This window comes from Dendropsophus ebraccatus, chromosome 5 (genome assembly GCF_027789765.1).
Source record: "Dendropsophus ebraccatus isolate aDenEbr1 chromosome 5, aDenEbr1.pat, whole genome shotgun sequence".
Taxonomy (NCBI): domain Eukaryota; kingdom Metazoa; phylum Chordata; class Amphibia; order Anura; family Hylidae; genus Dendropsophus; species Dendropsophus ebraccatus.
In genome coordinates, this window is record NC_091458.1 from 156091646 (window position 1) to 156235824 (window position 144179).

General features: G+C 43.6%; 1 protein-coding gene and 1 long non-coding RNA gene across 5 annotated transcripts; one reads left to right on the top strand and one right to left on the bottom strand.

Moving 5' to 3' along the window:
• Positions 1–44648: 44648 nt before the first annotated feature.
• On the bottom strand, positions 44649–79565 carry LOC138793927 (uncharacterized). The gene is made up of 3 exons (XR_011363371.1): positions 79442–79565; positions 74229–74363; positions 44649–45080 (listed from the first exon to the last, which is right to left on the bottom strand). It is a non-coding gene; the product is annotated as an uncharacterized lncRNA (long non-coding RNA).
• A 373-nt stretch (positions 79566–79938) lies between these two features.
• On the top strand, positions 79939–115432 carry FHL3 (four and a half LIM domains 3). Of its 4 annotated transcripts, none has more exons than XM_069971696.1 (6): positions 79939–80045; positions 105833–106001; positions 107811–107985; positions 112213–112382; positions 112932–113118; positions 113984–115432. In XM_069971696.1, exons 2-6 carry the CDS (start codon positions 105846–105848, stop codon positions 114133–114135), a joined length of 840 nt encoding a protein of 279 aa, XP_069827797.1. In that variant the 5' UTR covers positions 79939–80045; positions 105833–105845; the 3' UTR covers positions 114136–115432. The 4 variants fall into 4 exon arrangements, with proteins under 4 accessions (XP_069827797.1, XP_069827796.1, XP_069827795.1 ...); XM_069971695.1 differs by lacking the exon at positions 79939–80045 and adding an exon at positions 80115–80138; XM_069971694.1 differs by lacking the exon at positions 79939–80045 and adding an exon at positions 83546–83568.
• Positions 115433–144179: the final 28747 nt, after the last annotated feature.

Below are 144179 nucleotides of genomic sequence, written 5' to 3' on the forward strand. Positions count from 1 at the left end.
AATATTACCAATAATACCAGAATACACAGGACGAGTAATACCATCACACCATGCCCACGGTGACTGGCAGGGGCGTAGCTAATGTCTCCTGGGCCCTGGTGCGAGAGGCCAACTTGGGCCCCCCCCCCCCTCCTTTCACGACCAAGTGATGCTGTTGTGTGTGTGTGTGTGTGTGTATGTGTGTATATATATATATATATATATATATATATATATATATAATATATATATATATATATATACACACAGTGGTGCCTTGGATTATGAGCATAATTCGTTCCAGGACCGTGCTTGTAATCCAAATCCACTCTTAAACCAAAGCAAATTTTCCTATAAGAAATCATGTAAATGCAGACAATTGGTTCCACACCCCAAATATATTTATTATTCTGTACTGTACAGTAATGGAGAGGATGGGAAACACAAGGGCTGACAGAGACTGCAGGGAGCATGAAGGAATGAGCAGGGCAGATGTGGGCACATACATGCAGCACTCTCTGTCCGGGGAGAGAGGGGTTACAGCTATGGAGAGATTACCCCCCCCCCCACACACAGTCCTGTCCCCTGATGTAAGCCCCAGCCTGAAGGGGATCTGCTATGATTTGGAAGGTGTTTAGAGTACAGTGCTGTAGACCCCGCTATGCAGGCCATGCCCCTTCTCCACTCGCGCTCCCACCCAATACAGGAAGTTCTTAAACCAAAGCAATGCTCTTAAACCAAGTCACAATTTTGAAAAACTGTGAGCTCTTAAACCAAAACGCTCTTAAACGAAGTTACTCTTAAACCAAGGTACCACTGTATATATATATATATATATATATATATATATACATATACACACACCAAGACAGATATTACCTATTACCGCCATACTGTTACCGACCAAATCCTGTATACTGAGACCAATATTACCAGTAATACCAGTATATAGGGAGGAAACATTACCGCCACACCACAACCACTACCATCACCACCATATTGTTACTGACCAAATCCAGTATACTAAATCACCTCATCCAGTCATATAGAGGTGGCCCCAGCTCTACACAGGCTCTATACACCATATACATTACTGTGCAGTTATATCAGGTGACTCACAGGAGACGTCTTTTCTGATCGGAGTTCTTTCCTTCTCATCTTCTTCACCATCCGTCCTAGGCCGTTATGAGAACTTCTCCGAGCCACGAATCCACAGAATCTGCCAGACAGACATATTAGGCTCCACACTCTGACACCATCTCCATCTTTCTACACACTGCACATCTGTACTGTCCCCTTTACACCCTCATTTAGTGGGTAGCCCTGACTCTATGTGACCTCCTAATAATATATGCCCCCTCTGTGTATTCCCTCTCCCCCTATGTTGCCCCCCCAAATAGATGGCCCCCTCTACCCCCTCCCTTATAGATGGCCCCCTCTACCCCCTCCCTTATAGATGGCCCCCTCTACCCCCTCCCTTATAGATGGCCCCCTCTACCTCCTCCCTTATAGATGGCCCCCTCTACCCCCTCCCTTATAGATGGCCCCCTCTCTCCTCACCCTCCCTTATAGATGGCCCCCTCTCCCCCCACCCTCCCTTATAGATGGCCCCCTCTCCCCCCACCCTCCCTTATAGATGGTCCCCTTCCCCCCCCCCACCCTCATAGATGGCTCCTCTTTCCCCCCCACCCTCATAGATGGCCCCCTCCTTCCCCCCACCCTCATAGATGCCCCCCTCCTTCCCCCCACCCTCATAGATGCCCCCCTCCTTTCCCCCCACTTTCATAGATGCCCCCCTCCTTTCCCCCCACCCTCATAGATGCCCCCCTCCTTTCCCCCCACCCTCATAGATGCCCCCCTCTTTCCCCCCACCCTCAAAGATGGCCCCCTCCTTTCCCCCCACCCATATAGGCTGATAAAAAAAAAAACTTAACTCACCTGACATCGCGCTCCCACGTTGATCCTCACTCTTTCGATCTGTCCCCGGCTGCTGCGCGGCTGCCGCGTCTTATCCCCGGCAGCGCGCGCATCCCAGAACTCCCTGCGCGCCGGAAACCGGAAGTCAGGGCCCAAGGCGCGCAGGGAGTTCTGGGATGCGCGCGCTGCCGGGGGTAAGACGCGACACCCCCGGCAGCCGCGCAGCAGCCGTGGGAAAGACGGAGCCAGACTCTTGTGACCGCAAGCAAAAACAATGCTTGCGGTCACAAGAGTGATTGATCGGGGGGCCCCGCGGGCCCCCCTTGTGGCGGGCCCGGTCGCGGCGGCGACCCCCGCGACCACGGTGGCTACGCCACTGGTGACTGGATAATACCACTATACCATCACAACATGCCCACTACTCTCACCATACAGTGACTGGATAATACCACTATACTGTCACCAAATAACAGCCATCATATAAACACCAATATTCTCCCAAAGCAGTGACCATAGAACACAGGTGTCACACTTCGTCCCTCCAGCTGTTACAAAACTACAATCCCCATCATGCCTGGACAGCTAAAGCATGACGGGAATTGTAGTTTTGCAACACCTGGAGGGCCGAAGTGTGACACCCCTGATACTGAGGTAGATCCCAGCTGTGTAAAGGTTTTGCAGACATTATAAGTGATTATAGTGCAGTTACATCCTGTCACTCACAGTAGGCGTCTTCTCTGCATGACCAGACGTCCACTTTTCCTTTTCTTCTCCATCTGGCTCCGGCCATCATGAAGGCTTCTCTGGCCATGACGCCTCTCCACGGGATCTGTCAGACAGACATTTTAGGCTTCATGCTCCAGCAACATCCTCATCTATACATCCCTCCATATAGAATAGCTCCCCCTGCATAACCCCATATAGAATAGCCCCCCCCCCCCCGCTGTACATCCCCCCATATAGAATGCCCCCCCCCGCTGTACATCCCCCCATATAGAATAGCCCCCCCCCGCTGTACATCCCCCCATATAGAATAGCCCCCCCCCGCTGTACATCCCCCATATAGAATAGCCCCCCCCCCTGCTGTACATCCCCCCATATAGAATAGCCCCCCCGCTGTACATCCCCCCATATAGAATAGCCCCCCACATCCCCCCTATATAGAATAGCCCCCCTGCACCCCCTAAATAGAATAGCCCCCCTGCACCCCCCCTCAATAGAATAGCCCCCCTGCACACACACCCCTCAAAAGAATAGCCCCCCTGCACATCCCCCTCAATAGAATAGCCCCCTGCACACACACCCCTCAATAGAATAGCCCCCCTGCACCCCCCTAAATAGAATAGCCCCCCTGCACACGCACCCCTCAATAGAATAGCCCCCAAGCACCCCCCTCAATAGAATAGCCCCCTGCACACGCACCCCTCAATAGAATAGCCCCCAAGCACCCCCCTAAATAGAATAGACCCCCTGCACACCCCCTAAATAGAATAGACCCCCTGCACCCCCCTAAATAGAATAGCCCCCCTGCACACGCACCCCTCAATAGAATAGCCCCCAAGCACCCCCCTCAATAGAATAGCCCCCTGCACACGCACCCCTCAATAGAATAGCCCCCAAGCACCCCCCTAAATAGAATAGACCCCCTGCACACCCCCTAAATAGAATAGACCCCCTGCACACCCCCTAAATAGAATAGACCCCCTGCACACCCCCTAAATAGAATAGCCCCCCTGCACACACACCCTAAATAGAATAGACCCCCTGCACACCCCCTAAATAGAATAGACCCCCTGCACACCCCCTAAATAGAATAGCCCCCCTGCACACCCCCTAAATAGAATAGCCCCCCTGCACCCCCCTAAATAGAATACCCCCCCTGCACCCCCCTAAATAGAATAGCCCCCCTGCACCCCCCTAAATAGAATAGCCCCCCTGCACACCCCCTAAATAGAATAGCCCCCCTGCACACCCCCTAAATAGAATAGCCCCCCTGCACCCCCCTAAATAGAATACCCCCCCTGCACACCCCCTAAATAGAATAGCCCCCCTGCACCCCCCTAAATAGAATAGCCCCCCTCCCCCCCTAAATAGAATAGCCCCCCTGCACACACACCCTAAATAGAATAGACCCCCTGCACACACACCCTAAATAGAATAGACCCCCTGCACACCCCCTAAATAGAATAGCCCCCTCCCCCCCTCAATAGAATAGCCCCCCTGCACACACACCCCCATAGAATAGCCCCCTCTGCGTGCCTCCCCCCTCCCGCTGTGTGGCCACATGTGAAGGGGTTAAAGAGAAAAAAAAAAACATTCTCACCTCACCTCGCTCCCCAGCAGCTTCTTCCTCAGCTTGGATCTTCGGTCCACGTCCACTGCTGCTGTTTCATCTTGCGGTGGCGGCGGCAGCGACCCCTCTCCTCTCTGTCCTCCAGGTCCTCAGCGGCGCGTCAGGGAAGTGACGTCAGCCGCTGGGGGCCTGGTGATGTAGGTGCCTGCAGACGTGCCTGCGCGCGCGGCACGTCTGCGGCCTAGGCATCGGGGGGGGATCAGGAGGGGCGGAGACACACCACCGCAGCCCCCTCCCGCCATCACAGCCCTCTCACCTCGGCCCGGCTTGCCCGCCCCTGCCCGCTCCTGACGTGCTCCTTCAACTAACGAGGGGCCGCTGCGGCCGGCCGCATCGGCCCCACGTTGATTAGATTGGAGGAGCACGTCAGTAGCGGGCAGGGGCGGGCAAGCCGGGCCGAGGTGAGCGGGCCGCAGCGGTGATCTTTTTTTTTTTTTTTTTCATTATCCAGCCCGGGCGGCCCACGGACTGGTAATCTGGCCAGCCCAGCGGGCATTTGCCCGCCCTGCCAGATTACCAGTCCGGGCCTGCTGCTCATCACCTAGACAGAATGGAGAGATAGATCCCAGCGGAGGGATGAAAGTGAAGGGTCCCTGCTGCAGGTGCACGGTGGCTAAGCATTTCGGGGGTAAGCAAGGGCTGGGGGGCTGGGGGCCCCGACACTTTCCCAAGTAAGCAGTGTGCTGACGCTGCATGCATTGTCACTGTGGGCTGTATAAATTAAGGGATGCACTGTTACTTTTGACTGTATATAGTATATTATGGGATGCACTGTCACTGTGGGCTGTATATACTATTAGATGCATTGTCACTATGGGTTATATATATTATGGGATGCACCAGGGGCAGACACAGACTGCATAGGGCCCCTGTTCAAAACATTTTCCTAGCCCCCCCCCCCCCCCCCCCCCCCTTTGTTTCCCACCAACCTTTTTCACTTCGGGCACCCCTAGTAAATGTTCTACAAAATAAAAAAAAACTGCAATTTAGTGACTCACAGGTGATGTCTTCTTTGATCTGAGGGGGCACTTTCCTTTTCCTCTCTATCTTCTATGACCTCCCATACAGTAATAACATCCCCTTCTATGACCCCCCATATAGTAATAGTGCCCCCAGCTGTGCCCTCTATAGTAGTAATGCCCCCTGTTGTGACCCCCTATAGTAACAATGCCCCCTGCTGTATACAGTCCCCATGGTGAAAGGAGGAGAAAGCATCATCATACTACTCCCCCCTTCATCCTCCTGCCCCTCCATCATCATACTACTCCCCCCTTCATCCTCCTGCCCCTCCATCATTATACTACTTCCCCCTTCATCCTCCTTCCCCTCCATCATCATACTACTCCCCCCTTCATCCTCCTGCCCCTCCATCATCATACTACTCCCCCCTTCATCCTTCTGCCCTTCCATCATCATACTACTCCCCCTTATCCTTATGCCCCTTCATAATCATACTACTCCCCCTTCATCCTCCTGCCCCTCCATCATCATACTACTACTCCTATCATCCTCCTTCCCCCTATATCATCATACTACTAGCCCCTTTATGCTCCTGCCCCTCCATCATCATTCTACTACCCCCTTCATCATCCTCCTCTCCCTACATCATCATAGTACTACCCCTCTCTTCCTCTTTCCCTTGCATCCTCATATTACTTCTCCCTTCATCCTCCTCCTGCCCCTTCATCATCATACTTCTACCTCCTTTGCTACATCATTGGCTCAGCTTTGTTGTGTCATGCGGGTATCAGCTCTGCTACATCACTGGCTCAGCTCTGCTGTGTCATGTGGGTATCAGCTCTGCTTCATCACTTGCTCAGCTCTGCCGTGTCATTGGCTCTGCAAGGCTCTGCGAGGTCACTGGCTTAGCTCTGCTGTGTCATGCGAGTATAGGCTCTGCTAGGTCACTGGTTCAGCTTTACTGTGTCATTCGATTATCGGCTCTGCTAGGTCACTGGCTCACTTTTACTGTCTCATTTGATTAACGGCTCTGCTAGATCACTGGCTTAGCTTTGCTGTATCATGCGGGTATCGGCCCTGCTATATCAGTGGCTCAGCTCTGCTGTGTCTTGCAGGTATCGGCTCTGCTGCATTACTGGCTCAGCTCTGCTTTGCCATGCTGGTATTGGCTCTGCTACATCTCTGGCTCAGCTCTCCTGTGCCATGCTGGTATCGGCTCTGCTAGATTGCTCAGCTTGCGTGTATCGACTCTACTACATCACTGGCTCGGCTCTACTGTGCCATCGGCTCTGCTAGGTCACTGGTTCAGCTCTGCTGTGTCATGCGGGTATTGGTTCTGCTAGATCACTGGCTCAGCTCTGCTATCTCATTGACTGACCTCTGCTACTCACTGACTCAGCTTTACTACCTCACTGACTGCCTCTGTTACTCACTGACTCAGCTCTGCTACTTCACTGATTCATGGCACTATAATGGTAAAGATCATTGCTCGGTTACCATGACAATCTTACTCATGTCAGTGAGACAAAATCATTAAGGACCTTGCAGCTTCTACATCTTCTATTGGCAAATACTCGACATGTGACTGTGTGGATGTTGTGATGCATTGACTGACAAGACCTTAGAATTTCTATTGGCTGCTATATTTCAGCTATTTGCATATGTGCTGTGATTGGCTGTTAGCGTTTACAGTGTGGCCATTATTTCCAATGGGCCATTATTTCCTATAGGAAATTAGGGATCTTTAAACAAAAATTTCTTAAAAAGGACACATCCGATCAAAACCAAAAATAGATAGCACACCTGTCACCGCCGAGGTCTTCGTAACGCAGTTTGAACTGAGTCTCTGCGCAAAGCAATTATGGCTGTATTAATTGCAGACATTTAGCTGGAAAAAGAAGAAGCCGAAGAAGAAGAGGAGAAATATGGATAACAATATAGTGCTTTTCAAGCACTATAATAAAGCCCCATGCTGTGCCCTCCACATAGTAGTAATGCCCCCATATAGTAATAAGGTTTCCTGCTGTGCCCCCATATAGTAACTAGATTTGCATTTCCAGGGAAATACAAATAGTGCTTGAAAAGAGTGCCCCTTTAACAGTGACCTCCCTTTAAGAGAAACTTTAACCCTTAATACCCTCCCAGGGGTACTCCGGGCAAAATATATTTTTTTATATGTTATTATATAAGGAAAGTTAGGCAAATCCGTAATATCCATTAATCATGAGAAATGCACATATAGGGATATTTCCCTTAATTTAGTAGATCAGGCAGGCTCACTTCTTCAAAAAAAAATGTGACGTCACGTCTATACTTCTACAACCTGAACTCTCGGCGTCTGATTCCCGCTTTCTGCAGCCTCCATGAAGAGGGTGGATACTGTCGTAGGACCGCCTGGAAAACTGGGATACAGCCATAGCCATAGGCTGTATCCCAGTTTACCAGGCGGTCCTCCGGCTGTATCCACCCTCTTCACGGAGGCTGCAGAAAGCCGAGAGTTCAGGTTGTACAGTATATGTTCGCTGCACCTTACTACGGAATTTAGAAGGTGTTGGGGGATATATACTCCGAGTGCACTACTATTCTAACGCCCAAGAATATTTATAGAACAAAATAAAAACGTATGTAGGCTCTCTAGGAGTAAATCCTGTATATCAGATGTTTATGGGAGCAAATTAATTATATATTAGATATCTGGTGTTTATGAAGGCGAATTAATTACAGGAGATATTTAAATATAACAATTTTAATCTTTTAAAAAATAAAAATTTCATAAATTCATAGTAATATACATAATTATATAGAATAAATCAAAACAAAATAAACGGTTCAGTTTATAGATAAAATAAACAATAAAATTCAACGTTTTATAGTGTAGTTCACTGGAGATAGAACGTCCGCGCAGGGCCCTTGCGCTGGTTGTCCTAACAATATGAATTACAATTTACATATGGAATGAATGTTCTTTTGGTATTTGAACTCTCTGGCCTCTTGCCCCGTACCGCTTTGGAACTAGATGATATTTAGTTGTAGTTCCGTGGTATTATTAGATGGGGCTTATTATTTGGGGGTATTATTAGATGGGGCTTATTATTTGGGGGTATTATTAGATGGGGCTTATTATTTGGGGGTATTATTAGATGGGGCTTATTATTTGGGGGTATTATTAGATGGGGCTTATTATTTGGGGGTATTATTAGATGGGGCTTATTATTTGGGGGTATTATTAGATGGGGCTTATTATTTGGGGGTATTATTAGATGGGGCTTATTATTTGGGGGTATTATTAGATGGGGCTTATTATTTGGGGGTATTATTAGATGGGGCTTATTATTTGGGGGTATTATTAGATGGGGCTTAGTCTGTTTGCCCTCTATCTGATTGTACACTTTGTCCGCAGAATGTCCCATATATACTAGATTGGTAGATCTCACTTTATGTGCATAAGAGAGAAGGGGCAATCCGTTACGTGTACTTTTGCAAGTACAGTGCGATGTGGTGAGTGTTTGTTGGTGTTGCGTGCAAGCTGTGTTGGTGGATAAACCACCTCTCACCAGATATCCAATGTTCAATAGCCGTGTTGAGAATGGATCAGCCGGGCTTTGGAGTGTATCTCTCTCCGGTCTCTGTTGTTCTTCTTATCGGCGTGTGCAGGATTCACAGGGAGCCGTCAGTGTGTCCGCATGGTGTAGAGCGCGCTCGTTTGAATCTTTGGCAACAGTTCCAGCGAGTGCGGGATAGAGGCGGCGGGAGTAGATGGATGTATGCCAAATATCTTTTCTCAGACACGTTTCAGGAGTATACTCTCTCCTTTCCTCAGTGAAGAATAGATAACTTTGTGCATGTGGTAATAATGGTGATAGTTCAATCTTTTATCTCTTTTTTGGTGATTTCTAAAACGTGTACTGGATTCCACCGGATTTCTCTCCGTATTTTCATTTGGTCGCCTTCAGATAAACTTGTATGGTTCTTTATATATGCTATTTTTCTTATTTTCTCTTTTCAATCTCATTGTGTGTGAATTGGATTCCATTGTCCATCTACATCTTGATGTTTTATGACAATAAGTCAATATTATAGAACACTTTGATTCGGAAACCGCATATTCATTCAAAAAAACACATATAGGTAAAAAATAGCCTGTATAATCAAGACTATAGTAAATTTATAATATATTGTAACAACTATGGAGAATTAAAGGAATATGAAAGGATATCTAAAGTTGATTATAAGAATCTAGTATGGTTTAAATAGTTGAAAAACACAGCAGGTAAATTGGAAAAATGCACATATAGTCTGAATTGTGTCATAATTCGAATTTACTATAGATAATGTGAAACAAGAGAAACGAATGGAGTGTTATTGTACTAATTATAGAAATGATATTTTTTATATATATATATATATATATATATATATATATACACATATATGTACGTTAATTTATGGGAATAAATTCGTAGGAAAAAAATGATCTAAAATAAAAATAAAAATAAATAGAAGTAAATAATAATGATAATGATTATGATAATAATAATAATAATAATAGAATGAAATAAAATAAAATAGATAAAAAAAAAAAAAATAAAATAAAAGCAAAAAATTAAATAAAATAAATGAAAAAAAAAATAAAATAAAAATAAAAATAAATAAATAAATACAAAAATTAAATAAAAATAAAATAAAAATAAAAATAGAAATAGTTATGATTATAAGCATAATAATTGTGGTAATGTTTATGGTATATTGAACTGCAGAGTGGGGTATTGTGGTACTATGAAACTTATATACCTATAAGTGTATATCAAATAGTTCAGGTTCATACGTTCATGTCGCTCAGGTACATAGTTCAGGTTCGCTCATGTCTAATTACAATATAGTGCTTTTTCACTATATTAATGTCTCCTGAGGTTCCCCTATATAATAATAATGTCCACTGCTGTACCCTCCACATAGTAGTAATGCCTCCCGATGTGTCCCTATATAGTAATAATGCCCCCATATAATAATAATGTCTCCTACTGTGCCCTCCATATTGTAATATTGCCTCCTGCGGTGCCTCCATATAGTAATAATGCCTCCTGCTGCCCCCTCTATATATAAATAATGGTCCTAATATGCCCCCATATAGTAATAATGCCCCCAGTGTGCCCTCTGTATAGTAATAATGCCCCCTGATGGGCGCCCATATAGTAATAATGCCCCATGCTGCCCCCTCCATATAGTAATAATCGCCCAAGTGTTCCCCGATATAGTGATAATGCCCCCAATGTGCCCTCCATATAGTAATAACGCCTCCTGTTGTCCCTCCATATAGTAATAACGCCTCCTGTTGTCCCTCCACCTAACCCCTCCACACACACACACATACACACACTACCCCACCTGACTGCCCCCACAGACACTACCCCATCTGACCCCACATACACACTACCCCACCTGACCCCATCCCCACACACACACTTACTACCCCACCTGACCCTCATTCCATCGCACACTACTTCACACACAAACACACACACATTACCTCACCAGACCCCTCCACACACACATACTACCCCACTCCACACACACACTACCCTGGCTGGGCCCCATCTTAACCTCCCCAACACACACAAACTACCTCATATACCATCTTCAGCCGCCGTCCTCGCTTCCGGGTCTGGGTGCAGTGAATGACAGATAACCTGTCCTGGACCTGGATGAAGTATAGCATTGTTATAAAGCATGAGAACTACAAAAAAAAAAAAAAAGAAAGAAAGTACATTGCATACAGTACTTGCTTTATCTCACATCCCCTACTAATTTGATATTTTGAAAGTACACTTTCTCTGGAGTACCCCTTTATAAACACTGCTTTTTAATAGTAAATGAGCTATAGACATATAATACTATAATCTGGAGAAATTATTTATGATTTTAAATGTATTTTCTAAAATGTTCAGAAATAGGTTTTGCCAATCCAGGCTAGTGCTTGAATTTAGTTGGTAACTGAGTAAATTGTGTATGTGATAAACCGATGATACAGTCTCTTTCCTTTTTATACCAGTTTTTATTTATTATTCTTGAGCAAAGAATCTGAACATTAGGAAATGATGTGTACGTCACACAGACATTACATTTCTGCACTAATCGGATTCTCGGTTCACCTTTTCTGCCATTCTGCATCAACCTAATGTATGAGAATCGGCCAAATCCAAAGCAGTTTAAATAGCCCATCTTTTACATTAATAGATCGGAGAAATCTTTGTTCCTGAAAGAGGAGACGCACCTTAATGGAGTCAATAACAGCTTCAATTGCTGCTTAATTTCACATCACTTGTGGTAATTGTTGCCTTTAACACTTGTACAAACGCTTTTACATGCATGAATGTCAATAGTTTATGCCGGTCTTTTTTGCAGGTTTTTTTTTTTTTTTTTTTTTTAAATCCAAGCTGCTTTGTTGCATCTGGTCGACACGAATGGTGAATGTGAACTATATGCACTATATATGTGTTTTCATGCAACATTTGGTATCTGCTCGATATACAGAAAAATGTGTCATTAGAGAAATGAAGGGAAGAAATAATTCTGAAACGAGAATTTTTTTTTTCTGCTCATTTACAGCACTATGGGAAGAATTCTCCTTCCAAGGTCATTTATGAACAAACCATCAGAAGGGAAATCACAAACTGCTTTTTATTCAGAACATTAAACCTACGCAGTTTGTTCTATCGGCCAAATATGAATTATCACCTGCTTAATTATAGATTTTTTTTTTTTTATCATCGCTTAAAGGAGAAGTTCGGCCAAAAGTATTATTTAATATGTTATTTTTTTATGGAAAGTTAGACAAATTCCTAATGTACATTAATTATGGGAAATGCACATATAGGGCTATTTCTCTTAATTTAGTAGATTATTGAGACTTCAAATTCTCTCAAATACCATGACGTCACGAATCAGGGTGCAATTCCTATGGAGTGTCCAGCAGGGGGCACAGTATATGTAGAAGCCTATGGACTTTATTGAAGTCTATGGGAGATGTAATGTGCAATGTAATGTAATCTACACTTTATTGGTAGACTAGGTTTATGGGATAATTTGGGAAGCAAGGACATTTGCTCCCCAAATGGAAGGCACCAATCAGGGAGGGAGCGAGGTAGGTGCATCTAACTACTCCCTCCCTCCCTGCTTGGTGCAGTGGGACAGATAGGCACTACTACTACTCCCATCATCTGCTCATAGTATGCCCCCCCATCACCCCATCACCAACCCTCCAGCCTCTCTGCCTCCCCCACCGAAGCACAACTCACTAAGTTGTGCTTCGGTGGGGGAGGCAGAGAGGCTGGAGGGTTGGTGATGGGGGGGCTGGGAGTTTATCGGCGGCGGGTGTGTGGGGTGGCTGGGGGCCAGATCTTTGAGGTCACCGGCGGCAGGGGTGGCAGATGTGCAGCGGGTGGGGGTACTGCCTGCTGAGGGGGGGCTTGGTACTGGGGATCTGTCTGGCACTATTCCTCCCATCATCTGCTATGAGCAGATGATGGGAGGAGTAATAGTGCCTATCTGTCCCACTGCACCAAGCACGGAGGGAGGAGGTAGTTAGATGCACCTACCTCTCTGCCTCCCTGTTCAGTGCCTTTCATTTGGAGAGCAAATGTCCTTGCTCCTTAAATTATCCCATAAACATAGATTACCAATGAACTACCAATAAAGTGTAGATTATATTGCACATTACATCTCCCATAGACTTCAATAAAGTCCATAGGCTTCTATATATACTGCGCCCCCTGCTGGACACTCCATAGGAATTACAATCTGATTTGTGACGTCATGGTTTGCAATAAAATTTGAAGTCTCCATGGTCTACTAAATTAAGGGAAATAGCCCTATATGTGCATTTCCCATAATTAATGTACATTAGGAATTTGTTTAACTTTCCATAAGAAATACCATATTAAAAAAATACTTTTGGCCGGAGTTGTCCTTTAACTTTACTCTGTAGACACCCCTGTAGCGGAAATGATTATAGCTCTTAAAGGGGAACTATCAGCAGATTAGGCTATTCTAACCTGCTGATAGCCCCTTATAGCACCCGGGATGCTGAGGAGAAAGTATGTTTCTTACCTTCCTCCTTGGTGCCGGCCCTGCTCTGTTAGTTGGAGTAAACTCTGCTCCGGAGCACCCTAAGGAGCACTACAGCGCCATCCGATGTGACCATGCACACAATAATTTGCAAATCAATGTAGAACACCAAGATGTCGGTACAATGTAAAAACAATAGTGCAAAAATAAAAAATAACTTACATATTAAACTGTAAACATGACACACCAGGTGCCACCAGACCCATCCACGCCCCTCAGTGTGTTTTTTAAAACTTAAGAGAACAGGAGGGTCCAGGGTCCCCAAAGAACGTCCAGAACAAGAACCCTGCAGCCAACAGAGTAGACCAAAGAGACAGAGAAGAAGACAAAGAGAGAAGAGAATGAGGGAAAGAAGAAGGAAGGAGAAAGAGAGAGGACTAGCACTAGATTCTATCTTGGGTCGACGGCGTCATCTTCGGGAGGCCGGCCGGACCGCTCCAGCCGAACCTCATGCCCCCCACTGCCGCTTCATCAGCTGCTCAGCCGTGATTTCATATTTTTTCCTGGTTTGGAAAAAAATTAGGAAGCTGGAGGTCTTTCCCCCAAGTATGGTGATTCCATAATTTTTTTCCAGGAATTGTCTACAGCACTAAAAGGAGTGAACGAGGGAAAAGTAACCTATCCAGAGGATTTCTATATAAAGGCTGATTTCTGTACAGGCATAATTGAAAAGCAGCTGAGAAATGATGCTATCCATCTTTTTGACAAGTAAGGATTTTAAATTGGTGTTACTTTCACATTTATGTACTTATACTTGCTATTGCAAGTCATTTTTCCCGATTTTTTTCGATGTAATATCTACAATAAACGCTATAGCCATCACCAAAGATTAAATTACTATTTATAATACACTCGTTTCTGCAGAAAATACTTAATCATACGCATGAAATAGAAAAGAATCTGCCCTTCACAACAACCTCTTTGGGTCTGTCGTCTGATTTCAGGGGATTTAATAGCTAATATCATACGTTATATGACTTCTAGCTCTCCAGATAGAGAGATTGGCAATTTTCTTACATTTTCATGTTGGTATTTTACCAGCACCTTATTCTATTATGTAAAACAAACAGATTTATATAATCTTAGCAATGGAAGCAATTCTTTATGAGGATGAATGTGATCACACAAGTGACTTATGGCGAAACATATTTTAAAACAGGAAAAATATGTTAAAACAGTTTTTATTTTATTTGACTTTTTTAAAGCCTTACCTTTAAAGAGGAACTCCGGTTAAGAAACATATAACCCTGATCAATCCCCACCTATAATCTAAGCTTGTTTGTAGTAGGCTTCTATTACATGCACATCCTGACACCCTGAATCTACTGAAAATCCTCACTTCCTTGTCCACTATGTCTCCACTCTGTCCTCCCCCACCCCCTCCTTTTGAGACAGAGGTCACATGATCTGTCTCTTCTGTTGCCAGGCAAGTGGTATACCTCATCTGTAACCCCGCCCACCACTGACACACAGTCACACAGTGATCACCTGGCCAAGGGTGGGGAAATTAACAGCCTCTCCTGAGTAGTATTAGGGAAAGGAGACACTGTTGTTTTATAGATAGATACTGTGATAGATAGATTTTTTTATGGGATTGCTGGAGTTCCCCTTTAATGCCTAATTAAAGCAAAGATAAGCAAGTAGAGTACAGTAAGGACTACTAATAAAACAGAAGACTTAAATGGTTACCAACAAGCATTGCGTAAATATTACAAGGAAATTTGATAAACTTTATAATATATCTTGTCAGAGAAAAATGCTTCTTCCTCCTTTCTGACCTGTACCCAACACACTAAAACTTTCCTTCACTCTGAAAAAAAAATAGCTTAAAGGGAATCTGTCAGCTCCGGAGCCATACCTAAGGTGCTGACAGTGTGCTGTAGTTGGCAGTCCCCTAGTAAGCATGGCGCCTTTTGGTAGTTTGTCCACGCAGTGGATTATGCACAATCCTACTGTAATACAATGTTAAAGTGTTGTCTGTGCCGCACTCTGGCCGCCTCCTGCTTACTCAGCCATCAGCCAGTGTCTCTGATTGCAGATCAGTCCTGACTATGTCTGAAAGAAACACTCAGATATGGTTGAATCTCTGACCCAAATGTGTTGGAGCTGTGGTCTAGGGGTAACTCACCTGTCTAGAGACCTGCCAGCAGTTCATTCTTCAATGCCAGCATTGATTATTCATAAAGAAGAGGGAAGAGGAAGGAGTGGTGAGGCGGCCAAAGTGCGGCACAAACAACTCCTCTTTGACACTTCACTACAGTAGGAGACGTGAGATAATCACTACAGTAGGAGACGTGCATAATCCACTGCATGGACAAATTACCAAAAGGCACCATGCTCACTAGGGGACTGCCAGCACCTTAGGTAGAACCCAGGAGCTGACAGATTCCCTTTATGGTGCGTTCACACCTACAGGATCTGCAGCTGATTTTCTGCAGCAGATTTCATTTAAATAACTGAACACAGCATCACATCTGCTGCAGATCCTGTAGGTGTGAACGCACCCTTATTCTAGAAAAATATACCAACTTGGAGAACTAGTCGCTAAAGTCAAGTGGGAATGGTTTTTTTTGTTTTTTTTTATTTGTATAGCGCATGCAGATTCTGCTATCTGTATGTTTTTGGGTGTGGGAGGAACCCCATGCAAACACAGAGAGAACATACAAACTCTTTGCAGATGTTGCCCTTGGTGGGATTTTAACCCAGGACTCCAGCGCTGCAAGGCTACAGTACTAACCACTGAGCCACCGTGCTGCCCATGGTGATAGTTGACCAAATTGCTGGGGGCAGATTTACATGATCTGTAGATAGCTCCTGCATCCATAACTAGTCCACCAAGGACTGTTTACCGCATTACCTTGTAATATGGAATCGGTACAATTACAGCTTCTCAAGCTAGAAAACAGAAGCACTTCTGAAATGTATTTTCCCTTTAGATCAGTTAGTGTTTAATGAGATTCTTTACCTCTTACTCGATTTGACAGATTATTATTACTTCTATATTACTCACTAAAAACGTCTCTCCCAAGACTCCTCTGGTGAAAATAGAAAACCGTGTTCTTTCGAAGCCTTCGCGAGGTGTCATGAAAATTCTCTTAGAAGTCTTGGAATCATAGAGGAGCATGGATGTTTTTTAAATGGAACATGTGGAGTCAAGTTTGTAATGTGGCACAACTATTAGTGATCCTGTGATCTGCATTATCGGCAAATAGTCTTCTGATGCTACATGTACACGGAGCGATAATTCGCCCAATCAACGATTAACGTTATTGCGATCATTTTAAGAGTCATTTTAAGAGTCTTGAAGGGCTGTTTACACAAAGCGATCTGCGAATTTTTAGCGAACGACCAACGACGATTTGAGAACATGATTAAAGATCACAATGAACGATTTCTCGCTCGTCGCTTGATCGTTTGCTGTGTTTACACGAGCCGATTATCGCTCAAATGCGATCAATAAAAATTCTAATGATAATCGTTCAGTGTAAACGCACCATTAGAAAATCTCAGTCAGCCAATAATCGCCACCTGTATAAAAGCGTCAGTGATCAGCCGCTGAGCGGGAAGACACATGCTCGTCTGCTGATCACATCTCCCTGTGTAATCAATGACTTGTAAAGGGACTGCAGACGAGCAGCGGTCTCGCTGATCAGCACTCATTTGCTGCCACGGACAGTCAAAGATCGGTAAAAGGATCCTTACTAGAGATGAGCAAATATACAGTAATAACAAAAAAAATCGCTTTGTTAGCTCGGCAGTCGGCTCAACAGGCGGGGTCCCTTGGGTACTTATCACGGTGGTCCGGAGTGGAGTCATGACCCACCTGGACTATCGGTACCGCCACCCACAGAAAAAGGAGATGACCCAAGGATGGTGTGATGGCTGTTTAGGTGCCGGAACAATAATCACTGAGAGTGATTAGAGTGAATTTAGAGCAGTAGAGAGGAGTATGTACTGAGAGTTCAGAATAGTAGAGAGGAGTTTGTGCCGAGAGTCCCAACCCAGGGTAGAAGTGTGCACTGCCGAAACTTTAAAAGAAGTAGAATACTGAAGAATACTTGAGAATAGAAGACTACTTGTGCCCATGTTTCAACCTTTGTTGTCGCTGTACCACCTGTTGCCCTACAGTGTCGGGTAACCCGTCCTCCCAGGGTGACACAAGCCCCAGACCTTGTTACCTGAGTTGAGCAAGGTGGCCAAGTTAACCTGGTTACACCTGCGCTGCAAGATAGAGTGCATAGGCTTGTAGTAACTTTGCTTTATCAGTTCCTCTTGTTTCAGCATACTGTCCTGCACCTTTAGAGATGTTCACAGCATGGACTGGGGTGATCTCTGACTTGTCCTCTCCTGAGTAGTTTAGAGCTGCATAATAAGGCTAGGTGTTGCTTTACAGAAGAAGGTCTCTGTGTCTCCCATGTGTGTCCGTCCACTACCACACACTAGACTAGACCACACTGGACTTGTTTTTTTGTCCCTTACAGGGGACCTGGCATAAGCCAGGACCCAACTTGACTACAGCAGGGACTGTCTTGTCCTGTGTCCTCTCTCTACCTAGACTTGACTAAGACTTACTAACACTTCCTCTCCTCCATGTGACAACTTCCTACAGGGTGTGTAATACCTCCTGTGGGTGGTGGAGAAGAAAGTGCAGAGGAAGAAAGGAGAAAAGAGACAGGTGGAGCACAGAAAAGAACTCTTATTGGTATGCAGATTACAAACAAACAATAACCCCTTGTTCACTAGAGCTGTGCAATATATAAGTGCATATACATATAATAGTTACATCTAGTGGTAAAACTTAGTCATAACTTTATTACCTCTTCACTTAGCGTAAAGGATTTAGCAAGGGGTGGATAGACCAGTAACACCCATGGTGGGACACCGCATATGTCTGCCATACCCCTTGCTCACCCTATGGACAGGCAAGGGGGTGGGGCGACAAGGCAGGAAGGAGGCGTGGCCTCCTCCTGCACCTCATTTATTATGATTTCTGCCTGTGAAGCAGGTGTAGATCTGGTACACTGGGGAACGGGTCGGGCACATGAGCCATGCACCTTTTAGTGAATTTGGCCATGGAAAAGGGAATGGGGCCTAATTTAAGACCGACATATGAGTACGCCGCTCTTAATAAATGTCCCCCTTAGTGTATATATAGAAAATATTTACAAAAGGAAACCAATAAACTCAGGCCTTCTACACCCGCACGCGGCTTCATTGAATGAGTCCGGATAAACATCAGCTGTGCCGCTGCCGCATTGATTACCGGTTTGGTAACAGGATAAAATATTGAATATGTTTTAATAACTGTAAGATAAAACGATAGCGGGCAGTAAGTTACGGGAGATCATTACTTGTTATCTATCTTATTTGTCACATTTACAAGGTCTTTTTATACCTCTACCTCCTTTTGCTGCAACTCTATGTGGCCAAAGTCAAATCCAGTATGAACTTCTCTAATAAAAGGCAGCCGAGCCATTTAAAGGGAGTCTTTTGTGCTTGTAATGGATTCGTGCTGTGAACCCATCTGCTCATCTCTGCCACTTCATCTGTCCCATCCATAATTTATATACAAGATATGTGTCTTAATTCATCAGAACCCAAGTAAGATGTATTTCAGTCTCTATGGAAAGGCAAAGAAAATGCTTAAATTCAGAAATATTGAACTGCTGGCATTTCCAGCAGCTCACAGAGATTGCATACTGTTAACCCCACCTTCAAATTGGCACTTAGAGCTCATATATATATATATATATATATATATATATATATATATATATATATTCTCTACATCCACAGCGCTGTGTGTTTAGTCTGTGATGCTACATTAATAGAAGTCAGCTGGAGTGACCGGTCAGGTTCACTGGACCAAGTGGTAGGTACAAATTGGAAATTGCTCATGTATACCATCCTCTTAAGAACATAATAGTAAAAAAAAAAAAAAAACTCTATAACGTGTTGATTTTTTTTTCTTATTCCTGTTTTTATTATACATTGTGGGAGGTGCATGCCTCCAATTTTCACTGGATTTTACACTAAGACATGTTTTAAAGGGGTGAAAGTTATATGCCTGTATTTCACAAGGACTTGCATTGGATATCTGGGCTGGAAAGACTCTTAATAGGGGCCCATTCCTTAAGCCATGCAGCTATATACATAACTACTTTTGATGCCCCATGCAGAAGCAATGTATATATACATTACTGGCATAAAGGGGTTTTAATGTGTGCCGGGCTGCTTCAGTGTGATCAGCCCTGCACACATTAGTGTTCCAGGAGCCGGGGATAATGACAGGCAGCTGCAGTCGTACAGCTGCCTGCCATTAACTCTTTAAACACCACGATCTATAGGGATTGCAGTGTTTAGGGGAGTCAGTGACAGTAGAAGTACCTGTCACTGACTGGTCGGGACCCCAGCAGCGTGACTATGTGGGACCCAAACACACTGACAGATGGAGGTTTAATACTTACCTTCGTCCTGACGGATCAGCCTCAGTCAGACTCTCTGAGAAAATTGCCGATTATGCTGTGCCATAAGTATAAGTATATGCAAGCTAGAGGGACTTGTAAAGTGTAAAAAAAAGTTTTAAAAAATCCACCTGGAAGTTTAAATCACCCCCTTTCTCATTATACAACTAAAATATGTAAAAATAATAATTATATATATATATATATATATATATATATATATATATATATATATATATATATTGTAACGTGCAAAATGGTTGAATCTATCAAAATATAACAATATTGTTCACATTGAATGGCGTAATCTAACTCTAAGGGGGGGGGGGTATGTGTTATAAAGTTTGCTTTTTTTATTTTATTTTATTTTTTCGCTAATGCTGTGTGCAATTTTTATCAAGCAGAATTATCTTGTTTTTTCAGTTTTTTCTATGTTCACCTCTTCTCCGTATTTTCACTAGGAGGAATGTGGTTCGTGATTGATTGGTCAAAGTCCATGTGACATTTGGTCCGACACTTGTTTGACATTTTTGCCCAAAATATTGTGCAGTTGTACTCCACTGCTACCCTAGTGTGCCAAACTGCATGAAGTCTCTGGTGATAACTTCCGCAGATGAGTGGGGGTTGGGAGCATGTTGCATTAACAGATTCCTGATGTTACCAATGTCATGACATCGGTTACTATTGTAAATTGTGTGCGGACGAGGTTTCACGTGCACTCAATACCCATAACATGTTCCCATCCCCCTCTCTTCCCAGAAGTTGTCACCAGAGAACAGGCAGGGCACCAGAGAGCTGAAGAGGTAAAACCTTTCATGTCCTCCATATAACTCCCTTTAAACCTCCATTAGGACTGCTTGGATATTTTTAAAGCGTTATTCGCATTTTCCATCTTATTTTATACCTATGCACAAGTCTAAAGGACAGAAATGGCTGCACATCGCACCCATGGTTGACACGAAAGCTTGTTCAGCAACATTAAAAACCAACATCAGAAGTTAGTATATAATTTGATCAAATTGCCTCATGTACCACGTGCAGGTCTCTGATACACATTAGTCCCTACTATGGATGGTCCGAACCTGCTGAGGTTCGGGTTCGTACGAACCCGGACTCTCGGCAATGATTCCTGCTGTCTTAAACCTCTGTGGAGAGGGTGGATGCAGCGGGAGAACCGCCTGGAAAACCGGGATACAGCCACAGCCATAGGCTGTATCCCAGTTTTCCAGGCGGTCCTCCCGCTTTATCCACCCTCTCCACGGAGGTGGAAGACAGCAGGAATCATTGCCGAGAGTCCGGGTTTGTACGAACCCGAACCTCGGCAGGTTCAGACCATCCCTAGTCCCTAGACGCTAGACGACACTGTGCCGGTCAGCAAACAACAACCCCGCAAAGCTTTTCTCCCATTCTAACTGCAGGAGCAATGTTGAGAGTTAAGAGCTTGTTCAAACTTGTGTTGCTTGGTGGCCGCTTTCTGCAGGATTAGGGGGGGCCCTTGGGGTTTGGTCCTGTGACATTGGGGTTGCAGGGCCCCCCTTCCCTGCTTGCACACGCTTTGCGGGGTTGGCGTTCGCTGACCCGCACAGTGTTTGGTTAGGGACTCATCAGAGACCTGCATGTGGTACTTGAGGCAATATGGTTTAATCAAATTATATACTAACTTCTGATGTTGGTTTTTAATGTTGCTGAACAAGCTTTTGTGTCAACCATGGGTGCGATGTGCAGCCATTTCTGTCCTTTAGGCTTGTGCTTTTTTTATACCTATGATTGATTATGTTTATCCCACAAAATTTGTCCCCTGATTTGTGAGTGTTCTCGGGTGAATTCAGGACCTTTGCAGAATTGCCACTTTAAAGAACACTTGAAAAGTTAATTCTTCAGTATACAAGAATGGCTATTTCAATCACCTTTCTAAGTCCCAGCAATCTATATCTTGGATAATTGTACAGCGTGTACAGACAATGATTACCGCTTGGGTTTGAATGCGCTCTACGGGATAAACTCGGCAGGTCCCCGAGTTAGATCTGCAGCTATTTTAAGCTCTTATTGTAAGTGCTTTATATACACTCGCATACTTACATTTATCTGGAACGGGAATACGTTTCATTAATCACATTCTTGTATTAAAAGACAAATAATTAGCTTGAAGATCTTGGGCGTCAATACAAAGGTCTTCACCAAATTATCAATTACATCAAGTATCAAGTACCACCATATATAATTATACCATAACATATAATTATAGTATGATAGATCTATTGGACTGTACTCGTAACGTTTTCATTCCTATGGGCTGATAACTGTGTAGAGCAACGATTGCATTGTCTCAGGGTCTTCATAATATGTAATTACTTAGAATATAGAATGTAGATTGTAGAGAAACCCTTATAAACATTGTTTTATACCCAAAATAGTCATAGGGTTTATTTGCATACAGCATTCATGCCCCATATGAAGTAACTAAGACGGGGTATAGCTGAATTACGAGAATCTAATCCAAAATGTGCTATCAGGTCCAGAAGCACTGATGTTTTTGCATTGAATTTTTTGACGATTCAAATAAATATAAATATTCAAATATTTAGAATGTTTCATTGGTGATAGCCATCAAGGGGGACTGTACTACTAGACCGGTGGCCATCAAGGGGGCTTCCATAGCCTAGCAGGGATCAGTGTTATCGGCGATCTTCTGATAGAGCCTGCCTATGGCCTGTGGCAGACTCTATGAGAAGACACAAGATCAGACTGCACGGAGGAAGTCAGGCAGTGCGATAGGGTCATGGTGCGGGAGTCCTGATCGGTAAGTGACAGGAGATGCTCCTGTCACTTACACTTAAATATTGCGGTCACTTGTCACTTACAGTTAAATGCTGCCTGCATTCCGCCCCCCGGTGTGTAGCACAGATACTCTAGGCCACAGCAGTTTGGCACGGGGCTGCAAGTTTAAAAGTAGTTTTTTGGGACAATAACCGCATCACCTGCCGAACGGACCCCAGGACAGATCTTGGATTAAAAGCAGCTATCCGAAGGTACAAGCGGTTTGGGGAGGGGGGTCAGATTGTGGGTACAGAGTCACTTTAAAGCTTTGTCTCAGTCAGTCTATCCCTAGAGAGAGCTTTGCCTTGGTCAGTACATTCACAGTCGGAGCATCGCTCCAGTCACTACATTTGTAACAGCAACCTTGCCGCAGTCATTACAGTCATAGCAGAGACAGCGCTTCATAACATATGCTTCAGACATCACTTCATTTAAAGGAATGAAAAAACTTTTTCAGACTGAAAAATGAACACGGCTTTGTCTTTCTGAGCTTTAAAAAATAAATTATTGTGTCCTTTTTTTGTCCTAGACTAGAAATATATTGGCAGCTCACCTTTCTTCCTCCAGGTTATCAGTAAATGCGGGATGATGGCATCCATCAGTTACAATGCATAATGGGACGAGCACATGAAAGGCCGACTGTAACTGGAGTGGACGTTGTTACATCGTGTAGCAAAAAGACTATACCGACAATTTTCAGACAAAGCTCCTTATCAGCTATTTCTCAAACAATTATCAGATGATTATAACTTTGTAGTGATAACCTAAAAGTAACAACTACAGCAAAATACAGTATACTATACGCTCCACACTAAACATACCAGTATATGTGAGATATGTGAGTATATGTGGAGGGTAATGTATCCTAGCTTGGCCTTGTGCAGACCTGTCAAAAAATCAGGGAGGAATTTGACTTTAGGTCTTATTCCAACGCTCCATGATTCACGGAAGCGATAGAGCATAAAGCTACATGGCGGAATGACAGACCTCATGTATCAATATGATGCCGGGAGCACTGAAAGTGTTTAAATCTTCACAGGACTGTACTTATTCAGCCAAGTGGATGTAAGTATAGTCCCGTGAAGTTTCAAATATTTTTGGCGCTATAAATGACAATAGACGGGACCTTTCCCAATAAGATGAATATGAAAAATTACTGAGAATTCCAGGGAAGACAGTCTAAGGTGTAACACCTATCAGGAAAGACTTAAGGATTTAAATTAGTATAGTGTTGGAAAGAAGGGAAAGGGGGGGGGGCAGGATCAAAACCTTAAAGTGTACCTGTCATTATAGCTTTCAAAATCTTAATCAACAGTATATGTGAATATGTGAAATAAAGCATATTTGCAATATACTTTCTTTTTATTTTTATTTTCTTTTTTACTATGCGGTAAAACACAGCTATACTTACCAGAAATCCAGGTCCAGTCTCCTGAAGGCAGTTATATACCAGCTATACTTAGTGTATCCAGGTCCAGTCTCCTGAAGGCAGCTATATAACAGCCATACTTACTGTATCCAGGTCCAGTCTCCTGAAGGCAGCTATACTTACTGTATCCAGGTCCAGTCTCCTGAAGGCAGCTATACTTACTGTATCCAGGTCCAGTCTCCTGAAGGCTACTATATAACAGCTATACTTACTGTATCCAGGTCCAGTCTCCTGAAGGCAGCTATACTTACTGTATCCAGGTCCAGTCTCCTGAAGGCTACTATATAACAGCTATACTTACTGTATCCTGGCCCAGTCTTCTGAAGGCTGCTACATAACAGCTATTTTTACTTTATCCAGGTCCAGTCTCCTGAAGGCAGCTATATAACAGCTATACTTACTGTATCCAGGTCCAGTCTTCTGAAGGCAGATATATAACAGTATACTTACTGTATCCAGGTCCAGTCTCCTGAAGGCAGCTATATAACAGCTATACTTACTGTATCCAGGTCCAGTCTTCTGAAGGTAGATATATAACAGTATACTTACTGTATCCAGGTCCAGTCTTCTGAAGGTAGATATATAACAGCTATACTTACTGTATCCAGGTCCAGTCTCCTGAAGGCAGCTATATAACAGCTGTACTTACTGTACCCGGGTCCAGTCTCCTGAAGGCTGCTATATAACAACTGTACTTACTGTATCCAGGTCCAGTCTCCTGAAGGCAGCTATATAACAGCTGTACTTACTGTACCCGGGTCCAGTCTCCTAAAGGCAGCTATATAACAGCTATACTTACTGTATCCAGGTCCAGTCTCCTAAAGGCAGCTATATAACAGCTATACTTACTGTATCCAGGTCCAGTCTCCTGAAGGCAGCTATATAACACCTATACTTACTGTATCCAGGTCCAGTCTCCTGAAGGCTGCTATATAACAGCTATACTTACTGTATCCAGGTCCAGTCTCCTGAAGGCAGCTATATAACAGCTATACTTACTGTATCCAGGTCTAGTCTCCTGAAGGCTGCTATATAAAAACTGTACTTACTGTACCCAGGTCCAGTCTCCTGAAGGCAGCTATATAACAGCTGTACTTACTGTATCAAGGTCCAGTCTCCTGAAGGATGCTACAGTATACAACAGCTGTACTTACTGTATCCAGTTCCAGTCTCCTGAAGGCTACTATATAACAGCTATACTTACTGTATCCAGGTCCAGTCTCCTGAAGGCAGCTATATAACAGCTATACTTACTGTATCCAGGTCCAGTCTCCTGAAGGCAGCTATATAACACCTATACTTACTGTATCCAGGTCCAGTCTCCTGAAGGCAGCTATGTCAGCTATACTTACTGTATCCAGGTCCAGTCTCCTGAAGGTTACTAAATAACAGCTGTACTTACTGTATCCAGGTCCAGTCGCCTGAAGGCAGCTATATAACAGCTGTACTTACTGTATCCAGGTCCAGTCTCCTGAAGGCAGCTATATAACAGCTATACTTACTGTATCCAGGTCCAGTCTCCTGAAGGCAGCTATATAACAGCTATACTTACTGTATCCAGGTCCAGTCTCCTGAAGGCTGCTATATAACAGCTGTACTTACTGTATCCAGCTCCAGTCTCCTGAAGGTAGCTATATAACAGCTATACTTACTGTATCCAGGTCCAGTCTCCTGAAGCTTTTTAGTCTTGTGCTGATTGAAAAAAAAGACTAAACTCATGAAGGCCAGTACAGAGTGTCACGACTCAATGTGTCAATCAATCAATTCTCTGGGAGCTCAGATAACCTGGGAATGACGGGACTTCCTGTATTTAGACTCTTTGAAAAAACAAAAAGAGTCAGAACAAAAGAAGTGTTTTCCATGAGAACTTTAAAAAAAATGAATGCATATTGCAAACTTGCTTTATATCACATCTACTGTTGACGCTTGGCTGCCCGGGAGAGGTTCAGCGATCTCCGTCTCCGGGGCAGGTAGTGTTAGTCACACTGCCTGCGCTGGGAATGGCTGGGAACGGGCCCTAGGTGAGGTAAATGTTTTTGTTTTGTTTTTTTTTTAGCTGCAGTTAACCCCTTCCTGACCTGGTCAGGCAGGGGTTAACATTTTCTGGCGTATAAGGCGAACCCCTTAAAAGTCAGGGGTCGTCTTATACGCCCAGTCGCCTTATACGCTGGAAAGTGCGGTAGTAAAGTTAATAATATAATAATATAAGTTATTTCCCTTAGTTGATATACAGCCTGCATGATGATCAGGTGTCTTTCCTTGTGTGAGCATGCAGAGATCTTCCTGTGGGTGTTTTTTTTTGTTTGTTTTTTTTTGAAAAGACCAAATATCAGCAAGGAGGGAGCATGGAGCACAGCCTGGCCGGATGTATAATTTAAATAAAAAAAATTAAAAATTTTAATTTAAAAATAAAAAACTTAAAAATAAATAAAGTGAGAATATTGCAAAAGTGACCCGTTGATTTAAAAAAAAAAAAAAAAATTCACGACTGATACGCTTTAAATAAACCTGACCAGCCCCTTACCTCTACTCTAAACGCCATCTGTCCGGTAAAACATACCGCTTATCTACTTTATCTCCCCAAAGTCATCCAGTTAAAACCGTTTTTTGTAACACCGTCCCCAACGCCCTTTGAGCTGCCAGCCATCAATTAGAAGGCACTACGGCTTGGAAGCCTTTCTATAATCATTTTTCTTGTTGTTTCCTGTGAGCCGCTGACTACTCCTGTTTACACGTGTGTAAAAGAAGAAATGAATAAAGAACTATTGATGTAGAACAGCTCCAATTCTCTCTCGGCGCTTGAAAGCAACGACAAGCTTGTATTATGTTTGCTGTTTGTGTTGACACACCGAGAAGTTGAGGTTTTACCCGGGACCAGAGCAAATAATAATAATGAGGAAAGGAATTATATTAGACAGTCAAATTTAAATGCAAATTGGGGCACCACAGAGGCTGGATGCAAATAAATTTAAATGAATATTAAACGGCTTCATAAATTGATATGCTAACATTCTGTGCCGTGCAGGGCATCCAGCCTAATTTCTCTATTACACCGAGGCGAATCATGGGTGCCTTATTGTTTAGCCGTCACATTAAAGACAGAAAATACAGAGCACAAACCCAGATCATAAATAACCCTTTCAATGTCAAATATATTTTGGCTTGATTGAATCAATGAGATTCCATTTGCCAAAGAGAACAAACTTTCAATAGACCCAGATGGTGCAGTGACCTTTATTAGTGATATCAGCTTAAAGGAATTGTACACTTCTGTTAGATATCAGCCCAGCCAGGACCAAAAAAGTTAAGGTGGTCACATTATGTTAGTAGTTTGAGGCTATGTTCCCACAGCGTAAGAGACCCAGCCACGTCACACGAAATTGGAAAAAGGGCTGGGCAATAATAAACAAAGTAAACCTACCTATCCTTGCACCCTGTAGTGCACCTCCTGGGTAACGTTGACAGCTGCCTGTGTCCTGTAGCTCTTCCAGCGGCAATGTCATGTACCCAGCTGAGCAATTGCCCGCTCAGCCAATCAGTGACTGGGGTAGGACACCGCCCAGTTACTGATTGGCTGAGTGGGCAATCGTTGAGGCTTGGAAGAGCTGGGTATGTGACGTACCCAAATTCCAGTCTAGGATGACAGCTAGCAGACATCAGGAGCTGCACAAGGGAGGTACGGGAATGGGTAGGCTTACTATGTTTATTTTTTCTCTGCACCCCCTGCCTGCATTTTTAATTTTGTGGGACTTCCTCTTTAACTTACTGAGATGCTACCTTCAATCGGTGCCACTAGAGGACTAGCTTACTTCTCGCTGTAGGAGCGCTACTTTGCATACTTTTGTCCTATTAGACTCCTTACACCAGCTTAGTTGAAACACTTTGCCCGCTCACGAACACCCTGACTAAAGAATTGTGGCCATTTGCCGATCCTAGCACCCAGGGTGTACAAACCAGCAAAGTAATTCTATCCTTTACACTACATCATACAGTACTTTATAAATCTATTGTATATCTTTGCAAGGAAACCAGTTTTGTGCATTTTATGAGATACTGTATCTTGAAGCTTTAATAAGTTTAAAATTTTTTTTATTATTTTTATTACAATGTAAGGCCATGTTCATCCGTGCACGCCCACATCCAAATTCCCCGCTGCTGAACTGACAGGATTTCCTGCGGCCGCTGCTCACTGAATAGCAGCTGCAGAAAACTGACATGTCAGTTTCTTGCCTTGCGTTGCTTCCAGCAGGTGTAGATTTGCGCCATGATTTGTGCCTGCAAGCAGGCATAAATCATAATGAATGAGGCATGGGAGGAGACCATGCCTCCTCCCCGCCTTATCACACACCCCCAAGCTCCGCCCCAAGCCCGCCAATCTGCACCTCTTCCCATGGCTTCGTAAATCCCCCCTATGTGTATACACCCGGCCAGGATTCTATAGTTTTACATACGTGTGTGCTGTATAAATCACGGCCGTTGTTGCAACACATACGTTGTGTGAACATAGCCTTATGGTGCATATCCATACGCCAGTATATGAGCCTATGTACTGATAATATACAAGCAGACAGGACGGCCAGACAATCCTTTCATTGACCTTGACTGTAATATAGATTATGTGTCATGTTCAAAGAGTGGTCTCTTATTGTGGCTTTGTATTACACTCTTGGTCCTAGTCTTTAGTTGATGAGCACAAAGCCAATGCCTATACCATCACATTGAAATGTTTGATGATTATGGTGCAGGTACTACATGCCAGTCTTGGTAAGCATACTTGCCATACGGTATATCATGATGCGGTTAATACTAGAGGTATTACAAAATATTAGATTTTTAGTCCAATATGATAACTACGCTCCTATTATTATTGCACCTTTTATTAGAGATGAGCGAACTTTAAAAGTTTGATTAAGCAGGTTTGTCAAATTTTAACGTAAAGTTTGGGTTGGTCCAGTCCAAATGAACCCCAGCAGTTTCAGTGGGGTTCAAAAAATGGGGCTCATCTAAACTGACCTGTCCACACTCTCCTGATGTCCTTCTTCTCCGATGTTCGGGGTTCCCCACAGCCGCCAACATCCTGTTCAGCCAATCACTGACTCAAACGGGCCAGCGCTGCGACCAATGATTGGAGGGTGGGCTCCTCGCTGACTGTTACATTGTTGGGCCATGTTCACAGATGATCAAAGATGATCTTTTCGGCCGCAGTGTTCTGATGAGGGCTCATCTGTGCACGCCTGCATCAGAACTCCCCACAGCACACTATGGATCTTGCAGCCGCAGCCGCTTACTTCATAGTGTGCACTGACAGGGTTTTCTACGGCTGCTATTTACAGTTCTTTGCGGAGCCGTGAGGGATCCCGGCCGGAGCGTATACTATGTGTATACACTCCGGCCGGGATCCCATAGAAGGCAAGGCAACTTATGTTTTCGTACAAAGTACATCTGTTGTTGCCAATTGCAACAATGGCCATTCATTTACGAAAAGATACATTGTGTGAACATAGCCTAACGCTGTAATTTACTTTAAAACAAAAGGTCAGGGCATTGAATGCGCCATGTTTCCTACTCCAGCCAAACAAGATTTACACCCGCTCAGCCGATCACTGTCCACGGCCCTGTCCTGTCTCAAACGGTTATTGGCTAAACGGGATGGAGGCCGCAGGAGACACCAGAGAACCAGGTTTTTGTTTGTTTTGTGCAGCCGCTATCTTTCCAAATCTTGCAAAAAATTTGGTTTAATAATACCAAACTTTTTGCAAAGTTCGGGAATTTCAGTTTGTTCATCTTAGTTTAGAAGTATTAGTCAACAAGGAATACTTACTTACAAGGTTGCCTGCAGCCCACTTTGTCTTTGACATATATTCTGACTTGAATGGTTCCCATCCATTCTTATTTTTGACTAGTAATGAGAACATATGCGGACACGAACTGCAGAACTAATAAACATTTCAATACATGAAAAACATTTATGTTTCTGCCCTGATCTAAATATTAACAGCAATTACCAGCAATGAGTCTAAATGCCAATCACACATCTGTCTGAGGCGTTCTCTTTGATCTCTGTATGGTGTTGGTCTTTCTCCCCCGCTGCTTAGATTTCTTTATAAATCAGAGACAAACACGAGAAATGCACCTTCCAGGTCCGGACCGGTTGAGGCAGCGGTACGTTCCCATTATAGTCATTCTGTACCGCTCTATGGGTTTTATGTTGTTCACAATTCCATCTTAATATTCCATTCTTTTTAAAATAACCAGTCCCTAGTTTTAAGCCCCATAAACAGCCGCCATTTTGTTACAGTGGACAGTAACAGTATTCTAGGGTTATCCCTGTATAATCTGCCCAATGCTAATTTAGAAACTGAACACATAAATGCCAGAGAAGAGTCCAAGATTCAGCAAATTATACAGGGGCATCTTGAGAATGCTAGTATAATGTCATGGTGGTGGCACGTAACTGTCCTGTGTCGGTAAGCCAGTGATTGGCTGAATAGGCTCTCACTCTCCTGCTCAGCCAATCACTGACTCAGATGGGACACCACCACAGCCAGTGATTGGCCTAGCAGGCTGTCACTCTTGTCTAAAAAAGTGACAGCCCAATCAGCCAATCACTGTCTGCGGCACGTAACTGTCTTGTGTCGGTAATCCAGTGATTGGCTGAGTGAGCTGTCGCTCTCCCACTCAGCCACTGACTGACTGAGATGAAACAGCTCCATGGCCAGTGATTGGTTGATCCGGCTTCGAGACAAGAGTGACAGCCTGCTAAACCAATCACTGGCTGTGGCGCTGTACCATCTTAGTCAGTGATTGGCTGAATGGGATTTTGATGGCTGTAGAGGACACTGAGAAGATCACTGGGGGGCATGGCCAGGTATAAGATGGACAAGGACAGGTAAAGATAAGCTAATTTTTTGCAATAGTTTAGCTCTTTTATTGCAGTTTATTTAAAATTCATATCGGATGAACCCAAACATTAGGTTAAGTTTAGGTTAAAGGAGAAGTCCGGCGAAATTTTTTATTAAAGTATTTTATTGCCCCCCAAAAGTTATACAAATCACCAATATACACTTATTACGGGAAATGCACATAAAGTGCTTTTTTTCCTGGATAACATGGTGAAGTCACTTCCTGGATAACATGGTGATGTCACTTCCTGGATAACATGGTGATGTCACTTCCTGCGACCCGACTCCCAGAGCTGTGTGGGCTGTGGCTGCTGGAGAGGATGATGGCAGGGGGATGCTCAGTGTCCCTCCAGTGCCCTGTGTCCCTCAGTGTCCCCCTGCCATCATCCTCTCCAGCAGCCACAGCCCACACAGCTCTGGGAGTCGGGTCGTGACATCACCATTTTATCCAGGAAGTGACATCACTATGTTATCTAGGAAGTGACATTACCATGTTATCCAGGAAGTGAAGCCTTGATGCAGTAGTAAGTGCAGGGAACAAAAGCACTTTATAAGAATTTCTTGTATTTCTGTCCTGTATTTCTTGTCCTGTATTTCTTGTATTTGTATAACTTTTTGGGGGCAATAAACACTTTAATAAAAATTTTACTGGATTTCTCCTTTAGAAGGTGTAAGGTTAACATTAAGTTCTGGGAACCTGAAAAACAAAGTTGAAGTTCTTACTTTGGCCAAAATTCATATTTTAACTAATACGTAAGGTACAATACATAATGCAATAAAGTATATAAATGAGGACAGCCCTCTCAGTGATGCCGATGTTAGCTAGAATCGTGAGCATTATGCCGTGGCCAGGTCATCTTTCCACTCTTTATACTGGAGAAAATGTCCCAGCTTCCTGTAAATGGTGGGGGATATGGGAAGAAACTAGAGCAATATATTTAGAGTGACCCCTATAAAGATTTCCCTTGTGTTCATTCGTAGAAGGAGAAAATCTGAACTGATCCTTGTAATAAACGTCACAGAAAACAATTCTTTTATTCTGCCAGGGATTATTGCAATGCGATTAAAGCCGTGATTCTATAAGTATAATTGAAACTTGTTTATTGTCGTTATATGCCCCAAAGTAGAAGCTTGGTTTATATTTAATAGAAGTTACGTAATTACATTTAATGACATAATCTAATGTCTTATCTTCTTGTTTTTGGAAATTTCAATTTCTTTTCATCATTTAAAGGGAAACTGTCAGTGAATTCATGACAAGGGTTGGAGCAACCTGTGTTCCTTGAACTAATACAACATCTCTCTAAGAGCGCCTTCCCACCCCGGAATCCACGTGGATAACCTCCGGCGGATTCCGCGCGCTCATCCCTCATCTGTGAGGTTAAAATTGAAAAACCAACGGGTTTCTCGCCGTGGTGCTTATTTATGGTATGATGAATAAACTCGGTGAACCACAATAAACAGTTAAATGTCTGCAATCATTCAGCTGTTTTAGTGTGGTTCATCTGAAGGACAACTGTGGCGAAAATATAATTTTTGATATGTTATTACATAAGCAAAGTTAGACAAAATCCTAAGTTAGATTTCCCTCAATTTAGTAGCTCAGATAGGCTTCATTTTCTCAAAAAAACTGTGACGTCACAAATCCTGTGTACTGTATATACCTAATGGTTTCCAGCAGAGGGAGCAGGGGATGGCGGCATATCAAAGACACTTTTGGCTGGAGAGGAGCTGAAGGGACATTTAGTGATGCTTAGTGACATTAAAGGGGTTATCCAGCGCTACAAAAACATGGCCACTTTCCCCCTACTGTTGTCTCCAGTTTGGGTGGGGTTTTGAAACTCAGTTCCATTGAAGTAAATGGAGCTTAATTGCAAACCGCACCTGAACTGGAGACAACAGTAGGGGGAAAAGTGGCCATGTTTATGTAGCACTGGATAACCCAGTGCTACATAAAAAATATAATTTTTGATATGTTATTACACAAGAAAAGTTAGACAAAATCCTATTTCCTTCAATTTAGTAGCTCAGATAGGCTTCATTTTCTCCCAAAAAAACTGTGACGTCACGAATCCTGTGTACTGTATATACCTAATGGTGTCCAGCAGGGTGCACTGTATAGAGTAGAAATGACATCTAAAAAGAGGGAGCAGGGGAATATCAAAGACATTTATTGCTGGAGAGGAGCTGGAGGGACATTTAGTGATGCTGCTGGCGGGGGGGGGGGGAGGGAGTTAATGCAGGCACAGAGTCTCCTGTCAGGAGGGGAGTCGGATCTAGAGGAGCACGGTCAGTGAGGGAGTCACCCGGCTGGAGCCCCTGTACACCAGCAACTGCAGGAGGTGGTTTGGGATCGGCAGCCCTGCAAGCTTATGCGATCACATAACAGAGGAGCCAGGAGCTGCTGCAGGAGGTGCCGCTAGCATGGTACCTTCTACAGCAGCTCCTGCAACAGATGAAAGAAGGGTTTTTGTACACTGGGGGTTTCTGAGCCCAGTGCTCCGGGGTGGGCAGGTGCTCGGAAACAGACTGACACCATGCACGGTGACCGGTCGAAGGTTCAAAAAAGGACCGCGCCACTGGCATCCCCACACTGGCGTTGGTCTATTCATGTAAAAAACCCAAAGCGATGTTCCTGGTGGTACATTCGCTTTAAGTCATTGCTCCCACTAACAAATGTGTATAGATGACAAAGGACTTCTATGCTAACCATCTCTGTAATTCTCATTGGTCCTCCAGCCACCACGCACCTTACTCGGTGTTAACATTATAGACTAGCGACATTATCATTGAGTAATAATGTATGCCAGACGTACCTTCTGCCATTATAAGATCCTCATAATGCCGTTCTTCAAGGCCTTGTCAGTATTGTACAATAGTGATGTTGAAAGAAATGCGATGCATGCATCATACTGCATAATAGTAATAGAATATAGCTTTGTTTAACAAGTCGATTTTCCTCAGCATTTAAAAAAAAAGTGTTAATCTGTCTTTTAGAATCCCGGCCTTTTATTGTCCCTGAGGAATATGATGATAGAAAGGAAAATATTTCTCTTCTGTGCGACTTTCTATTTACACTGCAGTTACTATTTACGACGGCTTTAAAATACAGCCATGCCCCAGAGACCATATAATCAATACCTGGCATTACTTTTCAATGGTCGTGTTTTATGCTGTAATAATCACATATTTGGAATTGCTGCAGAATTCCCATCCAGACAGCAGCGTGTGAATGGCATTCTAAGCAAAGCGGAAGATGCCTGCTAGAAACTAGAGGAAACACATTGTAAGGAGTTGGCACGGCCTCTTATGCAGGGTTTTAAATCAGACCTCATTTATATCATCAGCTGCGAGGCTCTAAAACAAAGATTTATCGCTCAGACTCCGAAAGCGAGTATATGGCGCTTACTTTTTTTTTTTTTTTATTCTACTAAAGTAACCACCAAGCAATCTATTTACATATTGTACAGATTATTACCCAACAAATGTAAAGGACAAAGATGATAAGACCAGGAGCCAACGTAGAAGTTATGGTAGAGAATAGAATTGTGACAACATTCCATAACATGTAGGCGACATTTGTATCAAAGTATTGGACATCAAATTTCGGGGATTGGGGAAAGCTTTTCCCAAAACTCTCGCCCCAATGCTGATCAGAGTGCAGTTTAGTGTTGAAATGTGCTCAAACACGTAACTATCACTCTAACTTTACGAAGGTGGAACAAAATGGGAAGTTTAACCTTTTAACGTCAACAACTACCCTTAGGCTGGGTTCACACACAGTATATTTCCGGCTGTATTTGGTCCTCGTGTCAGGTCTTCATGGCAGCCAAAACCAGGAGTGGAATGAAAACACACAAAGGCTATGTCCACATAATGTTGTAATTAAGTGGATGGCCGTCATTTAATGGCAAATATTTGATGTTATTTTAAAACAATGGCCGTTGTATTGAAACCCAGCCTTAAAGGATAACTCCAGCAATCCCATAAAAAAATATATAGGTGTAGCCACCAATTGTTTGACACCTTTCCCACTTGTCTACACTGCGCATAGCCTCAGATTCAAACTTTTACAAATGATCCCAGTTTTACATCATGGCACCCAGCCGGGAAACTACATCTTTCAGCATGCATTTCACCTCAGAGCCAACTGCCGGGTACCCGCCCCTGTCTAGTATCTGCCCACCAATGGCTCAATCTGTTTTTACCTTGCACAGTAAACACAGTATCTATCTATCTATCTATCTATCTATCTATCTATCTATCTATGGTGTCCCACTAGAGGTGTTACTGATACATACACCCTTTGCAAAAGTCTGTACTTTTTGTGGTCTTATTATGATGAAAGTAGTACTAAGAGTTGGCCACTAGATGTCGCTGTATTGTGTATTAGTGTATGGAAGCCGCACAGCTGAAGAATCACAAAGGATTATTGTGTTTTTGTGTTACCAGAATCTGTAGACCAGTAGGATTTCTGCTTTCTTCTTTCCTATCACCTCTCCTCTCTATTCTTCTATTGCACTCTTTTCACCCAATCACAGCGCACCATACACGCTGTAGAGGAAGTTAGTCCCATGGGTGAGGGAGGAGCAAGAGTCTTCTGTTCGGGATGCTGTGGAGGAAGGATGCAAAGTAGACAGCTCTCCTTTCCACAGCGGTCTTGTCTGGGCCCCAGGTCCCCAAGTAGTCAGTCTTACCCAGTACCCCACATGGGTAGGGCGCAAGACAGCACACAAGTACCCACACAAAGCACTATGCAATGTTAAACCTCTCAGGAGAGGACCAGCCAAAGGATAACCTCAACCCACGCCATGGACAAGGAGAAGTCACAGTGCAGACAGTATCCAGGAACTGGTCCGGACAGAGCAAAGTTGCAGTAGTGTATGAACTCTGTCTCGCAGCGCAGGTGTCAGCTGGGAACTCTCAGCATTCCGCTCAGCCCAGGTAACAAGGTATGGGGCCACCCATGTCACCCATTAGTACGGTTCGGCCAATGCTAGTGGGCATAAGGTGATGTGAAAACTGAAGTCAAAGGTCAGTACACAGGCACAGGTGTTCTTCTTATTCTTATTCTTCTAAGTATTCTACCTCATCCTCCAACATCCCGGTAGAGCACATTGCTACATGGGTTAAGACTCTCACGGCATCCTTCTCTCTGCTACTCTACCTAAACACAACTCCACCAACACAACTATCTCCTACACTGCACTTATCTCACAGATCTGGTCATCCTATGTTCAAGTCTTCATTGGAACTTTGTCAATTGTATATCAGAGACCTTCTGTATTACCTGTTGCCCATTTTCAAGTAGTAAACTAACTCAACGTAACTCCAAGAGTCTGTGGTCATTCATCACCACCTACACAGCATCTACACCGCAACCTTGGGACACTTCCCCTTTCTGTGGGTGGTGGGTCCTACTATCTGGGAGGGTCAATATACTGTTCTGGCCACCTGTGACTACATCATCTGTGACACTATTCAAAGGGGTAGCAACCCGGCAGGACACTGACCACAGGGGAAAAGGGTACAACCGGCCTTACACTCGTAAAGCAGGCGTGCCATCACACCTGTTTGCCCACCAGGCACTGGCCTCACGTGACCATTAAGGTCCGGCTGTATCTCGGCCATCCACCACAGGAGTGGTGTCACACTACAACACCTAGCAAGTGACCGGCCGCCCCACTGATATAACACCTCCGGGGGTCCACCACATATCTATTCATCTACATAGATTAGAGAAAGGGAACTGAAACAACAGTGTTTCCTTTCCCCTATACTACTCAGGAGAGTCTGTTGTTTCCCCACTTACGGATAAGTGTGATGTCACAGATGAAGTGTTACAGCTTATCTGGCAACAGAAAAGACAAAGATCAGATGACCTGTATCTCAGAAGGGAGGGGGAGTGGACCAGGAACTGAGAATTTTTCGCAGCTTCAGGGTGTGAGTCAGGATGTGCTGCAGACAAACGCACCAATTCATGTAATAGAAACCTATTACGTACAAGCTTAGATTATGGGCGGGGATTGAACAGGGTTAAATCTTTCTTATCTGGAGTTCCCCTTTAACCCTCTCTAACATCAATGCCAGTCTTGCCATACACTGTTTGTAACCATGGACCTCTGTACTTTAGGTGGATGACATAGCAGATAATTTGTTAAAAGGTTTTCATATAGTATGACTCGCAACTGAAAATGAACCTCTGCTGGAAGACATTTTCCCTCAATTGATGATGACGTGATGATGTCACGACCAGGTGGACTGGATGCTCAGCCAATCAGTGACTGGAGCAGCCAGTCCATCAGCCACATTTTGTCAGCGGCAGAGATACCGGAGCCTGGCGTGAGTCCCAAAGCCAGTGCCGCCACTGGGCACGGGGAGGAGTAAGTCAGTACTTGTATCCAATTTCCCCCCAGCTGGCTGCAGGATTGTATAAACTTCTCTCTTAAAGATGTTATTAAGGGATATATTATTGTCTGTGAATGTGGCTGTGGATAGTGTAAAATTAAAAATGATGTTACTCCATATACCACCTTGTCATCTTTTTTTTGTTTGCTTTTGTTTCCTGTGATGCTTCAAACTCTCAGTAACTCTCCATCTTAAGGTCCCCAAATACTTTATACTTTTCTCCGCCGTACCCACCAATCGTGGCAGGTTAGGCCATCGGTATAAGGTGTATCGGTCTCTCCTGATCGTCCACACTGCCCGACCCCTTTCATGGCCATAACAAACGTTCTTGTGTATGGGGAGGGATGGGAGAGTTAACTGACAGACTATCAATCGTTCGCACGTCAGTTATTGAGGGTGTATGGCCACCTTCTGCTTCTGTGGCTGCCTCTAATGGGGCGCTGCCAGTTTGAAGGATGGGTAGTTGATGGCTAAAAAGAAGCTGCTGTCTCAAGCTTTTAAGGCTGCTGGGGAGGGGCATGGTTTTGTCTCTCATGGTGTCCGTCTTTATCATTTAATATTATATTTATTTTCAAAAAATGCCTTCAGTTTCAGGGTTTCCTTCTTAGGATAGTGGACATTCTTCTCGCATCGAGGCCACAATGGAAGTGGCTAGATATAGTCTATGGTAGGATGTGGGCAGTTATACTTTCTGTCAACCTCCTTGTAGGTTTTTTTTTTTTACAGTCCACAAATCTATACCAAAAATATAATATGCACCTATATAAATTAAATATGCATGTGGTTTTTTTGTGGCTTAAGGAAGGAAAAAATATGGACTAGTACCGATCGATATCTTGGCAGTTTGCGAAGCACTTATGGTAGTGTGAAGGAGGCCTAGAAATGTATTGCCTTCTCCATAAAGAATCTCTGATCCTTCTCTATCAGATGAAGCCTTAACCGAGAGGAAGCCTGAGAAGACATCTCAAATATGTCACGTTGCTCTGATTTTATGTGATGGCTGTTCAGGATTTCCAGCCAGTGCTATGGTTTCCTCTACTGCAGAGAAGAGTTCAAACAAAGTGGGAGAGATGTCCATTGTAAAAAGGCTCCATAGAATAGTGGCTTAATAGGATATTTGGAGCTGAGTTGTTCTCCCTATGGAGAGTCTTCAGTAAAGCAACCAATGTTCTAGCAGCCAGGACAGGATCAGGTTCTTCCTTGGGGAAGTTCTCCAATGGAAGGCCACTGGGGTAAAGAATATCTCATCTAATTCACACAATGGCGGAGGTGTATGAAAGATGTGGGGTCTAGAAATAATAGAAAACGGTTAGTCAATAAATGGCATTTCAGATAATGCTATAGATTACTTCTGCCCTGCATGACTTTACCAAGGTGGTGGCTTTATCATTGCTGGCTTAAGATTACAATTACATGTATTAGAATTAAAGATGAGCAAATTTACAGTATTAATGAAGCAGATGGTTTCATTAGCTCGGCATTCGGCTTATCAGCCGTGCCGCTCTGCTCTGGATACCTGGAAAAGCTGGATCCAGTCCTGGCAAACTGGGAGACATTTCCAGGACTGGATCCAGCTTTTCCAGGCACCCAGAGTTCAAAGGCTGATGAGCGGATTGATGCGCTAATGAAGCCATCTGCTTCGTTAATACTGTTAATTGGCTCATCTCTAAATACAAGCATTCCCAACCCGGAAGAGGGATATCTACTCCGATCGCTGTTGCGTCTTACATGAATAGAATCAGGCACAACAGCTCATGTGGTGAGGTGGGAGTCTACATAAGACAGGCTAGTACAGGCTAGATGTTGCAGGAGTGGTCTACGGCTTGTGTCACCGGCAAGAAAGGTACACTACCACCTCCCCAGTGTCTACAGCCACTTTTACTAAATCCAGTTATCCCTGTCATGCAATGTGTTGGCAAAGGACATCAGGCAAACAGTTTCTTGAGATAAACGGGAACGTTACTGAACAGCTCTTAAGGTACAGTTCAATGCATTACAGTCCCTGTTCACAAGGTGCAGAAAAGCTTTTAGACTTGAGAGTGTGTTGTACACGTTCCCCTTTTAATGATACCTCTGCTGCTAGCAGGTAAACTCAACAAATTTGGCTCTAGGAGACTTGAGATGGGAAGGCAATACCTGACCTAGGGTAGATGACTTGTTAAGGTGACTTGAGCTGAGTTATGGGCAACTACATAAAGAGTGCTCGGTCCAGGAACAATAAGACTTTGCTGGTGAGGCCCTACGCCGTTTTGGCTTGACTGCGAGTTGAGAAAGTAGAAAAAAAACCTTACTCTAAAGGAATTCCACCAATGCTGTCATGTGACACACAAGAGGCATATACAGGAGCATGATCTCCATTGTGAGAGTCAGTGCCGTCCTTGACAAGTGGCTTTAAAGAGGAAGTCAAAACAGGGGGTCCTTCGGCAACTTGCTACTTCTTCAACCCCTGACAAAGACCTGAGCAAACCTCAAAGTGTGGACAGGCAAAGCGTTAGCTTAGGTGGATAGCATTGCATAGCGCTTACTGGAACACACAGGAACTGGTCTGAGCTTCTCCACTGCTCTGACTGCACCAATTTACAGCACTGAATGCACATGGCCCTCTCTACATTTACCTATGGGCTACTTCCCTTGGTTCAAAAAAGTCTGAGGTAACTGAAACTCCCATTGGCTCAAGGGAATTAGGAGACTTTTAAAAGGCCCAGATAAGCCGAGCAGTGAGAGGTGACCCACAAAGTCTCTGCAAGTTGCAACTTGGTTAACCTCTGCCTTCCCTTCAGCAGAATAGAATATAATTCAAACAGTACACACTTACAGAAAACCCCTTGAATAAAAGGTCAAAGTTTGCCGCCCTACATACTAGTTCACTTCAGCAGCACAAAACATGGGGGTCTCCGACACTGCAGATTCGATTTATGGTACCCCTTAACAAGGAGCGGATTAAGGGTACCATGGGCCCCAGGCTGTTTAGAAATTGTGGGTCCCCCTGCCAACCACAACCCCTCTAGCCTGCCCGCTAACCAAATAGCCTTGCTGAGGGGGCTATATAACATGTCCTTAGGCTATGTTAACTATATGCTACACAGGGATTTTATGTGGCCATTAACCATTTAAATTACCACAGAAAGGCCCTATACGGCATCTTTAGGTCACATAGCCTAAGGACATGGTATAACAGGCTATACCATATAACATGGTATAACAGGCTGGTCTACACTATTGCCCCTTTCATCCAAAAGTCCTTTTAATACAGTGATCTGGGAGTGTTTAGTACATGTTCTCCTGCTGTTTCAGTTCCATTTCTGTGGTATTTCCATCACTTTCTGGTTTTCAGGTGCACCAGATACCCTCCCCTCTCCCCCGAATAGGAGGCCCCTGAAAAACTGCTCGAGTCTCCCATTAACTTTACCGGTTTGCGCAAATACGGCCGTTGTTATGAAATACAGCCGTGTTTTTTACGTAGTGTGAACATAACCTTATAGTACAATGCTTGACTGGTAAAAAAATAAATCTATAGGAGGACAAAATTATGGCAACCATGCATCCATGGTATTGGAAGAGATAACTGATGAACCATTGTTTTTGGCTAATTTATCATTGCAATCTTTTTTTTTTTTTCCAATATTTGGGAAAACCAAGAATAGACTAAGATTGTGGTTGTTCCGCTTTAAGCCAAGCCGGAGGGAGATGTAACTGGGGTGAGTGTCTTCATTTTATGACAAATCCAATAAACGTTCCTAAGAGGAATCCCTTCCAAGATTCGCAGAGCCCTGTCAGTCTGCATGACTAAATAGTATACTGAAGACTTCAACGATCAGCCTAATTAGCCAGTTATGTTTCATTACTTCCCATTACGTTCCCTTCCTCTAAAGTGGCACAAAGAGCGTGTCTGTTAATGGTCCTTCTGCGGTGGCATCTGACAAGTTTGTGTTTGAAGTCATGCCTGGACATAAAGCAGCCGGGCCGGCTAAAGTCTGGGTTTATGATAAGATGATGCACATTTCCTGATCGCATCCACTCTACAGGCAACGCATTTCCTTTTTTTGTGTTAATCAAGGTCAGAATGTGTCGGAACCTCAGCAAACACAGCACACACATAGCGCGCACACACAGCACACACACACAGTACAAACAAACACAGCACACACATAGTACACACTAGCGTGCACACACAGCACACACACACAGTACACACACACACACACACATACATAGCGAGCACACACAGCACACAGTACACACACAGCGCACACACATACACAGCACACACAGTACACGCACACACACAGTACACACACACACAGCGCACACACACAGCACACACACAACACACAGTACACACACACACACATACACACAGCGCACACACACACAGCACACACACAACACACAGTACACACACAGCACACGCACACAGCACACGTACACAGCACACACACACAGTACACACACACACATACATAGCGAGCACACACAGCACACACACATACACAGCACACACAGCACACAGTACACACACAGCGCACACACATACACAGTACACACACACAGTACACACACACAGCGCACACACATACATAGCGAGCACACACACACACACAGTGCACACACACACAGCACACACAAAACACACAGTACACACGCAGCACACACGCACACAGCATAGTGGAGCTGGACTGAAATAAAAGCACTGATCCAAAACTGTACCTGTACCTATAGTATACATGATTATTGTACATTAATATAGAAAAGAAATTATTATTTGTCCATATTCTAGCAACATACCCAGGGGCAGGCGCACAATGCTGCCAGTGTACCTGTCACTGATGGGGGAGCTGGTGGGGGGGAGTTGCAGGTGGCCAATGGGAATGTTGTAGGAGGAATGTGCAGGTGGTCGATAGTGCCCTTTCACTGTCCGGGGTGAGAGGCGCCCGCTAGTAGCTCGGAGGCAGACCATGTGTTTTTCACAGGTCGAAACTAGAACTCAACCATCTTGCCACACTAGAAGAGGCTGGTTTGTAGAATAGAAAACCTGTCAAAAAATGACGGCTTGCTTATTAAATCTGTCGATTGGGCCACACCCACTTGGTGGGTTTTTTCAACAATAATGTCAGATTTGGAGGGTTTTTGGACAAAATGTGTTGGGTCACTAAAGATAAAACAAAAATGGACAATAACCTGACAACTTGCTGCCGAGAACACCTTCGTAAATCAGCCCCACAGGGTCAGTACAGTAGTGTATATATTTAAAAAGCTCCCTGAGGTGCTTGATCAAGCACCCCATTGCTCGATCAAGCACTATGCTCGACTAAGCAAGCTTACCCAACGCTATTTATGATCCCAACCTGAAAATACTTCAACTAAACACTTTTAGGCTATGTTCACACACACAGTATTTTTCAACCAAAACCAGGAGTGGATTGAAAACACAGAAAGGCTATGTTCAGACACTGCTGAAATCAAGTGGATAGCCACCATTTAACATAAATTAGTTGTCATTTAATGGTGGCCATCCACTCAATTTCAGCAGTGTGTGAACATAGCCTTTCTGTGTTGGAGGACATCTATCCTTAGATTAAGCCCGCCCCCTTTTACCAGGCTAGATTTGCCAAGAGGCGCACACCTGTTAGTAAAGCCGGCCGGTCCTGGCATTGCCCAAAAATCTACACCTGGAGCACATGTAGATTTTTGCCTGGCTTACACCTGTTTCCAGGCACAAACCTTGGTAAATTAAGAGCGGGAGGAGGACATTCCCCCTCCCCTCTGTGGCATACGCCAAGGTGAAGGAAAGACTTTGTGCCTTCCCTGTGAAATATGCCAGGAACACATGTTAGGGGGCCTTCACACGTACTGGATTTGCAGCCGATTTCACGCTGCAAGTTTCCAGCGATATCCGCTGCGGATCCATATAGTGTGAAGGTCTATGGGTTACATATCCGCAGCAGAATTTACATTCCACTGCAGATATGTGACCCGTCCCCTTTAACCCCCGGCCGCTCCTCATCAGCCAATCAGTGCTGCAGCCAGGAGCCTCACACAGCCAACTCACCGATCAGGTAATGTATGCTCTGTGCCGGGGGCAGCCCTGGAGCATACATCTCCTCCCCCAGGCTCCTGCTTGCTTCGGAGCCTCCCGGTATCTCCTGACGGTCAGCCATTCAGTGCGCTGCGGTGGGGCAGCGCATTGATTGGCTGACCGCCGGGAGACGTTGGAAGGCCCCAAAGCAAGTAAAAGCCTGAGGCAGGTGATGTATGCTCCGGGCCGGGGCTGCGGGTGGCTGGGGGTTAAAGGGGCTGGGTCACATACTGGCAGCGGAATGAAATTTCCGCTATGGGTATGTGACCCCATAGACCTTCACACTACATGGATCCACAGAGGATTTCGCTGCAAACCCACAGAGTGAAATCCACTGCAGATCTGGTACGTGTGAATGCACCCTTAATAGGTTTTCCTCATTGTTTCACCAAATCACCAAAAGCGAAAATCAAGATTGCTGTGAACCATATTTTCAAGATAGACAAGTTCAAAAACAACTAAAATAGTCTTAAAGTAAATTCCCAGCTTGCATTCACTTTAAAGGAAACCTGTCACCCCCTGTGCAGGGCAGAGCCCGGCTGACCTCCCGGTGCAGACCCATATACTTACCGATTCCACGAAGTCCCTCTCCTGGACCCGGTCCTGCTGCCGAGAGATCCCTGTCAGAAGCCGTGGGGGCGCTCACCAGAGATGAGTCCGAGGCCCATAGAGAATGGGCAGTGATTGTCTGTAAGTCTCCACACGTCGATAACGAGCTCTCCTTAAGGAGAGTCATTACCCCTTTGACCCACGTCGATAGACCTCTCACTAACCAGCCAACACCCTGCTCTGCACTGATGAGGGGCAAAAAACCCGAAACAGCTGTCTGCAGATGGGAAATCTTACCTTTTGGAGAGATTGTTTGGCTTGGCATAAAATCCCCAGTCAATGTTCTAAGGCTCCCTGACCGAGCGAGACTTGACTTGAAGGGACATCTCTTTGCTCAAGAGGTGTGAGAACTATTTTGTATATCCTTTCCTCCTTATGTCCTCTGAAACCTAGAACATAACTTTAAAAAAGACAAATTTACAATGAACCCCCCCTCCCAGAGTTCGCATGCAAAGCAAGTCCCAGTGACACCTGACAACATTAATAGATATATTCCCACTCCAGTCCGAGAACACCGTATCTGTCAAAGTTCTAGAAGGAAATATTCCGAGTGCTACATGTTCTGACAATTTGAGGCTTCTCATCTCTATTTAATAGTCAAGATACTTCGATTTGGGACTGCAGCTGGGAAAGCTACAGATGGAAGGAGATTCCTTGATTTCCACATCAATCAGAACTCACTTAGCTATTTATGACCTCGGTGGCGGAGAGTCACAGTACACTTTATACCGCGCCAGCTCAGGTCAGCAATAAATGGGGTGAAGAGTTCACAGCATCTCTGGATTCTAAAATCTGCCGAGCTGCAGGATGTTGACTTTAAACTACTTCAAATACATAGAAAACACTCAAAGATTTTTATATATATAAAAGAGAAGGAAATAATCAAATCCAAAGGAAAAGTTCTGATATAATGAAGGTCTCATATTCAGAAAGCTAAAAGCGTGTGCGCACATATCTGACAGAGTGGCTAGACTTCACATAGCCGTATACTGTAGGTGGATTCTCACGTTGCATAACTGCTCCGAAATCTCAGCTGCGGAATCTGCAGAGCAATTCCAGAAGAGAGTATATGTTAGTGAATGGGGGCTTTAAAGGGGTACTCAAAAAAAAAAAAAAATATATATATATATATATATATATATATATATATATTGTATATTCCAGCAGGAAGTGCTGTATTCTTTCTAGTCTGGAGAGCAGTAGAGATTTTCTATGGGGATTTGCTGCTGCTCTGGACAGTTCCTGACATGGACAGAGGTGGCAGCAGAGAGCAGTGTGTCAGACTGGAGAGAATACACCACTTCCTGCAGGATGTACAGCAGCTGATAAGTACTGGGAGACTGATATAAATTACAAATCTATATAACTTTGACTCCAGTTGATTTGAAAGAAAAAAAATTCACAGGATAACCCCTCTAACACAAAAAAAACTCCACTGTGGGTGTTAGGCATGCTCTAATTCTTCTATATGTAGCAATCCTTTCCTGTTGCAGAAATCTTACAGGATGATTTTATTCATTACAGTGTGCTGGAGTGACATCTACAGTGGAAATTTTGCAGTGTTTTTTTTATTTATCTTTTACACGTCTGCAGTGAACTTGGTTCTGAGTGACTTCATGCGTATTGGTTGTACAATGGAGGGTGGCTCTATGCAAAGATCATGGAAACTTCACGGAATGGATACCAAAAATATATCGGAAATTGTATACATTTACATTACATAAAGTATCGTTTTTATTTGTTGTAGCAGCCATTTAACTCTCTGGATAGTAAGGTCAGGAGGTCGCTGCAGCCCAAACCATATAGATACAGCGCCAAAAAGGAAAACACAAGGCTAGTCAGGCTAAAAGGAAAAAGACAGAAACAAAATGCAAGGAAAACAAAACTATGAGAAGAACAAGAAGGGGAGGTTAATAGTAACAGGCCGGTGTCTTACGCCATGTGAACATGGCCTAATACTGCAGTAATGCGTTTGAGCGGAATACCCCTTTAACACTGAGTTAACTTTCAAATGTTTTTTTAATTACCGAAATGTAATTATTACTTCAGAAAAACAAATCCTCTCTCTTTTTCCTATCCTCTTCTTCCACATAATCTTTACTATTATCTTCCGCAAATAAGCCGAACTTCTTTTTCTTTTTTTTTTTTTACACCATTTTAGATTAGAAATTTAGATCTAGAGATACTTAGAGAATTGGAAGGGTATCGGTGCCAGGTTTGCGTAATCATTAAACTTGAATGGAAACCGTCCTTATCTAACAACAATGTCAAATTATTTATCGAGTTATCAGTGTTTCCATCAACTCGCAATGAATTTCTAACCATAATGTCTGGCGCACCTAATAATAATCAGGATCGGTGTCACTTCCTCACCGCCTTGTGCCACGGCGCACACCATGCCCCATTGAGCCAAGTGCATTTTAATATAGCGTTGACCTTGGAACCTTGCCTTTGATCAGTGGTTCTTCAAAGATAGGGATCTGCAGTGTGGCAGTGCTTCCCTGATGGATGTGGTAGGGAGACAATAATTCAGTATAGTCATCGTAAAAGACTGATTAAAAATTAATGATAAATTAATCAAAGCAGCTTCAGCTCGCAAGCAGGAAAAGTCAATTAGCTGTTCGTCTGAGTGAAGAGGGAAAAGAAGCAATGAAGAATAATGTGTCCAGTGCAAAAGGCTTGAAAGAAATTGCCTTTTATTAATTAGTCCTTAATAATAAATATTGTGCAGATTAAAGGAAAGAGGCATTAAAGCATTAAATGAATTAATCTGAGATTTGTCATCGGGTCGGCGGAGAAGTTTCGGTTGATACCTGTAATGTATAAAAATAGAGGTCCTATATCATCTTAACATCGGGTGAACTTATTCCGTGGTGTGGCCGCTGCCCAATGTGGTGGTAATTTATGGACCACTCCTTAACTTATAAATCAGTTAAAGGCTTTAGTTAGTTCAACGATTTCTGCCTGATGTAGTGTGACCCGTGATCTTTGTTCAGCCAGAAGTAGAGCACAATTATAGCCACCACCATCTAGACACAAAAGTCGTTTGTCAAATGTCGTCACGTAGAACAATCTGTTCATAGGGAAACGATAAGGCATGTGATATGGCACAGTGAAAAGCATGGAAACTCTGATTAAAGAGGTACTCCGGGCAGGGGTTATTTTCAGTGTACAGTGTACGGCCGGGGTGGGGGAGGATATAGAAGGCGCCGGTCACTTACCTCCCTAGTTCCAGCGCCAGGTCACGGATCGCGGCACCCCATTCTCCCGTCCGGCCGCCGCTTCCTGGTCTGAGCTGCAACGTGACGTCTCAAGGCAGCTCAGCTATTCAGCGGCCGAGGCGGGACTCCGCTACGACTGCTGAATGGCTGAGCTGCCTTGAGACGTCCCACTCAAGTTGCAGCTCAGACCAGGACGGGAGAACGGGGCGGCAGGATCCGGGACCCGGGGCTGGAACCAGGGAGCTAAGTGACTGGCGGCCTCTATTTCCACCCCTTCCCCGGCAATACCCTAAAAATTACCCCACCAAAAATAACCGGAGTACCCCTTTAACTTAAAGGGAATCTGTCAGCACCCAGGCCCTAGCTAAGTGAGTGAGTAATTTCTCAGTTCAGTGGATTATGCAAAATCTCAGGTCTCCTACTGTAATGAACAGTCCAAGAGGAGTTGTGGCTCAGCATATGTGCTGCACTCTGGAACACCTCACTACTCCTTCCTCCTCTTCATGAATATTCAATGCTCTAAAACTCTAAAAAATCTTCTCTAATAAAAAACAGATAACACTTCCTACCACCTGAAGAACTTTTATTCTGCTATACAGTTTATTGTGCAATGGTATGAGACCAAAAATTATGGAGTCAAAGAGGAGTTGTGGCTCAGCGTTTGTGCCGCACTCCGTCCGCCTCATCCCTCCTTCCTCCTCCCTCTTCTTCATTAATAATCAGTGTTCTAAAAGTCTAAAAATCTAAATAAAAAAAATAACATTTCCTACTGCCTGAAAAACTTTTATTCTGCTATACAGTTTACTGTGCAATGGTATGAGACCAAAAATTATGGAGTCAAAGAGGAGTTGTGGCTCAGCGTTTGTGCAGCACTCCGTCCGCCTCATCCCTCCTTCCTCCTCCCTCTTCTTCATGAATAATCAATGCAATAAAAAAAAGATAACAGTTCCTATCACCTGAAGAACTTAAAGGGAATCTGTCAGCACCCAGGCCCTAGCTAAGTGAGTGAGTAATTTCTCAGTTCAGTGGATTATGCAAAATCTCAGGTCTTCTACTGTAATGAACAGTCCAAGAGGAGTTGTGGCGCAGCATATGTGCTGCACTCTGGAACACCTCACTACTCCTTCCTCCTCTTCATGAATATTCAATGCTCTAAAACTCAAAAAAATCTTCTCTAATAAAAAAAAAGATAACACTTCCTACCACCTGAAGAACTTTTATTCTGCTATACAGTTTATTGTGCAATGAGACAGAAAATTATGGAGTCAAAGTGGAGTTGTGGCTCACCGTTTGTGCCACACTCCGTCCGCCTCATCCCTCTTTCCTCCTCCCTCTTCTTCATGAATAATCAATGCTCTAAAACTCTAAACATCTCAATAAAAAAGATAACATTTCCAACCACCTGAAGAACTTTTATTCTGGTATACAGCTTACTGTGCAATGGTATGAGACCGAAAATTATGGAGTCAAATAGGAGTCGTGGCTCAGCATTTGTGCCACACTCCGTCTGCCTCATCCCTCCTTCCTCCTCCCTCTTCTTCATTAATAATCAATGTTCTAAAAGTCTAAAAATCTAAATAAAAAAAATAACATTTCCTACTGCCTGAAGAACTTTTATTCTGCTATACAGTTTACTGTGCAATGGTATGAGACCAAAAATTATGGAGTCAAAGAGGAGTTGTGGCTCAGCGTTTGTGCCGCACTCCGTCCGCCTCATCCCTCCTTCCTCCTCCCTCTTCTTCATTAATAATCAATGTTCTAAAAGTCTAAAAATCTAAATAAAAAAAATAACATTTCCTACTGCCTGAAAAACTTTTATTCTGCTATACAGTTTACTGTGCAATGGTATGAGACCAAAAATTATGGAGTCAAAGAGGAGTTGTGGCTCAGCGTTTGTGCAGCACTCCGTCCGCCTCATCCCTCCTTCCTCCTCCCTCTTCTTCATGAATAATCAATGCAATAAAAAAAAGATAACAGTTCCTATCACCTGAAGAACTTTTATTCTGGTATGCAGTTTACCGTGCAATAGTTTGAGACCGAAAATGAAGGAGCCCTTTCACCCATTTCTGCTTTGGGTGTATAACTTTTTGATTTCTCCCTGTGTGTTTGCGTGTTGGAAAGATCCAATTTCCACATTTAATTTTAACCATCAAGAAATATGTGCGTGAGATATCTCCTCCATACATGTGATGAGAGAGAGAGACGAAAGAAAACATAAAGAAGAAGAAGAATAGAAAAAGCCTAATGGGTTCCACAATAGCCACAAATCTTTGTGCACCATAAGATAAAGTTGTTTGATACATAAACAATCTTCACCCGTGCATATAAACTTAAACAGGTGTGTTTTATTATTGCTGAGACAGGTTGTAATGTGGCAGCTGGTGCGCACAGCTCGGCATATTCATTTTCAAATATCAATCCATTCTCAGGCACTAAGTGGGCATGCCAGGAGCGGAAGTCTTGGTAAAGCTTACAGAACATGTACTAAAGAACAGATCAGAGCTGTAAAAGCCAATCCACAGGGCACAGATTTAATTTTTTTCTATGTAAAATATCTGCCAACAGTTTTTAAAGTGTACCCATTGTTAGATTTTCTTGTACTTCACAATAAAACTCAAGTATAGCTTAAAGGGGTACTCAACCAGTGTCAGAAAATTACACAGAACTGTAATTTACTTCTGTGTACAAATCTTCAGTCTTCCAGTACTTATCAGCTGCTGTATGTCCTGCAGCAAGTGGTGCATTCTTTCCAGTCTGACACAGTGCTCTCTGCTGCCACCTCTGTCCATGTCAGGAACTGTCCAGAGCAGGGGAGGTTTTCTATGGGGATTTGCTGCTGGTCTGGACAGTTCCTGACATGGACAGAAGGGGCAGCAGAGAGCACTGTGTCAGACTGGAAAGAATGCACCACTTCCTGCAGGACATAAAGCAGCTTATAAGTACTGGAAGACTGGAGGTATTTAAATAGAAGTAAATTACAAATCTAAAAAACTTTCTGCAATCAGTTGATTTGAAAGAAAAGTATTTGTCTATTTTTTCTAGAAAAAAGAAAAGTTTCTAAAAAAACTTGTCTAGTTTTATTTTTCCCCACATCTTCACACATCTTTTTCACACATCTTCAAAATTTGTTTGTAATTGTGTGTCTGCGATGACGGACCGGTTTATATCCAGCTGGTTTCTCTGTGCCTATTTACACATCTCCAAATTTTGCGGATCCGTGCTGCAAACGAAAAAAAACATGTATTGTGACCTGGACACACCAATGGAAATCCGTATGGATCCGTATTTGTTAAAATTGTTGCAAAATGTTACATCTGCAAAAAAAATATGGATCAACAATTCTAGCTAGTCTCATGATTTTAAATATTTCTCCTTTTTTACTTTACACTTTTATAGACCCGCATAAAAAACGGATGATACGACAAATTTATGCTCAAAATATGGTTCTCAAAAATATACTGATGTGTGAATGAGGCCTTACTCAATAGAGAAACGGATCCTGTCTGATGGCATACAACCATATCCGGTTTTACCACCACATGACTAGTTCCTGAAAAATCCTTAAAGGGGGTTCTCCAGCCTCGGAAAAACAACTTTCTTCCAGTAACAGCACAACTCTTGTCTTCAGTTTGAGTGCAGTTTTTGCAACTCCGTTCCATAGAAGTGAATGGAGCTTAATTGCAAACCACACGTGAACTGGAGACAAGAGTGGTGCTGTCCCTAGAAGAAAGTGGCCATGTTTTTCTGACGCTGGAGAACCCCTTTAATTTGGTAATTCTAGATGACTCTAACACCTTCCCCTGATCCCCATAATTACGCCTCACACTTTCACCTCTTTAGGATTAGATACTTTTCAGTATATTGTAGCAGAACAACAGCAACAATCACTGATGTCAGATACTGTAATGATTTACAGCCCCATAGGGATGAAGACAGAAAACACTCAGTGGAAAACATGGAAGCTAAAATATTTTTGGCAACATTATCAAACAGGTAGAATATAAATGACGGGTAATTATTAATAAGAGTCACTAGAGGGAATCTGTCACAATAAAAAGGAGCTTTTAAAGAGGTTCTAAGGAACTACAAAATAAATGGTTTGTTCTTAGGATAGACGATCGATATTACATTGGTAACGTGCAATTATCAGTCAGTTACCCCTGCCAATCAGCTAATTGGAGCCAAAAGCAGCTCAGTTCTATTGATCTGCCTCATGCACCCTTCTGTGGTTAACACCCCCCCCCCCGTTTCCCCATCTGGAGTTAGGCCCCCTAGTGTCCCCATCTGGAGGTAGGCCCCCTCCCCCACAGTGTCCCCATCTGTAGTAAGCCCCCCTCCACCCCATTGTCCCCATCTGGAGTTAGGCCCCCTCCCCCTGCCCCCAAGTGTCCCCATCTGGAGTTAGGCCCCCTCCCCAAAAGTGTCCCCATCTGGAGTTAGGCCCCCGTGTCCACGTCTCGGGTTAGCTCCCCCCCAAGTGTCCCCATCTGGAGTTAGGCCCCTTCATCCTGTTTTACCATTTAAAGTTAAGCCCCGACCCTGCGTCCCTATCTGGAGTTAGGCCCCCGCCCCCAGTGTCCCCATCTAGAGTTAGGCCTCCCAGTGTCCCCATCTGGAGTGTCCCCATATGGATAAATTGCTAAACGTGTAAATGAGGCCTTATGCTATACTGAAGTCCCAAAAAAGAATGGCTCAGGCACTTTAGCTCTGATTTCCGTGGGCCACGCCTCTTTGACTCTTTATTGCATCATGAAAAAAAATTTTTAGCACATTTTAGTAAGATCCCGTAACCTGTGTATGCTTTCCCTTAGACCTATGTAACATTGCTTTTTGGTACTGAATTTCCTGGAGACAGATTCAATTTAAGAACTATTCACATATAATAGTTGCTATGACTACAATACCAGTAAGAATCTTCCCAAAATATCTAATTTTCAGCAATGCAAGTATTTCAAAAAATTCTTATAGCCAACACAATTATTTCAGATGAAAACCCTTCAAATCATAAGAAATAGCTTTACTTACAATGGTACGGGTTGTATCATATTGATGTAAAGGGTAATTATTGATCGCTCTTTATAAAGTTCTTCTAATATATAATTTTTAAAAATCAGCAATCTTGGTGTTTTTTTCTCCCTTTTCACTTAGGCTGTTCACCTTGTGGGAACAAAATTGTTTAATAGACTGGACAATTCCACGCGATACGATACGATATATAATGTTCTGTTTGGGTTTTTTCTTTTCTTTTTTTACATTTTTTATTTGTAAAATGGAGAGTTTTTTTTTTTTTTTACACTTTAGAAGTCCCCCTAGGGGACATATATATACAATTATTAGATTGTATATACTGATCAATGCTATGCCATTACATAGCATTGATCAGTATTATCAGCAATCTGCAGATAGTCTGCCCTCAGGCAGACTTTATAGGAAGATCATAAATCCGACAGGAAGGAGGTAAGTATTATACCTCCGCTTGTCTGGAAAAGTGGTACTTATCTAGTCACTGACTTCCTTAAACGCCGCAATCGCTATAGATTGTGGTGTTAATAGAGACTCTGTCAGTAGGGTTATGGTGTCCTATCTTAGGGTAGCATAAACTAGTGACAGTGAAGCTGAACAGAATGATGTATCACTTACATTGTTCTATGCTGCCGATTCAGAGATCTCCTCCTGAATAACATGGGCAATAAGTAGTCCTCTCCATTATGTGCATGAGCCCAGTAGTCCAGGATATTCATGAGAAGTAGAAAACTCCACCCACCAGCTGCTGATTGGCAGTTATCTATCCATGCTGTGTGTAGGCAGTAACCTGTCAATCAGCAGCGGGAGGGTGGGAGGAGGGGTGTGGCAAGAATCCTATTCTCCTGCATATTAGGAGAACGGCTGAACAGAATTATACAAGTAATACACCAATCTGTTCAGCATTTCTGTCACTAGTTTATTCTGCCCACATTTAAGGTATGATAAACCTAGTGACAGAGTCCCTTTAAGCGATAGCTGCGTGATTATAGCTGCCTGTCATTATCCCCAGTTCCTGGGACACTATTCTGGTTATGTTGGTTTGTGATGACAACTACTATAATATATAGTACTGTCCATATAGACCAGAATATCGAGGCACTCACCACAGCTTCTTGACAAATTGGCTAGCTTTATTCACAAAAACACAGATACATGGATGCAGACAGGTGAACGGGCGACAGCCTGTTTCACGTGCTTAGCTCGCACGCTTCCTCTCGGCCCTGACGTCACTACGTTACACAGTCCTTTTAAAGGCATACTAATTGCTACATAAATACAAACGTTTAAAAATACACATAGAATAATTTAAAAGAACATAGAACGTTACAAATCTTACAGTAGTGATACCAATTAATAATAACCATGTAAATCGGAACGGTCATTTAGACCAAGTAGTCCAAGTGCTTCCGTCTTTAAGATAAGCTCTGTTTCCTTTTTAATCAGCCTGTTATCTCTGCCGCCTCCAGCTGGAGAGTTCTTAACTTGTAACAATCCCATAAGGTGCAATGCAGACAGGTTACCGTTATGTGCTACGCGCATGTGAGAAATCACTCTCGGACAGCCTTTACCTGTTCTCAAAGAGCGTGTATGTTCAGCAAAACGTTGATACAGCGGGCGTGTGGTCTTCCCGCAACTGCATAGGAGTGCATAGACCACAAATGCAGATCGGCAAGTAATGAAATCGCGTATCTGCCAAGTAAGACCCCCAAGACACACTGTATTACTCTCGTTCAGCTGACCGCAAAAATTACAGTGACCACATCTGTGGTTTCCTTCTAACTTTTTTTGGCCCAACCATGTATTTTTATTTTTTACCTCAAGTGAATTCTTAAACCGTCCCTGAACTAATTCATCACGAATATTCTTACATCTTTTGAACGCCAATAGGGGTTTACTTTTCATATATTCCTGTAACGACTCCTCCCCCTCCAGTACATTCCAATATTTATATATTATAGATCTCACCTTTTTATCCATCGGACTGTGTCTAAAGAAGAAAACAAATCTATCCAATTTACCTCTATTATTCTTTCTCCGATGAGAACGCTCCAATGTCCCTGCTCTAGCTTTATCAATAACCTCTTTGGGATACCCGCGATCCAATATTCAATTTGTGGGGTTCATTTGTGAGCTCCTGGGGTTCGTCCTCCATCACAACGTGTTCCAGTTCGCTGACCAATGGTATGGTCAGCGAGCTGGGACCGCGATGGGGACGCCAGTAGCACCTACTTTTGCTAACTTATACCTAGCTGAACTGGAAGATGAAATTATTTTTAATGTACAGAATCCTTTTATATCCAAGATAGCTTTTTACTTAAGATATATAGACGACGTACTGTTAGTGTGGGCGGGCTCAGAAGATGAATTCAACCAGTTTGTACAATATATTAACATCAACACATATAATATGTCATTTACAGCTATCTATGGTAATAAACAACTTGATTTCTTAGATGTACACTTGGAACTCCAACAGGGAGAGCTAAAAGTAAGTGGTTACCGTAAAAGCACAGCCACAAATATGTTGCTAAATTATAAAAGTTATCACCCCCATCATGTAAAACAGTCAGTACCTTATGGAAGATTTGTACGCCTCCGCAGGATTAATAATTGTGAAGAACTGTATGAACAACAAGCCAATGACCTTAGTAAAAGGATATTGGATCGCGGGTATCCCAAAGAGGTTATTGATAAAGCTAGAGCAGGGACATTGGAGCGTTCTCAGCTCGTTTATCGGAGAAAGAATAATAGAGGTAAATTGGATAGATTTGTTTTCTCCTTTAGACACAGTCCGATGGATAAAAAGGTGAGATCTATAATATATAAATATTGGAATCTACTGGAGGGGGAGGAGTCGTTACAGGAATATATGAAAAGTAAACCCCTATTGGCGTTCAAAAGATGTAAGAATATTCGTGATGAATTAGTTCAGGGACGGTTTAAGAATTCACTTGAGGTAAAAAATAAAAATACATGGTTGGGCCAAAAAAAGTTAGAAGGAAACCACAGATGTGGTCACTGTAATTTTTGCGGTCAGCCTAACGAGAGTAATACAGTGCGTCTAGGTGGTCTTACTTGGCAGATACGCGATTTCATTACTTGCCGATCTGCATTTGTGGTCTATGCACTCCTATGCAGTTGCGGCTTTTATTATATTGGGAAGACCACACGCCCACTGTATCAACGTTTTGCTGAACATACACGCTCTTTGAGAACAGGTAAAAGCTGTCCGAGAGTGATCTCTCACATGCGCGTAGCACATAACGGTAACCCGTCTGCATTGCGCTTTATGGGATTGTTACAAGTTAAGAACTCTCCAGCAGGAGGCGGCAGAGATAACAGGCTGATTAAAAAGGAAACAGAGCTTATCTTAAAGACGGAAGCACTTGGACTACTTGGTCTAAATGACTGTTCCGATTTACATGGTTATTATTAATTGGTATCACTACTGTAAGATTTGTAACGTTCTATGTTCTTTTAAATAATTCTATGTGTATTTTTAGGCGTGTGTATTTATGTAGCAATTAGCATGCCTTTAAAAGGACTGTGTGACGTAGTGACGTCAGGGCCGAGAGGAAGCGTGCGAGCTAAGCACGTGAAACAGGCTGTCGCCCGTTCACCTGTCTGCATCCATGTATCTGTGTTTTTGTGAATAAAGCAAGCCAATTTGTCAAGAAGCTGTGGTGAGTGCCTCGATATTCTGGTCTATATGGACAGTACTATGTGAAGATTGTTTGGATCGATTGAGCACCACCAGCTGTACCGGGACCAAGAACGTGTCCACACAGTGCGGTTTTTCCCTCCCTCCGGTAGTGCCGTATGACTATATTGCTTTGACTATAATATATAGCTACATAAAATAAATCTTCCTTTTTAATTGTTCAACAATAAGTGTGAATTCTTCTTCACGGAAAAAGAAGACATCCCCTGAAAATAAGACCTAGCGCATCTTTGGGAGCAAAAATTAATATAAGACACTGTCTCATTTTCGGGGGAAACACGGTATATGCTGTATATTGTCATTTTGCACTGCTAGCAGACTTTAGTTTGTATTTTAACTAGACTGGATTATTTTATTCATCTATAGGGCTGGTCGGGGGGCTTATTTTGTGCGCCATTTATTGGTGTAGATGGAAATTTTTGGTCACTTTTTATAAATTTTTCTCTGATATATGATTAAAAAAAATCAGCAATCCTGTTCCTTTTCCCACTTTTATTTATACTATTCACCGGGTAGGTAGGACAAAATTATTGTATTTTAATAGATCAGACAATTCCGCACGCTATAATACCAAATGTTTATTTTCTTTTTTGCACATATTTTATAGGGGATGATATCAACCCTAATTGGGGGATGGGGTTTTGTTAAATTTTTCACACTTAATTCCTCCTAGGGGACTATTTACAAGCATCATTAGATTGCTTTTACTGATCAATGCTATGCAATTGCATAGCATTGATCAGTAAAAGATCGTCTCTCTGCATCTAGAATCTGCCTAAGGCAGACTCTAGGAGCAGATCTCCAATCTGACAGGACGGAGGAAAGCATTATTCCTCTGTCTGTGAGGCATATAAGAGGTTATTAGCAGGCAGCAGTGTGATGATCACTTCTGCCTGTCCTTATGCCTTATGCCTTTTTTACAAAATTGTAACTTGGTTTAAAACCATTGCTTTGGTTTAAGAGCTCCCTGTACTGGGTGGGAGGAAAAGTGGGGGAGGGGCATGTTATGCATAGCGGGGTCTACAGTACTGTACTCTGACCCAGGAAGTCTCCCTCACCTTCCAAATCATAGCAGATCCACTTTAGGCTGGGGCTTACATCAGGGGACCGGACTGTGGAGGTAATCTCTCCCTAGCTGTAACCCCTCTCTCCCGTGGCAGAGAGCGCTGCTATACTGTGCCCACATCTGCCCTGCTCATTCCTGCCCCCTGCAGTCTCTGTTAGCCCTTGTGTTTCCCATCCTCTCCATTCCTGCTATAATGTGCCTGCACTCACACTCAGCTATACACACTGCTACTATAATGTACCTGCACTCACATTCAGCTATGAACACTGCTGCTATAATCTACCTGCACTTACACTTAGCTATACACACTGCTGCTATAATCTGCATGCATTTACACTCAGCTATACACACTGCTGCTATAATCTGCCTGCATTTACACTCAGCCGTTCACACTGCTGTATATAAAGTTGCTGTCACTATCCTCCTGCCCAGCTCTGTGATTCTCACTTCCTGATTGGTCCATGCTGAACACACACCCCTTCCCCATTGCTGTCATGTGACCACACAGACTTCTGACAAGCTGATGCTGTTTTTTGAGGTTTATACAGTTACTACACATTATACACCACATGCTGATTGCTATACTGGACAGTAACTTATATATTACATATCCAGCTGCTGCTGTGTTATCAGGGTTATACAGTTACTATACATTATACTCCACATGCTGATTACTATACTATACAGTAACTTTTATATCACATATCCAGCTGCTGTGTTATCAGGGTTATACAGTTACTATACATTATATATCACATGCTGCTATACTGTACAGTAACTTATATATCACATATCCAGCTGCTGTGTTATCAGGGTTATACAGTTACTATACATTATACACCACATGCTGATTGCTATACTGTACAGTAACTTATATATCACATATCCAGCTGCTGTGTTATCAGGGTTATACAGTTACTATACATTATACACCACATGCTGCTACACTGTACAGTAACTTATATATCACATATCCAGCTGCTGTGTTATCAGGGTTATACAGTTACTATATATTATACACCACATGCTGATTGCTATACTGTACAGTAACATATATCACATATCCAGCTGCTGTGTTATCAGGGTTATACAGTTACTATACATTATATACCACATGCTGATTGCTATACTGTACAGTAACATATATCACATATCCAGCTGCTGTGTTATCAGGGTTATACAGTTACTATACATTATATACCACATGCTGCTATACTGTACAGTAACTTATATATCACATATCCAGCTGCTGTGTTATCAGGGTTATACAGTTACTGTCATGAATGTGCCTGTACCGAACTCCGTGCGCCCCTTGGCTCGTGCTGCGCGCCTGAGATGGCGCTGATATTCAGTGTTTTTGTATGTTTGTGCAGTGTCCTGAACCTTGTCTGAACACTGCTCTATTTCCTTCTATGTTTGTTCAGCCACACCTGCTTTGCCTGAGATACTCCTGGCCACTCCGGAGTTAACTATGATGCTGGTTAGCTAGTCTGATTGACTGTTCTCTCTGCCAGTCAGGTTGCTCTTGCCCCAGGTGTTCTGAGGAGATCAGGGGTCTGGTCCAATCAGCTCCTGCACTGGACCTCTGGTCTCCTATATAGTGTCTGCCAGCCTGCCTCTCACTGCTGGATATTGAGCTTGTCTCTGCCTGGTTCTGTTTCTCCTGCTCTGTTTATTCTGACTCTTTTGTATTTCTGACCATCCCTGCTAGCTGCCTGCCCTGACCATATTGCCTGTTTATTGACCTTGCTTCTTGGATTGTGTTTTTGTACTGCGCTGCCAGACTGTTGTGACCCGGATTCCTGACCATTCTTTATTGTGTTTTGTCTGTCTGTTTGTCTTGTCTTTGTGTCCCACCTAGCCAGTGCAGGGACCGACGCCCAGTTGCTGCCCTGGGGTTTAGCCTAGGGGGGCAAGTAGGTAGAGGACAGTGGGCGGGGCTGAGCTTAGGGTGCACTGTCTGTGTGTGTCTGGTGTCACCGGTTCCTGACAGTTACTATACATTATACACCACATGCTGCTATACTGTACAGTAACTTATATATCACATATCCAGCTGCAGTGTTATCAGGGTTATACAGTTACTATACATTATACACCACATGCTGCTATACTGTACAGTAACTTATATATCACATATCCAGCTGCTGTGTTATCAGGGTTATACAGTTACTATACATTATACTCCACATGATTGCTATACTGTACAGTAACTTATATATCACATATCCAGCTGCTGTGTTATCAGGGTTATACAGTTACTATACATTATACACCACATGCTGCTATACTGTACAGTAACTTATATATCACATATCCAGCTGCTGTGTTATCAGGGTTATACAGTTACTATACATTATACTCCACATGCTGATTGCTATACTGTACAGTAACTTATATATCCCATATCCAGCTGCTGTGTTATCAGGGTTATACAGTTACTATACATTATACTCCACATGCTGATTGCTTTACTGTACAGTAACATATATCACATATCCAGCTGCTGTGTTATCAGGGTTATACAGTTACTATACATTATACTCCACATGCTGCTATACTGTACAGTAACTTATATATCCCATATCCAGCTGCTGTGTTATCAGGGTTATACAGTTACTATACATTATACTCCACATGCTGATTGCTATACTGTACAGTAACTTATATATCACATATCCAGCTGCAGTGTTATCAGGGTTATACAGTTACTATACATTATAGACCACATGCTGATTGCTATACTGTACAGTAACATATATCACATATCCAGCTGCTGTGTTATCAGGGTTATACAGTTACTATACATTATACTCCACATGCTGCTATACTGTACAGTAACTTATATATCACATATCCAGCTGCTGTGTTATCAGGGTTATACAGTTACTATACATTATACACCACATGCTGCTATACTGTACAGTAACTTATATATCACATATCCAGCTGCTGTGCTATCAGGGTTATACAGTTACTATACATTATACACCACATGCTGATTGCTATACTGTACAGTAACTTATATATCACATATCCAGCTGCTGTGTTATCAGGGTTATCCAGTTACTATACATTATACTCCACATTCTGAAAGCTATACTCTACAGTAACTTATAATATCACAGATTATGCTGTTTCTGAATGTTTGTTTCATCTGTTTTACATGTTATTCAAAATAAAAAATCATTATTTTGGGGGTGTGGAACCAATCGTCTACATTTCAATGATTTCTTATGAAAAATTTTTTTGGGTTTAACCTCTTAAGGACGCATGACGTACCGGTACGTCATGCGCCCGTAAGTGGTGTTCAGAGCAGTGCCGCGCGGCGACCCCGCTCTGAACTGCCGCAGTCCTGGGTGGCGCTTGTAGCCCGGGACCGCGGGTATTAGCGGGCACGGTCCTATCGCAGTGCCCGCTAATACAGTAATCATATGCAGCTGTCAAACATGACAGCTGCATCCGATTACCGGATGCAGCACTTCCCTGGTGTCAAGTGGGGGAGATCGCTGCTCCGGGACAAGCGATCTCCATTACTGCTGCCAGCCGGGGACCGCTCCAAGATGGCGCCGTGCCCGGCTCGGCACTCGTTTGTTTTCGGCTGCAGCAGCCGAAAGCAAACGAGTGCCGATCTCATTGATCTTCGCTGTATAACTATACAGCAAAGATCTCAATGAGAGATCAAAGTGTATATACTAGAAGTCCCCCAGAGGGAATAACCCTAACCCCAGGGAGAAATAACCCTAACCCCAAGGGGAATAACCCTAACCCCAGGGGGGAATAAACCTAACCCCAGGGGGAATAACCCTAACCCCAGGGGGGAATAACCCTAACCCCAGGGGGGAATAACCCTAACCCCAGGGGGACTTCTAGTAAGTGTGTAAAAAAAAAAAGTATTGTTATTAGTAAAAAGCCCCCTTCCCTAATAAAATTCTGAATCACCCCCCTTTTCCCAGGTTTTAAATAAAAGTAAATAAATAGATAAACATGTTTGGTATCGCCACGTGCGTGATCGCCCGAACTACTAATTAATCACATTCCCGATCTCGCACGGTAAACGGCGTCAGCGCAAAAAAATCCCAAAATGCAAAATTGCGCATTTTTGGTCGCATCAAATCCAGAAAAAATTTAATAAAAAGCGATCAAATAGTCGTATATGCGCAATCAAGGTACCGATAGAAAAAAACATCATGGTGCAAAAAATGACACCTCACACAGCCCCATAGACCAAAGGATAAAAGCGCTATAAGCCGGGAATGGAGCGATTTTAATGAACGTATATTTGTTAACAATGGTTTGAATTTTTTACAGGCCATCAGATACAATAAAAGTTATACATGTTACATATCATTGTAATCGTAACAACTTGAGGAACATGCATAACAAGTCAGTTTTACCCCAGGGCGAATGGCGTAAAAACACATTCCCCCCAAATAAAAGAAATGCGTTTTTTTTGTTTTTTTTTCAATTTCACCACACTTTGAGTTTTTGGTAAATTTTTGAATTCTGGTTTCGCAGTGTCCTTTATGCAAAAATTCAGCCTGTCATTGCAAAGTACAATTAGTGATGCAAAAAATAAGGGCTCATGTGGGTTTCTAGGTGGAAAAATGCAAGTGCTATGGCCTTTTAAACACAAGGAGGAAAAACTGAAAACGCAAAAACGAAAATTGGCCCCATCCTTAAAGGGTTAAAGTGTCACTGTCGTGAATTTTTTTTTTTGCAGAAATCAATAGTCCAGGCGATTTAAAATAAAACTTTGTAATTGGGTTTATTAGCTGAAAAATGCATTTTTATCATGAAAAAGCAGTTTGCAGCTCTCCCCCCTGTCTTCATTGTTCTCCTATGGAGAGAGCTAAATAAAAGACCAAAACAGGACAACAAAGAGTTAATCTACAAATACCTCACCCTTTAGCTCCTCTGACAGTCACCACTGACCTTTCTGACCTCTGATTACAGCTGTCACCCAGCTCTGCCTGTAATCCCTTTGTTCTCAGCTCTCTGCTGTCTGCTAACTCCCTCCTCCCCTCTCCCTAGAACAGACTGGGTATGTCTAATGCAACAAGTCACAATTTCCTGATTGTTTGCAGTGGATGAAAAAGAGGAGGGGGGACCTGGGAAAAGGCTTTTTGAATGCAGATAATGGCATATTTGGCTTATAAACCCAATTACAAAGTTTCTTAAAATCGCCTGGACTATTGATTTCTGCAACAACAAAAAAATACGACAGTGACTCTTTAAGAGTGGATTTGGATTACAAGCGAATCCACATGATCGTAATCCAAGGCACCACTGTATAGCCATATGGTTGATGTGAAGGGGTTACAAAATATCTTAGAAATAAAGTAAAATCTTATTTAGATTCCATAGAGAAGTTTTACCAATGACTGTGCACAGATGAGTACAACACTTTGCTTTGGCTGAATGGGGCAGTAGCATCAATGTCTGACAGCATCTCCATTCTCATGATAGGTAAGGGACCCAGAAATCATACGCCCACCCATCAGACGCTCTCTCTGAGGGTCGTTCGATTGGAGCCACACACGCTGTTTCTGGTGAAGTATCCACACGCCGGTTCGCTTTAAAAAACGGCAACAGAAACTCTGCCAGAAGCTTCATTTCAGACTTTTTTTCTATCATTTAGAGGTGCTGCTTATAGTGAAGTATAAATAATGGAGGCTTCACTGCTTTTTCTTTTTAAATTGACAATAATATGGTTAGAACACCTACACATAGGATCTGGCAAAAAAAAAAAAAAAACAACACTTTTTCCTAATTTTCTAACTACAATTTGCAACCAGTTTACTGGCAAATACAGAAGCATAGGTCCATGTGCTTCATAGAACAGGTGTATACTGCCATCTAGTGGCCATATGTAGAATGCAATTAAAAGGTAAATTGCAATCCGTATCACATTGAGTAAGGGGAGGGATTTGTATGTGGCTTTAAAGGGGTTATCCAGCGCTACAAAAACATGGCCACTTTCTTCCAGAGACAGCCCCACTCTTGTCTCCAGCTTGGGTGGGGTTTTGCTGCTCAGTTTCATTGAAGTGAATGGAGCTAAATTGCAAACCGCACCTGAACTGGAGACAAGAGTTGTGTTGTTTCTGAAAGCAAGTGGCCATGTTTTTGTAGCGCTGGATAACCCCTTTAAAACATGTCCTGAAAATGTTATCCACTTAGAAAATATGAAACACCCAAGAAGCATAAAAAAAACTGTATGAATGAGCACATTAAAACACTGTGTCAAATTTCAGCACATTTTAAGCACACGAGGTCTAGGCTCAAAAACATCAGTATATCTGACCAACTACAGTATGTAAAAGCTTCATTTGTAACTAGAATGTTCAGAATATTAAATAATATAATTTATTTTTAAAAATCCAAACAATCAGATTGTATGATTTTTAAATAATTATTTTGCATTTTATTGCATGAAATATTTAAATGATCACCTACCAATCAAAAATTCTGGCTCTCACAGACCTGTTAGTCTTTCTTTAATAAGCTCCTCCTACTCTGCCCTCATTACCTGTAAAAACTGCTCCTGTTTGAACTCCTGTTTGTTACCTGAATAGACAACACCTGTCCACACACTCAAACAATCAATCAATCACACACCAACCTATCCACCATGGTCAAGACCAAAGTGCTGTCTTAGGAGATCAGGGACAAAATTGTAGACCTGCACAAGGTTGCGATGGGCTACAGGACAATAGGCAACAGCTTGGTGAGATGGCAACAACTGTTGGTGAAATTATTAGAAAATGAAAGAAAGAAAAGATGACTGCCCATCTTCCTTGTTTTTGAAGCTTCATGCAAAATCTTGCTTTGTGGGGTTAGGATGATTCTGAAAAAGGTCAGGAATCAGGGGAGGACCTGGTCAATGACCTGAAGAAAGCGGGAACCACAGTCTCAAAGATTACCATTAGTAACACATTACACAGTCATGAATTAAAAACAATGCAGGGCAGCAAGGTCCCCCCGCTCACACCAGCACATGTCCAGGCCTGTTTGAAGTTCATCAGTGACCATATGGATGATTCTCAAGAGGCTTTATAGTAATCTGGGCGGCTCCCCCACCCATATGTAGTCACTGCTCTCTGCCTGTCAGCGCGCTTGGAGGGGATGATTGAAAGGGAGAGAGGTCAGTAACGGGCCTCTCTGCCTGTCACTCCTCCCTGCCTAGCTAACCGCAGCTGCCACTCTTCCTGCGCGGTTCTCTTCCAGCACAGGCAGTGTGTGTGTTAGAGATGTGTGACAGAAGTCCCGGTGGCCTGCACTCAGTTAACCCTTCCTCGCATGAGGGTGTAACTGTGCGTCCTCATGCGGGTGAGGGCGTTAAGAGAGGTGTCGTGTGGCAACCCCGTTCTGAACCGCTGCGTTCCCAGGTGCTATCTGCAACCCGGGACTGCGGCTATTAGCGGGCACAGTCCGATTGCTGTGCCCACTAATTAGCCTTTTAAATGCAGCTGTCAAAGTTGACAGCTGCATTTAAAATGCTGCTTTTTAAAATATATCTATACTGCATAGATCTCAATGAGAGATCAGAGTAGTTATACTAGAAGTCCCCCATGGGGAATAACCGTAACCCCAGGGGAAATAACCGTAACCCCAGGGGGAAAAACCCTAACCCCAGGGGGAATAACCCTAACCCCAGGGGGAATAACCGTAACCCCAGGGGGAATAACCCCAACCACAGGGTGGAATAACCCTAACCCCAGGGGGGAATAATCCTAACCCCAGGGGAAATAACCCTAACCCCAGGGGGAATAACCCTAACCCCAGGGGGAATAACCCCAACCACAGGGGGTGAATAACCTTAACCCCAGGGGGGAATAATCCTTACCCCAGGGGAAATAACCCTAACCACAGGGGGGGAATAACCCTAACCACAGGGGGGAATAATCCTAACCACAGGGGGGAATAACCCTAACCCCAGGGAAGGAATAACCCTAACCCCAGGGGGAATAGCCCTAACCCCAGGGGGACTTCTAGTAAGTGTGTAAAAAAAAGTTTTTTTATTGATAAAAACCCCCCAAACATATTTGGTATTGCCGCGTGCGTAATCTCCCGAACTCTTAATTTATTTAACTCCTGACCTCTCACTGTAAACGGCGTAAGCGCAAAAAAATTCCAAAGTGCAAAATTGCGCATTTTTGGTTACATCAAATCCAGAAAAAATGTAATAAAAAGCGATCAAAAAGTCGCATATGCGCAATCAAGGTACCGATAGAAAGATCACATCATGGCGCAAACACCTCACACAGTCTCATAGACCAAAGGATAAAAGCGCTATAAGGCTAGGAATAGAGCGATTTTAAGAAACATTACTTTTTTTTAAAAGGTTTTAATTTTTTAAAAGCCATCAAATAAAATAAAAGTTATACAAGTTACATATCGTTGTGGGTTTTTTTTTTTCCCCCAATTTTACCACACATTTAATTTTTTTCTGGTTTCGCAGTGTGCTTTATGTAAAAATTAAGCCTGCCATTGCAAAGTACAATTAGTGGCGAAAAAAAAAGGGCTCATGTGGGTCTGTAGGTGAAAAAATGCGAGCCCTATGGCCTTTTAAACACGAGGAGGAAAAAACGAAAGCGCAAAAACGAAAATTAGCTTGGTCCTGAAGGGGTTAATTGTGCATGTGTCTTAATAGCACACACAATTGAAAGGTGCGCTCACCTGGGGAATCGAGGACAGGAGTCCTCACCGGAGGGTCCATTGTGCCAGTCTGGTGTTGCCCCCATTGGGTTGATGGGGTGATGCGCCCTGTGCGGTCATACAGGTCACATACCCCTAAGGACGACCCCTGGCTCCCACTACACCAGTTTGTCTTCTATCTCATTCATGCTTGTTGTACTTGCCTTTTTGTTATATCTTTTAACCCCTTCATCATATGTACCGTCCAATTAATGGTGCAAAAAAATAATAATAATAATAATCATTATAATAAGAGAAATGTGTGTAACATACCTCATGTGAGAAGCTGAATACGTTCCCCGTTTTGATTCTTTTTTGTCTATCTTGTTTTGCTTGCAATAAAAAAAAAATGTATGAATGTTTCTCTGATATTGATAATTCTCAACAATTTTCCGGACACTTCGGCTCTAGCTTATATTATGATGCCCTATTAACATGAGATGAGCCTGTAATACTAGATATGGAAGATAGTAATCACTTACACTCTGCTGCCACAAGGTGGCGCCTATTACCCACATGTGAAAATCATTGCTAGGCACTAAGTGATACACACGTCTCTGGCCTTTACCGAAATATAGAAAATTGTCAGGTTTAACCTGAACTAGCTTTAGTAAAGGTAGCCTGTCATGTAGCCAAAGTACAAGGAAACAACTCCACTGAATAGACCATCTATGAGCATTTGAGATGAGAATTTAATACAATGAGAATTGTGTAAAAATACAACTTTTATTAACCCCATAAGGACCGGGCCAATTGTCACTTTTGCGTTTTCGTTTTTTTCCTCCTCTCCTTCTAAGACCCATAACTCTTTCATTTTTCTACCTACAGGGCCATGTGAGGGCTTGTTTTTTTCAGGAGCAGGTGTACTTTGTAATGGCATCTTTCAATCTGCCATAAAATGAATGATGGAACCCCCAAAATATCATTTATGGGGTGATCTTGGGACAAAAAATGCGATTGCGCAAATTTTGGGGGGCTTCCATGTTTACGCAATGCACTTTACGGTAAAACAGACAGTTTTTCTATATTCTATAGGTCGGTCTGAACACGGTGATATGCAGGTTTACTAGGTTTTCTAACGTTTTACAATTTTTTTGGGCAGTAAAACCTTATTTTTGCAAATAGGTGTATTTAAAATGGCGATATTGTGACTCTTATTTTTTCACCTACGGGATCGTTTGGGGCATCATTTTTTGCGTCATGATCTTTTTTTTTGTTAGTAAAAAAATTTTCTAGATCAAACGTATTGATCGCTTTTTATTAATTTTTTTATACATAAAATGTCATTTAAAAAAAATCAATCTCTGCATTTTTTTACTGCTTTTTGTTCACCGCGCATGAACAATATTGTTTTATTTTAATAGATCAGACGATTCCGCACGCTATGGTATATTATATGTTAATTAACTTTATTATTTTTATGTATAAGATGGGAAGGGGGGTGATTTTCACTTTTATTGGGGGGGGCTATGGGACATTTTGTAAAACTTTTATTTATTTATTTACACTTTTAAAGACCCCTTAGGGAACTATCACTTGTATATATATATATATATATATATATATATTGGATCAGTAACACTGATCCCTGCTATGCCATCTGCGATCTTCTGATAGAGTCTGCCTGTGGCCTGTGGCAGACTTTATGAGAAGATCGGCCTGCACAGTGGTAGGTAACGGACCTCCGGCAGTCAGGCCATGCGATCGTAACCCCCGCAGACACGCTGGGGGTCCCGATTGCTTAGTGACCGGAGATGCTCCAGTGACTTATACTTAAACGATCGTGGCGGCCCGCCATTGAGGGTGAGGGCCTGGCTGCAGATCAGCTCAGCCCATGAGCCGCTCCATAGCCCAAGACCCCGGCAGGGCGTACATTTATGACCTCCTGCGTTAAGCCACAGGCAAAGGGGGGCGTAGATGTACGCCTGTGGTCATTAGGGGGTTAAACACACTTAACAAGCAACTATGTTGCTTTGATAGGAGAAAGGGAAGTGAGGGCCCTGATATGCCGTGAGAGCTGAAGCACTGACCTAGATAAAGGCAGTTTCCACCCCAGTAATATTTATAAGGCTATGTTCACACAATGTACGTTTTGTATAAATCACGGCTTTTTTTTTTTTTTTTTTGCGGAGACAAATACTGCAGACATGTGAATAGCCGTATTGAAAGCAATGTGATCAATGTGATCTAGCCCCTCGATAAAACGTTTGGCACTACTTTAACATCCCTCTTTAAGGTGAGTCAAAGAACTAGATGTGAACTTCGCTTTGCGGATACTAGTTTGCGGAGATGATGTTTGTCATAAACACTTTGATGAGGAGGTTTATAGATGGAGCAAAGTTTCAGAGTCTAAAGTGAACTTATCTTTAGACAAGCAGGTTACAAGTCTACGGACTTACGCCATCCTCCCCAGGGCTCTACAGTGGGAAACAAACTTGTTTATAGGCAGTAATCCCAGTTTGTGGGAAATCATAGTACGTAATACACTCACATTTAACCTTTTAGTTCTCAGAAATAATCCTACAGTAAGTAATAAGCGTAAAGTAGCTGAACGCAAAGGTATAGAAGGGTTGCTCAGATAATAAAGCAAAAATGTAGATGTAAGAAAGTAAATATATAGTGAATATATTACATAAAAATATAGAGATCAATCATATTATACTATACTAATAATAATAATAATTCTACAATAATTATACAAATAAATATTATTATTATTATTATTATTATATACTGTAAAGGATATGTACAAAACAAACATTTTTGGGCCTATTACACAACTCGCTAAAGTGACCGAAAATGAGCGAAATACACACCTAGTGATCAAACAACAAAATTCCTCATTGGCTTTAGACATGTTAAAAAATCACTGTTGTTAGTTCATCTCATAGGTTGTTTTAGATTTTGTCTTGAGCGACATCAATAACAATCGTATTCCCTTCAGGTAAGATACATGTTAAATAATCCTCCTTCCAAAAGACTTACAAATTCTTCTGTGCCTGTTATTATCTTTTCAGTCTCCTCCCCCCAGTTCTAAGCTGCTGCTTTCTGCTGAAGACACAAAAAAACTGTTTGTGAGCTGTTCTCACCATCTTCCTTTTGAGATGGCTCATGTAAACAGTTCCCTGGCGAGCTGTCTTTGCACTCTGTAATGAAGGAAGGATTATTAGCAGTGAGGTCATCAGCAACTTGACCTCAGATTAACCCTCCCAGCATCACAGAGTGCAGAAACAGGCGTGCTGTTTACATGAGCTGTCACGAAAGGGAGGGGGAGACAGAAAGAAAAGCTCACATACAGTTTTCTGTCTCTTCAGCAGAAAGCTGGAAAACTACTAGTTTTTTTCTGGAAATCACCTCATAACTCTAATGTAGTCCTTATTTGATACTTAAAACCACGTCAGTTGATTTAAGTATTAAATAGCGGCCGTTCCTTAACATGCTATGGCGGCCATGATTACAATGATGGCCGGTGGTACATTATTTCAGGTTAGATTTGAGATGGCCCTTTTGGGTGGGGCTAATTTTAAAAAGTCCATTTCATTTAAAGGGTTTGTCCAGCAAAAGTCATATAGAGTTATAATTTACTTCTATTTAAAAATCTCAAGCCTTTCAGCTGCTGTATGTCCTGCAAAGAGCGTAAAATAATGTCCACTGTTCGCTCAATAACGGCCGGAAACTAATGACACGAACAGGGAAATGGAAATCATTGAAGATGTAAAACAACGGCCATGATTTTAAATTAAAATGATGGACGTTATTTTACTAAAAATAGTATAAAATGTGTTACTTCCTTTCATCGGCCAATGCCTCTACTGTCTGTGAACTGGTAACAAGACTGGTCAGAGAGAGTCTCAAATAAGTGCGGCTCCAGACTACAATGAGTTACTGTAGTTTGCAGTCTGTAGGTCACCGAGGTCTTTACTGTTGCTTTATTGGAGCAATACAAACTGTATGTAAATGGGAATAACTTTTTAGACAGTCATTTATCTTATTTGGAGGATCCCTTGACTACAAGATGACCAGCGGTGGGGACCTTCAGCAGTCAGCTATATATTATCAGGGAACATGCTGGCAAGGAGGTAACCTGTATTATTGGTTCCCCTGAATGATCAATTATGTATAGACCAGTGCTGGCACGGGGATTATGGTGCCGCAGTCCTTTTCTTGAACTGGTTCCAGTGAACAGCGTCAGTCTATTACCGAGCACCAGCCCGGCCTGAAGCACTGGAGAGTTGAGGGGGTTTCCTCCCAGCACGGGTCTATTACCGAGTACCCGGCCCAGAGCAATAGAGGCCGGCCGGTCTCTATTGCTCCAGGCCGGGTACTCTGTAATAGACCGGAGCTTTGTTGGGGAATCGGTCTGCGGATCAAAAAAAGGACCGTGACAGCAACATCCCTATGCGAATGGGATACCGTAGCCTTGTAAAGCCTAAGATGTTATGCTGCTGTTATAGTAAAAAAAAAAAAAACAATAAGGCAGCCATACTTACCTATTGATGTGCAGTGTCCCAGAGCGAGTGTGGCCTTTGCTATGTTTCTTGCCCACCTGTACTCAGGCACCTTTGTATAGCACCCTCTCATTGAAGGGTATCTGCACTCAACCTATATTTCCTAATAATACCTGTATTTTCTATTTCTGCCTGCACTTCCTATTTTCTGCCACTAGATGTCACTGTATTGTATGCACTGTATGCGCAGCTGAAGGAGATTGTTCACAAAGGGTTAACTGACCAACTGCCACTGTTGTATGAGGTGATTTTCCTCTGACCAATCAATGAGCTGGGTACAAGTGATCTCACCAATCACTGGACAGAGTAAAGGCCTTCCAGTTGTGTTTTGCCCAATCAGGGAGTAGTTTATCAGCTGAGATCTGGTTATTGTTGCTGTCAGGATTTCTGTAAGGGAGCTGCTGCTATGGCTCCCATGTACAATGACCCCCCCGCCCCGATGGCTAGCTTGACCCACAAGTTGGGACCTACGTTCCTGCTCTATGTCACTCTGTGCCCATAGACAGCAAAAGGGTGGAAGTTCATACACATGGGTGTAGGAACTCTCTGTCAAAGCCCACAGCTGAGTATCTTAGGGTCTAGGTAGAGGCCCTAAGTCCACTCCTCTCCTACAGTCAGTCTATTCAACTACATTCAAGCTACAGTATCCAGTTTACTTTTCAAGTAAATAGATTCAAAACATTATCCCTCCAGCGAGAAGCTGCATTCAAGTCTATGTATCCAGCTCAAGGGACTGAATGTATATATTGCTCCTCTATTGAAAGAGAGAACTTAACTGCATTTAAGGATTTACAGTAAATCGGTTCTTGTTCAAATTCAACCAAGACTCTGGTTTTCTTCACACTTTACCTATACCTATACTAAGACACTGTATGGTGGGCGCATACTACTCCTGGCCACCGTGACAAGTGCCTTAGGTACACCACCATCTAGCCCAGCGACACAACCCCACCTGGCTCCCCTGGTCACCACACATGCTCCTCTGCTGTGTCTCAGCCAATCACACCACTGTCCAACCGCAGACAGTGATTGGCTGAGCAGGCTGTCACTAACTGACACCAGAGGGCATGGAGTGAGCACGGACAGGTAAGCATGACTGCTTTGTTTTTTATTATACCAGCTGCACTATATCTGCTATGGATTCCATTCTCGCAGTGGAATGAAAATCCGCTGCGAGAAGGGAGCACCATAAACTTTAATGGCAATCAGTATTGCAGTGGATTTCAGTGCGAAACTCTCAGCATGAAATCTGTTGCGATATGGTGTAAAGGTACCCTGAATGTGCTGTATATCTGTTAGGAGGTTACGGAAATCAGCCTAGCCATTGTATTCTGACCTGCACATCTGTTTTTTTTCCCCCAAAACGTCAACCCGAGTGTTACCTAGCATTGGCATGTACCCCAGTTCTGGACTTGTGTTCATTGGTACAACTGACCATGGCGCTGTTCTGTATCATTACTGAGCAATATATGGTCAATGTATAGGGGAACATTGTCTATATATTGCTTTTTTGAAGCCAAAATGGAGATTGGCTGCAAGAAGTGTCTCCTGCTCTGGGGGACCCAGCATATCCATGCATTACTTGGCATTCCACTGATTCCAAGGAGAACTATAAAAAAAAAGTTTATTTTTCTTGTGGAGGCCCCTGAAGAGCATGGAACACTTCCTGATTCCCTGACAGATGACATCAAATTGCTGGAAGAACCAGCAGCGGAACTAGTACTCCTAATGTGCAACTTATTGTTTAGACCCTTCTGCGCCGGGGAGCAGAGAAGAGGCGCAGACACCGGGAACGGGGCCCAGGTGAGTTAACTGTTTGTTTTTTTATTAATTTAGCTGCAGATAACCCGTGCCTGACTGCAGCCAGGCTGCGGTCAGGCAAGGGTTAACATTTTCCGGCGTATAAGGCGAACCCCTGACAATCTGATTAATAGTCAGGGGTCATCTTATACGCCCAGTCACTTTATACGCCGGAAAATACGGTATAAATATATATATATTTCAGTTATACTTACCTGTCCAGCCACTCCAACCAATCACTAACCCTGATGGGACAGCACCTGTGATTGGCTGAGTGGCTTGTCATATAAAAAATCAGCTTCAGGAGCTTCAGGAGAGGCTGAGGTGAGCGGGGAATGCTGGGAAAAGGCAGCAGGACACCGGGGAATGTGGACAGGTAAGTATAATATTTAATATACTTTCTTTATATACTTTCTTTATATTATTTTCTTTTCACTGTCATTAGTCGTCAGTCCCGCATCACTATTACACGCAGCAATGCACAGTTGGCAGCCTATGATTCTTTATAAATTGTTTATACATGAAAGATAACGAGGACGAGTGGGGTCCTGCCTAACGTTTACACGGAGCGATAATTCGCCCAATCGATCGTTTAACGATTTTGAAGCAACGATTTGGTTTTTATAACGATCAGCGTTTAGACGAATAAATCGTTACAAAAATCGTTTGAAAAATCGTTATTGCGATAGTTTTTTAGATCGCTTAAGCCCATCTTTTACATAGGGTAAATCAGTGAAAGACTGTTTACACGAAGAGATCTGCGAATTTTCAGCGAACGACGAACGACGCTTTAAGAACATGTTGAATAATCAAAATGAATGATTTCTCGCTCGTCGTTTGTCGTTTGCTGTGTTTACATGGTACAATTATAGCTCAAATAAGATCGTTTATGCGAAAATTCGGACGATAATCGTTTCGTGTAAACGCAGCATAAGTCGCACCTTTAATGCTTTGGTGCTGTAAAATAAATCCCATATTTCTATGCTACCCTAATGACAGCTGAGCTCGCCCTCTAATGGTCGGGATTAGAACAACTTCATACTGTGAAATCAACTGGTATCAGAAAGTTATACAGATTTGTAAATTACTTTTATTTAAAATGTATTTAAGTCTTCCAGTACTTATCAGCTGCTGCATGTCCAGCAGGAAGGGGTGTTTTCCCTCCAGTCTGATTGTCAGGAACTGTCCAGAGCAGGAGAAAATCCCCCGTAGAAAATTTCTCCTGCTTTGAACAGTACATGTCATGGACAGAGGTGGCAGCAGAGAGCACTGTGTCCGGCTGGAAAAAATACACCACTTTCTGCAGGACATACAGCAGCTGATAAGTACGTGAAGATTTCAGATTTTTAAATAGAAATAGTTTACAAATCTATATAACTTGATTTAAAAAAAAAATTATAATTTTTCACCAGAGTACCCCTTTAATTTTGTCATCCCTACACTGATATTGGGGGGGGGGGGGGGGAATTAACATAATTGTGTTAAAAAGTTACTTTTACTCATGCACTTAAAACTGCAGGTTACAGATTCTGGCGAAACACATACCAAACGGATAATAGACATAACCCATTAAATATAGACACCTCAGCCTATACGTATAGAGAGATTTCCCTGGTGTAGTCACAGACTGTACACCACCAACATAGAGTGGAGTGAGGGTAAGTTGGTGGATTTGGATACACAAACCATGACTGATAGCTCAGCCCTAAGAAATAATCGCAGTTGACTCTGCTGAATGCTATTGCTGCCACGATGGATTGGGAATCAGGTACAGAAGTTCCGGCAGTAAAAGGTTTCAGCTTAATCGGTTCTGACTGGATTACACAAACTTCAGCTCTTCTCACAAAGGCCGGTGACAAGAGCCGTGCCGAGATTTTTGTAGGTTTAATGGAGCATAAGCGAGAGCTGAGTCACATTATTGAGAGAAAAATTTTCACACGTTTTATTAGATATCACGGAAGCTGCCGTGTACTTTTAGATGACACATTATATTACGAGTCAGTTACTTAGGATATAGGTGTGAGGAGCGAGGAGGTCAGATCAAGGCTACAGGACATACCTGAACCTGCACCGTGAGTTGTGGTGATCTCTATGTGAGAACTGTTGCCAAGTGCGAGAACATTTTTTATAGCTGTACAAAAGTGTCGCATACCTGCCATTTCCCACCAGCCATTCAGGCAGTGCCTGGTCCCCATTGATTAGCACTTTCTGGTCCACATCTCCACTTGTGAAGGTGACCATAAAGTTGATGTTACGTTGGGTTAAAATTTCAGCCTTGTATTTGCTTCTGGAAGAAGGAGAGGAAAGCTGTCAGCGGCCGATGAGCGCAGCACCTTGAACGTACATCGCAGCCACAATACAGACGCAAGAAAGAGACATTGTTATATAAACAATTTATGGTAAACAACACGTTGTACCAGCCTGACTGCGCAGGACAGGAAACTACTGACCATCTATGGATTGACCTATCAGAGTGTGATATGTATGTGTCTTGTGACTTGAAACCCCGCCTGTATTGAAAGTTTATATATTTCATGTGAAACTAAATAAAGCGTTGAGTGTGCACTTGTAACTCTGCTGAGAGAGGAGGTTATACAGTCTTTTTGCCTGGTGTTCTGTCCTTGTCGCTAGCGCTCAGCTTACCTAATTTGGACAGGGATAGTCTCTTGGGAATAAGGCAGATAAAAAGCAAATCTGGCCTTATCACACTCACATTAAGGTCCTTTTTAAACAGAGTGATTGTTTGATTAATCAGGCCCATTCTGGCCGTGTAATAAAGAGCCCATCATCGGCTGATCGTTGTCTCCAGGGAAGTTTAAAAATCATTGGGCGCTGAGTGTAATAGTAATGTGCGGCTGATGGGTGATGCAAGGGTAAAGAAAGTATAAAGGTGTATACTTACCTTCCCATGCTCCCTTGGTGTCCTCCTGGCTTGTTTCTGGGATTACAGGCTCACCGCAGGCACCTCCAGCACTTACAAACCTTTCTCTGAAGTGAAAGGCCGCTCAGCCAATCACTGGTCGTGGAGGTGTCCCGTATGAGCAGCCTGTTACTTCAGAGATAAAACAGAAGTGTCAGAGGCAGGGGCGGCAAAAAAAAATCCTTGAAAATTTTGAAAAATCTTATTTATAATTTAAATGTTTCAAAAAATTGTGATCATTTAGATTTACAATAAATGTACATTTGTTAGAAGGTTAAAATTTTAGTAATAATTTTCTAAATAAATTTCTATATCAAATTTATATAAGGATTGGTTCAGTTTGGAAGTGGATTTGGGGGACTTGTGTATATGAAAAATTGCACCTTTCAAACTATTAAAGGTGAGCAAAAAGCAGCATGTACTGTGGGGCAGGGACTGAGCAGGGCTCAGACCCCGCACTCGCTCGGGTGCATGCAGTCCAGCAGAAGCTGCATGATCCATGGGTCTGTGTCACCCATGGATGCAAGCAGCTGCAATAAACAAGTCAGGGAGTTCAGATAGTGATGTGGTAAGTGGCCGCTGCTAGCACTGGAACACTTGGAAGAAAAGGATAAGGCATCTGCTTGGATCCCTTCAGATGGGTCCTGGCCTCTAGGCCAGGATCTGGAAAGTCTTTCAATAGGGACAACAACTATCTCAGCCAGACTACTGCTTATAGAGCAGAGTGGTGGTAAGTAACCTTGACAATTTGTGTAATAGGACATGGTAAAAGACCACGCACAATTCTGGATGAGTGTGGTCTTTCAATATGTTGAAAGAGCGCGGTTCGTACAGCGACCGTTCTGCTCTGGGTGACCCCATGTAATAGGAGCCGGGGTAGCAGACCGCCACTGACTCCAATGGGGAGCCTGAACGATCTAAGGATTATTTGGGCAGCCCCTCCTGCTGCTCCCTGTTTGATCTGAATCAGGGGAAATAAGAAAGCCCCTTTAAGCCGTGTAATTCAACAATAAAAGCAAATGGTGGAGAGAACAGAAAGTAGGAACCAGAAAATGTTGCTTACATGGTGAAGGAGTTAAAAAAAAAAGAGGAAATTATATTTGTGTGACTCACATACTGGAAATGTGCTAAAGGTCCAAGAGAAATAAAACATTGGCCGGTGGCCTCATTCTCTTTACTCCATTAGTCATGAAAATGATGGAGTATGTTGCTGAAGGCTGATACAATGTGAAATCCCTTACAGTACAGGATAATGTAAAGATGAGTCTTAAATCTATAGCATGGAATTCCTAAGTTAAACATAATATGTACTAAAGTTTAACTCTTTAAGGAATTGGCTGGTTCTGGCCTTAAAGGGCAATGAACCTGATTTTCCCCTGCAGCTCCATACCTGATAGTTCCGCAGCAGTGCTGCTCCATCATTTTTGTGCTGTCTTTGACGCGCTACCAGACCGGCATGATTGTGTATATATGAATAAGGAAGGCGTCACTGAAGGAGGTGGTGGGCAGGCTGAGGGGGTGCTCTGGTGCCAAGAAACGCCCCCAGTGATCCTAACAAGCACATTTTCATATTTACTCTTAATCAAATGGCACAAAAACAGCAGGGCCTTTGAATGAACCTGCTGATAGTGCCCCTTTAAAGGAAATCGAGCACCATGCCCATATGGTCAGATCGGCCCACTTATTAAATGGTATGTGCCACTTATTAAAATCTGGATTCCTTTTCCCCAAGTTATTAGCAATATTGCTAATATGCTAATAAGCGTAGAGTGACATTAACAGAGGAGTCCGGCAAAAAATGTATTAAAGTATTGTATTGCCCCCCAAAAGTTATTCAAATCCCCAATATACACTTATGGGAAATGCTTATAAATTGCTTTTTTCCCTGCACTTACTACTGCATCAAGGCTTCACTTCCTGGATAACATGGTGATGTCACTTCCTGGATAACATGGTGATGTCACTTCCTGGATAACATGGTGATGTCACTTCCTGGATAACATGGTGATGTCACTTCCTGGATAACATGGTGATATCACTTCCTGGATAACATAGGGATGTCACTTCCTGGATAACATGGTGATGTCATTTCCTGGATAACATGGTGATGTCACTTCCTGGATAACATGGTGATGTCACTTCCTGGATAAACACGGTGATGTCACTTCCTGGATAACATGGTGATGTCATTTCCGGGATAACATGGTGATGTCACGACTCGACTCCCAGAGCTGTGCGGGCTGTGGCTGCTGGAAAGTATGATGGCAGGGGGATGCTCAGTGTCCCTCCAATGCCCTGTGTCCCTCAGTGTCCCCCTGCCATCATCCTCTCCAACAGCCACAGCCCGCACAGCTCTGGGAGTCAGGTCGTGACCTCACCATGCTATCCAGGAAGTGACATCACCATGCTATCCAGGAAGTGACATCACCATGTTATCCAGGAAGTGACATCACCATGTTATCCAGGAAGTGACATCACCATGTTATCCAGGAAGTGACATCACCATGTTATCCAGGAAGTGACATCATCATGTTATCCAGGAAGTGACATCACCATGTTATCCAGGAAGTGACATCGCCATGTTATCCAGGAAGTGACATCATCATGTTATCTAGGAAGTGAAGTCTTGATGCAGTAGTAAGTGCTGGGAAAAAAACACTTTATGACCATTTCCTGTAATAAGTGTATATTGGTAATTTGTATAACTTTTGGGGGGCAATACAATACTTTAGGAAAAATTTTGCCGGACTTCTCCTTTAATGATTTAGCCTCTTGAAGATTCATGAGATGCCATCGTAAGCTGGTGGGGAAAGGGATGCACTGGGGATACTGGGACTGCCTCCAGTGCACCACAGAAACTCACTGCAAGGCGATGTCGATCTACGCATACTAGAATCTTTATAGAGGCAAGATTAGTGATAAATTCACTTAAAAGACCAACTTTCAATTCTGCCCTGTCACACTTTATGCGATGCTTTAACTTATCCATGAGGTTTTTTTTTCTGTTTGTTTGTTTTTTTGACACATTGGGCGGAATTTATCAATGTGCAAAAATGAATCAATAGCAAAAGAATCCAGCTGACCAGCCGGATAAGCTGAGGCCTGGAACATGGGGAGTGCACCTAACAGTGCTGTAAACGTAGCTGTCCCGCTTTGCCGTAGCTGTCGGTACGCAGCTCTCTGATCTGGGAAATGGCCTCCAGGGAAGTTATTTACACACAGAGCACGGGCAGGTATGCAAAAATTTAAGACAAGTTGAGCAGGTTAAATGTTTCAAATTTTCCAATAAAAAAAAAAATCCTCACCTACCTCACTCTCCCAGGTCTCCCACTAAGACGTCATTTGTCCCCCATGGAGGCGATCACTGCTGCAGTCGGTGATTGATAACCCGGCCACCACTGCAGTCAGAAGAAGGAACACAGCGGGAGCCCAGGGGTACCAAGGTAGGTGAGTATGTGTTTTTTATACATCTATTCAGCTTGCCCCAGCAACATACATTTTTTTTATCTCTAGAAAACCCTCTAAAATCCCATACACATTGGCTGCCTAATATGTCCATGTTTTTAGGCTTCATCTGGTCTGTTTGAAATCACAACATGCAATTTTTTTATTAGAATCTGGTAAAATGAGGGACACAAGCTGAAAACCTGACAGAGCCCATTAAATCGCGGCAAGTGTACGGGGACCTTTACTGAAGGTGTATGACTACACTCATTGAGCTGTGTATATGGTTCATTAAAGGGGTACTCCACTCCAGACATAACTTTTGATATGTTGTTGTCCATGGTGAGACTAACAATTCCTTCCATACTTCTTATTATCTATTCAGTCTCCTTCCCCCAGTTCTCAGCTGCTGCTTTCTGCTGAAGACACAAAAATCTGTGTGTGAGCTTTTCTCTCCGTATCCCCCCCCCCTCCCCTCTGAAACATCTGATGTATACATGTCCCTGGTTGGCTGTATCTGCAACATTGTACCTACTTTGTAATGGCAGAATTAATTTCAGTGAGTCCATCAGCAACTTGACCTCAGAATAACCTGCCCAGCATTACAAAAACAAAAAAAGCTACAATGTTGCAGATACAGCCTGCCAGGGACTTGTTTACATCAGCCATCACAGAAGGGAAGGGAAGACAGAGGGAAAAACTCACATACAGATTTTTGTGTCTTCAGTAGAAAGCAGCAGCTGAAAACTGGGGGAAGGAGACTGAATAGATAATAATAAGTATGGAAGGAATTGTTAGTCTCACCATGGGCAGCAACATGTGAATAGTTATGTTTGAGTGGAATCCCCCTTTAAACTAGTGCCAGTCTGCTACATCAGCGCTAATATTGGGCGAGAGCTGCCTGCATGGCTTGTGTCTGAGCTGCTATTGTAAGCTGGTGTCAACCAACCACACATAAAACCTGGGCACAAGACTCCCACACAGGAGAAGCTGGTACCTACATGGGCTCCTGTGTGCCAGCCCGACCACACAGGGGGTATAGAAGCGTCAGCGGAATGGACGGCAGCAATGACAGCTGGATGGAGCGACATAAGGTGAGGCAGGTACCGGCGGAGTCCGTCAGCGCCCGCCCCGCCCCGCCCCGTCACTCCGCACACACTGGGGGGCGGGGAATATGCTAATGAGCCGTACCTCAGGCATGAGGCCAGTCCCGGCTCTTACACCGCACACACTGGGGGGCGGGGAATATGCTAATGAGCCGTACCTCAGGAATGAGGCCAGTCCCGGCTCTTACACCGCGCACACAGGGGGCGGGGCCTATGCTAATGAGCCGTACCTCAGGAATGAGGCCAGTCCCGGCTCTTACACCGCACACACAGGGGGCGGGGCCTATGCTAATGAGCCGTACCTCAGGCATGAGGCCAGTCCCGGCTCTTACACCGCACACACAGGGGGCGGGGTCTATGCTAATGAGCCGTACCTCAGGAATGAGGCCAGTCCCGGCTCTTAGTCATTTCCTCTGTGAGGAGCACCAGTCACACGCGCGGCTCCCGGAGCGGCTCATCCTCCTCACACTCCCGGCTGCTCCTGCTCTCCGGATCCCAGGTGAGTGCCGGTACCTGCCGGTGTCTATGCTGACAGCGTATGGAGCCGCTCATGCAGGACTTCTCCCCATTGTACAGCGCACAGACGGATGAGGTGTGTGGACTGGTCGGGACTGGGAGTCACTTATAGGGAGGAAGGGTCCTACACTGTATATGGCGACAACGTATACCGCAGCGCTGTACTGTACTAGTATAGACAGGGAACAGTGCTCACCCACCTGGGATGGAACATGTCACCCACAGTCCCCAGCACAGTCCGGCTGCCTCTATACAGGATAACCAGCACAGGTAGCAGAGCTGCGGCCGGGCTATCCTCACAGGTAGCAGAGCTGCGGCCGGGCTATCCTCACACGTAGCAGAGCTGCGGTCGGACTATCCATCCTCACAGGTAGCAGAGCTGCGGCCGGGCTATCCTCACAGGTAGCAGAGCTGCGGCCGGGCTATCCTCACAGGTAGCAGAGCTGCGGCCGGGCTATCCTCACAGGTAGCAGAACTGCGGCCGGGCTATCCTCACAGGTAGCAGAGCTGCGGCCGGGCTATCCTCACAGGTAGCAGAGCTGCGGCCGGGCTATCCTCACAGGTAGCAGAGCTGCGGCCGGGCTATCCTCACAGGTAGCAGAGCTGCGGCCGGGCTATCCTCACAGGTAGCAGAGCTGCGGCCGGGCTATCCTCACAGGTAGCAGAGCTGCGGCCGGGCTATCCTCACAGGTAGCAGAGCTGCGGCCGGGCTATCCTCACAGGTAGCAGAGCTGCGGCCGGGCTATCCTCACAGGTAGCAGAGCTGCGGCCGGGCTATCCTCACAGGTAGCAGAGCTGCGGCCGGGCTATCCTCACAGGTAGCAGAGCTGAACAGAGTAATGTCTTAATCCAAGAAATGATCTCCTATCAACAGAAAAGAGAGTAGGATCAGGGGGGATCTGCTCTGTGGGATCCCATTGATCACAACACAGGCGGTCACATGTCCTATGATTGAATGGAGAAGCAATTGTCTATGGGACCTGAGAAAAGCAGAACACAGATCCATAGAGGATGATGGTGCCGCTCCATCCACTGAGGGGACCCATAGAAGATGATGGTGCCGCTCCATCCACTGAGGGGTCCCGTAGAGGATGATGGGGCCGCTCCATCCACTGAGGGGTCCCGTAGAGGATGATGGGGCCGCTCCATCCACTGAGGGGACCCGTAGAAGATGATGGGGCCGCTCCATTCACTGAGGGGACCCGTAGAGGATGATGGTGCCGCTCCATCCACTGAGGGGACCCGTAGAGGATGATGGGGCCGCTCCATCCACTGAGGGGACCCGTAGAGGATGATGGGGCCGCTCCATCCACTGAGGGGACCCGTGGAGGATGATGGGGCCCTGTTTGTTTTTTGGTAACATGTACATTAAATGTACTGTCATACAGATCTATAGTCTACAAATCTTTTTGGACAGTGATGAAATGCAGCGCACAATAACGGCCGTCACTGTGGAGAAGAACGAGGAAGGGTGTAGATGTTGGCCCCGAGCCTCCTGGTTAAGCGATGATGCCGCAGTGTACCAGATGCCTGGGGGTTAGCTCTGAATACTGTTATACAGGTGGTCGGCCCACAGGGGGAGCTCTCCGCAGCTTCCTAATATAATGAGATCTACGTCCGCCCCGTGCGCTGCCAAGACGTTTGCTAATGTTTTATTTCTTTAGCTTCGCTGTAACTGCTGACGGGTACAAACAGATGACGGAGATACTTGTACAAAGTGATCATCGTAAGCGCGTAATAACCATCACCTCTATAATAGGTCTGCGCGCGTGCCGCTGCCTGGGATGTTAACAAGCATCTTTGTGTGTTATTAATTGCCAGCCTGCACCCTGCGCGGTACTGACGGCAATACCTCCGAAACAGCTGTCACATGGCTATTCTTTCCTTTTTGGAGAGCTTTTGGGCTTGGCATACGGTATATACCTAGTCGTTCTCTAAGACTCCTTGTTGGAGTGAAGCACTGACTTAAAGGGGTTGTTCACCCAGAAAGTTCCAGAGATTTGAAATTTACTTCTATTAAAAAATGTGTACTTATCAGCTGCTGTATGTCTATCTATCTATCTAAAAATTTTAATGATTTGAAAACTCATGGACAGGGTTGTCTTTAGTAGACAATATTTTTTTAAAGGAACACTCCTGGGAATACCTATACTAGCTATGCCTCGTGCACATATTAGAGGCTAAAGCTTAGAGATGAGCGAATCGTCCATCTAAACCAGATCAAACTCAGGCCCCCCAGCTACAATTCCCATCATGCCTGAACAGCTAAAGCTTTAGCTGTCCAGGCATGATGGGAATTGTAGTTTTGTAACAGCTGGGGGGGCCTGAGTTTGACACCCCTCATCTAAACTAAGCGAAGAGCTTCGTTTTATTGGCAAGTGACTTATCAGCCGTCTGCTTTCCAACTCTGTTTCGCTCCCTGGCACTCCACCCATGGAGGTGGGAAAAGCTCTGGGAATATTCTCACAGTTATATAGATTTTTAGTTTACTTGTATTTAAAAAATCTCCAGTGTTCCAGTACTTATCAGCCGCTGGATGTCCAGCGGGAAGTGGTGTTTTCTTTCCAGTGTGACACAATGCTCTCTGCTGCCACCTCTGACCATGTCAGGAACTGTCCAGAGCAGCAGCAAATCCCCATAGGAAACCTCATTCTACCATGCTGAATGTATGTTACCACAATTTTATATCTATATAATATACAGAATGTTATTCCTGTTGTTTCTAAACGTTAACTATACTGTTGGCACTAAAGTCAGTAAAGTCAGTGCTTATAGATTTTCTATAAGGGGCTTATAGATTTTTTTCTCTTTTGTAATTTGTTCTTAAAAAAACTAATAAAAAACATTGAACCAGAAAACCTCTGCTGCTCTGAACGGTTCCTGACATGGACAGAGGTGGCAGCAGAGAGCGCTGTGTCAGACTGGAAAGAATACACAACTTCCTGCAGGACATACAGCAGCTGATAAAATTCCAACTCTTCCAGTACTTAAAATAAGTAAATTAGAAATCTATAGAACTTTCTCACACTAGTTGATTTTCAATGAAAAATAAAAAAATTTAGCCGGATAAACCCTTTAAAACTAGACCATTCCTTAGGGCAGTGATTTTCAACAAGTGTGCCGCGACACATGGTTGGGTGTGCCGCGGGGAAAGTTCCCTAAACTATGGTGTCCCTGTGAAAACAATGGGGGAGAGAAACCTGGGGATGGGGGAGAAACAGGGGAGAGAGAAACATGGGGATGGAGGAGAGAAACAGCGGGGAGAAGCAGGGGGGAGAGAAACGTGGGGATGGGGGAGAGAAACAGCGGAGAGAAGCATGGGGGAGAGAAACGTGGGGATGGGGGAGAGAAACCTGGGGATGGGGGAGAAGCAGGGGGGAGAGAAGCACAGGAGAAAAGCATGGGGGGGAGAAGCACAGGAGAGAAGCAGGGGGGAGAAGTATGGTGGAGAGAAGCACAGGAGAGAAGCACAGGGGAGAAGAAAACAGGCCCAGGTTTCACACTGAGTGAGTATAAATACATTTAGAATCTATATTATTAACTATATGTATAATATGTACTGTTTTAGTGTCATTTTGTGCCATTTTGGTTGGTGGTGTGCCCCGGGATTTTTTAAGTATAAAAAGTGTGCCGCGGCTCAAAAAAGGTTAAAAATCACTGCTTTAGGGGATGTCTCCAACTATAGTATGTATATATCTATACATCTGGTCTTTTGTTTTTCATGATATGGGAAAGATAATAAGAAAGCCCGGAAGTGAATTATAGCTGACTAGAGGATTGTATGGAGGAAACCTCATGACATACGTTATTTGCATTGTCCCGTTTCCTTGTCAGTCAGGACTGGTGTTTTTGCAGTGATGTCCTGTGCTTTTCTCAGCAGTTCCAGACATGGTTTGTTTGAGTAGCTAGCCCACCCAGTGACATGTTACAGCAAGGTCAGCAGCACACCAGGCATGACCCCCATAGTGGAGACAACAGCCTCTCATTGTGGGAATGGCCGTTTTTGGACCTGCAGGACGTGTTCTTATAGTTTTGAAAGATTCCTATAAACAGAAGGTAAATGATAACCCATCCTAACAATTCTGGTCTGACCTTCAAGTTTGTATGTGGGTCGCTAAACTCTACCCTGATGGGAAATGGCAGGGGCCTCGTGCATGTCTGCAGACTGACTATACAATTTAAAGTGTCACTAATGTTTCATTATTTATTTATTTATTTTGCAGAAATCAATAGTACAGGTGATTTTAGGTAACTTTGTAATTAGGTTTATTCAAATATACCATTATCTGCATTCAAAAAGACTTTCCCCAGGACCCCCCCCCCCCCCTCCCCCTCTCCTCTCTCATTCACTGCTCATTATCAGGAAATCTCGACTCTTACATAATTCATGCCCTGTGTAACCTATGGAGAGGGGAGGGGGAGGAGGGAGATTAGTCGAGAGCAGAGAAGGATTACACAGAGGAAACTGTGTGAAAGCCGGTATTCAGAGGTCAGTGCTGACTTCACAGGAGAAAGCCCAGTGATGTAGCTGTAAATTAACTTTGTTGTCCTGTTTTGGTGCCTCATCTCCCTCCACCCCTCCCCTATCCATAGATAACAATGACGACAGGGGGGAAAGCTTCAAAACTGCTTTTTCATGATAAAAAGTAGAGATGAGCGAACCTGGAGCATGCTGGAGTCCATCCGAAACCCGAACTTTTGGCATTTGATTAGCGGTGGCTGCTGAAGTTGGATAAAGCCCTAAGGCTATATGGAAAACATGGATATAGTCATTGGCTGTATCCATGTTTTCCAGACAACCTTAGAGCTTTATCCAAGTTCAGCAGCCACCGCTAATCAAATACCTAACGTTCGGATTCTGATCGACTCGAACCCGAACCCGGTTCGCTCATCTCTAATAAAAATCCATTTTTCAGCTAATAAACCAAGTTACAAAGTTTCTTAAAATCGCCTGTACTGTTGATTTCTGCAAAAAAATGTACACCGGTACACTTTAAGTGAATGGGTACTTTAAAGCCATACGCAGGCAAAAAGCATTGTTTTTAAATCAACTGGTGTCAGTTATATAGAGTTGTAATTTACTTCTGTTTAAACATCTTAAGTCTTCCAGTTCTTATCAGCTGCTGTATGTCCTGAATATTCTTTCTAGTCTGACACCGTGCTCTCTGCTGCCACCTCTGTCCATGTTAGAAAATCTCTCCTGCTCTGGATAGTTCCTATGGGGATTTGCTACTGATCTGGACAGTTCCTGACATGGACAGAGGTGGCATCAGAGAGCACTGTGTCAGACTGTAGAGAATACACAACTTCCTTCAGGGCATACAGCAGCTGATAAGTACTGGAAGACTAGAGATTTTTAAATGGAAGCCAATTTCAAATCTGTAAAACTTTCTGACACTGGCTGATGTGACAAGTTCTTTTTTTTTTTTTGCTGGAGTTCCGCAGTTTATTCCAAAAGGAATGACCGCACAATGCAGACCTCAGAAAAAGCTCTAGAACTGAAAACTGGAGCTAGTCTAGAATATTATCAGTTTTTATAATGGTGCGTTTACACGAAGCGATAATTCGCCCAATCGATCGTTAAAACGATTTTGAAGCAACGATTTGGTTTTTATAACGATCAGCGTTTAGATGAATAAATCGTTAGAAAAATCGTTATTGCGATCGTTTTTAATGTCGCTTAAGCCCATCTCACACATAGGGTGAATCTTTGAAAGATTGTTTACACGAATGTCTCCCTGTAAGCAGTTTTCTAGCTGCCGGTTTCCCTTTTACACAGTAAGCGTATGACAGGAAGCCGCTCATGTGATGCGGCATATTCTACAGAGGTTTCTGGAGGATATCACCAAAGTGAAGCCCTGTTCTCATTCTGTGCGGACTATATTGCTCTGCTTTTATCGGTCTTTCACTCTGTATTCATCCTATCACATAGAAGATTGTCTAGTCGCCCTATAGTATTTTCCTTCTTATTATCTTAGGATATATATATGTATATACCAGGCAGGTTTACATTCAGTTATTGTAGATTTACCAACCACATCTGCTGGAAGTTTGTTCCAAGCATCTACTACTCTTTCAGTAAAGTACCATTGCACTATTACCAGTGCCCCTGTGCTCCATTTCTTTAGTACAGAGAACTTTTTTCTGTTCCCGACACGGACGTAGCGTGATACAGGACATGACCACGCACGATGCAGATTCCTTTGTATGTACGTCGGTGAACCCGTGTTGCAGTGAGTTGAGAAATTTTGTCACAGTCTCAAGAACTTAGTTTCCATCTGAAATGGTATAACTCACCGGACGACGGATCTGTCGGAGAGCTTGTACACATTCGGTGGTGTACTGTTACTTGTAGAGGATTAACCTGTCCTTGAGGAAAATAGTAACGTGCCGTCTGTTAGGTGACGTGAAGTGCGGGACTGCCATTGCCGTCAAGTAGCAGGATAATATTTGTTGCGGCAGCAGTCATCATGTGGCAGACGCTCCTTTTTAGTCTTAAGCGGACTTGTCAAACTGTTTGGGTTTGCCAAAGTTCACTGAACTCGAACGTTCTTAAAGGGGGTGTCCGACGCCAAAGCCAGGAATAGATTTGAAAAGAGGATAGATCCCAGTCCTTTCCTTTATGACCTGATCCCTGTTTATAGTCTGTTCCTGGTTTTGGCTTCAAAGATCTGTCAGATAAATCTCTCTGTGTAAACGCACCATAATGACGTCCAATTACAAAGCGATAATGCTCTTCATTTACTTTGTAATTGTATATTTTTTGTATCCGGATTACCCCAAAAGTAAGAAATGTAAAAAAGCAGATCTCTAAATTTTTACTTGTTCTTCCATTTCTTGTATCAGTAACGAGTGGTCTTCCTTTACAGACTACTCCTGCACACGCTGTAGATATCCTGTTGCCCGTCACTTTATACAATAGGTGACAAATGAGAAAGTGACACTGACTCTCTTAGTGATCTTGTCTGAATGACACATAAAAGCACCATTGAGAATGCCTGGAGGTTGTTTCATACCTGGGAGGCAAGGAGGGGATCAGCTCCTGCAGAGGGCCAGTCTACCATACGACTTCTCAGAAGTGACATGTACAGGGTCGTCTGACTACTATTGACTTATTGAGTATCTGGTGAATTGTAGTAATGTGTGACTAGACATGACTTTGTGTCCCTGAAACCAGACTCCTAAGGAAATGGGATATGACTTATATGCTTCGACTATATGTAAATATGTAGGACTGTAAATCTTCTTAGTGATCCTTGTATGTACTACTTCAGCTGCCCAATACTTTACGTTGTTAGACATGGAGCACTAAACCTACTGTTACATTTCTTTATCCAGACAAGGTTTCCTCTTACAGGTTTTACCATAAATTAGACATTTGGGAAGACCACCCCTGTAGAAGACCGCTTCTTACTGTCTTTTTGGGTCATTGTCTGAGCGTTCACTGTATGTTTAAAAAAAAAAAAACCCTACACCTAGTAATTCTTAGTAGCCTTCTTCCAAGAATAAAACGTCTCGGCAGTGACCACTCGCTCAACCAGCCACTGGCTGTGGCACTGTCCTGCTGTGGTCCGTAATTGGCTGAGCAGCTCTCACTGCAGAGACGTGTCCATCTTAAAGGGGTTATCCAGCGCTACAAAAACATGGCCACTTTCTTCCAGACACAGCCCCACTCTCGTCTTAAGCTTGGGCGGGGTTTTGCTGCTCAGTTCCATTGAAGTAAATGGAGCTTAATTGCAAACTGCATCTGAACTGGAGACAAGAGTCGTGTTGTCCCTGAAAGAAAGTGGCCATGTTTTTGTAGCACTGGATAACCCCTTTAAGTAGAAGTCCTGTTATCTGAGTATGTTGTGTTCTTTTACATCCCGTCAAGAGACTTTTACATAAGAGATATTTTACAGTCCACTTGAGTATTAACTAATGGTCTCTGAATTCACTCCAAGCCTCCATGTTTGTTTCCCCAGACAGCTGATTTGGCAGCGGGTGCTGTGGTCCCCTGCAGAGCCCTGTGCATGGTCTCCCAAACCAAGGACTATTTTTATGCACCGATGCCGCGGGGGGCACATTCCTCTGTCAGCTTCACAGCTACATTTTTCTTAATAGCAAAAATAACACATAACACGTCCTTCATCACGCCATGTTCCTGTATTATACAGTACATGGGACTATTTAGGTGCTATACATTACCCAATGCATAATCATTCCATCTGCAGAGAGTCCTTCTCCTGATAGGCCTGCTGGTTTGTTCCCAGTGTCCACAGCTTGTCGTCTAGATTACCGACCACCCTGTGGTCTGGCTGGTCTATATACTCAGCTATCATTTTAGATTTATAGAGATATAGTAAATATGTATGATGTATTGATGTATGCTATAGCTGTATATACACCAGCCAGACGACTGCTTTTAGAGCAGAGTTGAGATTGGTAACTCTGGGAAGGAAAGAGCGAGCATATCTTTTTTTTTTTTTTTTTTTTTTTTTTTTTTCTTTCAAATCAACTGGTTTCAGAAAGTTATGAAAACGTGTAATTTTACTTTTATTAAAAAAAAAAATGTCCAGTCTTCCAGTACTTATCAGCTGCTGTATGTCCTGCGGGAAGTGGAGTATTCTTTCCAGTCTGACACAGTGCTCTCTGCTGCCACCTCTGTCCATGTCAGGAACTGTCCAGAGCAGGAGAGGTTTTCTATGGGGATTTGTTCTACTGTGGACAATTCCTGACATGGACAGAGGTGTCCGAACTATGGGCAGCATGAAACACGGAAAGGCTCCCTCTGTGCAGTGTGCAGGATTCACTCTTAAACACTTCTGAGCTGTGAAGTACTGGAAGACTGGAGATTTTTAAATAGAAGTAACTTACAAATTAATATAACTTTCTGAAACCACTGAAGCCTCTCCCCTATTTACCAGTTGTGGTGAAACCTGCTGTTCTGTTAGTTTCTTTTTAAGAAACCCTTTTAAAGGGGCAGTGCGGCGCTCAGAAATTATTCACAGAATAACACACATTACAAAGTTATACGACATACAAATGTATGTTATGTCTGTGAATAGCCCCCTTCCCCGTGTCCCACCACCCCCACCCGTGTACCCAGTAGTGTGGTGCATTATACGTTACCTGATCCGTGTCGAGGGCCGTCCGCTATCTTGTGCCAAACGTCATCTTCGTTCGGACGGACGAGTCGCTGCCGCCCTTCCCCCTTCCGCCGCGTCACAACTGTGCTCAGCCGCGATTGGCTGAGCACAGTTATGCTCAGCCAATCGCGGCTGAGCATCGGATGACGCTGCAGAGGGCGTCCGGCATTCGGGACAGTCAGAGCTGTTCGCCGTCCGCCCGAAGAAGACGTCACTCGCTGAAGATCGGAGATGGGTGTCGGCACGTGACAGGTGAGTATAGCGCACCACACTTCCGGGTACACGGGTGGGGGTGGTGGGACACGGGGAAGGGGGCCATTCACAGACATAACATACATTACAGAGTTGTATAACTTTGTAATGTGTGTTAGTCTGTGAATAATTTTTTACCGCCGCACTACCCCTTTAAGGGATAAAGCCTGGTCATGCATTGCCATTTTACCCCTCTGTATAGTGACATATATACTTTTAGAACTAACAGGTTTAACTTTCTGGGAAAAGCTCAGCACTTACAAACTAGGGATGTCTGAAGGTGATGGCTTTAAACAGATGGTGGTCTCCTGAGTAGTCACCAGAAAAGTAGGAGTAATAAATGAGTCACGAGTCCCAGGAAAGGTTACACAAGGGCAGATGTTCTTTGTTTGTGGACTGTGCGTATAGAGAGCCGTGGAACCGCATCTTGTCTTAATATGGCAAAGACTCTTCAGCTATTGTTGGAACCTTATATTTCTCCCCACTGCTGTCTTCCAGATCTGCTCTCATGTAGATGATTTAGATTCGTTTTACATGGCTGAACAGAAGCCGTATAGAAAGGGAATATAAGTTAAAGGGGAAACGATCAGCAGGATAGACGAATCTAACCTGCTGATATGTCCTTATTGCACAGAAGACACTGAGGATGAAAGTTTGTCTCTTACCTTCATCCTCTGTGCTGTGTGGTGCAGTAAGTAATGTGCTCCATGGTCGCGTGAGACCATTAGGAGCACTGCCCCGCCCCTTTCTAATGATAATGAATTGAACAAGTCGACTGGGGTGAGGGGGGGGCAGTGCTCCTACTTCATGTCAGTTTCGTAGATTGCACAAAAAGATACAAAGTTGCCCAAAACATGACTTGTGCAGACAGTTGCAATTTTATACACCACATCTGGTGTACAGCGTCGATACATTCCCTTTATTGTTTTTAAAGGGGTAGTTCACTCAAACATAACTTTTGATATGTTGCTGCCCATGGTGAGACTAACAATTTCTTCCATACTTCTTATCTATTTAGCCTCCTTCCCCCAGTTCTGAGCTGCTGCTTTCTGCTGAAGACACACATCTGTGTGTGAGCCTTTCGCTCTTTCTCCTCCCCCCCCCCCCCCTTCTTAGACGGCTGATGTAAACAAGTCCCTGGCAGGCTTTATCTGCTTCTTTGTAATGCTGGGAGGGTTATTTTGAGGTCAAGTTGCTGATGAACGCACAGTGATTATTCCTCCCAACATTACAAAGAAACTACAATGTTGCAGATACAGCCTGCCAGGGACTTGTTTACATCAGCTGTCTCAGAAGGGAGGGGGAGACAGAGAGAAAAGCTCACACACATATTTGTGTGTCTTTAACAGAAAGCAGCAGCTGAGATCTGGCGGAAGGAGACAGAATAGATAATGACAAGTATGGAAGGAATTGTTAGTCTCACCATGGGCAACAACATATCAAAAGTTATGAGTGGAGAACCCCTAAAGTCTTTATTAGCTATTCGTATAGGTATCGGTGTCCAGATCACGGCTGTTTCCCCTGCCTCTACTACTTCATGGGCGATATTAATTTGTTACATAGACCCTAATACAGTATATTAGGGTCTATGTAACAAATTAATATCGTCCATGAAGTAGTAGAGGCAGGGGAAACAGCCGTGATCTGGACACTGTCTCCATTTCCGCCACCCATGGAGTCTCCGGTGTCTCTACCTACCCTCTATACATTGCTGTGTTATCATTCCAGAGCAATACGTCTCTGCACAAGTGCTATGTCAACTCTCAGAATCCTGTAAAACACAGCACAGTAACAAAGTATGGAATAGTTAGTTTTCAGGTTGTAGAAGGTTTGGAGTGCTGCTCAGTACGGACATGCAGGATTACATTTCCTTCTATTTACCTACAACAAAGGTGTGATTCTTCTGAAGTGTTTGAAGACAGTACATGAAGTTGCCTATTGTTTAATAGCGAATGTCTTATGAATCCTGTTCATTGTAGTATTATATAGCTGCAATGTACTTTATTATTTTACTTTACTTTTTTTTTTTTAATACATCCCCTCTCATTCCATAAGGGCCAGCAGAGGGGCTCTAGGAGGAACTTTTTCAAAATTTTGGTGCCGACCATATTCTTTACCACTCTTCTATATTTATGCTTTGCTAGGAGACTCAACTTTCTTCTTTTTTTTTTTTTTTTTTTTTTTTTTTTTTTTTTTTTTTTTTTTGCGGTTATACATTATATTGTGGATGTTGGACAACCATCCGCAAAAAAAAAAAAAACACACTGATCCCATTACCCTCTATAGAAAAATTAAATACACATTGTGTGTCGGGTTGGGGATCCACGGATCCCCACTCACACAGGCAGATATAACCTAATCCTGTGTTTTAGCAGTATATTTCTGTATAATGATTGGCATTAGTGGTGTATACTAGATATTATACATTGCAGCAGGCATGCCAGCTGTTTTGGACACACACCTGGGCACCGATTTTAAGTGAAGTATACAGGTGTATCCTGTTTGCAGCGGGCAGAGAATATAATACCAGTAGGCTTGTAGACAAGGACTTCCTAAAATAACATGAGACAGCAGGTGGAAGTGGCTATTATGGCTGGAAGTACAATGACCTCAGGAAATCCCTGCCTCCCATTCCTGGTGTCTGCATCGCATTAGGATTTCTCTTATATATGGAACTGCAGCCGGCAGCAATTGTTTCGATACCAGCCCCGCGGTGCTTAGAATCTAATTTAGGAACAGATAAAGAAATTCAGACGGTCTGCTGACAGCGAGAGCGTGTTACTCACCACAGGGCTGCTGATGTTTCTTTTGCAGAAATCAATAGTACAGGCGGTTTTAAGTAACTTTGTAATTGGGTTTATTAGCTGAAAAATGCATTTTTATCATGAACAAGTAGTTTGAAGCTCTCCCCCCTGTCTTCATGGTTTTCTATGGAGAGGGGAGGGGTGGAGGGAGATGAGGCATCAAAACGGGACAACAAAGAGTTGATTTACAGCTACATCACCGGGCTATCTCTTCTGAACTCAGCACTGACCTCTCTGACCTCTGAATACCGGCTTTCACACAGGTCCTACTGTGTAATCCTTTGTTCTCTGCTGGTGACTGATCTCCCCCCCCCCCCCCCTCCATAGATTACACAGGGCCCGACTGATGTAAAAGAGTTGAGATTTCCTGATAATGAGCAGTGAATGAGAAAGAGGATGGGGGAAAGTCTTTTTGAATGCAGATAATGGCATATTTGCCTAATAAACCCAAATACAGAGTTTCTTAAAATTGCCTGTAAGGGTACAAACCCACACAGCAGATATGCAGCAGATTTGAAGCAGATTTGGTGGTGCAGATTTGATGCTGTGTCCAGTTATTTAGATCTAATCTGCTGCGTATTTGCTGCGTATCGCAGTAGTAAATACGCTGCATATACGGTGTGTGGGTTTGTACCCTACTACTGATTTCTGCCAAAAAAAAAAGACTGACACTTTAAATTACTTGACAAACAAATCTTATTTGGTAACTATTTTTTTTTTTTTTTTTTTTTTTTTTTTAATGGAACCAGGCACCATGAAAATGCTACCTAAGCTATCGGCATAATTTATAACTTTTTGAAGGAATTTCAAAAGAAGATAAATCTCGGTCTTTCCTTTATGACCTGTTCCCTGTTTATGGTCTGTTCCTGGCTTTGGCTTCATAAATCTGTCCAGATATCTGTGTGTGTAAAAGGACCCTTACAAGTTTACGGAATCTTTTTCCCACAAGGATAGATATATATTATAATATATATATATATATATATATATATATATATATATATATATATATATCACTCTGGCTCTTCCTGCTCTATAACATGATGTCTTAGAGATTAGATAGCATTGTCTTGGTGACAGGTTCCCTTTAAGTAACCATGGTTGACAATAGTTACCACCCATTAAATAGGCGGATTTAATAACTTAATAAATCTTTCCGAGCTGACAGATTAAGACCAGTTAATGCTCCGACCTTATAGGAAAAACTTTTACCATAAAAAAATTCTTATGATTCCGGGAAACACCAAATTCACTTTTAATACCTCCAACTAGTGTTAATGATATCATTGAATGCTTATTTTACAGCGGATATCATGAAGCAGAATACAGCATGGAATCTAAGAATGGCTTATAGTGTTATCTAGTAAAAGTATAATGGATGGGCCAGGTTTTAACACATCATTTTTTTTTTTTATTTTAGCCTTACACAAATTACTGGTCCTCCCTATTGAGATCCAGCTAGTAGGGAGTCTGTGGGTGCATTCACGGACGATGGGTTGCTGGGAATTTTGTTTGGAATGTAGTTCCACAGCAGATCGTGTCGATTCGCCGTCACAGTGATAACTGTGGATATGTAGATTGAGCGTATGTTAACACATCTGTTGCAAAGAAAATTTAATCGCCTGGTACCAGAAAGTTTTATATAGATTTGTAAATTACTATTTAAAAATCTCCATTTTCTAGTACTTATCAGCTGCTGTATGTCCTGCAGGAAGTGGTGTATTCTCTCCAGTCTGACAGTGCTCTCTGCTGCCACCTCTGTCCATGTCAGGAACTGTCCATGTCAGGAACTGTCCAGAGCAGCTGCCAAACCCAATAGAAAACCTCTGCTGCTCTGGACAGTTCCTGACATGAGTACCCATTTAAATCCACAAAAAAGTGAGGCATATTCACCATGTTCATGGCCAAAATCATGGAGTTGGATAAATAATATGCAAATCAGCATAAAATATCTGTATCTTCTCACCTAAATGCCATTGTGCTAAATACCAATTCCCAAATGTGTTATTAACAGAGTGACGGACTCCTAAAAGCTGTGTCGCTTCCCTCGCATCCTTTGTGGCATAAAGAGAACATTTCCTTGCCTCTGTCTTCCTCCATAGGGATTCCCACTTCCTTCAACATTTCTTCTTCTTCTTCCTCCATATGAAAGAGTATTCTTTTTTTTTCTATGGTGAGGGAGGAAACTAAAACCACATGTCCAGGAGGGCTAAATTTAGTCAGCTTGGTCTACTGATGGCTTTCATGGGCCGCATTGAAGAAATGTGTTCATTGTCCATTGTTCATCATGTTTAAAAGAAATGGTTATGCTATTTTAAAAGAGGTCTATATGGGGTAAAAAAAATAAAAAAATCCTACCCCCCCATTGAGTGTTACAGCCATTTTAACCACATCACAGGCTTGACTTTATGTAAACTTTTTTTGCACAGAAATTCGGACTATTTGCTTTGCTGCACCTCCTACTTGACATTTTTTTTTTAAGTGGGCAGAGCTTGGCCTCCTGTAGCCAGATCTGTAGTAATTGGCATTGAGCTCAGAGCTTTTGTAGATTTCTAGGTCTGGCGGACGGTGTGTAAGATTTGCCAAATTTGTTATGGTCTGGTGCTTCTCCATTAATCAGGCACATCTTACTCCAGCAAAATTGTTTTTCAAATCATCTGATTTTAGAAAGTTTTATATAGATTTAGAATCTACTTCTTCTTAAAAATCTCAATTCTTTCAGTACTTTTCAACTGCTGTATGTCCTGCAGGAAGTGATGTATTCCTACCAGTCTGACACAGTGCTCTCTGCTGCCACCTCTGTCCATATCAGAAACTGTCCAGAGCAGCAGCAAATCCTCTTAGAAAACCTGCTCCGGACAGTTCCTCATTTTAAGTCAGAAATCGCTGCCCTTAAATCATTCTCTTCTGAAGTCCTTGCTACCACAGAACTGCCGATATGATACTCATATAGAGTATCCCCAGGTGCGTTATTTTACATTTGGAAACATTGAACTGCTATTTCCATAGATTTGGCTACTTTATCTAGTGAAACTATTTATTATCCAGAGCCACGTGTCGTTTTTCAGTACTACCCTAGGACAAAGACTAGTACTGACCCAGCCTTGCTTATCATGATTCTCAGTGTTGGCACCAAGATACTTGTAGGAAACTAATAACAGGTCTCGGAGCCTTCGTGTTTCTACGGCTGATGTTTAGGTAATGAAACTTAAAAGGGTTTGTTTTTCCCTTCCTTGTGTGGGGTGGGTGGGGGTGTAATTACAGAAGGTGCCTCTCTCATCTCCCACAGGGCGTCTAGCCTTCGGCTGATGCTAGGCTTGCGGAACCTAAAACAGTAGCGTTGAGAAGTAGGTATTTAGTCTGGCTTCATCTTGTGGTCAATGATGTCATCTGGTTCATCCTGACACAGCTGGAACAGCAACCAAGCCTATGTAATTTGCTTCCTCCAGGAGTTTCATTAACTCGTGTGTGTCTGCTACGAAGGTCTAGAAGGCGTCTATCAAGGTATTTACTACTACTACGGTCATTCTGGCTACATCGTAAGGCTCGTCTTTTCAGTGTAGCGTCCGAGAACTGCTGGAAGGGAAGCTGCAGCTGATGGAGATTTAGGAGCCGGTCAGACTATCCTTTCTCTTGGTTTTATGAGGCTGAAGGGTAATAGAAGTCTCCGTCCATCTGTCACGCAGCACAAAGGAATTCTTTTTTTCTATTCCCTATAAAAATGTTGAATGTTTCCTGGAAATCTGCTATTGTTAGCTTGGCAGAGTAAGTTTATGATCCAGCTTACAATAGGGTCTTACCAGATACATGTGTCATGATCTTCAGTGCCCGGAGCATCCACGCGACGTTCTAGGTTCATCAATGGCCTAACCACTGATAAAAAACTTAGACTATAAAACCATAAAAAGAAGCAAATAAGGCGACCAGATACCTGAGATCAGCACAGCAAGCCAGATAGAGCAGTCTCCCGGGTGACTTTACCTCTCTACTTTATCTAATAGAGCAGTTTGGAATCGTATAGTGAATATGAAGTAAGTATTCTACTCGTTTGCGGCTTTTTGCTGAAGATTTGTGGCCATACAGCAGCTTTAGGCTATGTTCACACTATGTAAAAACAATGAAATGCGGCTGTTGTTTTTACATAGTGTGAACATAGCCATAAGGGGATAGTGTTTGGTGATTACCAGTCTAAGTACTGTACTAGATTCCTGTTGTGTAGATGTAAATTAAAGGGTTACTCCGGTTATTTTTTTATTTTATTTTTTTTCATTAAATTCAACTGGTACCAGAACGTTTTATAGATTTGTAATTTACTTCTATTTAAAAAAAGAATCTCAAACCTTCCGGTACTTATCAGCTGCTGTATGTCCTGTAGGAAGGGGTGTATTTTTTTCCAGTCAGACGGTAAAGCTGACTGGTCGGTGTGCTGCCACATGTCTTACCCCCCCACCCCCACCATCAAGCTGACTGGTCGGTGTGCTGCCACATGTCTCCCCCCCCCCCCACCCCCAAGCTGACTGGTCTGTGTGCTGCCACATGTCGCGCCCCCACCCCCAAGCTGACTGGTCGGTGTGCTGCCACATGTCTCTTCCCTCCCCCCCCCCCCCCCCCCCACCCCCAAGCTGACTGGTCGGTGTGCTGCCACATGTCTCTTCCCTCCCCCCCCCCCCCCCCCCCCCCCCCAAGCTGACTGGTCTGTGTGCTACCACATGTCTCCCCACCATGCTGACCTGTCGCTGTGCTGCCACATGTCTCCCCACCGTGCTGACCAGTCGCTGTGCTGCCACATGTCTCCCCACCATGCTGACCGGTCGCTGTGCTGCCACATGTCTCCTCACCATGCTGACCTCTCCCAGCTGCACAGCTGTGCTGTCAATGTGGCATTTCCAGATGGGGGAAGGGATGGAACTCTCGTCCTGCCTGCAGTAAATAACACTGACAGCTGATTCATCGCCACTTTGCATGCAACCTCTCGCTTTTAGCAGTTCTCTTATTTCCCATTCTCTGCTAAAAAAAAATTTCCACCGTCTTCCTAGCAGTGACTTTGTGCCAGAGAGGTGAAGTTAGTTTTACATACCATATGTTTTTGGCACGCTTTGCTGTTCATGCACATCATTAAACATGACTGCGCTCCAGTAGAATGGCTATCCAAGTCTTCCAGTCCGGCCAGTCGTCCTTCTAGCTCTTTCCACCCTGGTCAGATTTGCTGCGGGTAATGTCTGCAACGCTCTGCAGGAATAAAGTGCACCGAAGCAGGTAGATTGTGGTACGGATTTTCCTCCAGAATAAAAGCGTTGGTGGCTTTGCAATCTGCTTTTGCCCCTTTGCTGCAAATCCTCTGGTAATTCCTTTCGCTACATGAATTGCAGATTTTATTTAGGATTTTTTTTCATCTTTATTAAAGGTATACTCCGTTATTTTTCCTCCCCCTTCATATCAGCTGGTGTCCAAAAGTTGTATAGATTTTGTAATTTACTTCTAATTAAAATCTTCAGCCTTCCAGTGCTGTATGTCCTGCAGGAAGTGGTGTATTCTCTCCAGTGTGACACAGTGCTCTCTACTGCCACCTCTGTCCATGACAGGAACTGTCCAGAGCAGCAGCAAATCCCCATGGAAAACCTCTCCTGCTCTGCACAGTTCCTAACATGGACAGAGGTGACAGCAGAGAGCACTTTGTCAGACTGGAAAGAATACACCACTTCCTGCAGGGCATACAGCAGCAGATAAGTACTGGAAGACTTGAGATTTTAAAATAGTAGTGAATTACAAATTAATATAACTGTATTAAAAAAAATTGTACCCCTGACCACCGATCAGTTTCCACAGCTTGCCCTCTACTGTATTTTGCGGCAGGTTTTAACCATTGCTTCTGTATTATGTGAAGCAACATGGCTGTGGCCCAGGCTATCCCCTTAAGTTCAGAATAACTTTTCACTGTCTGCAAGTATGTTTTCGTACAGTTTGTTGTTTATACTTGTATTGATAAGCAGTAAGAGTCAACAGCGCTTTTCAGTGCGGCCTGCAGGATCCGGACATTTATCATCTTAGCTGTTAGTTGTTAGTAGCTGCATCTGGTTATGGACATTTCTGTGGCAGCAAACACACAGTGACTCTGTCTGAGATAAAGCTGGAAGGACAAGTCTTCTACTGAACCAGAGGGAAGGTCTCCATGCAGCTACAGCGGAGACTGATACACCGCCTCCTGTACCCATGCAGCTACAGCGGAGACTGATACACCGCCTCCTGCACCCATGCAGCTACAGCGGAGACTGATACACCGCCTCCTGCACCCATGCAGCTACAGCGGAGACTGATACACCGCCTCCTGCACCCATGCAGCTACAGCGGAGACTGATACACCGCCTCCTGCACCCATGCAGCTACAGCTGAGACTGATACACCGCCTCCTGTACCCATGCAGCTACAGCGGAGACTGATAAACCGCCTCCTGCACCCATGCAGCTACAGCAGAGACTGATACACCGCCTCCTGCACCCATGCAGCTACAGCAGAGACTGATACACCGCCTCCTGCACCCATGCAGCTACAGCAGAGACTGAAGACCCTATTACACAGAACGATTATCGTGCGAAAAATAATCGTTCAGTGTAATTGCAGGCAACGATCGAAAAATCGTTCGTATGTCGATCGTTTATTTAGATCTAAACCTAAAATTATCGTTAATCGTTCGCTGTAATTCCATGTTTGTTCGCTAAAGTTCCACGTTTTTTCACTAATCGTTCAGTGTAATTGCACATTGCTCATTGTTTTTCTGGGATTAGAAGGAATAAACGATCATAGTAACGATCGCAATAACGATCATAGATCGTAACTAATGCTGTGTTTACACGGAACGATTATCTTTCGAATTTGCGCGATAACGATCGAGTTCGAACGATAATCTTACGTGTAAACGCTGCGAACAATCAAACGAGCGAGAAATCGTTCATTTTGATCTTACAACATGTTCTTAAATCGTCGTTCGCAAAAAATTCTCAGATCGTTCCGTGTAAACTGTCGTTCACCGATTTAACCTATGTGCGAGATAGGCTTAAGCGATCGCAAAATGATTTTTCCCTACAATATATCGTTCCGTCTAAACGCTAATCGTTATAAAAAAAAAATTACTTTGAAATCGTTAATCGTACGATCGGGCGAATTATCGTTCCGTGTAAATGCAGCATAACGTTTATCCATGTGTAATATGGTGAACGATTTCAGGTTAACGATGAACAATATAGTTTGCGATCGTTTATCGTTAGTCGTTAATTGTTAAAAATCGCTCAGTGTAATAGGACCCTGATATACCGCCTCATGCAGCTACAGCGGTGAATGATACACCGCCACCTGCACCCATGCAGCTACAGTGAAGACTGATTTACCGCATCCTGAAACCATACAGCTAGGAGCACTGTTTTTGCCTTGTGGCCCGTCTCAGACATTGGGATGAGAATGACGTCTTGGTGCAGACAGGGTGGATCCCTCCTTAGCTTTTTGCTTTTGCAAGCAGGCAGATTGTTCCACCTGTGTCATCAGCATCTGTCACTCATTCATTTCCCGAGGAAAGGCCTCACACCTTACATAGCCGACTAGTTATCAGTAGGTGGGGAAAGCTAATGGTGTCACTGCTGGATTATATATACTGCAATGTCTCTCAATGTCTGACTCACAGATCATCCAGGTTATACTGACGCTTTATTCTTCCATTGCTATATTCTCACGCTCAACAGAGCCCCACATTGGTCTATAGATGTAATAGCTCGGGCTATATAATAAACAAATATATATATTTTTTTATTTTATTTTTTTTTATTTGCACATGTAGAGAATAAAGACACAAAGTAACATCAGAAGAAAAGTCCACACATTTATGGTCCTATAAGTATTTGACCAAAAAGGCAGTAAACATTTTAATTTTATTATTTTTTTTTTTTTACAAATAACTATGCAGGGGGGTGGGGCAGAGCATGCAGCAAGTGACAGAAAAGCATCTACATTCATTGGCTGGCTAAACCATGTGACCTTCAGAGTAATAGAATAGTTGTTTTCAGATTTTGTTTCAGATGCTACTTGGAGCTAGAGAGGGAGACAGTGTGTAGCAGGGACAGTCAGACGTTATACAGGGAGACAGTGTGTAGCAGGGACGGTCAGGTGTTAGGCAGGGAGACAATGTGTGGCAGGGACAGTCGGGTGTTAGGCAGGGAGACAGTGTGTAGCAGGGACAGTCAGGTGTTAGGCAGGGAGACAGTGTGTAGCAGGGACGGTCAGGTGTTAGGCAGGGAGACAGTGTGTGGCAGGGACAGTCGGGTGTTAGGCAGGGAGACAGTGTGTAGCAGGGACAGTCAGGTGTTAGGCAGGGAGACAGTGTGTAGCAGGGACGGTCAGGTGTTGCTGTTGGCGTCTCTTCCAGTATCACTAGTAATGTGAGAATGCTGAATGCCTCTGCTAATAGAAATGGAAATGATCATTCTATACTGGTTATTATGTCATTGCCTGATATCTGCCTTTAGAGAGAGCAGCAACACGAGGCTCCAAGAAAAATAGATTATTGGCAATAATCCCGACTGGACTCCACCGCTGCAGGAAGATTCATGGCTCTTTGGGGAGATCTGCAATTGGTTGCTGCTTTGTTAATTCTAAAACCTTCTCTGCTTTGTGTTACTCTGCATGTAGTATGGAGAATGGACTGGACTTTGGGTTTCTCATCTTTTTCCATTTTAGCTTTTCCCCTGTAAATTATTGCCAGTGTTTCTGGGCTGGAATAAATCATCTCTTATAAACATGAGCTTGTACATAATCCTCTGTACTTTGCAATATATACATATTCGATATCAGGTGCGTTTGTGTTATGTACACCTGTATCATGGACCTCATGCTGATAGCCACATTTATGGCCGCTAAGGTGCTTACATGTATTCATAGATAACTACACTGTTTCCTGTATTGATGATAGAACTGTGGACTTTATGGTGATCCGGTTTGTAGTTATCCCCTGCGAAGGCGTAAATCATAAGCTTTGCCAATAATAAGTTTTTCCCCATTGTAAACCCAGCCTTTTGTATTCTGCCTTTAGTTTTATAGCAGAGGTAGAAGTATGACCATGAGCAGGAGAGGTTTTCTATGGGGATTTGCTGCTGCTCTGGACACTTCCTGACATGGACAGAGGTGGCAGCAGAGAGCACTGTGTCAGACTGGAGAGAATACACCATTTCCTGCAGGACATACATTAAAGGGGTAGTGCGGCGGTAAAAAAATTATTCACAGAATAACACACATTACAAAGTTATACAACTTTGTAATGTATGTTATGTCTGTGAATGGCCCCCTTCCCCGTGTCCCACCACCCCCACCCGTGTACCTGGAAGTGTATTGCTTTATACATACCTGATCCGTGCCGACACGCGTCCGCCATCTTGTGCCAAACGTCATCTTCGGCCGGCCCGAACACCTCCGATCTTCCCGAGTGCCGGCCGCGTCATCAGCTGCTCAGCCGCGATTGGCTGAGCATAACTGTGCTCGGCCAATCGCGGCTCAGCGGCTGATGACGCGGCCGGCACTCGGGAAGATCGGAGGTGTTCGGGCCGGCCGGCCGAAGATGACGTTTGGCACAAGATGGCGGATGTGTGTCAGCACGGATCAGGTATGTATAATGCACTACACTTCCGGGTACACGGGTGGGGGGGTGGGACACGGGGAAGGGGGCCATTCACAGACATAACACACATTACAGAGTTGTATAACTTTGTAGTGTGTGTTATTCTGTGAATAATTTTTTACCGCCACACTACCCCTTTAAGCAGAACATTTCATTAAACACAATTTTTTTTTTTCTCCAGAGTACCCTTTTAGTTTAAATTCATATGATGTATTACGACTTTCTGTGGTTTTGAAAAATTTCTATATAAAGTCTGAAAAGCCATTAACAAAAAAATAAATAAAAGTGGTAAATAACCCTTCTAAACCCGGGTTCTATAGATAGACTAATTAGCATTATAGAAGCTGTAATATAACTGGTGTTACTATATGAGAGAATATGTTGTATCCAGGCGTCTACTAGCCGCACATAGGGGAACCTGACTGTTCATGTCGGGCGTATGACCTCATTGCTTGTTTCGGGAGGAAGGGCCTAGGATTTTTTTTTTTTTTTTTCCGCCTCTTTCACACCAAATGTCCTATTAGAAAAGCTGTTTTCACCTGTCAGGAATCCTGATGCTGATTTTAATTGTAGGACGGTGACATCATGTTTGTCTTTTTACCATTTGATGAAAGGAGGGAATGAATTTTGTCATTTTAGGCCTCACATGAAATCACTTAGGGCGAGGTATGCATTCCAAACCTTATTGGTATATTTGCAATTTTAGCCTTTTATTTATTTATTTTAATAAATTGCCGCTTACCATCTGAAAGCTTAAAGGAGAAGTCCATGGAAAATAAAAATTCTAGTGCAAGCAGGGGGTGGGGAGAACATAATAAGGAATGCATACTCACCCATCACTGTGTCCCCACAGCACCGCTTCCGGACCCCTGCTGGCGTCCTGATTCTTCTGCAATCCCATGACCCGGCTGATGGATTGCCCGCTCAACCAGTCAGTGACTGCGGCAGGACACAGCTGCAGTCACTGACTGGCTAAGTGGGCAATCAATCACCCAGGATGGGTCACTATGCCAGATCTCATACAATTGCATCCTTCTTTACCATATATTTCCCTCCCCCCCTCCAATAAAACTGATACATTAAACAGTCAGCAAAAGTACAGTGTGAACCCAGCCCTATAGTTTTGACATGCCCATAACTTAGGGTCCTATTACACGGAGCTAGTTTTAATGATTAACGACAAACGATCGCAAACAAGATTGTTTATCGTTAACCTGAAATCGTTCACCATATTACACAGAACGATGGCCGTTCTATACGATCGTTACTATGACCGTTATTGTGATCGTTACTATGATCGTTTATTCCTTCTGATCCCAGCAAAACCATGAACAATGTGCAATTACACTGAACGATTAGTGAACAAATGCGGAACGTGAACGAACGTGGAATTACAACGAACGATTAACGATAATTTCAGGTTCAGATCTAAATCAGCGATCAACGACATACGAACGATTTTTCGATCGTTGCCTGCAATTACACAGAACAATCATTGTTTAAATTCGAACGATATAACGAATTTTCGCATGATAATCGTCCCGTGTAATAGGGCCCTTAATTCCAGATCCCTAAAACAAAAGGTTTTGTTCATCACTTCATAGGTATATATTCACACTTGCATAGATAATCAGATAGCAAGGAGACAGTGGAACAGGCACAGAGTCCTCCGACCTCAGCGATATCGCAGAATATCACATGTAATATAACTACAATTGTCAGTATTAACAGGATAAGGAGTTTCGTAACAATGGACATCAGGTTTATCATGAGCGTCATGAAGTCATTTGGGTTGGCCCTAGTGGCTTCACACGACCGGACCTGATAACTCGGTCCCTCCATGTTTGGGTATAGGGAGAGATCTCTCTTACAGGGCCATCAGAGAGAAGCCAGGGACTGCCCGAATGACTTAAGTTGCTATTCCTAGCCAGCCCAATAACCGAATCCTTTGAAACGTTGAAGTGTTTAAGAGTGAATCCTGCACACTGCACAGAGGGAGCCTCTCCGTGTTTCATGCTGCCCATAGTTCGGACACCTCTGTCCATGTCAGGAATTGTCCAGAGTAGAACAAATCCCCATAGAAAACCTCTCCTGCTCTGGACAGTTCCTGACATGGACAGAGGTGGCAGCAGAGAGCACTGTGTCAGACTGGAGAAAAAACACCACTTCCTGCAGGACATACAGCAGCTGATAAGTACTGGAAGACTGGAGATTTGTAAATAGAAGCAAAATACACATCGCAGGCTTTTTTTGGCACCAGTTGATTTGAAAGAATTTTTTTTTTTTTTTTTTTTGCTGGCGTACTCCTTTAGGGTGCGTTCACACGTTCAGCATCTGCAGCAGATTTGATGGCCCAGAATTTATTTGCTTTGAATCTGCAGCTTCAAATCTGCTGCAGATCCTGTACGTGTGAACGCACCCTTAAGGCATGAAACTAGCTGGACCTTAGAGACGAGCTGAAGACCCAGGTTGATTTCACCTTTATACCTTTTTATTCCTGTGACTAGTGCAGGGAGTGGTTTATATATTGTTGAACAAAAAGGGAAAGGGCTGAGGTGTGTTTGGTTTTCAGTCTTGTTCCCGGGATAAGATAGGACTGTGTGTTTTGTGTGCACAACATTACTATGACGGATATATTTTTATGGGCTGCCGCTCCAGCCTTTTGTGTAAATAACCTACACTGATAAGCTGCCAGTGAATCAGAGCCCCATGTGAGCCAAGACCCGTCAGGACAAAGGTTATAATAAGGCGATGAATAGCCTCATGTGTTCATAGGAAAAATCATTAGTACAAGATAGGTACGGCACCACTTATACTGTGTTTTTCTATGGGGATTTGCTACTGATCTGGATAGTACCTGTCATAGACAGAGGTGGCAGCAGAGAGCACTGTGTCAGACTGGAAAGAATACACCACTTCCTGCAGGACATTCAGCAGCTGATAAGTACTGGAAGACTTGGGAATTTTAAATACCGTATTTTCTGACCTATAAGACTACTTTTTAACCTGTGTTTAACTTTCTGAAACCAGTTGATTTGAAAAAGAGAGATTTTTTTTTTTTGCTGGACAACCCCTTTAAATACCAGAAGTCTTTACATCTGGCAGTTTTAAAATATTTATTTAGTTGAAATCATTCTAGACCAATACTCAGGCATTATTCTAAAAAAAAAAAAATGCTAACTTTGTTTCACTTCTCCAAAAGTATCTGAATTTGTGTAAAACTCCGGATGATGGAAATACCAGCGGCTGTTGCGACACACACATGCGGCTTTCTTTTGTGCCTTTTTTGTGCGGTTTAAGGCTTTGTGTGATGGACGATTGTAGCCAAAGCCCACAAAATTATGAACAATGTAAGCTTAAAAGTTACCAGCAATGGCTGCCGAGTCAGGACTATATAGTGTAGTAAGGTTCTAAATCAAGTGACTTCCTATTGGGGGAGAAATATGCATACAGTCATAGAGAAACCATACAGCTATAGAGAGGGAGAGGTGCTGCAGGCCTAGGGCACAGGTGTCAAACTCAGGCCCTTTAGCTTTTACAAAACTACAATTCCCATCATGCCCGGACAGCCAAAACTTTGGCTGCCTGGGCATGATGGGATTTGTAGTTTTGCCACAGCCGGAGGACCACAGTTTGACATTTGTGCTCTAGCACCTGCCTCATTGACACGCAGTCGCCGAAATAAAGCTTGTCTTTAGCCCAAAAACCAGCCCCAAGAGACAGACACCCTGGACCAGGCATGCATTGAGCAACAGAACAGAACAGTATAGATAATTTGGTGGGAGGGGTGTCCTGGGGGTTCAGATTCACTTGACTACCCTCTGTAACCAGGGTGCATCTGTAATAAAGTATGATATATTTATTTGTATGAAGAACGGAGTATAAGAGTAAGTTTTATGGTCATTTTAACCATTTTTTTTTTCTCTTTCAGAACCACCACAAAAATGAGTGAACCATTTGACTGTGATAGCTGTAAGGAGTCTCTGTATGGAAGGAAGTATATCCAGATGGAAGAAGGTCCTTACTGTGTGCCCTGCTATGACAGCCTCTTTGCCAACACATGTGATGAGTGTAAAGAGCTTATTGGCCATGATTCAAGGGTAGGTCAACCTTCCAGAGAAATGTTGTTGAGCTTGCTATCTAAGCTTCCATGGGTTCATTGTAAGTTTGTGAACAGTTTACTACTAGATCCAGCTATACCCTATGTATGTACGTAAGAAATAATCCTGTACAATCATAGTAATAGTCAGGTTTGATCTCAAGTTCTGTTTTACATAGTTTACAACATGGAAGTACTGATTAGTAGAGATGAACAAGGTTTGGGGTTTGGGCCCTATTGCACCAACAAATTATCTGACAGATTTTTCTTAAGCCAAAGCCAGGAATGGATTTGAAAAGAGGAGAAATCTCAGTCTTTCCTTTATTACCGATTCTGTTTATAGTTCATTCCTGGCTTTGGCTCTAAAAAAAAAATCTGTCAGATAATCTGTTGGTGTAATAGGGCCCTTTGTCCGATTTGAGAACTCTCAGCATTTGATTACTGGTAACTGAAGAAGTTGGATGCAGCACTAAAGCTGCATCCATGTTTTCCAGGACTCCCTGGGGCTGTGTCCTACTTATCCAGCCACCCGTTATCAAATGCTGAGAGTCCGGCATTGGACAAACCCAAGTGTGCTCGAGGTTCGCTCATCTCTACTCGATTAGGTAGAAGAGTTTATTTTAATAGAAAATCTGGTATCCTATTCCTTCCGTAAAGGCCCTATTCCACGGAACGATTATTGGCCGTATTCGGCCGATAATCGTCCTGTGGAATAGAAGGCAACGATCAACTGACATCAAGATGTTGAAAAACAAGCGACTGATATAGCCGCGATCTGCATACCGCCGCTATCCTCAATGGGCTGCCCAGATGATCTAGCGATCACCCGGGCGGCCCCTCCCGCACTCACCCGTTCGCTGCCGTCGCGTGTAGTAGTGGCGGCAGCGAGCCGGGAACGAGGAGCAAAGGAGCGCTAATGCCGCTCGTTTGCTCCTCATAGTCGCCCCGTGGAATAGGGGCTTAAGAAAAACCTTCGGGCCACTGATGTTTCATGATCGCAAATATTGCCAAGTATTCCTAAACAAAGTTTTCGACCCAGTTGATCTGAAAAGCTGTGGAAATGTAATTTTCATTTGCTAGTACAATAGTTTCACTTACACTGAGTAGACGGCACGTATTCCTACACAATATCAGCATTTCTGGTACCATCAGAATTTTAGCTAATTTTACATATATTAAAGGAGAAGTCCAACGCAAAATGTTTATGAAAGTATTATATTGCCCCCTAAAAGTTATACAAATCACCAATATACACTTTTATTTTGGGAAATGCACATAAACTGCTTTTTTCCCTGCATTTACTGCTGCATCAAGGCTTCACTTCCTGGATAACACAGTGATGTCACGACCCGACTCCCAGAGCTCTGCGGTGGCTGCTGGAGAGGATGATGGCAGGGGGATGCTCTGTGTCCCTCAGTGTCCTCTGCCATCATCCTCTCCAGCAGCCACAGCCCGCACAGCTCTGGAAGTCGGGTCATGCCATCACTATGTTATCCAGGAAGTGACATCACCATGTTATCCAGGAAGTGACCTCACCATGTTATCCAGGAAGTGACCTCACCATGTTATCCAGGAAGTGACCTCACCATGTTATCCAGGAAGTGACCTCACCATGTTATCCAGGAAGTGACATCACCATGTTATCCAGAAAGTGAAGCCTTGATGCAGTAGTAAGTGCAGGGGAAAAAGCACTTTATAAGCATTTCCCGTAATAAGTCTATATTGGTGATTTGTATAACTTTTGGGGGGGCATACAATACTTTAAGAGACGTGTAGCATAATAGTCCTGCTTAATATCTATGAATTATAGGAGCTGTACTATGAGGATCGTCATTACCATGAGAACTGTTTCCGGTGTTTCCGATGTGAGCGATCCCTGGCTGATGAACCCTTCACGTGCCAAGATGAAGAACTACTGTGTAATGATTGTTACTGCAATGAATTCTCCTCCAAGTGTGTCAGCTGTGAAAAGACCGTCATGCCAGGTACTCGGACATCACATGCCCTTTTTTCTTCCTCCAGCTTTTTTTTTTTTTAACTACAGATATACAAATAGTTTTGTCTAGCAAAGCAGCTCTGAAGACCTAATTATATTACAGGGTCTTTATTGCGTATCGGTCATTAACAAAAACTTTTGATCTATCAGAAAGAACAAGCCAGGAGAAGTATAAGCTCAGCGCTTTCACTGCTCTCACTGTCACGTGACATGGATGGGACTCTTAATGCAAGCCTATGGGGCTGTTTTAGTCTTAGACACAGAGCGAGGAGAAGGGAGTGCACGGCGTCACCCTGCACGTTATACTGATCGGTCAGGGTCTGAACACATAAAGGGAATTTTTCACTATGTTTATGCTGCCTTGTCACAAGATGCTGGATGTCTGTAGCTACCTCCCACAAAACAGCATGTGTTCAGAAATTGGCTTAATGTAGTCACAAGGTAACACTGTGGCCAAAGGTTTTGATTTTCACAAAGTTTCCTTCATCGCTTTTTATGGTGGCAATTGAAATATAAAGAGTGATCAGATCAAATAAACTGCAATTGCAAAGTCATTCGTTGCCATGAATATTAACGTAATCACAGGCCATGGCACCAAACTACCTGCTAACATCTTTTCACTGATCATCTTGTCGGTTCAGGAGGAACGATTAATGAGGACAAGGAAGCAGATAGGATTCTGGCAATCTGATTTAGAGGAACTATAAATGATATAACCAGAGTGGTTGCTTTACTGACGGATAATGCTTTAAATCATTATTGTCTTCTGTTAGAACCCTACTACATGGAGCGATTATCTGCATAATTAGGCCGATTCAGGCAGATACCGCTCTGTGTATTAAAAGGATTATCCAGCACTACAAAAACATGGCCACTTTTCCCCCTCTCTTGTCTTCAGGTCAGGTTTGGTTTGCAATTAAGCTCCATTTACTTCAATGGAACGGAGTTTGAAACCCCACCCAATCCGGAGACAAGAGAGGGGGGAAAGTGGCCATGTTTTTGTAGCGCTGGATAACCCCTTTAAATACAACTGTCAGGAGAGTAACAGATTATTGGCCGATCGATCATCGTCTTTCAACATGCTAAAAAATCACAGCTAATGAAAATGTTTACAAAATAATAAAGATGTGTACTTACCAGTCCTCGTTTTCCTGGTGTTCTCCTGCCTTGTTTCTGTGATTCCCCTCTCATCGCAGCCTCCTCTGGCACAGGCCGCTCAACCAATCACTGCCTGCTGTGCTGTCCCGTCTTGACCAGTGATTGGCTGAGTGGCCCGTCACTTCAGAGGCAGGATCAGAAGTGCCCAAGATGGCTGCAGTGAGTGGGGAATCTCACAGACAAGGCGAAGACATCGGGGAAGCGCAAGTACATCTAGTGATAAACAATGCTTTTTTTTCCGACATGATGGAGCACCGTGCCGCAAGGCAAAAGTGAACAAAACACTGAAATTGTGTCCATGGCCAGCAGGCTCCCCAGATCTCAATCCCTTTAAGAAACTGTGTACACTCTGCGGCTTTGTCATCACAATGCGGCGCATACAGTTCCCACGCTCCCAGCATCATATCGGAGATGCTGCTGTGCTGGGGGGGGGGGGGGGAGAGACTCCGGTACAGGCCTTCCACATCCGTATTCTGTGCAAAACATAGAATGTGGGAATAAGGCCATAGGGTTTGGTCGAATTTGAACATGCACAAAGTTCGCTCATCTCTAGTGAACACTATAAATATTGAGCCTTTACATAAACTTACAATTATAAGTCCAAGTTTTTAAAACTTTAAAGTCCAAAATCTGTAGATCTAGAGATTTAAAAATCCTAAAGCCGTAAAAGTTGTGAAAACCTTAAAACATTTTTCTCAAACTTTTTGGCCAGAACTGTAAACTACATTCAGTCTGAACTGAATGAACGCAGCATGGATTACACAGCAGTATACAAATATACCTTCCTGTGCCCTGCCAACGTATGCAGCAAACCTAGTGCTAGTCCTTCTATGGTGTGTTTTTTGTTTGTTTTTTCAGCTTTTTGCCATGTAAATGTCCCATCGTATCCTGCATTAGGCTAAACTGCATCTATCCGTTTTGCCAAGAGTTCCTTTAAATTGACTGGCGTACCTTTACATGTATAGAAGGCCGGTTTTCTCTTCCACTCTTGTCTTTTTCTACGTTGATTAACATTCCTTTTTTATGAAAGGGCTGAAATACTACTTGGCATCTGAGTTCAACACAGACCATAAAAAGAGCTCAGGCAAACTTCACAAGAAGAGGAAATAAATCAATGTTCAGAAATCCTTGGCATATGTTACATTCATAGCGTGTGAGCCAAGTCGTTGTCAAGTGTTTGACGGAGTGTCAGGATCTGGAACTTCTTTCTATTTAATACAATTATTTGTTACTTTGAATATGTTCTTCCAAAATATAGGTTTAAAATTTTAAATTCATCTAATTAAATAGTAATTAAACTTTCAACAAACTTTGCACAAATGAATTATACAAGTGCATATAAGCAATGTGTTGCTTATTCTAAAAAAAAAAACTGCTATTAAACAAGATGATCCCAGCTTACGATTAGATCAGCCTCCATGAAGCCCATAGACATCTATGGACGGAAAACGATCTGCAGAGAGTCTATAAGGCTTGCAGTAAGTGTTCTTGCTCTCCCAGCTATAGAAACTAGTCTCCACCCGCTAGCTCAGCAACAACAGAAAATTGGCAATGGAGCCTGTAGACTGCAAAAAGGCAGTATACAAGATCTAGGCAGAAATAGAGCTCCTTTTTATGTACACACACGGCCCTGTATGCTTTTTGTTTTAAAGGGGTACTCAGGAGAAATCTACTGGTTTCAGAAAGTTATATAGATTTGTAATGTACTTTTATTTAAAAATCTCAAGTATTCCCATACTTCTCAGCTGCTGTATATCTTGCAGGAAGCAGTGTTTTCTTCCCAGTGTCACACAGTACTCTCTGCTGCCACCTCTGTCCAGAGCAGGAGAGGTTTTCTATATGGGGATTTGCTGCTGCTCTGGACAGTTCCTGACATGGACAGAGGTGGCAGCAGAGAGCACTGTATCAGACTGGAGAGAATACACCACTTCGTGCAGGATATACAGCAGCTGATAAGTACTGGTTCACTGGAGATTTTTAAATAGATGTAATCAATATAACTTCATGAAACCAGTTGATTTAAAAGAATCGCTGGAGTACCCCTTTAAGTTTGTATACCCACCTTTTCACCCCAAAAATAATATATAGCAAGTTTGGCCGATTCGTACTTGCATGTTAGTTGGGGTAGAGGCAGCTATCCAATCTCTGTGGTCAGCTTTAGTCTGTGTGGAATCTCTTAGATGACGTTAGGTTCTTTTAAATGAGAAGTCCCGTGAAATTGAAAAAAGGAGCAAGGCAGGAGGTTGCGGGAAAATAAAAAAAAAAAAAAAAAAAAGTAAACTCGCCAGTCCTCGTGCCTCTGTTTTGCTGCTCCAGGGTCCCACTAATAGCCGCCAGATGTTATTTTTGGCTGGGTTCTGGATGCATCACATACCTGGCTCTTCCAGCTGCAACTTCACTGCCCGGCTGATCGATTGGCTGCTTAGCCCGCCCCAGTCACTGATTGGCTGAGCGGGCAGTTGATCACTTAGATGCGTGACGTTGCAGCTGGAAGAGCTGCAGATGGACGGCAGCTGTCAACGGTACCCGGGAGAGCCTTTTTTTTGTTTTTGTTTTTTGTTTTTATTAAATTTCACAGGACGTCTCCTTTTAATTAGATATTTTTTATATTTTGATGCGCGTGTGCTCTTTTCTTCTATCTGCTCCGTTCTTTAGGATTAGATACAGCGCAGTTTGGTTTGTGCTTTGGCTGTAAGCTGGAGTCTTCTTGGGACAGCAGTAATAGGATTAAAGGATCCTTCCAGATATAAATATTTAAAATACTTTAAGCCCATGTGGACTTTTCCTAGAATCCTTCTGCTCCCCTGCCTTAAGTTTACAGAAGAGCAAAGAAATAAAAAAAAAAATCACGGTTGAGCTGAAAAAAAGTCTTTCATCATGCTGTTAATATAGGGCTTTTCAGATTTTATATACAAGTAGCATTAGTTTTGTACAGTCTCGATCACTGTGTTTAGACATTAACTCTGATTCTCTGGCACAGACTTTGCATTGTTCAGTTCATTATATATTTATGGGAGATATGTATGATCTTGAAAGTTCCTCATGCTTCTTTCTGTAGGATCACGCAAATTGGAATACAATGGACAGACCTGGCATGAGCATTGTTTCATATGCAATAGCTGTAAGCAGCCCATCGGATCTCGCTCCTTCATTCCCGATAACCAGGCCCATTATTGCATCCCCTGTTACGAGAGCAAGTTTGCTCCTCGCTGTACACATTGCAAAAAGGTAAGAGAAGATGACACTAGTCTTAAACTCAACCTAACGATACTAACAATAGATACAGCAACCAGCTCTGCTCTAATCCCTCTAAACAGTGTTGTAAATACTAACAGTTCAAGAAGAAAAGAAAAGGAGGCACTCACCGCCTGATAAAACTTTATTTCCTGTAACACACAAGCTAAAATGTAGCATGTGAGAGCAGGTGGGGGGACATCACACGCAGTAAACAGTTACAGCTGTTTTGTCGGGCATGTGTGTGCTTCTTCAGGCTCAGTCTGAAGAAGGGCGTGCGTGCATGAGAAACTGCTGTAACTGTTTACTGTGTATAGCTTCCCCCCACCTGCTCTCACATGCTACATTTTAGCTTGTGTGTTACATGAAATAAAGAAGGTTGCATCGGACAGTGAGTGCCCCCTTTATTTTATTTTCTTCTTGAACTATTAGTCTTAACCTCAAATAACTAATCTTCCCAAGAATTATCTGAATTATTTTGGGACTCTTAGCGATAATTGTGTCAATCGTTCCTAACCCAAAACCCAATCGTTTACTTTGCAGTCACTGACCAAAGGAGGCATAACCTACCGGGATGAGCCATGGCACAAGGAATGTTTTGTCTGTACTGGGTGTAAGGCCCAGTTGGCTGGTCAGCAGTTTACCTCGCAGGACGAGAAGCCTTACTGTATCAAGTGTTTCGGAAATTTATATGCCAAGAAATGCTTTGGATGTACTAAACCTATCACAGGTATTTTTACTTTTTTTTATCTTGTAATATGTTAAAGATTAAAGGTTTGCGAGTAATTTATTGTCAAAGGTTTCAAACTGTTTGAGGTAAAGGAACTGACATTTTTAGGTAATTTCGGCATATTCTATTATCTTTTTTTGGATTCTGAAAGCTTAGGTTGCCATGGATACAAACGTTAGTCTAATTTATGGAACTTGTGCAAGACTCTCTCCTGGTGCGGGATGTATACATGGCAACCCAGCCTTTGCTCCAACTGCATGCCCATCTGGGGTGAGAAGAATTGTGATGGGCACCCTTTAACACCAAATACCATAACAGACTACTTAATGAACATGGAACTGTAGTTTTTAGTCAAGTACCCGCTACATAAAGGGAATTTGTTAGCTCTATACCATATGCTCAGATTTCAAGTGTAAAGGAGGGGGTGCTGTGGTGCAGCATGTATGTATTGTCCCTCCCTCATTGTGCCTTGTAATAGGCGCTCGCTGACCCAATGAGGCAGACGGGAATCATTCTTTTTCTCTCTATACGTCCATGTCTACAGCTGTGAGCATGGTATAGAGCTAAGAGGTTCCCCTTTAAGAAGGGCTCCCTTATGCGGAATATAGAGGGAGTAGGACCAACTTACTTTTTGGAGAGGGGTCAAAAGCCATAACTGTTGACTGAATGAGCATCCGATCGACAGCTAATAAAGGGGCATGGGCACTTTGTTATAGCTGGTACTCCTAAGGGTATGTTCATACACGAGGGTCCATGAGTTAAAAGCACCTCTTGAGAATAGTGCACGTGCAAAGATCGAGAAGTGACATCTTACAGGATCAATGTCTGTCTTTTATAACACTTCTTCTCTTTGCTTCTGTTTTAGGTTTTGGAGGAGGTAAGTATGTCTCCTTTGAAGACAAGCACTGGCATCACGGCTGCTTCAACTGCTCCCGTTGCTCATGTTCCCTGGTAGGAAAAGGATTTATTCCAGATAATGAGGACATTCTGTGCCGTGACTGCAACAGTGACCTATAAACCATACAGCTGCATCAGTGTGTACCCCTTCAGGAATCCACCTATACCTATGGAGGAAAGGTCTATTGCCCCATAACAGGCTTGTGGACTGCACAGTAATTCTGTGTCCGTATACCAGCATTTGACACCAGTATTTTTGTCTTTTTTTGTTTGTTTTTTCGTGGCTGGAGTGCACTTTGGATTTTGCAGTAGAAAGTGCAGGTTTTGTAATTTAAATATTCTTAAATATTGTATAAAACTAAATGACTGTATATTAAAAAAAAAAAAAAAAAGTTCAGACTGTCCGACTTTTGATCACATATTTTTACTACACAAAATATATTCTGAATTAGCAGAAAACAACGTTCTGTTCCGGAGTCTCTCCTACCGAAAGGATCAGAACTGACAAAACTGCTCCTTTTCCCAGTCTATACCTATGTTCCCACTATTTTTTTATTTTTTTTTGGCCGTTTTTAACGGACGTCCGTCTTATAATTGCCGTTATTTTGAAACATCCAGCCGTTATTGTTATGAATTACGGCCGTAGTTTCAAAATAACCACTGTTAATTGATGGCCGCCCAATAAAAATGGCTGCCATTTCGATGTTGCTTGAACATAGCCTGTAAATAACCCATGATGCACTTTTATAGAAGAAGTCAGTGTTGGACGCTGTTCAAGGAGGATAGTAATAATCTTTTACCAATGGCTGATCTGCTTGGCAAGCATTCATGAGTCAAATGTATATTGCCTGCAATTTTTTTTTCTTAATAGGACAATGCAATAGTGGGTCTCATATTAAAATCAATAAATTGTTCCTGAATCACCACTTCTGGACTGTAATATAAAATGCCTTTACACCACTACCAGTATGGCAATTATAGTTCCCAAGCATTGGTGGACTCCTCAGCCATAGACGTTCACTGTGACCTTCAACTATAAAATACACCAAAGAACAGCACTTTATGGACTGTTGTGCTTCAAAGAGGAACGTTTATTGGAGAAAAACTTCATGGACTATCGTTATCTATAATCAGGAAGACCGAGCGGCCATATTCACGTGGAACCATTTCTGTTGGACCGTGCTTGTCTCAGTCGTATCTGAGCGACTATCGAACACCTTGCCGAGCTGGCTTATGTAATACGTGGCCCTTTGCATACCCGGATGAGTGTGTTTTTTGTTGTTTTTTGTGCTGAGCGGGGTCCAGTAGCAGATAGTAAGCCAAATTCAGTATCTCAATAACAGAAGGCTGCTCGCCCCTGTTCAGCCATTGTTTGTTTCCTAAAAATAAACTCTATTTCTCTAATTTTATAAAACAATGGTTGAAATGTATTGAGTCTTTTGTGTATATTTTCACTTCTTTCATAAACTTAAAACTTAAAACTCCCCATACATAGGAAAATGATTATCACCTTGACAAAACCTTCATAACCTAGTGGAGCATTTGAAAATACATCCAGGTATCTCTGACATTTGATGTATGTTCCTGTATCAGATCCAGGGCTTATCTTATCAGCATTATGGGCCCCTGGACAGAGCTGTGAACTTGGGGGGGCCCTTCCCCCCCCTTCAATATTTGTAGCAAATGGAAAATATTCACGACACACAAGGACTTGCCCACTCGCTTCCCTGTGTGTTTCCCAGGGGGCAATGCACCTAGGATTAAGCTCTTTAACCAGCAGCCCACAGTATTGTCTTTGGCTGGTCTCCCTGAGATCAGTGACCTGTTTCCAGTATGAGGCCAGTTGAGCATTTCGCCTCAGCTTGATATAGTGGAGGCGAAAACAGACTGCCTTATGTGTAAATGTACTTACCAGTTTCTTTGAATTAGTAGATGGGCGCTCGCAAAAAAAAGGAAAGAATGCAGTGAACCTGGCTGTATGCATGGTTTTGGTGTGTATGTGTGTTTGTTGTTGTTTTTTTTTTTTTTGGGGGGGGGGGGTATTTGTCATTTGTCATTTTATAGAAACTTTGATGCAGGCAAATCAGAGTTGCAGTTTTGAAGTTTGTTTTGTTTTTTTACAATGTTCTCATATTAACCCTGTAATCGCATTCATGTTTGTTAATCTTATGCAATAAAAACATTTGGAAAAGTTTGTGAAATACACTGCATAAAACGTTCATTAGACTCTTAGATAAATGTCACTATTTAACGAGAGGAGGGCGAACAAACAGTAAGTGGGTTTGCTTGAGCCCCAACTATCGGCATTTGACTTCTGGTAGTTGGAGAAGATGAGGGCTGCCTGAAAAACATGGATGTAGTCGGTGACTGTTTTCCAGGAAGTCCAGACCATGGCTGACTTTAGTGGCAGATGATCTAGGGATCCATTTACACAGAAAGATTATCTGACAAAGATTTGAAGCCAAAGCCAGGAATGGAATTGAAAAGAGGATAAATCTCAGTCTTTCCTTTATGACCTGATCTCTGTTTAACAGGCTATAAACAGAGATCAGGTCATAAAGGAAAGACTGAGATTTATCCTCTTTTCAATTCCATTCCTGGCTTTGGCTTCAAATCTTTGGCACACAATCTGTCAGATTATCTTTGTGTAAATGGATCCTAAGGATCATTCTGGTATCCAGTCCTGCTTCTCTTCCTTGCTCGCTGTCTGTGTGTGTAGTGGGACAGGCAGCAAGGGAGAAGCAAGCCTTAAGGCCCTATTCCATGGAACGATTATCGGCAGTTACGGCCGATAATCGTCTCGTGGAATAGAGGGCAACGATCAGCCGACATCGTCATTTGTCTTTTCAAACATGTTGAAAAAAAAGCGACTGTGATAGCAGCGATCTGCCGTCACTCTGAGGAATAGGAGCGGTGGCAGCAGACCGCCACTATCCTCTATGGGCTGCCCGGACGATCTAGCGATCACCCGGGTAGCCCCTCCCGTACTCACCCGCTTACTGCCGACACATGGAATAGCTGCGACAGCAAGCGGGGAATATGGGCTTTATACAGCTTTACTCACTTCAATGCAACAGAGTTATAAAAAACCCAAACTGGAGAGAGTCCTGTCCGTGCTGCTTACTGCCTCAGACTCAGTCCTGTCCGCACGCTTGCTCCTCCACTCCTAACTCATCCTGGCCCACTGCCACCCACTGGCATCCTCTCACCTCCCACCACTGCTGCCCACCAGCATCCTCTCACCTCCCACTGCCACCCACCAGTATCCTCTCACCTCCCACTGCTGCCCACCAGTATCCTCTCACCTCCCACTGCTGCCCACCAGTATCCTCTCACCTCCCACTGCTGCCCACCGGCATCCTCTCACCTCTCACTGCTGCCCACCAGCATCCTCTCACCTCCCACCACTGCTGCCCACCAGCATCCTCTCACCTCCCACTGCTGCCACCCACCAGCATCCTCTCAACTCCCACCACAGCTGCCCACCAGAATCCTCTCACCTCCCACTGATGCCCACCAGCATCCTCTCACCTCCCACCACAGCTGCCCACCAGCATCCTCTCACCTCCCACTGATGCCCACCAGTATCCTCTCACCTCCCACCGCCACCCACCAGCATCCTCTCACCTCCCACCACAGCTGCCCACCAGCATCCTCTCACCTCCCACTGATGCCCACCAGCATCCTCTCACCTCCCACAGCTGCCCACCAGTATCCTCTCCACCTCCCACAGCTGCCCACCGGCATCCTCTCACCTCTCACTGCTGCCCACCAGCATCCTCTCACCTCCCACCACTGCTGCCCACCAGCATCCTCTCACCTCCCACAGCCACCCACCAGCATCCTCTCAACTCCCACCACTGCTGCCCACCAGCATCCTCTCACCTCCCACTGCCACCCACCAGCATCTTCTCACCTCCCACTGATGCCCACCGGCATCCTCTCACCTCCCACTGATGCCCACCAGTATCCTCTCACCACCGCTGCCCACCAGCATCCTCTCACCTCCCATTGCTGACCACCAGCATCCTCTCACCTCCCACCACTGCTGCCCACCAGCATCCTCTCACCTCCCATTGCTGACCACCAGCATCCTCTCACCACCGCTGCCCACCAGCATCCTCTCACCACCGCTGCCCACCAGCATCCGCTCACCTCTCACCACCGCTGCCCACCAGCATCCTCTCACCTCCCACCACTACTGCCCGCCAGCATCCTCTCACCACCGCTGCCCACCAGCATCCTCTCACCTCCCACCACCGCTGCCCACCAGCATCCTCTCACCTCCCACCACAGCTGCCCACCAGCATCCTCTGACCTCCCACTGATGCCCACCAGTATCCTCTGACCTCCCACCGCCACCCACCAGCATCCTCACCTCCCACCACAGCTGCCCACCAGCATCCTCTCACCTCCCACTGATGCCCACCAGCATCCTCTCACCTCCCACTGATGCCCACCAGCATCCTCTCACCTCCCACAGCTGCCCACCAGTATCCTCTCCACCTCCCACAGCTGCCCACCGGCATCCTCTCAGCTCTCACTGCTGCCCACCAGCATCCTCTCACCTCCCACCACTGCTGCCCACCAGCATCCTCTCACCTCCCATTGCTGACCACCAGCATCCTCTCACCACCGCTGCCCACCAGCATCCTCTCACCACCGCTGCCCACCAGCATCCTCTCACCTCTCACCACCGCTGCCCACCAGCATCCTCTCACCTCCCACCACTACTGCCCGCCAGCATCCTCTCACCACCGCTGCCCACCAGCATCCTCTCACCTCCCACCACTGCTGCCCGCCAGCATCCTCCCACCACCGCTGCCCACCAGCATCCTCTCACCTCCCACCACCGCTGCCCACCAGCATCCTCTCACCTCCCACCACTGCTGCCCACCAGCATCCTCTCACCTCCCACCACAGCTGCCCACCAGCATCCTCTCACCTCCCACCACTGCTGCCCACCAGCATCCTCTCACCTCCCACCACAGCTGCCCACCAGCATCCTCTCACCTCCCACTGCTGCCCACCAGCATCCTCTCACCTCCCACCGCCGCTTCCCACCAGCATCCTCTCACCTCCCACCGCCGCTTCCCACCAGCATCCTCTCACCTCCCACCGCCGCTTCCCACCAGCATCCTCTCACCTCCCACCGCCGCTTCCCACCAGCATCCTATCCTCTCACCGCCGCTGCCCACCAGTATCCTCTCACCGCCGCTGCCCACCAGTATCCTCTCACCGCCGCTGCCCACCAGTATCCTCTCACCGCCGCTGCCCACCAGTATCCTCTCACCGCCGCTGCCCACCAGTATCCTCTCACCGCCGCTGCCCACCAGTATCCTCTCACCGCCGCTGCCCACCAGTATCCTCTCACCGCCGCTGCCCACCAGTATCCTCTCACCGCCGCTGCCCACCAGTATCCTCTCACCTCCCACCGCCGTTGCCCACCAGCATCTTCTCACCTCCCACCGCCGCTTGCATTTGTCCGCAGCTGTGGTGCCGCCTCTCTCTACATTGAACCTGATAAGGAGTAATACATCACTAATGAATCGTAGCCATTGTTTAAGTCAACAAGAACAACAGCAAATTGTTGAGAAGAGATTATCTTGAACGGTTGTATGAACAGTCCGCCTTGTTCTTCGAAAGGTCACCATACACACTGGACAAAGGTTGGCCAAGAATACTGACTGTATCATACAACTATGTAATGTCCCTGGAGACCTTATGGCCGTGTATCAAGAAACACTTGACATGTCACAAGAACGTGGAAATACAAGAGATTGTCCTGCACGTCCAATAGAACGATTGTTCTATGCGGGTGCACGCTACCATGGCTGAGACACCAACATAAAGCACAATGGCACACTGGAAGTGCGAAGATATATGATATATACAGACGGTCACCTTATTGTGGTGGGACAGGATACATTTTTTGATTACATGGGATGATAGGAACATCATTTTTTCTATAGTTGTATAGCAACTTAAAATATCTATATATGATGCATATATCGTAGCATTCACATTGTGCTTTTACACTTTTTATGTTTGTCACAAGAACATTAGAGATGAGCGCAGCTCTTGCATGATTGAGTCTGATCACGTTCACCTTTTTAATACCAGTGACTAAAGAAGTTGAATGCAGCCTTCAGAGTGTGGGGAAAACTTGACTATGGCTTAGGGCTATATCCATGTTTCCCAGGACTCCCTAGGACTGCATCCAACTTCTTCAGCCAGAAATGATTTGCTCAGATTGCTCTGGACAGTTCCTGACATGGACAGAGGTGGCAGCAGAGAGCACTGTGTCAGACTGGAAAGAAAACACCACTTCCTGCAGGACATACAGCAGCTGAGAAGTACTGGAAGACTTGAGATTTTTAAATAGAAGTAAATTACAAATCAATATAAATTTTTAAAACAAGTTGATTTGAAAGAAAAAAGATTAGAGAATAGGATGAGAACTGCATTGGTTTATATTGCTGGTCGTACTAAAAGAACCAGAAAACAATGTAAAAATAATAGTCTAGAGATACAAACCAGTGTAAAAGCCTACACAGAATATCAAGAGAGGATCTCCCTGCAAAGACATTGCTGTCCTATCAGAGGGGGTATAACCATTGGGACCCTCGCTGATATAGGCCATGTTCACACAACGTAAGTTCCGTACTAATCACGGCCATTGTTGCAACGGCCGTGATTGGTACGGAACCTAAGTTGTGCTGCAGGTCGAGGGAATCCCGGCCGGAGGGTATACACAGGGTTTACACTCCGGCCGGGTCAGTTTTCTGCGGCTGCTATTCATTGAATAGCGGCCACAGAAAACCCTGTCAGTTCACACAATGGAGCGAGCGGCTCCGGTCGCTCGCTTCCTAGTGTGCAGTGGGGGGTTCTGATGTGGGCGTGCACGGATGCGCCTGCATCAAAACTAAGCAGCGCTAAAGATCATTATGATCTTTAATGAGACCGGCCGTTACGTGACCTGGCCGGGCCACGGAACGGCCGATCTCTTACAGCGTGTGAACATAGCCATAGACTGTAGTGGTAATAGTGCTATGGTGCAGAAGAGAAGACAACAGTGCACGAAATAGCCCGGCGCCTTCCTAGCGACAATACACTAAGATGCAGAATCCCTCTTAGGCTAGGTTCACACTGCGTTTTTGCAATCCGTTATTTTCATCAGTTTAAAAAAAAAAAAAAAAAAAAAAAAACTGATCCGTTTTGATCCGTTTTTCCATTGACTTCCATTATTAAAAAAAAAACGGATCGAAATGGATCCGTTTTTTTTTTTGACGGACACAAAAACGTTGCTGACACTTTTTTTTTTTTTGTCCGTTCAAAAAAAACCTATGCTAAAAACGCAGTGTGAAGCCAGCCTAATTCTCTAAATCTTTAGAACAAATTTTATTTCGCTTATTGAATGATCCATAAAGTGCAACGAAGGAGGAATCGCTGTTAATACGACGCCCGCCTGTGTACTAGAATCTAGAATGTTCTGGGGTTCTGCACCCGGTGCTGATGTAAAGAAGCTAAAGAGGGGTTAAACCAATGCTGGTAACTGTGCAAGGTTTATTAGTAACAGGCTGGAGGGTGCTCCTGAAATGGACGGGGAGCGCTGCACTTATAGCCAAAAAAGGAAATGAAAAAGGATTTGTGAGGGCCGGAGCTTCGGGGGCGGGGGAGGGGGGGGGAGCATGGGACACATCTGGATTTTATCCTTGTCATGGGTATTCCAGGCACCATGTCTCCTATGTAGACGCACTCCCAGCAGTTCTCCTGCACACATGTTACGGAGAAGGGAAAGATTGACTCTTTGCCGCCTTTCCATTCTTTCTATGCTGGGGGTTCGTTTCTGCACTGGCACAAATAACATTTATAACTGAGGCTGCATTCACACGTTCAGTGATTTTCCTGGTCCGTGATTGTGGTCCGGTAGCTTCCTCCGTGATCCGTGCAAAACAGTCCGTTTCTCATCCGTTTTGCATCCGTGTCCGTTTTTTTTCACGGATCTGTTTTACACCATCTTAAATTACATTGATTACATCACATCCGTGTGCATCCATGAAACACACGTTTCTCATTGATTTCTATGGGGAATTTGTTCCGTGCTTCCGTTCCGAGTTATGATATGTCCTATTTTTAAACGGAACAGATCACGGATCTGTGGAATCACGAAACGTCTGAATAGCCCAATAGAAAGCAATGAGCTGTAAAATTGCCTGTGAGCACGGACAACTTCCCGGAAGGGGTGAATGCAGCCTAATAGCCCTATTTCACGCAACGATTATCGTTCATAGACTCGCTCCAACGACCGCTCATTAACGAGCACTTAACGATTTTTTTAAGCGAACGATAACACATAATACGTGTGGGAACGTGAACGATATCTGTAGTGTAACGATTTTTTTGTGGTCGTTACATCGTTACATGGTCGTTGAAAACGTGGGGAAATGTAGGTAGACATTTCAAGAACGACTGAAAGATTTTTTATTCAACGAAAAGATGAATAAAGAATTATTGTTGAAAGACCAACGATTTTTTTTCGACATATTGAAAAAAAATAGTGAACGACTCAACGACGATTTCGCTGTTGTCGTTCGCTCGTTTACAGCTATTCCACAGAACGAATATCGTTAATGAGCGGTCGTTTGAACGATTTTATGAACGATAATCGTTCGAAAAAGTTCCGTGGAATAGGGCCTTAAGAACCGGATAGGATCAGACCTCTGTTTTAGACTGAGGGCAGGGAGGGCAGCCCGAAATAAGTAAGGAAACGTGTTCTACACCGGGCAAAGGAGACGTGGAAGAAGAGGAAACGTTTTACTAGGTGTAAAATCACGGGAAATAGTCCCCGGGCACAGGTTTTTGCATATCGCTTTTTGGGGGCTGAAAAAACACTGAAAGATGTGGCCGTTTTTCCCACTTTGTTGGAAGTTTTTCCTAATTCCTAATTTCCTAATCTGTACCCAGTAACCTCCCCCACCCCCTCCCCCCACCACAAACCTACTGGTTCCATTCCTTAGATGAGGAAGTCCTTCTGGATGTTTTTTTTACAAAATGTCGCTGGTGCCGTCTTTTGGGTAAAAAATCGTTTTTTATTCCTCTATAGCAGTGTCAATGAGACAGGGCCTGGAGCGTTTATGCCCTAGGCCTGCAACGATCAGTCGATGAATCAATCATCAGCTGATCGTTTGTTTAGACCCTGACCTAAAATCATCCGTCGCCGGCCGCCGCTTATCGTTAATTGTAATAGTGATGCGTGGCCGACAAATGAACAGTTTACATTACCTCTCCAGGCTCCCGGTCTTCTCCTGTGCTCTATGTTTATTGTGCTCTTGTTTACTGGACCTAGTACACGGCCCGATAATCGTTTAGCAAGGGCTGCATGGACATCAATAGCGATGTCCGAGCAGCCTTTGCCCAAACAGCCCACGCTTCCGGTCTTCTCCTGCGCTCTGCATGCGTCCCACTACCACCCGCTACAGCACTCAGCCAATCACTGGCCGGGACGCATGCAGAGCGCAGGAGAACACCGGGAGCGTGGACTGTTTGGGCAAAGGCTGCACGGACATCACTATTGATGTCCATGCAGCCCTTGCTAAACGATTATCGGGCCGTGTACTAGGCCCAGTAAACAAGTTCCGATCTAGCAGATCGGCGCTCGTTTACAGTATTGATCGGGCCGTCATCAGCCTGTGTATTAGAATGAGAGGACGCTCCTCCGCTGCCACCAATCTCCGCTCAAAAAAGTGACATGTCACACTTCTGCCTGTTTTACTTAGTGTGAACATACCCTTAGATACATGTGATCTTAACCCAACACTGATTTCCATGATGAAAGGGCCCAATAGATCCTGTTGTTTCTGTTACTGAGACGATGAGACAGCATTCTGCATGGGGCCATTCACCTTAGTGGTAGCTTGCCTAGAATGTTGTTTCCAGTTTTCAGTAAATGAAATCTCTAAGCGGCGCCAAAGGTTTTCGAGAGTTCTATTAATTCCCATTTTAACATATGACCTCAGGATTCCTTGGATTCCCATCATATAGGCTGCATACATGGCTATTTTAATGTGCCCGTCCCAGGTGCCATACCGAAGCTCGCGGCTCAACGCTAGCTCGCCTGGGTATAAAGCAGCATTTAGACAATCCACAAATGTCATCTATTCTTTCCCCTTAGCGCGCGGTATGGCATTTTTCTAGTCTTAGATGCCATGCATAGTTCTGGCAAAAAGAAAAAAGTATCTGAGATGAGTAAATGACCAGTCATGGGAGCTCCGGATCACACAAAGGTTTTCTAATCTTGATTTATTTAATAGCTGGAAAATGAGCTGATCTGTGATGCATGTGTATACGGCGTATACTATGTGGTGTGTGTCAGCCAGTATTTCACCATAGGACATTCCAGGCAGACAAGGTCAGGAGATCTCCCTTGTGCAGCTCGGCAGATAGCAGGGGCCCTGTTTGTGTAACCCAAGGATTAAAGCGCTTTATCCACAATCACAGCTCAGGGTTTTATGACACAAGTTTTTTCGTGAGTCTGCACTTTTTTTTTTTACTTTTTTTTTTTTTTTTTGTTTGATGATGTGGACCCCACTAGTTTGTTGGATCCATTGCACTAATAATAGTATTGCATAGAGAGTGTATATAATATACACTCACCGGCCACTTTATTAGGTACACCTGTCCAACTGCACGTTACCACTTAATTTCTAATCAGCCAATCACATGGCGGCAACTCAGTGCATTTAGGCATGTAGACATGGTCAAGACAATCTCCTGCAGTTCAAACCGAGCATCAGTATGGGGAAGAAAGGTGATTTGAGGCCTTTGAACGTGGCATGGTTGTTGGTGCCAGAAGGGCTGGTCTGAGTATTTCAGAAACTGCTGATCTACTGGGATTTTCACGTACAACCATCTCTAGGGTTTACAGAGAATGGTCCGAAAAAGAAAAACCATCCAGTGAGCGGCCGTTCTGTGGGCGGAAATGCCTTGTTCATGCCAGAGGTCAGAGGAGAATGGGCAGACTGGTTCCAGCTGATAGAAAGGCAACAGTGACTCAAATAGCCAACCGTTACAGCCAAGGTAGGCAGAAGAGCATCTCTGAACGCACAGTACGGCCAACTCTGAGGCAGATGGGCTACAGCAGCAGAAGACCACACCGGGTGCCACTCCGCTCAGCTAAGAACAGGAAACTGAGGCTACAATTTGCACAAGCTCATCGAAATTGGACAGTAGAAGATTGGAAAAACGTTGCCTGGTCTGATGAGTCTCGATTTCTGCTGCGACATTCGGATGGTAGGGTCAGAATTTGGCGTCAACAACATGAAAGCATGGATCCATCCTGCCTTGTATCAGCGGTTCAGGCTGGCGGTGGTGGTGTCATGGTGTGGGGAATATTTTCTTGGCACTCTTTGGGCCCCTTGGTACCAATTGAGCATGGTTGCAACGCCACAGCCTACCTGAGTATTGTTGCTGACCATGTCCATCCCTTTATGACCACAATGTACCCAACATCTGATGGCTACTTTCAGCAGGATAAGGGGTTTGACCTCTATACCCCCCTCCGATCTCCGTATCGGGCGCCCTGGGTTCCGTATTATGAATAGAGACATGGAGAGAAGGAGCTGCTGCACCTCACACCTATGGCTGACACTGATGCCTCTCGGCTGTACTTACAAACCAACACCAGGATGTTGGTATATAATTTGATCAAACCATATTGCCTCATGTACCATGTGCAGGTCCCCTGGTTCACATGAGTCCCTACACTAACTCACCACCGTGTCGGTCAGCGACCGCTAACCCTGCAAAGTGAGCGCAAGCAGGGTAGGGAGGCCACAGAATGGCTGATATACATATAGGAGGGCCAGAGAGGGTGGTACATGACTCTTACCCTTGGTGTACTTTAAATCCCTCCGAAACAGATTAAATATTTACGCTACTTTACTGACAGCTCTGCGGGGCTGTGTCAGTACAGTAGTGCGGAGGTTGTAACAGTTCCAGAGCTGGATGCGGGGAGTTCCGAATTCTGATCTGTAGAACATCGAGAATGCCCCCATAGGTCTACTTTTGTTTGTCACTCAACTTTGGCAAATATACCAGACTAAGGGTGGGTTCACACTGAGGAATTCTCGCGGATTTTCAGGCGGATGCACATGGAATTCCGCCCGTAAAGAATTAACATTGTGAATGTACATTGGCTTTAATTGGCTTTCCACTTATTTGTTCACACAGCGGAATTTCCGCGCTAAAAAATTCCGCCGCGGATCCGCTTTCCGCCTGAAGAATTGACATGTCCGCTAGAGGAATCCTATAGAAGTCAATTGGGCTTGAATTCTGCTTGAAATTCTGCCTGAATTCCGCTCAAATTCTGCTACTACTCTGCCAGAGCTGAAAAGGCAAGGAATTTAAAGCAGAAAACTTTCTGCCTCAATTCCTCGAGAATTCCTCAGTGTGAACACAGCCTCACAGCTATAACTATGAGACCACGGAATAGAATTTTTGGTTTACTAGGAAAGCTTACTCCTAAGGCCCTATTACACAGCGGTGTTTCGACCTTTCAGGTCAGCGCTCGCTTGCTTCTTGTTCGCTGCAGACGCTATTGCAAAAGCGAGTAAGGGCCAGTTCACACTTAGCAAGATCGTCGGAATTCCGCGGCGGAGATTTCCGCTGCGGAATCCCGCTGCGCTCAGTGTGCTGCTGTAAGTGAATGGAGAGGGCGCGCGCTCATCCGCTTCCTCTCCTTTCCACGGAGCGACGGCCAGCAGACCGTTGCTATCGTTGTAAATTGTTCTACATGTTGAAAGACAAGGATCGACCAACATCGAGCTATTACACCAAGCGATAATCGGCCACAACGATAATCACTTGGTTAATAGGGTCTTTAGTGTTGTTAATAATAATAATAATAATAATAATAATAATAATAATAATAATAATAATATTATTATTATTATTATTATTATTATTATTATTATTATTATTTAAAGGGGGATTTAAGAATTGTGACGACTTACCCGGTGTACAAACTATCCTTAAATGTAGAATATTGCTGAGCACATGGGAGCGGCCAAAGTCCTGAAGGGGTTAACACGACTGTCTGTAGGAGTAAATGTGGAGCCTTAAAATGAATGGATATAACTCTGCTAGGTAATTTGGAACAGCTGGACGTCCCATGGGGGTTAAGTCGAGAATTACGTCAGTTCAAAATGAAATCACCAACTTGAAAAGCCGGTGACTCATCCGTGTGATGGAGCAGAGCCGTCTGGAGAGTCTGTGTGTAGGGTTAGAGGAGGCAATAAAGGTTCTGTGCCCAAGGTAATAGACATAGAGGTTATCTATCACATACTTGTACAACACTGTTATCCACTCTAATGTACTCGGCCTCTTTACTGCCGCTCTCAGGACGGTTTAGCAAATCTTCTATTAATACATGTAAACCAGATTCCAAATACAATCATTTTCTTTCATATCAACTGGTTTCGAAAAGTTATATATTACTTCTAATTAAAAATCTCCAGTCTTCCAGTACTTAACAGCTGCTGTATGTCCTGCAGGAAGTGGTGTATTCTCTCCAGTCTGACACAGTGCTCTCTGCTGCCACCTCTGTCCATGTCAGGAACTGTCCAGAGCAGCAGCAAATCCCTATAGAAAACCTCTCCTGCTCTGGACAGTTCCTGACATGGACAGAGGTGGCAGCAGAGAGCACTGTGTCAGACTGGAGAGAATGCACCACTTCCTGCAGGACATACAGCAGCTGATGAATACTGAAAGACTGGAGATTTTTTAAAATAGAAGTAAATTACAAATCTATATAACTTTCTGAAACCAGTTGATTTGAAAGAAAAAGATTTTCCCGGAAGGTCCTGCGCGGTCGGTCATGTTATACATGGAGAATTGGTGCATTCTGCTGTAGATTTATTGTCCACAAACCCAGATGGAACCTCCCCAGGGAATCCAGGCACATGGCTTTATTACAGTGACTGCAGAGCAGCGCTTCTTTATGTTTGAGCGGAGCGCTCCTGATCCTGAGTAAGGCAACTGCATTAAAATGACTATGCCTTCCCCTGGGGGTTACAGGTCAGGGACGTTACGGCCACCAGCTGAACGTCACTGTATTCACCAAAAACACTGCTTTAAAAAAACTATTTTATATATATAGAGCCAGCATATTCTTCATCACATTACAATTCTGGGCTTCATTTATAGACTAAATCAGATAAGATATATATACATATATATATATATATATATATATATATATATATACCCCCTACCCCCACTCCCTGTTGTCTGATATACTCTGCACCTCATCAACAACAAGGGCTTCTCCATTAACATCTCAGGCCGCAGTAATAGAGAAGCCCCTGGGGGAACTACAAGTACCATCATAACCAAACACCTAAATGCAGTCCCCTCTATTACCTCTGTGGCCGTATTTAACTCAGTAAGAGGGAGAGAAGTACTAGCACTCGGCCTGTGACAGGATATACAGTGGTGCCTTGGATTAGGAGCATAATTCGTTTCAGGACGGCGCTTGTAATCCAAATCCACCCATAAGAAATCACTGATATGCAGACAATTGGTTCCACACCCCAAAAATAATTATTTTTATTCTGAATAACATGTAAAACAAATGAAACAAACGTTCAGAAACAGCAGAATATGAGATATTATAAGTTACTGTACAGTATAGCAATCAGCATGTGGTGTATAATATATAGTAACTGTATAACTCTGATAACACAGCAGCTGGATATGTGATATATAAGTTACTGTACAGTATAGCAGCATGTAGTGTATAATGTATAGTAACTGTATAACCCTGATAACACAGCAGCTGGATATGTGAGATATAAGTTACTGTACAGTATAGCAATCAGCATGTGGTGTATAATGTATAGTAACTGTATAACCCTGATAACACAGCAGCTGGATATGTGAGATATAAGTTACTGTACAGTATAGCAGCATGTGGAGTATAATGTATAGTAACTGTATAACCCTGATAACACAGCAGCAGCTGGATATGTGATATATAAGTTACTGTACAGTATAGCAGCATGTGGTGTATAATGTATAGTAACTGTATAACTCTGATAACACAGCAGCTGGATATGTGATATATAAGTTACTGTACAGTATAGCAATCAGCATGCGGTGTATAATGTATAGTAACTGTATAACCCTGATAACACAGCAGCTGGATATGTGATATATAAGTTACTGTACAGTATAGCAATCAGCATGTGGTGTATAATATATAGTAACTGTATAACCCTGATAACACAGCAGCTGGATATGTGATATATAAGTTACTGTACAGTATAGCAATCAGCATGTGGTGTATAATATATAGTAACTGTATAACCCTGATAACACAGCAGCTGGATATGTGATATATAAGTTACTGTACAGTATAGCAGCATGTGGTATATAATGTATAGTAACTGTATAACCCTGATAACACAACAGCAGCTGGATATGAGATATATAAGTTACTGTACAGTATAGCAATCAGCATGTGGTGTATAATGTATAGTAACTGTATAACCCTGATAACACTGCAGCAGCTGGATATGTGATATATAAGTTACTGTACAGTATAGCAGCATGTGGTGTATAATGTATAGTAACTGTATAACCCTGATAACACAGCAACTGGATATGTGATATATAAGTTACTGTACAGTAAAGCAGCATGTGGTATATAATGTATAGTAACTGTATAACCCTGATAACACAACAGCAGCTGGATATGAGATATATAAGTTACTGTACAGTATAGCAGCATGTGGTATATAATATATAGTAACTGTATAACCCTGATAACACAGCAGCTGGATATGAGATATATAAGTTACTGTACAGTATAGCAATCAGCATGTGGTATATAATGTATAGTAACTGTATAACCCTGATAACACAGCAGCTGGATATGTGATATATAAGTTACTGTACAGTATAGCAGCATATGGTATATAATGTATAGTAACTGTATAACCCTGATAACACAGCAGCTGGATATGTGATATATAAGTTACTGTACAGTATAGCAGCACGTGGTGTATAATGTATAGTAACTGTATAACCCTGATAACACAGCAACAGGTTGTAGATACAGGATGAAGATGCAGATCCCCATAATGCAGTAGTGTATTATAACAGGCTAGAATAGAGAGGCAGGGTCGCTGTCAGAGATCTGTGTGGTCACATGACAGCAATGGGGTAGGGGGTGGGTTCAGCATGGACCAATCAGAAAGTGAGAATCACAGCTGTGCAGGAGGACAGAGACAGACACTTTATATACAGCAGTGTAAGTGGTGGAGTGTAAGTGCAGGCACATTATAGCAGCAGTGTGTATAGCTGAGTGTGAGTGCAGGCCCATTATAGCAGCAGTGTGTATAGCTGAGTGTGAATGCAGGCACATTATAGCAGGAATGTAGAAGATGGAAAACACAAGGGCGGACAGAGACTGCAGGGAGCATGAAGGAATGAGCAGGACAGATGTGGGCACAGTATAGCAGCCCTCTCTGTCAGGGGAGAGAAGGATAACAGTTATGAAGAGATTACCTCCACAGTCCTGTCCCCTGATGCATGGAAGGTGAGGGAGACTTCCTGGGTCAGAGTACAGAACTGTAGACCCCACTATGCTGATCATGCCCCTCTCCCACTCCCCCTCCCACCCAGTACAGGGAGCTCTTAAACCAAAGCAATACTCTTAAACCAAGTTACAATTCTGAAAAACTGTGAGCTCTTAAACCAAAACGCACTTAATCCAAGTAACTCTTAAACCAAGGTACCACTATATCTTCATTTATTCCTCATAACCTCCATCCTTCCAGGAGTTCCCCGCACTCCAGGCTGCTACACAATCTATAAAGAAATGAATGTAGAATGACAAATGATAAAAGTATTCGTGGATCCGTGGCACTTTCTTTCTTCTACATTTGTATGAGGTCATTTTCTTCCCAGTACTGACAGGCTGGATAAGTATCTACACTATTGTCAGACAGGTGAGTAATCTGACAGACCAAACCATAGTAGACTAACTATCTCTCCACGTACACCAAGTGTCTACAAGATACCGGGCAGAGAGATGAGTAAGAATATACAGCACGCTCTGGTACTTGGGTGTAAGAAATGCCTGGTTCACATCTCTACATACTGTGGTGTTTCCAAGTGCTAAAGAGTAAAACTGCTGGTGTAATTATATAATGCAATGTAATGTAAAGAGAGGCATATGTGATGAATGACGACTTAAAAGTGTACCTGTCGTTACAACTTTCAAAATCTAAATCAACAGTAGATGTGATATAAAGTAAGTTTGCAATTTACATTCATATTTTATTTTTTTTTGTTATCATTGAAAACACGGCACTTCCTGTTTGCTGACTATCTTTTTCCCAAAAAAACAGGAAACAGTCAGAAAACAGGAAGTCCTGTGTATCCCAGGACATCTGAGCGCTAGCAGTCATGTGATTGATGGACACATTGAGCTGTGACTCTCTGTACTGGCCTAAATTCATGTGTTTAGTCTTTTTTTTTTTCTTTAACCAGCCTTCAGGAGACTGGACCTGCATATAGTAAGTATAGTTGTTATATAGCTGCCTTCAGGAGACTGGACCTGGATACAGTAAGTATAGATGTTATATAGCTGCCTTCAGGAGACTGGACCTGGATACAGTAAGTATAGTTGTTATATAGCTGCCTTCAGAAGACTGGACCTGGATACTGTAAGTATAGCTGTTAGCAGCCTTCAGGAGACTGGACCTGGATACAGTAAGTATAGCTGTTATATAGCTGCCTTCAGGAGACTGGACCTGGATACAGTAAGTATAGCTGTTAGATAGCAGCCTTCAGGACACTGGACCTGGATACAGTAAGTATAGCTGTTATATAGCAGCCTTCAGGACACTGGACCTGGATACAGTAAGTATAGCTGTTAGATAGCAGCCTTCAGGAGACTGGACCTGGATACAGTAAGTATAGCTGTTATATAGCAGCATTCAGGAGACTGGGTCTGGATACAGAAAGTATAGCTGTTAGATAGCAGCCTTCAGGACACTGGACCTGGATACAGTAAGTATAGCTGTTATATAGCTGCCTTCAGGAGACTGGACCTGGATGCAGTAAGTATAGCTGTTATATAGCTGCCTTCAGGAGACTGGACCTGGATACAGTAAGTATAGCTGTTATATAGCTGCCTTCAGGAGACTGGGCCTGGATATAGTAAGTATAACTGTTATATAGCTGCCTTCAGGAGACTGGACCTGGATACAGTAAGCATAGCTGTTATATAGCTGCCTTCAGGAGACTGGACCTGGATACAGTAAGTATAGCTGTTATATAGCTGCCTTCAGGAGACTGGACCTGGATACAGTAAGTATAGCTGTTATATAGCTGCCTTCAGGAGACTGGACCTGGATACAGTAAGTATAGCTGTTATATAGCTGCCTTCAGGAGACTGGACCTGGATATAGTAAGTATAGTTGTTATATAGCTGCCTTCAGGAGACTGGACCTGGATATAGTAAGTATAGTTGTTATATAGCTGCCTTCAGGAGACTGGACCTGGATACAGTAAGTATAGCTGTTATATAGCTGCCTTCAGAAGACTGGACCTGGATACTGTAAGTATAGCTGTTAGCAGCCTTCAGGAGACTGGATCTGGATACAGTAAGTATAGCTGGTATATAGCAGCCTTCAGGAGACTGGACCTGGATGCAGTAAGTATAGCTGTTATATAGCTGCCTTCAGGAGACTGAACCTGGATACAGTAAGTATAGCTGTTATATAGCTGCCTTCAGGAGACTGGACCTGGATACAGTAAGTATAGCTGTTATACAGCAGCCTTCAGGAGACTGGACCTAGATACAATAAGTATAGCTGTTATATAGCAGCCTTCAGAAGACTGGACCTGGATACAGTAAGTACAGCTGTTATATAGCTGCCTTCAGGAGACTGGACCTGAATGCAGTAAGTATAAGTGTTATATAGCAGCCTTCAGGAGACTGGACCTGGATACAGTAATTATAGCTGTTATATAGCAGCCTTCAGGAGACTGGACCTGGATATAGTAAGTATAGTTGTTATATAGCTGCCTTCAGGAGACTGGACCTGGATACAGTAAGTATAGCTGTTATATAGCTGCCTTCAGAAGACTGGACCTGGATACTGTAAGTATAGCTGTTAGCAGCCTTCAGGAGACTGGACCTGGATACAGTAAGTATAGCTGGTATATAGCAGCCTTCAGGAGACTGGACCTGGATGCAGTAAGTATAGCTGTTATATAGCTGCCTTCAGGAGACTGAACCTGGATACAGTAAGTATAGCTGTTATATAGCAGCCTTCAGGAGACTGGACCTGGATACAGTAAGTATAGCTGTTATATAGCAGCCTTCAGAAGACTGGACCTGGATACAGTAAGTACAGCTGTTATATAGCTGCCTTCAGGAGACTGGGCCTGGATACAGTAAGTATAGCTGTTATATAGCAGCCATCAGGAGACTGGACCTGGATACAGTAAGTATAGCTGTTATATAGCTGTCTTCAGAAGACTGGACCTGGATACAGTAAGTATAGCTGTTATATAGCTGCCTTCAGGAGACTGGACCTGGATACAGTAAGTATAGCTATTATACAGCAGCCTTCAGGAGACTGGACCTGGATACAGTAAGTATAGCTGTTATATAGCTGCCTTCAGGAGACTGGACCTGGATACAGTAAGTATAGCTATTATACAGCAGCCTTCAGGAGACTGGACCTGGATACAGTAAGTATAGCTGTTATATAGCAGCCATCAGGAGACTGGGCCTGGATACAGTAAGTAGAGCCTTTATATAGCTGCCTTCAGGAGACTGGACCTGGATACAGTAAGTATAGCTGTTATATAGCAGCCTTCAGGAGACTGGACCTGGATACAGTAAGTATAGCTGTTATATAGCTGCCTTCAGGAGACTGGACCTGGATACAATAAGTACAGCTGTTATATAGCTGCCTTCAGGAGACTGGACCTGGATACAGTAAGTATAGCTGTTATATAGCTGCCTTCAGGAGACTGGACCTGGGTTCAGATTTGTTTCCCAACATGATAACAACAAAAATAATGAATGTATGTTGCAAATTTGCTTTATTTCACATCTACTGCTGATTTAGATTTTAAAAGTTATAATGACAGTGATACTTTAAAGAGTCACTGTCACAAAAAAAAAAAACATGTCAGAGAGACAAAGTTTTTATCAGTCTGAGTTGGCCGAGCTGAATTGCATTGCAGCATAAGTGCGATAAATTGTCATTGTGTATTCAACCATCTCGTAAAAAAAAAAATTAGCAATCCACTTCTGGCAGAACCGACTGACCGCAGCTTTAAAAACTCAGCACTTTAGTGAAAGGTGAAAATAGCAAAGTAGAGGTGTCACTTCAGGCCAAGTATTTGTGAAACATTTACAATTCTTTAAGGATTCCAATTTTCCAGGCTCACTCCCTTGTCGGCTATTATCTTTCACAGTAAATTCTTATGATGCTGGACTTGACCCTAAAGTTTAAGGTCATACTATATGTATATGCTTAGATTTAGATACTTTTCATTGAACAACTTTTTACATTGTTAAAGGGGTTCTCCGATTAATACTTCCTTGTCCCCTAGCCACAGGATAGGGGGTCTGACTTCCGTGCACTCCAGTGATCTCCAGATCGCCCCCTTCCCCTGGCACCTTTATTTTGAATAAATATGCAGGTCGAGACATGACCCATGACTCTATTCATTCTCTATAGAGCCGCTGGAAAGAGCCAAGTGCTGTACTCGACTCACTTCGGTGACTCCATAGAGAATGAATAGAGCCACAGGTCTCGTGCCGACCCGCATCTGTATTCAATACAAAGGAGCCGGACATCCCCCTTCCCGATCTTGCAGTTTTTATTTTAGCCACTAAGCTTAAAACTAAGGGCACTATTATATGCCCAATAAGTCTGAATTGAGCAGATAACAATCAACATTTTCAAAAAAATCATCGGCTGCCAGCTGCACAGCGCTACGTGTAATAGGCTGACGGCTAATGACAGTGTAAAATAAATAATAAATATGTATACTTGCCTATCCAGGCTCCCTCTATGTCTTGCTGCTTTTTCCCTGCTCACCACAGCCATTGCTAAAGCCCCTGAAGCAATCATTGGCTGTGGTGCTGTACCATCCTTGCCAGTGATTGGCTGAGCGGCCTGTCACTGCAGATCGGGGTCAGAAGTGTCAGCAGTAGCTGTAGTGTGCGGGCAGAAGTCAGTAGGATACTGAGGGGCCAGGAGAGGTAAGTACAACTTTATTATTTTTTATATGTGCAGCACAATCATCGCTAATAAATATATATCTATAAGGCAGCAGCTGGAAAAGTCTGTAATGGTGTATATAGATTGCCCGGGGAGCCCATAAGGGATAACAGAAGACAGGACGAAGCGACGGCCAGCAGACTGTTTTTATTGTTGTAGTTTTTACCAACATGTTGAGAGACAAGGATCAGCTGACATTGCACACGTTGGCTGTCCACTGCCTTTTAAGACTAGCTATTACACCAAACAACTACTGGCCGTAATGGCTAATGATCGGACAGATACAGACAATAATCTCTTGGTGTAATAGGGCCTTTACTCTTTGGCCCAGGGAGAAGTTATACGGGGCGACGGAGAGGCGCTGTCAGTGATCGCTTGATCCTCGTTCCCTGCTCACTGCCTGCGCTATTACTCGCGTCGGCAGCAAGCAGGTGAGAGTCGGGGGGAGGGGCGAAGGGAGCTGTGGGGGGGGCTTCCCGGGTGATTGCTTGCACGTCCAGGCAGCCCATAGCAGATAGCAGCGATCTGCTGCCTCCTATTCCGTGGAGCGACGGCAGCAGATCGCTGCTATATGTCATTTGTCTTTCAACATGTTGAAAGACAAACGACAGCAACGATCAGCTGACAACATTGATGTCAGCTGATCGTTGCCTCCTATTACACAAGACGATTATCGCCCATAACAGCCGATAATCGCTTTGTTTAATAGGACTTCCAGCTAGATCCCCTTATACTTACCTGATCCCGCCGAGTCCCGCTGCCGGAGCCGGTCCCAGGATGGAGATATCCCGGTCAGAAACCGGCGCTCATCAGAGATGAGTTCGGCTCTATTGATTCTCTATGGGCGCCGGACCTCTCTCCATCCCGGAGACCGGCTCCGGCAGCGGGACTCGGCGGGATCAGGTAAGTATAAGGAGATCTAGCTGGGGTCGGGAGCCTGTCACCCCGGCACAGGGGGTGACAGGTCTCCTTTAAGTTGAGACTTCATGTCCTGTAGACCTGCCATTGTTCTTCCCTTAAACACAAACAGGAGTGCAGTGAAAGGTAACACCAGTATATAGATAATAAAGGTACAGCCAATAGTTGTTGTCCATCAGGCTTGCTGTAAAGCATATCACTAAATGCTGTTAAACACAGCTTAGGCAAGATGGCCCCCCCTCCCAATGATAATCTACTAATAATATAAAATCATTACAATCAGAAAATAAAAAAAGGACCGGGTGGCGGTCCAAAAAAAGGGGTCGCACTACCGCCACCTCTGCACCAGCGCCAATCCATTAAGGTGTAACACCCAAAGCAATGTACCTGATGTTACAGTCACTTCAGGAAGAGCCCCAGCCAGATCTCCGCCCCCTATAACAATGTACAGAAAGTAAAATAAAATAAAAAAATACAGTCAGAAAATAGAAACAGATTAGAATAAAAAGAAGTTTTGTATCTGATTCTAATCAGTAAATGAAAATCTAAGTGACACCTTCCCTTTAACAAAAGCCCCGTTACAAATCCCAGAATGCAATACATGTGATTTCCATAAATAATCCTATATATACAATAGACATTTGTGCCGTATTCTTCTAGTCGGCATTTACACACACAATGAAGATGGCGAGAAAATCTTTGACTTTTTACTTGCATGGCTTCTTGTTTCTTGAAGAAAGGGTCAGGCTGCCTCTGAGTTTGGGGTCAGCTGTGCGCTCCCTTCCTTACAATCCTCTATTCCACTCTTGGCAGGATTCTGCATGGCGTCTTCTGTCACCAAATATGGTCAGTGAGAGGATTCCGGCCTGTGGGAGTTTGGATTCCGCCCAAACCAAAGCCTGCGGAGTTCTGGTTGTAGAGCTCCGGACTGTTACATCAATAACTTATGGTAACAATGGAGTTTTCCATAATTGTTTGTTTTACATGATGTACAGGAATCATTCAATTAAACAACGGAACAGTTAGAGACAATATTATGAATTTGTTTTCATATTTTGGGGCAATAAACATGTAATCAGCTGCTATGTATGGAAGGTCACTTGTCATATTTAACATTAAACAAGTTTTTTTACTTCCAAGTTTTACACTTTGTTCTAGCTGCACTTTAAGGTCCAATTACAAGGAGTGATAATCTGTGTAACAAAGTCAATGATCAGCCGATTACGTCCAGACCTAAAATCATCGGTGATGTGCAGCTGATGGCTGACAACTGAATAAACAGTTAAAGGAGAAGTGCGGCAAAAATTTTTTATTAAAGTATTGTATTGCCCCCCAAAAGTTATACAAATCCCCAATATACACTTATTACGGGAAATGCTTATAAAGTGCTTTTTTCCCTGCACTTACTACTGCATCAAGGCGTCACTTCCTGGATAACATGGTGATGTCACTTCCTGGATAACATGGTGATGTCACTTCCTGGATAACATGGTGATGTCACTTCCTGGATAACACGGTGATGTCACTTCCTGGATAACATGGTGATGTCACTTCCTGGATAACATGGTGAGGTCACGACCCAACTCCCAGAGCTGTGCAGCTGTGGCTGCTGGGAAGGATGATGGCAGGGGGACACTGATGGACACAGGTCACTGGAGGGACACTGAGCATCCCCCTGCCATCATCCTCTCCAGCAGCCACAGCCTCTCCAGCAGCCACTGAACTCTCCTTTAATACATTACCCGTTCATGTTCCCTGTACTCTGCATGCTTCCATTGTGTGCTATGGTGAATTTGGATGCGGCCACACACAGATGCGCCCGCATCCCAGTTCAACAGAAATTAAGTTCATCTGGCCGATACTGCAGTACCGGCTAGAATGAACTTCACTGAGAACGGCCATCCTGTAACACTGCGGGGGTCACAGAATAGCCGGTGTCATACGTAGTGTAAACCCGGCCTTAAGCTGAGGCTTAGCATTAGCCCCTAGAAAGGCTAGCACTAACCCCCTCCTCCTTATTACCTCGGTACCCACTGCCACCAGGGGCACAAGGAAAAGCCAGGTACCATCAGATATGGTCAAAAAAAAACAGCCATTCCCAACCCGGGAGTGCCAGGCTGCTGCTGAATGATTTTGTATTTGGCTAAGTAAAGAAAAGAGGGGGGGAGGCATGCAATATTTCAATTAATAATTTTAAAAATAAATTGTGGGCCTCCCCCCTCCCCCTATTTTCCATGTAACAGCCAGCTACAAAACCAAGCAGCAGCAGCCTGGCACTATCAGTTGTAAAATATTTAATTAGAGATAAGTAAACCTCAAGTACACTCAGGTTTGTCCTCCCTGCATTTGGTTACCCGTGGCTAAAGAAGTTGGAAGCCTATGGCTGTATCCATGTTTTCCAGGCAACCCGAGGGCTGCATCCAACTTCTTCAGCCCCCAGTCATCAAATGCTGAGTGTTCAGGTTCGGATGAATTAGAGTGTGCTCAAGGTTCGCTCATTGAAAATAAAAATCTTAAGTGAAAAAAACACCCATAAGAACCCTTGTTGACCCCTTTATTAAATAAATTGTAAAAATAAATAAAAAGGTAGTACTGTCTTTTAAAAAAAAAAAGTTGAGCAACCAGCAACCAGAGACATTGATATTTAGTCTACTGTCACTATTAGGGGGTCTTAGCACATGAAGCTGTTTTTACTTCTATTGTTATCAGCTGCTGTATGTCCTGCAGGAAGTGGTGTATTCTCTCCAGTCTGACACAGTGCTCTCTGCTGCCACCTCTGTCCATGTCAGGAACTGTCCAGAGCAGGAGAGGTTTTATATGGGGATTTGCTGCTGCTCTGGACAGTTCCTGACATGGACAGAGGTGGCAGCAGAGAGCACTGTGTCAGACTGGAAAGAATACACCACATCCTGCAGGACATACAGCAGCTGATAAGTACCGGAAGACTGGAGATTTTTAAATAGAAGTAAATTACAAATCTATATAACTTTCTGACACCAGTTGATTTGAAAGAAAAATATCCCCACATGTAAGATATAAATAAAATTTTTGCTGGTTGAATATACACTACTATGTGAAAAAATATAATAGTGCCTTAGAATTGTGCCTAGAATTATGATTTAATACTTAATAGTAATGGGATTTCCAAGACTTTCCAAAGTTCCTTTATAAGATTCTTCTAATTCCTTTAAAGTCTCTGATTTGTTTACTAGAACAAAAAACATCTTTCATGGAAACTCCCCTTATTATTATGGAGTAAATTCAGGAATTTGTGGGGGATTTTCCAGTATCCAAATGATAGAAGAATAAATGAGCAGTTATTCCGCATCTCCCATGAACGGCGTTGTCTGTTCGGAGCGGTCACCGATGAGATGTAATATTATTTGTGTTATGGAATATTCTTATATTATGCAGAGAATTGTGTGGGCAATGCGAAAGTCTCACTATAAAGTCTGTTGCATCACTATAAAATACATTACAACTTACACCGTGAAAAATAAAATATTAGCTGTGAAGCTATACAAATTAATTTATGGTTATACCTTAAAGGGGTTATCCACCTAAGAGCGAAAAAAAATTACATACTAGCCGGTCTTACTCACCAAGCTCCCCTGAGTATTTTGAGCCGTCTCCTGTCTTTGTAGCTGCTGCCATTCCTGAGTTACAAGTTTTTCTAAAAGCCGGGCTATATCCAAGATGGCGCCGGCCAGGAAACTACATTTCCCATCATGCATCTCTCTGATTGGTCCATTTGTGTACTCGCCCCCTTAGCTTTCTTTCCTGCCCACTGCTGTCATCACATCACCCCAATATGTATTCCACACTAGCTGATGATGTAGCAGAGCTGACGCACACAAGGTGTAGCTATGGGCTGCATAAGGGGGTGGGGGGTGTAGTGTAGGTTTAGATTTCTGCTTCCTGACTGTGAATGATAAAATTCTAGTTCGATCCAGACTCTAAGAACATCTATAACACTCACAATATAGAGAGATGTGACACAAAGACAGGTTCATATGTCTGCCTTCACTGACAGCAAGCAGAGATAGAACTATACCTTTTCATATTACAAAGACCTAGGCTCAGGGACACATGTAAGTCTATGGTAAGCAGCACAGGTGCATGGAGATGACGCAGATGATGTTCTCCGGGGGTTGGGTTACCAAGTCAATAGAAAGCTAATCCAGCCCCCAGGGAGGAGATCACATGTCCTGTGTCTACAAAGGGAGGGGGAAGAGGGAGCTGAGCGTGGTCAGAGTGGACCCAGGGTAGAGGACTTTAAACATCCAGAGTGTATAAGAAAAAGAGAAAAACAGGAAAAGGGTACAAGACAGGTTATACATGTATATTAGACGTAGGGTGGTATTGGGAAGGGGGATTGTTTAGAATATTGTTTTTGTTACCCGGATAACCGCCTTAAAGCAAATGTACCACTAGTACAGCTCTTTTTTGTTTTTTTTCATGAACAGACCGGCGCTGGCACAGGGTTGCCGCTGCAGTGGTCCCTTTTTTAAATCGCCACCTGGTTCCCGGACATGGCGCCAGTCTATTACTGAGAACAGGCCGGAGTAGCAGGCCAGATTAACCCCCACCCAGATTATACCCAGGTATAGATTGGCCTAGGCCAGAGTATACCCCGGGGTGTAAAATAGCCTAGGCCACACTATATCCTTCAAACCCAGTGGCGTAGCTACCATAGAGGCAGGGTAGGCAGTTGCTATGGGGCCCGTGCAGGAGGGGGGTCCAGGGGAGAAGGTAAGAGCGTGTGTCCTTCTGCTTAACCCTTTATGTACTGCAGTGTGTAAGTGACCCAGTGTTTACTTACATGCTGCAACACAAAAAATGTGCAGTACTTTGTGTTGTGCGTAGGGGAGGGGGACCTCTTAAATTTTTTTGCTATGGGGCCCCGTGAATCCTAGCTACGCCCCTGTTCAAACCCTTAATGTTTTCACTTCACTGGTTTTCTCACACTGTCTCTCATTTGTTAAAGAGTGCGCTATCTCTTGTCCCTGCAGGACTTCCGGGTCACCTGATCGGTGTACGTTACTTCATGTGCTGATCGGCTGAAGAGCCTTGATACATCTTGCACAATTTATGGCTTAGGTGTTCAGTTTTTTTTTCATCCTTTTTTTCAAACAAACAAAAAAATGGTTTAAAAAACAGCTCAAAGCGCGTTTCAACCGCGTTTTTGTGCACACTAAAAAAATGGATGCATTTTGATCCGATTTTTTTATTATGGTAGTCAATAAAACAACAGATCAAAACGGAGGAACACAAATGCATCCGTCTTCTTTTTTTTTTTTCAATAAAAAATCAGACTGCAAAAAACGCAATGTGAGACCAGCCTTGGCTGAAAAGTTACGCTAGGGTAGGATTTTGCACAAAAACTGAAAATTCGCACATGATAAATTTATGGGAAAAAAGTCGTTAATGGAACACTACGCCCCCTCCCAGTGCAAACATTGAAAAAAGGCGTAGGCAGTGGAATCTGATGGAAAATAGTGTAAAAACCTTAATAAATCTTAAACAGATTTTTATGAAGTCACAAAATCTCCTTATTAGCAAAATAAAAAAAAAAAAAAAAAAAAACACAATGATAAATGTCACCGATGTGTTTAGAATTGTAGTATTTCCATCAATGGCTTCTCACTTATCTCACCAGACAAAGCTGAATCCCCAATAAAATGTTGAAGAATTAAAGGGGTTATCCAGCTCTATAAAAACATGGCCACTTTTCCCCTCTCTCGTCTCCAGGTTGGGTGCGGTTTCAAACTCAGTTCCATTGAAGTAAATGGAGCTTAATTGCAAACCACACCTGACCTGGAGACAAGAGAGCGGGAAAAGTGGACTTTTTTGTGTAGCGCTGGATAACCCCTTTAGGGTGCGTTCACACCTACAGGATCTGCAGCAGATTTGATGCTGTGTTCAGTTATTTAAATGAAATCTGCTGCAGAAAATCAGCTGCAGATCCTGTAGGTGTGAACGCACCATTAAAGAGGAACTCCGGGCTGGGTTCATTTTCAGTGTACGGCCGGGGAAGGGGTGGATATAGAAGCCACCGGTCACTTACCTCCCCGGTTCCATCGCCGGGTCCCGGATCAAGTTACCCCCTTCTCCAGTCCGGCTGCTGCTTACTGGTCTGAGCTGCGGCTTGAGACGTGACATCTCAAGGCAGCTCAGCCATTTAGTGGCCGAGGCGGGACCCCGGTAAATGGCTGAGCTGCCTTGAGACATCACGTCTCATGCCGCAGCTCAGACCAGGAAGCAGCAGCCGGACAGGAGAACGGGGCGGCACGATAAGTGGTAAGAGGTAAGTGGTAAGAGGTAAGTGAACGGCGGCTTCTATATCCACCCCCTCCCTGGCCGTACACTGAAAATGACCCCCACCCGGAGTACCCCTTTAATAGAAAACCACACCCCCTCCCAGTGCAAACATTGAAAAAAGGCGCAGGCCTGGGACACTGTGAACGCACTACTGCACCCAGCTAGCTCCGCTCTATAGAAAACAAGTCGGTCATTGAGAATCCACTGCTTTGCCATTTGCCCTGAATACTGAGCACATGGTTCTCCAACCCGCTATGAATAAGTGTTTGTGAGATTTTCTTATCTTTAGGTGGTTTTCTTCCCGGACAACAATCTGATTTATTCTTCAGCTCCGTCTTTGCTTTGAAAACGTGTGGAAACCGATCTGAGCTCCAAAGATTTCCATGGTGAATCGGAAAACTATCTTGTGATTTTAGCCTTTGTCTCCTCTTCTATATATTTACTCCAAAATATAGAAAGAGATGCATTAAAAAAACACAACTATATTTACACTTACATATTTCTAATGGGAACAATTAATTTGGTCCCAAAAAAAAAAAAAAAAAGGAAAAAATTCCAAGAGACAGCCAGAGATGAGAGAACCCTGACATTTCGCAGTAAAGTCTTTTGTAATCTCAAACATCAGGTGACAGCATGGAAATAAGAATGGGGCGCAGTCTGCCTCTCGTCAACCTGGATTCTTTTTTTCCTAAATTTACACTTTTTCTTTACAGCAAAAAGACTAAAAACTTAGGGTACTATTACATGGAACGATAATCGGCCGAATCGGCCCTATCCGGCCGATTATATATCTGTGTAATAAATACAATGATCAGTCGATGACAGCGATCATCTGCTGATCATTGATATAGGTTTGGACCTATAACTGTCGGGTACATGTAATAGCGGTGTGTGGGGCCGGCAGCGGACGATATGCAAAGTACATACATTACCTATCCATGGTCCAGGGCTCCTCTTGCGGTGGTCTTCTCCCCGGGTCCCGCGCGCTCCAGCTTCAGAGCGGCCTGCTCCAGATGACAGGCCGCTCAGCCAATCACAGGCCAGGACTGCCGAGGATAGTGATTGGCTGAGCGGCCTGTTAGCTGGGACAGGCCGCTCTGAAGCTGCAGAGCGCGGGACCCGGGGAGAAGCAGAGCGCAAGAGGAGCCCTGGACCATGGATAGGTAATGTATACAGTTGGGATGGTGCGTTCACACCTACAGGATCTGCAGCTGATTTTCTGCAGCAGATTTCATTTAAATAACTGAACACAGCATCAAATCTGCTGCAGATCTGCTGCAGATCCTGTAGGTGTGAACGCACCCTAAGCAAGGACTGCAAAGACATCGGTAACGTTATCCATGCAGACCTTGTAAGGCTATGTTCACACTGCGTTTTTGCAATCATTTTTTTTTTCATACGTTTTTTGCAAAAAACGGATGAAAAAAACAGATGCATTCGTGTGCATCCGTTTTGATCCGTTTTTCCATTGACTTCCATTGTAAAAAAAAAGGATCAAAACGGATCCGTTTTTTTTTTTACGGACACAAAAACGTAGCTGACACTACTTTTGTGTCCATTTAAAAAAAAACGGATCCATGTTGATCCGTTTTTTTTTACAATGGAAGT

Excerpts from the sequence above, each read along its gene's own strand:
- FHL3 (XM_069971695.1), top strand. Across the intron at positions 106,002-107,810 it reads TTATTGGCCATGATTCAAGG|GAGCTGTACTATGAGGATCG; the intron begins GTAGGTCAACCT and ends TATGAATTATAG. Across the intron at positions 113,119-113,983 it reads ATGTACTAAACCTATCACAG|GTTTTGGAGGAGGTAAGTAT; the intron begins GTATTTTTACTT and ends CTTCTGTTTTAG.